General features: G+C 40.7%; 9 protein-coding genes across 29 annotated transcripts in view; 5 read left to right on the forward strand and 4 right to left on the reverse strand.

Annotated features, from left to right (window-relative positions):
* Nucleotides 1-6,120: 6,120 nt before the first annotated feature.
* On the reverse strand, nucleotides 6,121-38,996 carry dennd2c (DENN/MADD domain containing 2C). Of its 6 annotated transcripts, none has more exons than XM_061800560.1 (20): nucleotides 38,932-38,996; nucleotides 37,963-38,078; nucleotides 29,750-30,681; nucleotides 27,316-27,440; nucleotides 26,660-26,742; nucleotides 26,083-26,229; nucleotides 21,806-21,884; nucleotides 21,508-21,552; nucleotides 18,927-19,111; nucleotides 18,648-18,757; nucleotides 17,702-17,771; nucleotides 17,178-17,255; nucleotides 16,813-16,953; nucleotides 12,213-12,361; nucleotides 11,918-12,095; nucleotides 11,688-11,729; nucleotides 10,894-11,002; nucleotides 10,317-10,559; nucleotides 6,692-6,778; nucleotides 6,121-6,626 (listed from the first exon to the last, which is right to left on the reverse strand). In XM_061800560.1, exons 3-20 carry the CDS (start codon nucleotides 30,565-30,567, stop codon nucleotides 6,595-6,597), a joined length of 2,721 nt encoding a protein of 906 aa, XP_061656544.1. In that variant the 5' UTR covers nucleotides 30,568-30,681; nucleotides 37,963-38,078; nucleotides 38,932-38,996; the 3' UTR covers nucleotides 6,121-6,594. The 6 variants fall into 6 exon arrangements, with proteins under 6 accessions (XP_061656544.1, XP_061656536.1, XP_061656552.1 ...); XM_061800552.1 differs by having other exon boundaries at nucleotides 38,850-38,990; XM_061800568.1 differs by having other exon boundaries at nucleotides 38,927-38,965.
* A 2,285-nt stretch (nucleotides 38,997-41,281) lies between these two features.
* On the reverse strand, nucleotides 41,282-52,023 carry ampd1 (adenosine monophosphate deaminase 1 (isoform M)). Its single transcript, XM_061800600.1, has 15 exons — nucleotides 51,585-52,023; nucleotides 49,102-49,267; nucleotides 48,643-48,772; nucleotides 46,999-47,164; nucleotides 46,573-46,792; nucleotides 45,790-45,919; nucleotides 45,507-45,701; nucleotides 45,299-45,430; nucleotides 44,446-44,609; nucleotides 44,219-44,345; nucleotides 43,562-43,725; nucleotides 43,311-43,431; nucleotides 42,771-42,944; nucleotides 42,578-42,688; nucleotides 41,282-41,569 (listed from the first exon to the last, which is right to left on the reverse strand). Exons 1-15 carry the CDS (start codon nucleotides 51,604-51,606, stop codon nucleotides 41,414-41,416), a joined length of 2,178 nt encoding a protein of 725 aa, XP_061656584.1. The 5' UTR covers nucleotides 51,607-52,023; the 3' UTR covers nucleotides 41,282-41,413.
* A 3,927-nt stretch (nucleotides 52,024-55,950) lies between these two features.
* On the forward strand, nucleotides 55,951-60,421 carry rassf11 (Ras association domain family member 11). Its single transcript, XM_061800654.1, has 2 exons — nucleotides 55,951-57,174; nucleotides 57,261-60,421. Exons 1-2 carry the CDS (start codon nucleotides 57,072-57,074, stop codon nucleotides 58,526-58,528), a joined length of 1,371 nt encoding a protein of 456 aa, XP_061656638.1. The 5' UTR covers nucleotides 55,951-57,071; the 3' UTR covers nucleotides 58,529-60,421.
* csde1 (cold shock domain containing E1, RNA-binding) lies at nucleotides 59,787-85,828 on the reverse strand. Of its 4 annotated transcripts, none has more exons than XM_061800622.1 (21): nucleotides 85,693-85,827; nucleotides 79,215-79,906; nucleotides 77,326-77,580; nucleotides 72,810-73,008; nucleotides 72,618-72,727; nucleotides 71,479-71,565; nucleotides 70,985-71,082; nucleotides 70,818-70,899; nucleotides 69,662-69,790; nucleotides 69,450-69,575; nucleotides 69,151-69,366; nucleotides 68,768-68,908; nucleotides 68,507-68,671; nucleotides 67,093-67,200; nucleotides 64,738-64,916; nucleotides 64,520-64,632; nucleotides 64,320-64,439; nucleotides 64,063-64,241; nucleotides 63,812-63,975; nucleotides 63,559-63,691; nucleotides 59,787-61,137 (listed from the first exon to the last, which is right to left on the reverse strand). In XM_061800622.1, the coding sequence occupies exons 3-21, from the start codon at nucleotides 77,449-77,451 to the stop codon at nucleotides 61,090-61,092; spliced, it is 2,523 nt and encodes an 840-aa protein (XP_061656606.1). In that variant the 5' UTR covers nucleotides 77,452-77,580; nucleotides 79,215-79,906; nucleotides 85,693-85,827; the 3' UTR covers nucleotides 59,787-61,089. The 4 variants fall into 4 exon arrangements, with proteins under 4 accessions (XP_061656606.1, XP_061656597.1, XP_061656616.1 ...); XM_061800613.1 differs by having other exon boundaries at nucleotides 72,561-72,727; XM_061800632.1 differs by lacking the exon at nucleotides 77,326-77,580 and having other exon boundaries at nucleotides 72,561-72,727.
* A 19-nt stretch (nucleotides 85,829-85,847) lies between these two features.
* Nucleotides 85,848-91,015, forward strand: sike1 (suppressor of IKBKE 1). 3 transcript variants are annotated; one of them, XM_061800676.1, is made up of 6 exons: nucleotides 85,848-85,988; nucleotides 86,495-86,637; nucleotides 87,618-87,723; nucleotides 87,809-87,951; nucleotides 88,062-88,175; nucleotides 90,537-91,015. In XM_061800676.1, exons 2-6 carry the CDS (start codon nucleotides 86,605-86,607, stop codon nucleotides 90,663-90,665), a joined length of 525 nt encoding a protein of 174 aa, XP_061656660.1. In that variant the 5' UTR covers nucleotides 85,848-85,988; nucleotides 86,495-86,604; the 3' UTR covers nucleotides 90,666-91,015. The 3 variants fall into 3 exon arrangements, with proteins under 3 accessions (XP_061656660.1, XP_061656671.1, XP_061656651.1); XM_061800687.1 differs by having other exon boundaries at nucleotides 85,868-86,004; XM_061800667.1 differs by lacking the exon at nucleotides 85,848-85,988 and having other exon boundaries at nucleotides 86,098-86,637.
* Nucleotides 91,016-92,884: 1,869 nt separating this feature from the next.
* Nucleotides 92,885-96,347, forward strand: micos10 (mitochondrial contact site and cristae organizing system subunit 10). Of its 2 annotated transcripts, XM_061810289.1 has the most exons (5): nucleotides 92,885-93,140; nucleotides 93,386-93,524; nucleotides 94,841-94,888; nucleotides 94,969-95,069; nucleotides 96,243-96,347. In XM_061810289.1, exons 2-5 carry the CDS (start codon nucleotides 93,461-93,463, stop codon nucleotides 96,249-96,251), a joined length of 222 nt encoding a protein of 73 aa, XP_061666273.1. In that variant the 5' UTR covers nucleotides 92,885-93,140; nucleotides 93,386-93,460; the 3' UTR covers nucleotides 96,252-96,347. The 2 variants fall into 2 exon arrangements, with proteins under 2 accessions (XP_061666273.1, XP_061666263.1); XM_061810279.1 differs by lacking the exon at nucleotides 92,885-93,140 and having other exon boundaries at nucleotides 93,176-93,524.
* Nucleotides 96,348-99,605: 3,258 nt separating this feature from the next.
* On the forward strand, nucleotides 99,606-104,490 carry htr6 (5-hydroxytryptamine (serotonin) receptor 6). The gene is made up of 3 exons (XM_061810661.1): nucleotides 99,606-100,493; nucleotides 101,672-101,806; nucleotides 104,118-104,490. The coding sequence occupies exons 1-3, from the start codon at nucleotides 99,606-99,608 to the stop codon at nucleotides 104,472-104,474; spliced, it is 1,380 nt and encodes a 459-aa protein (XP_061666645.1). The 3' UTR covers nucleotides 104,475-104,490.
* A 604-nt stretch (nucleotides 104,491-105,094) lies between these two features.
* On the reverse strand, nucleotides 105,095-116,252 carry tmco4 (transmembrane and coiled-coil domains 4). 5 transcript variants are annotated; one of them, XM_061800708.1, is made up of 14 exons: nucleotides 115,747-115,887; nucleotides 113,588-113,738; nucleotides 113,318-113,492; nucleotides 113,106-113,133; nucleotides 112,383-112,512; nucleotides 112,167-112,264; nucleotides 111,907-112,050; nucleotides 111,646-111,756; nucleotides 110,810-110,974; nucleotides 109,547-109,683; nucleotides 109,254-109,338; nucleotides 107,459-107,576; nucleotides 107,198-107,315; nucleotides 105,095-106,647 (listed from the first exon to the last, which is right to left on the reverse strand). In XM_061800708.1, the coding sequence occupies exons 1-14, from the start codon at nucleotides 115,805-115,807 to the stop codon at nucleotides 106,171-106,173; spliced, it is 1,998 nt and encodes a 665-aa protein (XP_061656692.1). In that variant the 5' UTR covers nucleotides 115,808-115,887; the 3' UTR covers nucleotides 105,095-106,170. The 5 variants fall into 5 exon arrangements, with proteins under 5 accessions (XP_061656692.1, XP_061656719.1, XP_061656709.1 ...); XM_061800735.1 differs by lacking the exon at nucleotides 115,747-115,887 and adding an exon at nucleotides 116,138-116,252 and having other exon boundaries at nucleotides 105,097-106,647; nucleotides 111,637-111,756; XM_061800725.1 differs by lacking the exon at nucleotides 115,747-115,887 and adding an exon at nucleotides 114,892-115,297 and having other exon boundaries at nucleotides 105,097-106,647; nucleotides 111,637-111,756.
* Nucleotides 116,253-128,674: 12,422 nt separating this feature from the next.
* vwa1 (von Willebrand factor A domain containing 1) overlaps nucleotides 128,675-135,710 on the forward strand; it is an 18,521-nt gene continuing 11,485 nt past the window's right edge. The window contains exons 1-4 of one of the 6 annotated variants that reach the window (XM_061800786.1): nucleotides 128,675-128,778; nucleotides 130,047-130,081; nucleotides 134,147-134,277; nucleotides 134,355-134,704. In XM_061800786.1, the coding sequence (XP_061656770.1) occupies nucleotides 130,055-130,081; nucleotides 134,147-134,277; nucleotides 134,355-134,704 (508 nt within the window). In that variant the 5' untranslated portion in view covers nucleotides 128,675-128,778; nucleotides 130,047-130,054. Of the gene's footprint in view, nucleotides 128,779-129,099; nucleotides 129,262-129,638; nucleotides 130,082-134,146; nucleotides 134,705-135,710 lie in introns of those variants that run through there. The other 5 variants (XM_061800777.1, XM_061800767.1, XM_061800757.1 and 2 more) reach the window with 5 other exon arrangements.

Genomic DNA, 135,710 nt, shown 5'->3' on the forward strand with positions numbered 1-135,710 from the left:
AAGATATCGATCCGTATACTCTCCATAACGACGTACTTTCAAAGGATCTGAAAGACTTCCCTGAAGTAGAATATCCGGACACTAGAAATACACATGCTTACCGCTGACAAAATGATCACAACAGACTTTCAAATAACCATTTGCCTTGTGTACTCGAGTTTCGTTCAGATCTGCACGTTGTATATTTGCAAGCCACTTTTGTTGCCGTTTTTTTTCGATAATTCCATTGTATTTTCTCCATCATGCAATCTAATCTTTGGAATGCAGAAAAATCGCTTCCCAATGTCTCTGTTTCCGCGATTTCCACATCCGTAGAAAAAAAAATCTTGCATGATGACGATGGACAGCTGACTGCTTGTCTGCAACAACGGCGGTCAAGTACCCGGATGAACAAACGTGACGTCACGTGCAACCCAGCCATGAAAGGGGAAATCCAGTGGTTTGCATTAACAATGTATCCAATAGGTCATGTAATATGTACTCTATTTTGACAATGTGATGTTAAATCTTCTCTCATTTAATTGTGTTTTGAGAAGATTTTTTATCAACAATTACAAATGTTCAGGGACACTGCCATTTTCGCGAATGTATGATATGGTATATATTGTATGGAAGCATTCCTCCGCCATCCTGATCAACCTAGTGGCAGAGCGACCGAGCCACTTATGGCTGTGTATGGAAGTATTCCTCCGTTTTCCCGATCAACCGATACTGCTATTTATTCATCAGATGAGGATAAATCCAAGAGATTAGCGCTGGGCATAATGCTGTCCCAAGTGATCGAGTGTTTGGAACGGCACGTCACGAGTCACTTACGCCCACGTGGGTCAAGTGACTCGCGAAAATGGCAGCACCTCTGAAAATTCGTAATTGTCGATAAAAATCTTCTCAAAACACTATTAAATGAGACAGGATTTAACATCACATATTCAAGATAGAGTAGATATTACATGACCTATTCGATACATTGTAATTGCAAAGCACTGGATTTCCCCTTTAAGGGTTTCTGGTAATGGGCTAGATACAGACAGTGTGTACTGTCTGCCTCCTGGTGGCTACGGAAGGGGAGTAATGTCAATGGGCATTGTGGCATGAAATCACATAATGTTGTCTTAATGTTCTGTTATGTTATGTTATTAGTGTTTTTACAATGCACAATACTCTAGAGTGCTTTTTTTTTAATATTAAAAAATATTTATTGGTCTATTCTTCCATTTTCTGTGGGACTGGAACAGATTAATGAGATTACTATAGAAAATTACGTAGAGATTAGAGGGTTTTAAATTAAAAACATGCCCCCCTCCCCCATGTGAAGACAACACACAAGCGGTATTGTTGAGCATAATAATGGGCACAAGGAACTTTTGTACGCGTGGTGCCCATCTTTATTTTGTGTCAGGAAATATTCAAAGAGATAAAAATACTTCCTATTCAATTGCTTGAACGGCTGATCATGGGATCTGCCTGTCATGAATTTGCAAAATCATCTACATACTTCCAACACTGGCTGAGTAATCCAATATCCCAAACTGAAATATTGCAGTGTCATATCAGCAGGGCAGGGATTTACTGCGCTGTGCCGCAGCCGCTTTGAGGAAGAAGTCAAATAAAAAATAAAAAAACGTTTGAATTCTTCTTCCTGGAATATCACCACTTTAAATTAATGGCATGTTCCTGTTGTGATGAGTTTTCCATCAAATGATTTAACAGGATGAATTGCTTTAAAATGGATACACGTGAGAGGAGGAGAACCATTAGCAAGGGGACTGTGAAGTTCCCAAATGTCATCAAGTAGCATCTGTCTGAGTAAAAGCAATTGATTTTTTTTTTTTTTTCAAACTAATGAACTGCACTGATGAGTCCTGAGCGGGAATTAGAATATTGCTACTGATGGAAGAGGCCATTTGAAGTTTTGACAGCAACTTTTGTGGGTGGCTCTTCTCTAGCTTCTGGACTCCAAATTGTCTATCCATGGGACCGTGAACGTGAATTGTCCCGATGACTGACCACCAGTCAGTCAGCTGATCAGAATGACGACAAAGAATTTTGAAATCATAAGGTGTGAAAGAGCTTTTTCAATCCTGTTGTACTTGTCAAACATCTCATTAGTCAACCAATTTACAGACAAACCCAAACGTGACATTTTGCTTTGTTTTGCTATATTTGCTTGGTACAAATAATGCATCTTTGTTCATCTGCCACAATTAACCTGTTGATCCACCTGGTGGCTTTCAAATAACAGAATATTATTAGCTTTGTGTTCACCTAAACAGACTCACTTTTATTCAGTGGTGAATAAATTGAGACCAGATCATGATTATACTTAAGTGTACCGGTATATATGTTTTTGTTTGGTGGTGTGGGGTTTTTTCAAATGTAAATGATGGCATCCACTCAATAAAAGTTTGGAAAGGCTGGGTTATGCCACATTACTGTACTACAAGGGATTCAAGAGAATTATTTCCATTAGTAATATTGTAATGTGTTCTGTATGTAATAAGAAGAACAACAAGCCTACCACACCTCTACTGTTACCGTCCGGTACGAGCAAACAAATAAGCCTGTGTGTGTGAACGTCAATTAAGTAAAAAGTGATAAATGGTCTTTCGAGCCTCTTTTCCAAAGCGTGAGACATCAGAAAATCAACGTGGTTGTAAATGTTTTTGAAGCGCATACAATCGCAAATAGACTAAGGAAGGCTTTGACCTAGAAATCAAATCGCTCGCCAAAAAAACATCTGGCACCGCCCAATGTTTTGTTGCAAACAAAGTCGGTAAACAAACACCCAAAGAGAGAATAAGTCGGGCAGCTATCAAGGCTCGTGTGTGTGTGATTTCCTGTTGATCAGTTGAGGCCGTTCACTTATCTTTATGGCTGTGTCACGTTTCTCACCAAATAACCTTTGCCCCTTCGTTTGCTGACACATTCACACAGACAAGGAAGGGAATATATGCTTGTGAGTCAATATCTCCCCAATTACGATGTCGGGAAGACCAGAGTGAGGTCACAGCTTCCCGAGATGAGTCCGAGTGCTTTGTGGAGCTCACGTTTCTGGCTCCATATCACGATTATTGCCTGTCAACATATCCTGCATATAAGACTTACAGTATACTGTTGTATTTCTGCAATTAACCAGTCACGTTACATATGACACTGTTTTACTAAGGGAACTATATTCTTCTTTTTGTTTTTCCCTACACTAAGTACGATACATGTAGGCTCTAGATCAGGGGTGTCAAAGTCATTTTTGTCGAGGGCCACGTTGTAGTTGCGATTTTCCTCACGGAGACGTAAGACATTATTACTGTGAAACCATAAAAATATTTAATTGCCTCATCATATTCACACATGAAATTTACAGACTAGTTTTGGAATCAGAAATCAAGAGTTTTCCAACTATTGTTGATGTTTGGTAACACAAAAACGCTCGCAATATCTCAATGTTATCATTTATGATATGACAATTTGACATTTTAGATTTTGGGAATCATGGAAGTTGACATCATTTCCCTTGGTGGACCACATAAAATCATGTGCCGGTTCGGATCTGGCCCCCAGGCCATGGGTTTGATACTTGTCCTCTGATAGTACTGTGAGTTACGCAGGGTGGAGACACATTTGAAACTTTAAAATTCCATACTTTTTGCAAACATAATTTCGAGACCTCTCGGTCATTAGTGACATCTGAGTAAACACAAAAGCTGTGTATCATTTGGACTCTGTCCAATTCGTTATGTCGTGTAATAATCTCCGGAGGATTATGGTTAGCTCATGCGCACAAAGAGCAAACTGTGATAAAACCGCTTTTGTTTCTCTGTGCTCACAACTGCCGCCTCCCCCATGTTGGACATGTCAAGCCAGTTCACACATATCCGCATTCACTGTTCTTTAGCCATGTGGGGATCCTTATCTTAAGCTCTACATTTGGAATTGAAAAGACAGTCGTCAGAAAATTTGCATTTATTTATCTATTATGTCCATGAACATACAAGGCGAGACGCATAGGTGTACGATGATCAGGGATTAATGGCCCACGTGGGGGACGGATGCCTCCGCCACATCCATGAGTCCTTGATAATTGTACCCCAGAAGGGCAGCTCATTTCAATTAGGGTTTTAAATTCAGCTTTCAAAAGACAATTAAGGTTTCAAATTGGGGTTGCAAGAAAGAGTTGGGGTTTCTATTTAGGATTTCAAAACTGGTTTGGCGTTTAGAAGCAGGGTTTGGGTTTCAAATTAGTGTTTCAAAACAGGGTTAGGGTATCAAATTTAGGTTTCCAGACGGTTAGGGTTTCAAAACAGGATTAGGGTTTCTAATTAGGATTTCAAAACAAAAGTAGGGTTTCAAAATACAGTTACGACAGGGTTAGGGTTTGAAATTGTTTTGGTGTTGGAAAAAGGGGTCGGGGTTTTGAACTTGAGTTGCAAAACAGGATCAGAGTTTTGATTTCGGCTTTCAAAACAGGCTGAGGGTTTCAAATTGGGTTTTCAAAACAGGGTTAAAGTTTCAATACAGGTTTAGAGTTTCAAAATAGGATTTCAAAATGGTTTGTTTCAAATTATGGTCTCAAAACAATTAGGGTGAGGCCTTCTACCTGTTTTTGAATCCTAATTTGAAAACGTGACCGTGTTTTGAAACCCAAATTTGAAAACCTAATTTTAAACTTTAAACTCATTTTGAAACCCAAATTTAAAACCATCTCACTGTCTTAAAAACCTACAAGTTTTCAGACACTTATTAGAAATCTTAACACTGTTTTGAAAGCTTAAATTGAAACCACAAACCTTATTGAATCCCTAATTTGAAACCCTAACGCTGTTTTAAAATCCCACTTTGGGACCCAGATCTTGTTTTGAAACAGTACATTGAAACGCTAACCACGTTTTGAAACCTTGATCCAGTTTTGAAATCAAATTCCACACAAGTGTAGACACCACTCTTTAGTTCCTCCTCGTTTCCAACCCATGGCCTACAGTCCTGGTATTTCCAGGAAAAAAGAAATTTTAACATTTTCTCCTCATTCCCCTGAAAATTCCAAGGCGTTGATTAAGGATCGTTAAGAAGTGAAGGGTCAAATGAACAAATCATTAAGTACCTTTTCAATTTCGAATTCCCCCCCAGAGAAGGCAGTCGGCTCAAAAAATGAAGATTGCGACTTTTAGTTGCTCTTCGAAATCCAAGGTTAAAATGCCATGCCGAGGCAAAAAGCCAGCCAGTCATCGAGAACTTGTCCCCTTTCGAGCCACAGGTGAGAGGCGGGTTACATCCTGGACCAATCGCCAGCCAATCACAGTGCAAATTCACACTATTGGATAAGGTAATACTTCTATGATCAGACGTGCATGTTTTTGGAATGATGGCAGAAGCCTGCGTAACCAAAATGAGGTTGTCCGAGGGGAGCGTGCGCGGCGGTGGGGTTTCATCTAGAACAAAACTTTACATTTTTGCTTTGGTTTCATTTCATTTGCAATAAATTCACTTAAAATTGTTTAAAAATAATCATAAAGAAAGCGCAGAGGACCTTACCGTGTTTAAATTTATTCAAAAAATGCCTACAGTATATATAGTCAAGTGATACTCAAAGGGTGGGACAAGTACCACTATTACGTGATATATATATATATATATATATATAAAAATATATATATAACATTCAAAACGTGCATAGTATTGCAGTGACTTACAATAATAGTAGCTCTATGAAAAGTAGTCTGGGGGGTCTGAACATCTAGGCTTACTACAATACTGTATTTCAATGTTTGCCATGATTGTTATACTTAGGGAGCTAAGTACTTTTTTTCGGTGACACTTGGTGTAAAAATTTGATCAACGCTATCATGAACCATCTACCATTATATGGTGGCAAAACACTAGGGGTTCACAGCTCTTTTTAAAACATTCAAGACACATATAATTTGTAACTTGTAATTACTAATGATTAATGATTGAGTATATGAAGGTGTAGCGAATGACTGGAATGTAAAGCCTCCTGTTGTAGTCGTGAATCAACAGGTTTTGAAATCGATTTTTTTTTTTTCTCGAAACCCTAAATTCACGCAGCCTGAGCAAGCCTGTGTTCATAAAAGAGTGGACCACGCACAAATAAAAGAGAACCATGAATACAATAATGTTCTTGTAGCCAACTCAATTGGGAGCCTTGATGATTTAATTACAAAAAAAGTTCACAGGTTCTTAATGTGCAAAATGTATATAAAAAAATAAATATGTACAAATCCAGTTCACGGTTGGGGGAGAGGAGACTCATTCTGACACTGAAATATTCTGGTCAGAGAATAAAATCTTAATTTGAAGATCAGATGCAAACAAGCACCCTTTTCTACAAACCACTATGTACAAAAACATTCGCCAGACGGCGACTAAACACACTACATTATTAACACTCCGCATGCAGATTAAGACTAAACTAGAAGAACGCTGTAACATTCATCGCAAGATTCCAATTATTAAACATGAACAAGAAATTTAATGCTGACTCTCTTTTACACGTACATAAGCGAGAAGACGTTTCAAGCTGAATTGATCACCTCCTAAACAGTCACACGTGTTTCCTTCACAAAAGCTCTGCCATCATTTTCATTTCATTTGTAGAAGCTTCATCTTGTTCCCTGAAATAAGCAAACAGTTTTTAATTGATCAACAGCTATAATAAAAATGATAGATTAAGACTCACCAAGTCCTTTAAAAAACTTGTTCACGCCGCTCGGTTCTGGGTCGGGAAAAGAGTCCAAATATTCCGCCACTCGGACTTCAAACAGCCCTAAAAGGGGAGTAACACGTCACTGATATTCCTGCATGTGGATCTGTTGAAACGTGACATAAACTGCAGTAGGAATTTATTTCAGTGTACATCAGGATAAAGGTCCAGGAATTGTGTTTTGCCTGAAGATAATATTGCAAGCATTTTTCCACTTTCTTCTACATTTCTCCGTGGATAATGCGTACGCTTTAACAACAAAATACACAGAAGATAGATCGCTTGCAAAGTGAGAATTGACTCACGAACAACTTAGGATGCTGTGTAAAATTGATTTTTTTCATTTTTTTAAAGAAATCCCAGTTCTTATAAGGTAGAGAATTGTAAAATATAAAGAAAAAAAACAGAACACAAGGATTTGCAAATCCTTTCCAAACTATACACTACAAAGACAAGATGGTTAAACTTCAAACTGATGAATGGTATTATTTTTGTGAATATTCTCTCATTTTGAATTTGGCGTCTGCAACGCGTTTCGAAAAACAAGAAAAAAAATTGGACAAGCCAGGTCTCTCCACCGAAATGAGCTGGAGTTTGGGTCCAGCTCACCCGTGACCCTAATAGACCTCTAGAAGAGGATGGATGGATAAAAACATCAAAGTGCAAAGTTGTAAGTGCTGCTCAATACTGTGAAAGCAAACACTCAAAAAAAAAAAAACCATTTCCTCACGTTTATTATTAATTACACGCAGGTTGCACATTCAAAGAATCTGAGCGTTTATGAATATTGGCATTTCCATCGTGAATAGATAAAAGTTGTGGGTAAGTTACACCCAATATATTATGAGCGCTCTTTTAGTTTTTTAAACCCCACATTTCTTGAATGAACAGGGATAAACCACCAAAAAGTATTTTCAGGGTTGGTTCACCCCAAATAATAATAATTTCAAAAAATAAATATGAAAATAAAATAAATAAATTGGAAAAAAATGAAATGAAAAAATTATATTAAAAAAATTTGTGGATAGATCAATCTACAGATGTTGAACTGAGTACATGCAGTGATTGTGTATTGTACAGTATACTCCCACTCCTGGCTATTAGACAACAAACACTATGGGCAGACTAAATGAAGCTCATTTCCACAGTTGAGCATGGGTGCTTGTCAGCAAAAATGCCACCAGATGGCTCTAAAGGAATATTTTTGAGCCGTGGCTTGGGCCTAATCACAAAGAACAGTGACAAAAACGAGTTTTCAGTCAACATCAGAGGGGAAATAGGTAAAATATACGCACTTTTCCAGAGTGAAATAAGTTGCATATGAGTGCTGTCGATAATTTAGCAGAAGCTATCCACTACGTGAAAGTCAGATTTGATTTGATCTAACGCAGTGATCCCCAACCTCAGGGCCGCGGACTGGTACCAGTCCAAAGAATAGAGAAAAGGTTGATGGCTGTTGTGAGGGAGGACATGAGGACAGTGGGTGTTGGAGAGGACACGTTGTGGCAATCCCTAATCGGGACAAGCCAAAAAAAAAAGAAGTATTCATTATCTAAGTCTGAATAACCTTTAATTTTGAAAAATGACCAGATTCTCTTGGTTACATCTCGTTCACTTCAGCGCCAAAATTTACGTCTTTGGAAAGTTTCTTTTCGAAGGGGAAAAGGCTCAGTGAAGAGACAGTAGAAGAGCGTACAACAGGGCTCGGCAAACTTTTTGAGGCTGAGAGCTACTTCGTGAGCACCAATTGTACGAAGGGCTACGTGACCGGTTTGCAGCAAATTTCAGACTCAGTTCATTAAACGTACATAAAAAATTTTTGTTTTAATTTATTGTAGTAAATGACATTACAGATATTTCGAAAATTTTAATTCACATAAGAAACTCAGATTCAGAGTTTAAAGGACATATAATAGTAACAATTTGTGGCCTGTGGTATTTTTAGAGCAAACCTCGCGGGCCCCTTACATGGTCCTTGCGGACTACCATTCGCCTGTGGGCACCGCGTTGGTGACCCCTGGCCTACAACTTCCAAGAAAAGAAAATTAATAACATCAAAGCACACAGCCTTAACTCGCACCTTTTTGAGGAGATGGATATGGAATACACACGGCTTCTCTTTTACACAGAAATAAGAAGTTATCCAGATGGAAATCGCTCGCAGGAGTGTTTGAATTACGAGAGCCGCTGCAAAGATTTCTCTCAAAAACGGAGTCACGTCTAGCACCAAATTTCCGTGACAAGGAATGGGTCGCAAAACTGGCTTACTTGTGCGATATATTCAGCCTGCTCGTTGAATTCAATCTGTCACTTCAGGGAAATATGACAACAGTCTTCAAGTTGGCAAGTACCTGGATTTAAAGCCAAACTGAATTTGTGGGGATCGCGCGTGAACAGAGGCATATTTGGTTTAGGTTTCAAACATTAGCGGGGATTTTGTGAGACTGACTCATTCTCCCAGCTGATGCACGATCACCTGTCTTTGCTAGTAAAAGAGTTCAAGCGCTACTTCCCAACTAAAAAGGACCCACAAACTGCCAGGGGATGGACCCGTGACCCATCTATCAACAACAAACCAGGTGAATCCAGCATGTTTGTGCAACAACAAGATCAATTGCAGATCACAACCGATGGCGGCTTTAAAGGTATTCTCGAGACAACAACTCTGCCTACGTTCTGGATTAAAGTCATGGCAGAATACCCGGAGATCGCCACCAAAGCACTGAAAACCCCGTTGCCATTTCCGACAACCTAGCTGTGTGCAGCGGCTTTTTCTGCAGTGACAGCAACTAAAACAAGTTTAGACGTTATTGTCGTGACCAGTCAGAGCTTGGGCGCCAACAGAGTGAAATGAGGCAGAGGGGAGAGGAAATGGTTCAAACTGACCAATTTATTTAATCTGTTGAAAAATGGAAAGTTTAATAATTAAAAAAACTAACTGGTGTGTAGAAAAGTATGGATAAAAGAGAAAGAAATGTGGAATTGCTGGTTCTTGTTCTTTAGTTTTCCACGTGTATTTTTATGTTTATTATTTAATTTATATCATTATTGACAGAAATCTTGAAATGAATGCCGAGTTGCCACAGCTGAGACGGCATAACTCCTTCTTCTAGATGATAAGCCTTGATCATTTTTCGTTCTGACCATTTCAAAAATGTTTACAAAGCACAGGTGTTAAAAAAAGAAACAAGTTTGACACCTCTGGTATAAAAGATCCCATCTGCCTGTCATCTCACATTTTGCCTAGCCTCCTCACCACGAGAGCCCCGCACTGCTGTGCCTGGTCCTTTGTGCCTTTCAAATTCAATTCATATTAATAATAATTTTAACTTTATGTTACCAGGATGGTCTCGTTGAGATTAATAACCTTTTTTTTCCAAGAGAGACCTGGCAAGGACAGGAAGCAGCAAAAACAAAGTTACACACACAAAGAAAGACAATGTGCAATTTATAAAGCAGGACATTTGGGATCCAGGGTCCGCCCTGTAATGAGATCCGCGTCCATATCTGCTTGAGTGTGCAGTCAACATCAGTGCCTCAATTCTTTTGTAATGATTCCTTGTTGTTGTTTTTTTAACGACTAAGAGACGATCAGTGTTACCTCGTCCTCCCCCCTTGCGCAGCTCTTTGTCCTGAATGAAGCCGGCAAACATCTGAGATTCCATGAAGAGCTGCAGGAACTGACGGACGCCGCGCGACGGGTGAGACTTGCGGAAGTTCTCGCGATGGAGCTCGCGGCCCCCGCTGGACGACTCGACCATGTGCAGAGGGTAGTGGCCCACCAGCTCCACGAAGAAGCGCACAAAGGCCTCCGACACCAGAGAGCACAGGTCCACCGGCTGGCCTGGACGTGAGCCCATAAGGTGAGGATTTGGTTTCTCTTCTGGGACAGATGTACTTGCATGTTTACGTGTGTGTGTGAATGGATAGATAGGGCAACAAGCTATTTTCATGAAATTCATTTATGGGCAGATGGATTTAAAGTATGGACAGTTTATAACAGAGGTTTACGTTCAAGGTTCTATTTGAATGGACTTGGATGTTTACGAGTATGTATGCGAATCGTGAGTTTGATGAGGCTATAGACTCGCACTCATGATACGAGCAGGAACGCGGAAGGATCTCGCTGTGCTCTCATGTGACTAACAAATGAAGTAAGTGACGCCGTGGCGACCAACCTTCAGACGTGTCTCCGTCCTCCTGCTCGAGAATATCTTGGCGCTCCTCCAGAATCTGCTGCAGTGCTGCTTGCAGTTTACTGGGCAGGATGCAGTCCTCGTCCCCGAGCTACACCGCAACCAGGCGCAATCTTACATTATTTGCCAGGAACACTGCATTTGATTACATTCAATGTATTGCTTTGAGTTTATTTATTTTATTTTTTTTCCAAATACAGAAACTATATTCATAGGATATTAGTATCTCACTGATTGGTTAACATGTAATACTCTTTTTGTGTGTGTGTGTGTGTGTGTCTGCGTGTGTGTGTGTGGTCCGTACAACGTGCAATGTCTAATCACCTGACGCATCTCTTATCAATATAACAATCAATTTCAATGTATATTACTTGATGGACCAATAAAGACGATTCTATGTATTTGATATAAGTGGTTTCTTTTGTTTGGTTTGTGGTAGTTGAACTTGTTCTTTTCATGAATATCCAAGATAATACTGATACTAATTTGTATGATTTTATTAACATATTTACAGCATGAATAAAGATTTGTACATATGACCAGTTCTTGCTTATTATTACATTACTACAGTACTATATTAACCATGAAAAGTAATAATTATATAGGAATCTAAAGAAGTAGATTGGTGCATGCGTTAACTTTATTTTACTGCACTTGTTTATTTTGTTCTTTTTTTTTTTTAATCACTTTCACCTACGGTATGTTTGAAAATAAAGAAAAATAATAAATCAAAGCTCACCCCATCAATCCCAAAATACATTGCAGTATTTACAGACCTGAGTGACAATCTCATCTGCACACAAATCCACAATGAGCACCTGAAAAGAAAATTGATTTAAGCATCCTTCACATTCAAGGAATGCAAAAACAAACGAGTTTAAAAAAAAAACATTCAAAAATAAAGAAATCAACAAAATAAACTATATGTCTTTGGCATTCATCAAACACAACAAGTAAATACAATATAAAACAGGCTGAGTAAAGTAGATAATGAGTTGTGACCGACCTCCTCTATAGGGAGTTCTAGAACCTGGGGCAAGCTTGGGGCTAGCACCCCGATTAGGAAAGGTGTGGGGGAGCAGCTGATGTCCAACATGCTGGTCGGAAGCACGGGCACAAAAGTGTGCTGCCAGGTGAACGGGTACAGCAGCGCCAGCACCGCGTGGCCACAACGTGACAGCACGCTAGCAAATTGGATAAAACAACAGAAGCAAACTTTGAGGCAAAATGATGAAGAGATGTCTTTCACTGAGGAGGAGTGTTATTAAGAACGTGTGTGTGTGTGTGGGGGGGGGGGGCACCTAAGTTTTTCAGCAGCAAAGATGACCCTCCTCTCAAGCAAAAGGGAGGCGAACACCTTCAGAAGTTTCCCCACACTGAGACACTGGAGGAGAGTGTCAAAGTCCACATGCTCTAGTCTGGAGTCGACGGGACGACACAAAGTCAGAACCTGCAAAGAGAGGGACCTCTTATTTAATAACTAAATAAGAGGTCTTGTTCTTTTCAATATTGTTCCAGATTTTCATAAATGGGCAGCACAGTGGAGCAGCTGTAGAGGGTTGGCCTCACAGTTCTGAGGACCAGGATTCAAATCCTAGCCCCGCCTGTGTGGAGTTTGCATGTTTTCCCCGTGCCTGTGTGGGTGTTCTCCGAACACTCGGGTTTCCTCACACATCCCAAAGACATGCATTCATGGAGACTTTAAATTGCCCTAGGTGTGATTGTGAGTGTGACTGTTGTCTGTCTCCGTGTGTCCTGCAATTAGCTGGCAACCAGTTCAGAGTGTACCCTGCCTCCTGCCCGGTGACAGCTGGGATGAGCTCCAGCACTCCCGTGACCATTGTGAGAATAAGCAGCTCAGAAAATGGATGGGTGGATTTTGACAAATGTTTCAGGGAAGGAATAATTCAAGGTTCCGAAAAACCTTACATCACGGCTTAGTGATATCTAGAGGGTTTTCAGTGTTGTGCTGATCCAGGTCAGAATTGTTCCGAATAAGAAACGGGATCTTTGGAGCAAATTTCAGTAACTGACTCACTATGTGCTGGGTGAAAAATGTAAATGTATACGTATGGTAATAGATTGAAGAGTGTTTAGGCAGTAAAAAGTAATCAAGCACAAATCATTTTACACCAGAGACTACACGGGTCTCGGGGCGCACATGTCACGGAAACAATAAGTCCCAACCCAGGAACAATGAGACCCTGCAACCTATTATCATGCAAGACAGTAATACTTTGCCATAACAATCCTTCCTTACTTCTCGATCCCACTGTGTCATAGAGTTTTATTATAGTAGTAAGTCTTTCTTTATTTTACAGTATATTGTTACTTTTAGTACATTATTTCTGTTAACCATTGGTCTACCTCTGTATTATATATATATATATATATATATATATATATATATATATACACACACACACAAACACACACACACACACACACACACACCACACACACACACACACAGACACACACACACTTTCTTTCGGCTTGTCCCTTTCGGGGTCGCCACAGCGTGTCATCTCAGATGAAAGCACATATGTTTGGCACAATTTTTACGCCGGATGCCCTTCCTGACGCAACCCTTCTCAGCGAGTGGAAAACCCCTGGTTTTCCAAACCAGTGCTCTAACCACTGAGCTACGGGCCTCCTTTCTGTACTATACACATACATACACATCACAATGTATGATTTTTTTTTTACGATTTATTTGTGTGATACAATTGTAAATAAGTATTTGAACACCTGAGAAAACCAATGTTGAAATTTGGTACAGTAGCCTTTGTTTGCAATTACAGAGGTCAAATGTTTCCTGTAGTTGTTCACCAGGTGTGCACACACTGCAAGAGGGATTTTGTCCCACTCCTCTACACAGATCTTCTCTGGATCAGACTGGTTTCTGGGCTGTCGCCGAGAAACACGGAGTTTCGACTCCATCCAAAGATTTTATATTGGGTTTAGGTCTGAAGACTGGCTAGGCCATGCCAGAACCTTGATGTGCTTCTTACAGAGCCACTCGTTGGTTTTCCTGGCTGTGTGCTTCAGGTCATTGTCATGTTGAAAGACCCAGCCACGACCCATCTTTAATGCTCTGAATGAGGGAAAGAGGTTGTTCCCCAAAATCTCACAATACATGCCCGCGGTCATCCTTTCCTTAATACAGTGCAGTTATCTTGTCCCATGTTCAGAAAAACACCCCCAAAGCATGATGCTACCACCCCATGTTTCACAGTAGGGATGGTGTTCTTGCGATGGAACTCATCATTCATTCCTCCAAACACGATTAGTGTAATTATGACCACAAAGTTCCATTTTGGTCTCATCTGACCACAAAACCTTCTCCCATGACTCCTCTGTATCATCCAAATGGTCATTGGCAAACTTAAGACGGGCCTTGACATGTGCTGGTTTAAGCATGGGAACTTGCCATGTCATGTATGATTTCAAACCATGACGTCTTAATGTATTAGCAACAGTCACCTTGGAAACGGTGGTCCCAGCTCTTTTCAGGTCATTGACCAAGTCCTGTCGTGTAGTCCTGGGCTGATTCCTCACCTTTCTAAGGATCGTTGAGACCCCACGAGGTGATATCTTACATGTGGCTCCACTCTGATTGAGATTGACCATCATGTTTAGCTTGTTCCATTTTTTAATGATTGCTCCAACAGTGAACCTTTTTACACCAAGCTGCTTGGCAATTTCTTCTGAGCCCTTTCCTGCCGTGTGGAGTTGTACAATTCTGTGTCTAGTGTCTTTGGACAGCTCTTTGGTCTTGGCCATGTTACAAGTTTGAGTCTTACTGATTGTATGGGGTGGACAAGTGTCTTTATGCAGGTAACGACCTCACACATGTGCATCTGATTCAGGATAATACATGGAGTGGAGGTGGACTTTTAAAGGTGGACTAACAGGTCTTTGAAGGTCAAAATTCTAGTTGATAGACACGTGTTCAATACTTATTCGCAGCTGTATCACATAAATCGTTGAAAAAAATCTTACATTGTGATTTCTGGATTTATTTTTTAGATTATCGCTCTCACAGTGGACATTTACCTACGATAAAAATTTCAGACCCCTCCATGATTTCTAAGTGGGAGAAATTGCAATATAGCAGGGTGTTCAAGTACTTATTTTCTCAGTGGTTAGAGCACTGGTTTGGTAAACCAAGGGTTGTGGGTTCATATCCCACTGGGGCCTCCACTCGCTGAGAAGGGTTGCGTCAGGAAGGGCATCCGGCGTAAAAATTGTTCCAAACATATACATATATACGTATACATATACGTATATACGTATACATATACACATATACATATATAGGTATACATATACACATATACATATATACGTATACGTATACATACATATACATATACACGTATACGTATACATACATATACATATACATACATATATATACATACATATATATATATATATATAAACATATAACCATCTGAGATGACACGCTGTGGAGACCCCGAAAGGGACAAGCCGAAAGAAACTTACTATAATGCATATACTGTACATGATTTAAATAACAATTCACTTTTAGTTTTAATTCTAATAATAATGAACACTGACATTGTAATGTAGAACAATAAATACAATGTGTATTTGGCATAGAAGTATAAAAAGCCATAAATGGCTTAGCAGGCAATATACTATCAATCAAGTTCTAAGTTGGTTAAGAAAAAGTGCCAAGTAGCAACATTAATAACACCACAAGTAGATCAAAGATTTCGACTGCTTTTCCAAAGTCAGCAGCCTTTCTTTCAACGCTACTTTGTCAAAATGTTCAATGGCACAGAATGCAAGCATACATGCAGCATGTAGGCTGTCATGTTTGGATTTGCTTTATTGGGCAAAGAGTTCCAGAATTGCATGCTGACAGGAAATGGGAACGGTCTCATCGTGTTTTTTGTTCCCAGCTGAAGAAATTGTGTGGGATGGTTGTGTTTAAAATCTAACTTTGAGGTTTTGAGTTCTGTTGTCTTTGTTGCGACTTCATGCAAAGTCACCATCCGAGCTCGTTGGCGCCCGCGCAAAGGGCGCGTTCATCTGGTTTGAATCCAAAATGTTCTCACATCGCCGCGGTGGCATTATGCTTCAGAACTAATTCCATTCATGCAGCTCAACATTATGTAATTGTACAGCTTCCGGCTGAGCGTCAGAAAACTTTGCTTCGTGTATGCCAGCGGATGCATTTCAGAAGTACACGTATGTGGTCCCCACCTTTTCACTATCTTTGATTGGTTTAGAGACCATGATAAGTTTCACATGTGTGTTTCTGTTTGTGTTTTTTTTTCCTTCCTCAAATGACTAGGCACCTGTACATCCCCTCTGTTATTTTTCTTTGTTTCTCCCCCCCACATCATTCAGAAACTAAAGCGCATATCTGAGCCAATTTGTCGCAGACTGCGATCCTGTCTAGTCCCCTCACTCCCAAAAATAAAAAGAATTGCCAGATTTCAAGAATAGATAGCTAGATAGATAGATTACTAATATATGCATCGTAAAATGCAGATTGAGACTATTTTATGCCTCCATGCTAAATTTTGTGAGTCTCAAATGTGGGACGCACATCAAATGACATCTTGGATCAAGAAAAATAAGTTCATATTCAAATGTGGGCATTTTTGTGCTCAAGAACTTATTTTTAAGCAATGAATGATGATGGATGTAGGTATGACAAAAAAGTCCTTGAATCCTCGAACTTCATTTTTTTAACATCTCAGAGCACAACAAGTTTTGACCAAAAGGGGGGGCTGCCGTGCCCACCGGAGACAGTGTAAATGCAGCCTTACACAGACAGCTTCACATACTGTAACTCAAGACACAATAGAGTGGTTGAAGTGGAACAAAAGTGCTAATTAACACTTCCCTTCAGTGGTTTACCTCATTCCCAGTGCCAGGAAGGAAACTCATGACCATGACCGTGCGGCCTGGAGCTGGGAAAGGCGCTTCCATCACACTGCGCATAAAAGGGTAAACTAGCGCCGGGGAAATCTCTCGCCGCCGCTCCACCTCCTCCAAAATCTTTGCAAAAGGAGGCAGAGAAATTATCATGACTTCTGGGAGACTCTCCCACTTCAAAAAGTGTTGGGACAACTTCGTCTGCACAAAGTGAACATGCAAGGGTTAGGCTAGTATGTAGTCTCACAAAATGGTTGTTTGGTGCCCCTATATAAAAACACAATTGCATCTACCACTCTGTTATCCGAACAAAAGATGTTCAAAGCTACAATTTGTGCTTGCTTTACCTTGGCAAACAAGTTGAAACAGCCCAACTTGCTGACGACACAGTGAACCTCGGGGAGCCTTTTGCCCTTTCCGCTGGGCTTTAAGAAGAAAAAGGATTCTGGTATTAGACACGCCTATGACATTAATGCCCAATTGTTAACAGCTCAGCAAACACTATGTTTAACAACAGGAGACTTTACGGAAAAGAAAGCCTTTTATACTCAAAGGCAACAAATAACTAAGTTAGTGTAACAAGAGTCTTGTTTATGACAGAAGCAGGAATTTTATACAACGGTAAAACTAAAAAATCTCTGCCAGCACAAAACAGGCCAAATCCACACAATACAACAGCAAAGCCACAGAATTGCAACTCAAAAAGGGAAGAAAGTGTTGTGACGGCTCCCTGTAAAGCAAAAAAAAAGGGGATATTCTTCCCACTTTCAGTCATGTGGTTTACAGTCTACGACTCACTCGGCCTCCAGATTGAGGAAGTGTGTGGCTGACTGCCATGTCATCACAAAAACATCACACCAAAGTGACTCACCAGGATCTTACGGCAGTAACAAAACCAGCGGCTCCCGTCTTCTCCAGTCAGGACGAAGGAGAATGTCTCACTGTAAAAATACACAGAAAAACAATATTGTCTGCCCTTCCAAGATCGTAAGTCACTCATAACCGTCAAAACTACCTTTTAAAAAAAAAAAAAAGTAAGAGACAGTGAAGATGAATATTGGGAATTTTCAGTTTGAAGAAGTAGGTCATTGCGGTGCCGGCAATAATAGTCATCGCGGAATCAACTAAGAACAATGATGATAATTACGGCATTCACTTACTGGGTACGACGGGGGCTATACCTGCCAATCACAAATTCTGCCTTTACGGAGATAATAATAATGCTCAGTGTTGGTATACAGAAAAGCTTCCCAACAACGTGTTTGTTATTGCCGTTGTACGTGGCAGTTGTGCAGGACTGAAAACGGTTTTCCGAACTATGCAAAAATTTGAGGATATTACTATGAAGTCTTTTTAACCGTAGCGTGACAAGAAAGTGCTCTGTCACTCAGTACACCGGATACCCTGTATTGAATGAATGTTATGTTTTAATATTGACGGAAGTTAGCATCCTACATTGGGCCTCCACTATTTTTGTGGGATAGAGACTAGGCCTGACTCTGAACATAAAAAAATCTGGGGATGATTGGTAATTGCCCATTTATAACTATTGAACTTTTTATTTTAACCTGAAAAAATTACCAATAAGCATTTTTCCCCAAAAAGGGAAAAGGAAATTAAAGATTCCTAAAATGAGCAAAAACTGTGGATGAATCAAAAGGTGCCGAGCGAGGAGTATGCGGGGTCCGCTGTATTATGAATTATTATAATTGTATTGATTTTTTTCTCTATCTTATGGGAAACCAAACAGAGTAACATATTGTGGAGCAATAGTACCAGTCCAGAAATCCCAAGTGTCAAGTCCCACTGTGGCTGACCTTGGTGTGTGCGCTGAAGGCTTCCAGTCACGTATGTCAGGGAAGCAAAATTTGGGGATGACCTTCAGTTGGTCTTCGGCTTCCTTCGAGAGTCTGGATGACTTTTCAAACTGAAACGGATCATTTTACATGTCAATCCAGAAACAATCCATGGTGGGGGGTGTCAAGTGTAATTCAGGCAAGTGACTCCCAACCAAACAAAAAACATTTAAACTCAGTACAGTGAAAAAGGTTTGTCAGTTAATTAGTCGTCAAACAAAGAAGTCAGATGCAACAGACCATTTTGGGGAACTGCTGCGTTATTTCGGGGGAGTAGGTGTTGGCTGGCGAGGCTTTCCTCAGGGACACCACCACAAAGACCTGGAAAAGCTGCTGCTCTTGCGCCTGGATGAGGTCTTTCTCCAGCGTGCGGTAGCCTGACTTGCGCTTCAGTGCTGGCTGTTTGTAAACAGATCTCCTTAAACCTGCAAAACACCACGTCACATTCCCCAAGAAATTAGAGAATTTGTCTGTAAAATGGAATTTACTGGGATTAGTGGAAAACGCGCAACACGGTGGCTCAGCTGGAAACCATTGGCCTCACAGTTCTGAGGTCCCAGGTTCAATTCCAGACCCGCCTGTGTGGACTTTTCATGTTCTCCCCGTGCCTGCGTGGGTTTCCTCCGGGCACTCCGGTTTCCTCCCACATCCCAAAAATGTCCAATATTAATTGGACACTGTAAATTGCCACTAGGTGTGATTGTGAGTGTGGCTGTTGGTCTCAATGTGCCTTGTGATTGGCTGGCAACCAGTTCAGGGTGTACACTGCCTCCTCTCCGTTGACAGCTGGGATAGACTCCAGCCCTCCCGTAACCATCGTGAGGATAAGCAGCTAAGAAAATGGATGGATGGATGGATGGATGGATGGACGGACAGTGGGAAATTTATTTCTTCACAACAGGGAAGTATTTATTTATTTTGCTGTTTTTCTATTTTTAAAGAAAATGTTGACCCAAAAAGGAAAGAAAAAAAACAGCAAAACTGGGAACAAATGTCTACTTTGTTCTAACAAACTGTACTACTGGATGCAAATATTCACATTACAGGACTGTTTCAATTGAAACCCAATTTTTCCTACAGTTAAATATTATTCTTCCACATATGTTCAAGGATCTTCAGGCATTTAAGACTTCAAAAGATCTTTTTAAAAGCTCTGACAGGCTCAATATAAGCTAATATTTTAAATCTTTGACATTTGTGTATCAAGCGATTCCCTGCCATGTCTCGGTTCAAGTTGCATGATTCTGCTACATCCCAGAATTTTGGGGGGAATGTTCTAATTGATACTCTTTATACTCTTTGCACAATATTTCTGTTTTATCCATTATTCTTGCTTTCTCAATATATATATTTATTTATTTATTTATTTATTTATTTTAGTATAGTTTCTAAATCCTGTCTAAAGACTTTTTTTTTTCCGTTCCGTGGCTTTTGAAGACATTTTGAAAACCGCTTTAAAGTTTATGAGGCATTTCAAAGTGTCATTTCGGAAATTTTTCTTTTCTTTTTAAGGCTTCAGGTACACCCGCGCTGTTACAGAATGTTTAGTAATTCTCAGTCCATTGCAGGAATTATATCCCACCTGTGATAGGTAAAAATCTGCGACATATCTATAGATTCTTATTACCAGAATATAAACGCTTAAACACGTTTAAACATATTTCAACACATAAACAAATTTGCAAGCATCTTGGGCTTGCTCTATCCGGCAAGTGTGAGAATTTAATTGAGCAGACCCCTGCAACCTTTACCGCTCGTCTGTGTTGCGGCTGGCCGGAATGTGCGTAGCGAAGCGCGGGTTGGATCTTGTCCAGCGCGCTCAGGTCACACCGGGCTATTTTCTTTTATCCAGCCAGGGAATGTGTTGCACCCCTGAAACAAGATGCTATAAACTGCAGATTTCCACCAAATAGACAGAATTGAACTGACAGAAAATTTGATTTGTTTAACAGAAAATAACTCAGACATAGCGGGATGCTGATAAATGAACCGTGCTATAACAGGACATTATTGTATTTTTATTGTTGTTGTTGTTTGGGCTACAGAGGCGATAGACAAAATACATCTGTGACATAAAAGTTGTTCTTGCTGGCTATTTAAAACAAATAAAGCAGGGCGGTCGTCGGACATATTGATCCAAAACAAGTGTCATGTTACAACTGGTATCGTGTGAATTTTTGCTGTCCCAGTACTCCATGTGACATAAAGCGAGGCAGAGGAGCTAAGAAGTGCGGATATTATCCAAGTTAACTGTCAAATGAGGTCAAAAACAACAACAGCAACAAAAAAAAAAGGTTAGGGTTAGATTACGGTTTAATGAAATGAATGACTTTACATAATATTAATTCCAAGACTAAGTATTTCATTATTACTTTGAGAGATTAAAAAAAAGAGCTCAGCAAAGCACAGGTTAAATTGCATAATGAGCGAACAGCATGAGAGCACTACAGGACAGGCTCTACTGTATAGTAAAAGCTTGGGTTCACTGGTTGGGGTCAATAGAGGAGTTCTGGAAATTTATGTGAAAATCTAGACTTCAGCGTAATATGCTGTGGCATCTGGGGACAAGCTGAACTTGTTTTAATTCTGCTGTTTTAATTCTCTTTAGGGTTTTTGTTGCTTTTTTCTTGTTTTCCCCCGACTTTAAATGTTTAATTTCTTTGCATTTAAAATCTTTCACTCATGTAAAGCACATCAAGTTAGGATGAAATGCGCTGCACAAATAAATTTGCTATATTGCTGATATTTTGGGTGTCATGAAGATGTCATCTTTCACACAAATGGCAAATACAGACATAAAACGCCTCTTTCTGTGCAATACCTTTTCCATTGTCTTCGGGGTCGCTCTCAGTTCCACTGGTCTCCCCTTGCAAATTAAGAAAGGAAGAGATAAGCAAGATGCAGGGGCACGGAAAAGTTTAGTTTCCAAGCATCGTCACCTGCAGACAGTCGGCCTTTGTTTCTCAAGTAGTGTCGTCGGCCACATTGGGCCTTGTGTGTATTTTGTACTTGCCACTTAAAATACAGACATGTGGGACATGCAAAGATGGGTGAAGCTGCAAGTCTGCATGTGTGTGTTTGTGCGCGTGTGTGTGTGTTTGTCCGCGTTAGTGTCTTACCTCGTACAGGAACTCCTTGATTCTTCACTCTCTTCTTCCCTCGCTTGACGTCAAATATTGTCTCAATCTTATTGACGTACTGTGTGGTTGATTAAAAAAAAAAAAAAAACACGCACAGACATGGACACAAAAATTTGTTAGACCCTATAACAATGCAACCATTACGGAATGATGAGCACAGATAGGCATGGCATAAATGCGTAAAGGCTATTTCAGAAAAGAAAAAAATTGATCTTGTTAAATTCCACATTGAAAAATCGAGGTTTGTGATCATACACAAACTCCAGAGTGGAGATCCTCACAGGAACTTGGACATTTTAACAGGCCAAACGGGCACTGAGAGTTGACTGGTTGAATGGGTGGGGGTATCTTCAGTCAAACCTCCAATGCAGAATGCAATCCCAATATAATTTTTTTAACTTGACCAATAGCTATGATTGTTTTTTTACATCATCAAAATCTGACAAAATTGAGGATTAAGCAGTGTCCCGGAAAGTATCTGGCTGGACTTGAATGGACCACAGTAAACTTGGCTTTGTTAAGTGGTTAAAAGTTCCAAAAGTCAAGCGAAAGAACAGTATGGATTAAACTAACAACACAACTGCATTTAACAATCATGTCTCAAGATAAACATTTCTTCTTCTTTTCTTCTTCTTTTCCTTTAGGCTTGTCCCGTTAGGGGTCGCCACAGCGTGTCATCTTTTGCCATCTTAGCCTATCTCCTGCATCTTCCTCTCTAACCCCAACTGCCCTCATGTCTTCCCTCACCACATCCATAAACCTTCTCTTTGGTCTTCCTCTCGTTCTTTTGCCTGGGAGCTCCATCCTCAGCATACTTCTACCAATATACTCACTCTCTCGCCTCTGAACATGTCCAAACCATCGAAGTCTGCTCTCTCGAATCTTGTCTCCAAAACATCCAGCTTTGGCTGTCCCTCTAATGAGCTCATTTCTAATCCTATCCAACCTGGTCACTCCGAGCGAGAACCTCAACATCTTCATTTCTGCCACCTCCAGTTCAGATTCCTGTTGTTTCTTCAGTGCCACTGTCTCTCTAATCCGTACATCATGGCCGGCCTCACCACTGTTTTGTAAACTTTGCCCTTCATCCTAGCAGACACTCTTCTGTCACATAACACACCAGACACCTTTCGCCAGCTGTTCCAACCTGCTTGGACCCGTTTCTTCACTTCCTGACCACACTCTCCATTGCTCTGTATTGTTGACCCCAAGTATTTGAAGTCGTCGACCCTCGCTATCTCTTCTCCCTGTAGCCTCACTCTTCCCCCTCCACTTTCTCATTCACGCACATATATTCTGTTTTACTTCGGCTAATCTTCATTCCTCTCCTTTCCAGTGCATGTCTCCATCTTTCCAATTGTTCCTCTGCATGCTCCCTGCTTTCACTGCATATGACAATATCATCTGCGAACATCATGGTCCAAGGGGATTCCAGTCTAACCTCATCTGTCAGCCTATCCATTACCACTGCAAACAGGAAGGGGCTCAGAGCTGATCGCTGATGCAGTCCCACCTCCACCTTAAATTCCTCTGTCACACCTAAGGCACACCTCACCATTGTTCTGCTGCCATCATACATGTCCTGTACTATTTTAACATACTTCTCTGCCACACCAGACTTACGCATGCAGTACCACAGTTCCTCTCTTGGTACTCTGTCATAGGCTTTCTCTAATCCACAAAGACGCAATGTAGCTCCTTCTGACCTTCTCTGTACTTTTCCACGAGCATCCTCAAGGCAAATAATGCATCTGTGGTACTCTTTCTAGGCATGAAACCATACTGTTGCTCGCAGATACTTACTTCTGTCCTGAGTCTAGCCTCCACTACTCTTTCCCATAACTTCATTGTGTGGCTCATCAACTTTATTCCTCTATAGTTCCCACAGCTCTGAACATCCCCTTTGTTCTTAAAAATGGGAACTAGAACACTTTTCCTCCATTCTTCAGGCATCTTTTCGCCCGCTAGTATTCTGTTGAATAAGTTGGTCAAAAACTCCACAGCCATCTCTCCAAATTGCTTCCATACCTCTACCGGTATGTCATCAGGACCAACTGCCTTTCCAGTTTTCATCCTTTGTAGTGCCTTTCTGACTTCCCCCTTAGTAATCATTTCCACTTCCTGGTCCTTCACTCTTGCCTCTTCAACTCTTCCTTCTCTCTCATTTTCTTCATTCATCAACTTCTCAAAGTATTCTTTCCATCTATTTAGTACACTACCGGCACCAGTCAACACATTTCCATCTCTATCCTTAATCACCCTGACCTGCTGCACATCCTTCCCATCTCTATCCCTCTGTCTGGCCAACCTGTAGAGATCCTTTTCTCCTTCTTTCGTGTCCAACCTGGTGTACATGTCTTCATATGCCTCTTGTTTAGCCTTTGCCACCTCTACCTTTGCCCTACGTCGCATCTCGATGTACTCCTTTCGCCTCTCCTCAGTCCTCTCAGTATCCCACTTCTTCTTCGCTAATCTCTTTCCTTGTATGACTCCCTGTATTTTGGGGTTCCACCACGAAGTCTCCTTCTCCCCTTTCCTACCAGATGACACACCAAGTACTCTCCTGCCTGTCTCTCTGATCACCTTGGCTGTCGTCGTCCAGTCTTCCGGGAGCTTCGGTTGTCCATCGAGAGCCTGTCTCACCTCTTTCCGGAAGGCCGCACAACATTCTTCCTTTCTCAGCTTCCACCACATGGTTCTCTGCTCTACCTTTGTCTTCTTAATCTTCCTACCCACCACCAGAATCATCCTACATACTACCATCCTATGCTGTCGAGCTACACTCTCCCCTACCACTACTTTACAGTCAGTAACCTCCTTCAGATTACATCGTCTGCACAAAATATAATCTACCTGCGTGGTTCTACCTCCGCTCTTGTAGGTCACTATATGTTCCTCCCTCTTCTGGAAATAAGTGTTCACTACAGCCATCTCCATCCTTTTTGCAAAGTCCACCACCATCTGCCCTTCAAAGTTCCTTTCCTGGATGCCGTACTTACCCATCACTTCTTCATCGCCCCTGTTTCCTTTACCAATATGTCCATTACAATCTGCACCAATCACAACTCTCTCGCTGTCTGGGATGCTCAGAACTACTTCATCTAGTTCCTTCCAGAATTTCTCTTTCAACTCTAGGTCACATCCTACCTGTGGTGCATAGCCGCTAACTACATTATACATAACACCCTCAATTTCAAATTTTAGTCTCATCACTCGATCTGATACTCTTTTCACCTCCAAGACATTCTTAGCCAGCTCTTCCTTTAAAATAACCCCTACTCCATTTCTCTTCCCATCTACTCCGTGGTAGAATAATTTAAACCCTGCACCCAAACTTCTAGCCTTACTACCTTTCCACCTGCTCTCTTGGATGCACAGAATATCAACCTTTCTCCTAATCATCATGTCAACCAACTCCTGTGCTTTTCCTGTCATAGTCCCAACATTCAAAGTCCCTACACTCAGTTGTAGGCTCTGTGCATTCCTCTTTTTCTTCTGACGCTGGATCCGGTTTCCTCCTCTTCTTTGTCTTCGACCCACAGTAGCTGAATTTCCACCGATGCCCTGCAGGTTAGCAGTGCCGGGGGCGGGCGTTGTTAACCCGGGCCACGACCGATCCGGTATGGGATTCTTTAGATGAACGCTCATATTTGTTTGGCACAGTTTTTACGCCGGATGCCCTTCCTGACGCAACCCTCTGCATTTATCCGGGCTTGGGACCGGCCTACAGATTGCACTGGTTTGTGCCCCCATAGGGCTGCATTTCTCAAGATAAACATTTACTGATTCTAATTCTGTCCAAAACTCTCAAGAGTAACATTTGCACAAAAACTCGTCCCAATTACCAGGCGATATACAATAGCAAATGTCAGGGGTTGTTCTCTGAAAAACAAGTCAAGTTGCATCAAAACTCTTAGAAGTTATTGTACCTTACATTGATGTATGATTAGGAGTATTCAAAGATGCAAGCAGACATAAGTGTCTTTTGAATAGTAAATTGCTCCAGTACCTTCCTGTTAAAGATGGTCTCTGTGAAGTCACTTTCTACTGCCATGTCTAATATCCCTGCGTCTTTATTCGCTCTACTCTTAATTTGCTCTACCACTCGCTCTCTTTTTCAGTGTTCTACTTCCTTCTACACACGACACCGCCTTCGTTTGTATCCTCCACCTAAAGGAATGACGTCACTTGTTCGACCGCATTTCAACACGGGGTTAAACGTCACGTGGAAGGCGATGATAAATTCAAACAATTACCTGAGGTGTCTTCTGAATTTTATAATTGCTTATGCGCCGGGGGGTTGCAGGCTTGGGAGTATCTGGAATGGTTGGCCGTACAGGTGGGACTGTCTTCCTCTGGACTTTTCCAGAGCCCCCCTTTATGGGCTGGGCTTTTGTGTGGAGCTGTAAAACAAGTTTGTAAGAATTTCAATGTAATTACTCTTTGTAGGGAACTTTTGCTATAAGGAGAATTCCTGCAAAATGTGGGGGATAGAAACTGGTGAAAATAGCACAAATCCAGGAGTAACTGAGACACACCCAAAAAAGCATGTAATTGCCCAAGGATGCCAATAGGAGGTGGCAAAACAGCTTCTTTTTACTTGACACGGCCATGGCCTGACTCAATGAAGCCCCTCTGAACTGGAGGTTCAACATAACTGCTTGGCACCAAGAGGCCACGAGATGCCAACGAAGCAGAATTTTGATAGACATGGCTTTCGCCTGAGCAAATAGCGGCAGATAACACGTGACGAGTTCCCTAAATAAAAATCCTGAATAACGGAAATTTGCAAATGCTGAACTTGATGGATGGTTCACCGTATCGATTCCTGACCTTTGAGCCGTGAAGTCTGGTGGTAGGAAGGCACTTTGGGACTAACTTGACATCCTCATAAGGATTCTCTCGGGTCGCTTCACCTGAGGAGACACCAAGTAAAAGCAGACATTTCAATACCAAATCAAATTCTATAAACTCCAAAATGACACTTATCAAGAGTGGAACAGAAAGCTGCAATTGGGAAGAATAACGAGCATCAGGTCGCCTGCATGTCCAAAAGTATAGTCAAGTAAGATGAAGCACGCTCCGATTATTTATGGCAGGGCTCAGCAACCTTTTGAGGCTGAGGGCTACTTCGTAAGCACAGACCGTATGAAGGGCTACGTGACCTGTTTGTGGGAAATTTCAGACTCAGCTCATTACATGTACATAAAATATTTTTGTTTTAATTCATTGTAGTAAATGACATTACAGGTATTTTAATATTTTAATTCACGTAAGCAACTCAGATTCAGAATTTAAAGCACAAATAATAGTAACAATTTGTGGCCTATGGTATATTTAGACCATACCTTGCGGGTGCCTTATAAGCTCCTCGCGGGCTACCATTCGCCCGCGGGCACCGTGTTGGTGACCCCTGATCTATGGTAATGTATGCGAATGCAAACAAGACAATCACTAACCTCAAGGAAAAACACACAAAGTTAACTTACAGACGATGTCTTCATAAATATTATCAGAATATGCATGGTGAAGGCCCAAGTGTCTAGCCTGGCTTCCCAGCGTGCCTTGCTTCACACGTAGATGAAGTGCATCCTCGTACTCAAAGGACCTTCTGCTAAATGATGGGATGGGAGAAAAGTGAAAGACAATTTGTATAATGCTTTTACCCTAAGAGTCTTACTTTCATTACGGAGAAAACTAGATAATTATAGAAATAGTCACGGTAACATAGATGCTGTTAGCTCCAGGTAATGTCAAACATTTTTAGCAATAAACTGTAAAGAAATGATTTATGCGGTGTTTATGATAAAGCAAGAGTTGCAACAGTGGGAAAACTGAACATACATACTGCCAATTAACTAAGTAGTGAATAGATTTAGCTTGACTTTTTTCATTATCTCTTCCATATGGATTTGTGTGTGTGTGTGTGTGTGTGAGTGTGTGCGCGCGCATGCGTGCATGTGTGTGTGCACGCTCTTTACTTAAAGTGCTACTGTCATGAAATGAATGATTTTTAGTATGTTATTAATGAAAAAAAGCTGCAATGGACCCATCCATTTTTTCACCACACAACATGATTTTGACATATATGGCTTTTTGTCACTCCCGCCATGAAAATCCTCTCAAGGGATTTCTTTTCAAGAAGAAGCGGGAAGTGACGTACAGAGCAGTAGCACACTCAAGCGGCCTCGTCTGTTTATACTAGTTTTATCCGCGTACGTATGACAGGGGTGCTGAATGTGTCAATGTGCGCGTCGGACGGCTTCCGCCTCGGGGTCCCTGCAAAGGCTTCCGCGTCTGCCCTGATGCAGAGGTGGTTTGCCCGCATGCAGGAGGAGAAAGGAGCTTTCCCCCCGGCAAATAATAGTTTGGGGGTGACGTAATCCTCTCAGAATGTAACAAAAGCTTCACGCACTTAATTCAGGGGTGCTAAATGTGTCGATCTACCCGTCGGTCCCGAGCACTGCTTCGAACGAGCCGTCGCCGAAGCCGTGCCTCATCCGCCGCGATAACAGCTTCTGCCAGGGTGGCTCATTCCGGCACCGAGCCGGGGTGGCAACCTGGCTCGGCGCGGCGTTGTCATCGCTCGCGGGCGGCATTGTTTTTATCACCGCCACACAGAGGTGGATCGGATGGGGAGGCGGTTTGGCCGTGGCATTGTTGTCGCTTGACGATAGGCTAATATTGCCCCAGTCACTACACTCGGTTGTGAGATGTTCTCTTCTTCAAAAAGAGCTTCCGTGTCAGAAGGGGAATGTGGCACAGCGTGTTTTCAATGGCGAATGCCCCTGTGTGATGTCACAGACAGAAGATGCAGCCAATATGGCAACCACTTGGATGTCGAATGAGACTTCCGCAACTTTGCGCATGGATGACGCTCTCGCCGCTCATGTTTCGTTTAGACACAGACATGTCATATGTATTTTTCATTACAATATCTATTTTAGAATGGGATGACAATTGAGCTTTAAATACCTGCAGTTCATTTTCAATCTGAGAATTTGTTGTTTCGTTCCGTTTTCATTTTACCTCAGCTGTTTCTTTGTTTCCTTTTTTCTTTCATCTGAACTACTTGCAGACATTGCATTCTATAAATTAAGGTGCCTGTTTAATGTCTGCTGAGTTTACAAGTAAAAATACACTTACCTGTATGGAGTACTCGGGCAGTACTTATAGACGCAGCAAAACTGATGCAAGGTGTAAAAAAAAAAAAAATGCTTCACTGCTACATTAGGTACATAATGCTAACTTATTTCAAAGTAACTATCCAAAGTGAAACAATTGTCTAAGTTTTTTTTACATTGAATATGTGCAAATGCAATTGCAGATTTACAAAGTTGAGAATGTACAGATAGTGCCTAAAGCATTATATTCAGGGATATCTGCATCACACAACCACATAAATGGGTGTGACCAACCGTCACAGATGTGCCTTGTCAGAGGTCATGTTTACCAACAAGTCACGACTTGGACGAGTGATGGTTACGTAAGTGAATGCCAGCGAACGGGAGAACAAGCCAGGAGAGGATGACCCCGCTGAGGTTTGGGGGGGTCTTCAACATGCTGCAATAGTAAGGAATAATTCTTCTAGACAGAACAGCGTGACAACTTAAAATTAATTGCTTTTCTAGTATTGAATCGATACTTAATAGCAATACAATACTTTTAATTCAAGTCCAATATCAAATTGGAAGATGAAAATTGTCAAGTTGCAAATTTCATACCCAAATTTGGAGCATTTGCCTCAAAAGGTAGGAAAAGTATCCGGTGGAACCTTTTTAGCAAAAATTTCTATTTTCGTTCTTTAGTATTTGGGTTACTTTGGGTGGAAATCTGAACAACTTGCTGGCGGTCATATTGCAACTAACTAAAAGATTCCTCTGGTCCATAATCTCGATTGTCAATATTTGTGCATCAACCTACCTGTTTTTTTTATGCCTTGAAAGTCCGTTGGTCCTGGTGACAGGACATGGAGGGGGTGGGAAGCTTGGCGGGTGGTCTCCCCTGCGACCCCTTTCACTGGGCTGTTTGTTGTGAGTTGAGCTGCTGTTCTGTGGGGCTGCGTCCTCATTCGCTCCCTGATACTTGAACGTCCGCTGTGGTTTCGGAGGAGCTTGGCCTAAGGGCCTTCTGCCTTTCTCCCAAAGATATCGGTCCTCCTCAAGATTCCTCCAGAAACCCCGAGAAGTATAAAAGTTCCCAGCGGGGATGTTGTCTTCTTTGTTACTGGCGACAAGCGGTAGATGCTTGGGCACAACATCACCATCCAGGATGGAGTCGGATTTTACCTCACCATCGACTGCTCTCTTTTCTGTGTTAGAATCAACAAAAGGTAACATCGGTTTGTTTTGTGTCCTAGAGGTTAAATATTTTGTGTAGCATTTCTGCGAGGGCTCCGGTGGTGTACCAATCGTGCCGTTTCTTGTCTGTACTTGAGATTCCAGAAAATCTAAAGCCAAACACTGAGCTTTAGCAAGCTCTTTAGGATGAAGGCCTCCGGTTGTGCCTTTGTTCGAACAGCCATCGTGCAGGACATCCTCAGACGGAATTTGAGTGATGTTCAGAGGGTTGGCCTTTGCTGCAAAATTCTTGCTGCGACCTTCCCACTGGGTGATCCTCGCTCTGATGTTACACCCCCTCTCGGGAGACTGGCAGCCTGGCCGGCCAACAGCAGCCCCATTCTGCAGACGGTCAACTTTAGCAGCCCCTCGCCTGCCCTGCTCCGCACTCAGAGCCAGCATGTTCAGAGGGGGCAAAAGTCAGCTGGCCGCCAGTTCTCCATTCAGGAGTGCGCCAAGGAAGTCTTAATGTGCCTTCTTGTTCTTGTGTTTGCCTCCTTATCTCCTTTCGTAAACCTAAAAAGGCACACACACAAAAAAAAAAAAAAAAAAAAATCAATTAAACACACTGTGATTAAAAACAAGAAACACAGACACGTGAAGCAATCTACAATATGTGCGCAGAGCCGGAAGGAGCATCAGAAGGACCAGGCCACAGTCCAAAAATAAATTCAATAAGAATGAGGAAATAAACGTGAAAATAGTGACAGGATCAGGGTTACTGGATGTTATGTCTTGAGCTGGCCCAACCCTAAAGGAGGCCTCAGTGGAAATTTTGCTGGTTTTGTCCTAACACACAGAACGTGGAGTCGACGGCCAAATCTGACACAGCACAACACTGAATGTTATTTAGCGCTTTCAGCGCTCACTTTCACGCTTCAAAATAGAGAGCTGTATATGCAAGTGTTGTGAAATGTTTTACACAAGAATGCTAGCCCGTATAAAAGGAGCCAGCGATAAATACAGTGCCCGGAGAAAACCCACATGGGCACAGGAGAACATGCAAACTCCACAAAGGCGAGGCCGGGATTTGAAACCTGGTCCTCAGAAATAGTAGGCAGAGGATCCCACCAGTTGCTCCACCGTGTCGCCTTTCAATATCAATCACATACAGTGAAGAAAATAAGTATATGAACACCCTGCTATATTGCAAGTTCTCCCACTTAGAAATCATGGAGGAGTCTGAAATTTTCATCGTAGGTGCATGTCCACTGTGAGAGAGATAATCCAAAAAGAGAATTCCAGAAATCACAATGTATGATTTTTTTAACGATTTATTTGTGTGATACAGCTGCAAATAAGGATTTAAACACCTGAAAAAAACAATGTTAATATTTTGTACAGTAGCATTGGTTGTCAATTACAGAGGTCAAACGTTCCCTGTAGTTGTTTACCAGGTTTCCACACACTGCAGGAGGGATTTTGGCCCACTCCTCCACACAGATCTTCTCTAGATCAGACAGGTTTCTGGGCCGTCACTGAGAAACACAGAGTTTCAGCTCCCTCCAAAGATTTTCTATTGGGTTTAGGTCTGGAGACTGGCTAGGCCACGCCAGAAGCTTCATATGCTTCTTACGGAGCCACATTTTTGGTTTTCCTGGCTGTGTGCTTCGGGTCATTGTCATATTGAAAGACCCAGCCACGACCCATCTTCAATGCTCTGAATGAGGGAAAGAGGTTGTTCCCCAAAATCTCACAATACATGCCCGCGGTCATCCTTTCCTTAATACAGTGCAGTCGTCCTGTCCCATGTGCAGAAAAACACCCCCAAAGCATGATGCTACCGCCCCATGCTTCACAGTAGGGATGGTGTTCTTGGATGGAACTCATCATTTATCTTCCTCCAAACACATGGAATTATGACCAAAAAGTTCCATTTTGGTCTCATCTGACCACAAAGCTTTCTCCCATGACTCGTATGTATCATCCAAATGGTCATTGTTAAACTTAAGACGGGCTTTGACATGTGCTGGTTTAAGTGGGGGAACCTTCTGTGCCATGCATGATTTCAAACCATGACATCTTAGTGTATTACCAACAGTCACTTTGGAAACGGTGGTCCCAGCTCTTTTCAGGTCATTGACCAAGTCCTTTCGTGTAGTCCTGGGCAGATTCCTCACCTTTCAAAGGATCGTTGAGACCCGGCGAGGTGATATCTTGCATGGGGCTCCACTCTGATTGAGATTGACCGTCATGTTAAGCTTCTTCCATTTTCTAATGATTGCTCCAACAGTGGATCTTTTTTCACCGACCTGTTTGGCAATTTCTCGGTAGCCCTTTCCAGCCTTGTGGAGTTGTACAATTTTGTCTCTCTTTGGACAGCTCTTTGGTCTTGGCCATGTTACAAGTTTGAGTCTTACTGATTGTATGGGGTGGACAAGTGTCTTTATGCAGCTAACGACCACACACAGGTGCATCTGATTCAGGATAACAGATGGAGTAGAGGTGGAATTTTAAAGGCAGACTAACAGGTCTCTGAGGGTCAGAATTCTAGCTGATAGACAGATGTTCAAATACTTATTTGCAGCTGTATCACACAAATTGTTAGAAAAAATTATAGATTGTGATTTCTGTTTTTTTCTTTTTAGATTATCTCTCTCACAGTGGACATCCACCTACGATGAAAATTTGAGACCCCTCCATGATTTTTGTATACAGTATGTCATTATGAGGACTCTGAGGACTACGAGGACACATGCAACCACCAAAGGAGCCAGGTGTGGTTCACGAGCCATAGGTATCCGGCACCTGTGTTAAAGGATAGTGTGGTACAATTACAATTCCGTGAAAAAGTATTCATCCCCTTCCTGATTTCAGGGTTTTGTTTTTATTGTATAAGAACAATATCCATCACAATGCCATGCTGCAAAAAAGAACTCTTCTCGCATTAAAAGGCATATTATATTGCATGACCAAGAAGTACAGGTTCAAAAAACAATAATAGGAACAGATGGAAACCACGAGTTACCGGTATATTTAACCGCTGAAAGCAGGTGCAATTCCAGAGCAGTTGTGGACTTTGATCACTAATGCTGCGGACAAACCATCAAGAGAAGGGAATGTAGAGAAGTTCCATTAAAAATGAAGGACAAGGACATATATGTGTTGCTAATTTAATTTATTTGTTATAATACTCATAATTGGCGATATTTTAAAATAATCCCTGAAGGGAAGGGCCACTCCACAGACAGTTTGTATGCTGTACTGTATACACCTACATACTGAAATAAAATAAAGTCAATTAAAATACAAAGTCCAACACCCAAGGTAAAAAATTAACTCCTCACTGGTAATAACTGGAGTGCATGGTCCTGGTTACAGCCCTGTACAGCATTTGTCCATCCGTCTCTTATCTGAGCCACTTATCCTCACAAGGGTTGCGGGAACCCTGGAGCCTACCTCAGATATCATTGGGCAGGAGACACGGTAGTCTCTAGACTGGTTGCCAGCCAAGAAATCCATGCAGGCACGGGGAGAACATGCAAACTCCACAAAGACGGGGCCAGGATTCAAACCCCGGTCCTGAGAACTGTGAGGCCAACGCTCTAACATGTTGCTCCACTGGAGCCCAGGACCCATATGTAGCATAACAATGACAACACTTATTGTGGAACCACACCAGTCGATATTCTCTGACCTGATGAAAACAAACCCTGGTGGATCAGTGACAGTACGGACTGTATGTAGGCTATCACAACAACTGCTACCACCTTTAGTTACAATGCATCTTTGACAATGCTTAGCCCAATTGCCTTAAGGGCTGGGCTCTTGTCATACGTAAAACAAAGTGAAATCCGTCTGTTTTCGAGCAGCAGTTTTTCCTCCAGTGCTACTAGCTGTGGTCTGCTTCTTTCTTAAAACTCTTTAGAAATCTTTAAACCATGTTTTTGTTTCTTTTCAGGGCCTCACAGTTTGATGCTGCAAACTCGACCATATTCCAACTGAGCAATAAGATGGTGCTTCTTCAGTAAACTACCTCATCGCTGTTTGCTGCAATGGCTTCAGCGTAAACAAGCTGGTTAGAAGAATTTTTTTTTTTAATGTTAACGTGAGTATTTAATATTTAAATCATGGCCCAGTCCAAAAAAAAAACAATCCGGAAAGCTGTGTATCAACATCATCTTCAACGTGTTTGCTTCTTTCTCTTTCCAATCATCAATTCTAGCATGCCTTTTCCTTTCCTCCATTCTAATTAGAATACATTGTTTAGAGCTCTATACAGGGTGTTGTGAAAAAAAAAGTTCACGCTTTCTTTTCAGATTTCACCCTCTATCAATAAATATTCATTAGCTGTACTAACCCTGACTGTACATCAATGCAGTCAGTGTATGCTTGAAGGACAGGCGGGAGAAGTTGGCAGGAGGGGGGTGAGGGTTGTAAAATTCCACAACACAACTCATGATCTTTATAATGATATGAGCCAAATTGCCACAGAGTCATAATGAAGGAATTTGGGGAATACATTTAACCAGAACCAAGTGCTGTCTTTGTTTTCGCCTGACCTCAATCAAATATGTGCTTGGACTGGAATGCGCTTCCAGTGGCGTGCGATGACAATGTGTCTCCCGAATTGACCCACTTGCATTATTTGCACATTTTCACAGGAAGGTCTGAGTTGGGTTTCCTGCATTGCAGGAAGACGGATAAGCGGACTGTCCATAATTATGGTGCACAAGTTGAAACCACTTATTTGCTCTATGTTAGGATAAGATACATTGAAAACATGTGACCGTCATAAAAGAGCATCTTTGCAATAAATGAAATCCAGGAGGGTCGACATCTATGGTGGAGGTGCTAACACAGAAGGTTGCAGCAGTCATCTGCTCAAGGTACATTTGTAATGTTGCACCAACTCATCATCCCCGCGCCCGAAACCTACAGAAGACCAGAGAACATGAGGTAACCTGTCATCACTCAAACTAAATTAATCCTGCTTGCACCTTCAGTGGAACGCAAACACCCCCCCCCCCCCCTCAAAAGATGAATGGCATGACACAGCTCAGCAGGTGAGGTATTGTACAGCTATGGTTTATCAGGCACCATAAAGAAGCAAAAACAAAGTTTATGTGCTAACAAAGTTGATTCCTGCATATGTTGCTTATATTTTAAGACAGCATGATGGGACGGACAGAGAGAGAGAGAGAGACAGAGAGAGAGAGAGACAGACAGAGAGAGAGAGAGAGAGAGAGAGAGAGAAATACCATTTGCAAAGGTACACATGGGACGTGGTTTTTCAAATCCTATCAAGGTAAAAAATTTGCAGAGATGCAGACTGAAATTCCTGGAAAAAAATGTGTTCCCCCAAAAATAAATAGATAAATACACAAATAAATAAATCGCACAGAAACCTGGAGGTTGAACAGCCATCATGTGTGACATCATGTCAACTTATCTGGTGAAACTTTAGACTAAGAATGTTTGTTTGAAAATTGGCTGTACAGTTACTTATGGTGTTGTGATGTCGACATCTTAACTCAATATCCATTATTTTCTATAGCGGAAACAAATATGTAGATTAGACATTGACATGTGTCCCTGAATTTGATGCAATTGACATTCGAGCCCAGGTGTCAAGTTGGTGGCCCGGGAGTCAGATCCAGCCCTCCACATCACTTTATGCAGCCTGCGAAAGCAAATCAAGTGCGTTGACTTTCTTGAGTAAATATCGAGAATGCAAATTTCCCCACATGTAATAAAACCTATTGCAAGCATCTCCCTTTCAAGAGAAATCACAATAATAGTTGAAAAACAGGTTTTTATAGGCTTCTATATCTAATTATATGGTGGTAATTGATTTATATGTTTTTCTAGTTTGAGTGACCCTCAAAGGGAGGTTATAACTATGAGTATGAGTTTGCCACCCTTCCCTTACAGGTGTCCCTGGATTTGAAATGTAATTCAACATCTAAACAGCAAATACACTGCGATGGAAAACTTTGTGCAACATTACAAGTCATGTTAAAATGACTCATGTCAGTAACGTTCATGGAAAATAAGAACATATTATGGAATACATTATTATATTTTTTGTTTGAATACAAACAGTTGAGTCACTGTGTTGCAAAAAAATGGTGCTTATTAACATAATGATTCAATAGACACTTTCAAGCGGAGGCTGAACGGCTATTTTCTCAATCCCAGAAGGTTTGACAAATGAAAGATGCACTGTTAGCAAATATTAGCGTGAGTCAAAGGTGCTGCCAACATGATCTTTTAGTATTATTATGATAATGTTCAGCTCAGTTATTGAGGTGGCGATAGGGTGCAGTTGTGTTTGGCGATGTCATATGCCACATGGCTACAGTAAGAGACAAGTGTCATTTGGCGGCTTGGTGATGAAATTCAAGGCTTGACGTGACTTTAGGAGGTGACTTACTTGGCCAGATGTGTGGGTAATCAATATCATCAGGATTAATCAGAGATTTAGAGATGATTATGCAACATTGTAGACAATGTTCTCAAATGCCAACTTCATAACTGGCAGATTACAAACAACCTCTGGCATTAAGGATTTCCACAGAAAGTGCTTTTCGTGGCATGGTTTTCCTTGGCCGAGCAGTTGTGAGCCAGTCCCGCAAGTGTCTGCTTGTAAGGCACAATGCCAGGTGTTGAATGCAGTACTGCAGACCTAACAGCACACCACCGCTTGACTCTGCAGCTGTAGAAACCGATTAATCACACTTCTCCATTTGGCTGCCTATGGGCTGGTTTTTCCAGGATAAGCCTGTGAACATTCTGGACAATGGTGTGCTTCGCATGTAAGGGTAAGTCGTTTTCTGTTTCGGCATGACTTGAGCCTCAGTCCACATAGTCCAGATAAGGTAAGATTGGTTGAGGATGGTGGGGAAGAAGAAGCCCATCAAAGACAGTTCTTCAGTCCTCCCGGAAGAGTGGAAGGTTTTGCACAAAGAGACAGCTTTGAACATACAATGAAGGTGTTATATGAAATGTAAAATATATAATCTAGTCTTGAGTAGAGATTCAGAACCAGTCTGCTATAAGGTCTCCAGGTATTCTGAGGGAAATTAATGTAAATTTCTTGTTCATTTACTACAAGTAATCTCTTTGTTCAACTATCAATGGCAGTGGTGTTTTCTGAAATACGGCACAATGAATTACTCTCATTAGAATCCACAAGGTACAAACATGCATCCACTTTTTGTGACATTTGTGTTAGGTGGCGTGCTAGATTTATGTTCTAGTGTCAAATATGTACTTTGGTTAAATAAGTTACAAAACACTGCTCGAAAGTGACTCGATTATTAAAAAAAAAAAAAACGGGGGGGGGGGTGAATGTCCCCAACCCATTATACACTGCCTAGTTCTGATCAACTATAATAAGTTGAACATGTGGAAGCTTAAAAAGTTGCCTTTACTGATGCACTGAGGCTCAAGTTTCGAGTCGCAAGGTGGCACAGTACCAATTGTCAACCTTTGTGAGTTTATATGAATTTTAATAAGTAGTTTTGTACGTTGTATATATGTATATAATCTTCTATGTTCTCTTCTGTGTTTTTTTGTATGGACCTCTGTCTGGAAAAAAAGCATTCCTATAGAGATCAGTATAATGAAATTTTGAGTAACTTGGGGATGTTCGCCACAAAAAAGTACTGCCCTGGATTTTATGTTTCCTTAAATGTCACATGGAATCAAACAAAACGTATATGAAAAAATAAAAAATTGCTTGGAACTGGAGCAAGGCAACACTTTATTAGTAGCTAACGAACACACTGGGTTGTTTCAAGAATAAAGTGAACATAGATGGATTTTTTAAAAAAAGCAAAGATATGAACTTACCCGTGGACTGAAGTGCAATTGTCATCCTCGTCCCCCTTGGCGATCAAATGTTTGATTTAAAATTAAGACTTTAGTGGCGCTCATCGTTCAATGAGAACCGTTTGCGACGTGGAAATCTGCACTCAAACATAGGATTGGCGAGAAGATGGGAGCGGAAAAATGTAAAAATTGAGTTCGACTCACGCAGCGTTTGGAATGCGTGTCACTTATAACTATGCAGTCCAAAAACAACAAAGAAAGTGGCAACAAAAAAAGACTTTTACTGCCCCTCGCCCTTCCTCAAGTATCAGTTTAAACGACTAAACTCAAACAACTTCCGTTGACAACTTTCAAAATAAAGCCATAAAAATGAGTTATGGGTTTTAAAATAAAGTCCATCCATTCATCCATTTTCTTAGACGCTTAACCTCACAAGGGTCGCGGGGAGTGCTCAAGCCTATCCCCGCTGTCAACGGGCAGGAGGCAGGGTACACCCTGAACTGGTTGCCAGCCAGTCACATTCACGCAATATAGAGTTTCCAATGAATGCATGCTTTTGGGATGTGGGAGGAAACCGGGATGCACGGAGAAAACCCACGCAGGCACGGGGAGAACATGCAAATCCCACACAGGCGGGCCGGGATTTGAACCCCCATCCTCAGAACTGTGAGGGCAACGCTCTCCAGCTGCTCCACCGTGCCACCCAAAATAACTTCACTTTTTAGTTTGCCATGGAATTAATGGGTGAATGTGGCTTATAAGTGACTCAAGTTATATATTATTTATATTTTATAAAACAATGTCGAATATTTCGTTTTTAACGCGGCTCATTTAGTTTCAGTACAAAAGAAATAAATGCAAACAACTTCTATAAACTATTAACTTTTATAAAGAAAATCTGGTCATACCAAAACACAGCCGAACAGCATTAGCCCAAAATCAAAATGTGCCTGCTTTTAGCTGCATTAAATCGAGCTTGACAAACCTAACCAAGAAAGTGGCTGCGTCTTGCGGTGACGTCATAACTCCCACTTCATGCAGCTGTCAACCTCGTTTCCTGTTGCATTCATTCATCCTGGGAAATATGAGGGTTTCCAAGCAAGGCGATTAGAGGAAATATTTTTTTTTTTCCGTAAATTAGCAGACATGGTAACACAAAATCCTCTCCTTACGCCTTATCTTGTCTGGGACACTCGGGTGAAAAGGGGCTGGTGGTGAGTTGTTTCCGATGGTGGGGCAAAATGCCGGTCCGACATAACAGGCCCAAACAAATTGTGAGGGTCTCCTGGGAACGTCTGGCAGAACCTTCTGTTAAAAGGAGTTTCAACTTCTTACCCATGTCTGGGTGGAGGCGGGGCACATTGAGGCCGAGTGGACAATGTTCTATGCCTCCTTTGCCATAGCGACTGACCGGAAGTGTGGCCGTAAGGTAGTCGCTCCCTTTCATGGTGGCAATCCCCAAACCTGTTGATGAACACCAGCGGTGAGGGATGCCGTCAAGCTGAAGAAGGAGTCCTATCAGGCATTTTTGGCCTGTGGGACTCCTGAGGCGGCTGATGGGTACCAGATGGCTAAGCAGAATGCAGCTTTGGTGGTTGCTGAGGTAAAAACACTCTGGCATGAAGAGTTCGGTGATGCCTTGGAGAAAGACTTCCAAATGCCTTCAAGGAATTTCTGATCCCTTATCCGGCGTCTCAGAAGGGGGAAGCAGGGCATCATCAACAGTTTGTATTGTGGGGATGGGGCACTACTGACTTCGATTCGGGATGTTGTGGGTCGGTGAGAATACTTCAAAGACCTCTTCAATTTTACTGATATGCTTTCCCTTGAAGAAGCAGAATCTGGGTTCTCTGAGGCGGGCTCTCCCTACCTCTGGCGTTGAGGTCACCAAGGTGGTTTAAACGCCAAGGCTTTGGTGGTGGTCCCCATTTTTTAAAAGTGGAACTGCAGGGTGTGCTCCAACTACACAGGGATCACATTCCTCAGCCGCCCTGGTAAGGTCTATTCAGGGGTGCTGGACAGGAGGGTCCATTTGGGAAGTCAAATCTCAGATTCAATAGGAGCAAAGTCATTTTCGTCCTGGCCGTGGAACAGTGGACCAGCTCTACACCCTTGGTAGGGTCCTCGAGGTTGCATGGGAGTTCACCCAACCAGTCTGCGTGTTTTGTGGAGTTGGACCGTGTCCCCCGGGGAGTACTGTGGTACTGCGGACCAAACCCCCTGATACGGACTGTTCGGTCCCCGTATGACCGGTGTCAGAGTTTGGTTGGTGGTAAGTCGCACTCCTTTCTGGTGAGAGTTGGACTCTGCCAAGGCTGTCCTGTCACCGATTTTGTTCATAATTGTGATGAGTGATCTGGGTATTGTATCTTTGCTTTGTGCAGGGTATGTGGTTCTGTTGGCTTCATCAAGCCTTAATCTCCATCTCTCACTGGAGCGTTTCACAGTCAAGTGTGAAGTGGCTGGGATGAGAATCAGGACCTCCAAATCGGAGACCAGGGTCTTCAGTCGAAAAAGGGTGGCGTGCCTTCTCCGGGTCAGGGATGAGATCCTGCCCCAAGTGGAGAAGTTCAAGTACTTTGGGGTCTTGTTCACGAGTGAGGGAAGAATGGAACGTGAGCTCGGCAGGAGGATCGGTGCAGCGTCTGCAGTGATGCAGACTTTGTATCGGTCCGTTGTGGTGAAAGAGCTCAGCCTAAAGGTGAAGCTTTCTATTTACCGGTCAATCTACATTCCTACCCTCAACTATGGTCACGAGCTGTGGGTTGTGGCCAAAAGAACAAGACCCTAAATACAAGTCATCTGGTAGGGGCTCAGTATCAAGCATCTGTTCCTCTGCACTTGGAAGAGCGAGATGAGGTGGCTCGGGCATCTTTTAAGGATGGCTGCTGGACACCTCCCTGGTGAGGTGTTCCGGGCATGTCCCAAAATGCAAAAATGTAAACATAAAACTATAGTTTATAAATATGAATCCAATGTTGCAGCAAGCACTTTGCAGCTATACTTATTATTATAATTAATACTTAGTATTATCAGTGTACTTTTTGTAATGTCCATTCAGACTGAATTGTGGCTCTTTTTGGTGGAAAAATATTTTAGTCCATTTTGCACTCATCTTGAGAGGCGGGGCACACTCTGGACTGGTTGCCAGTGAATCGCATTTACACAACGATACACTTACGCATCGATGAGTCACAAAGTCAACACTGGACAAAATCCTTTTGTTAAGCAAATAACGTCACCATATTATCCTGGAGTAATGATCCAATGCAAACATCACTGAAATTTTTTTTTTTAAATCTTAATCTCATTTTAATGTACTTTTATGTCTGATGTCACTGAAGAAAACCAAGACTTCACATAGAGTACATTACAATGTTGGCAAAACGGTGTCTCCAGATGCAACATCATCAATGCTTCGAGTGAAAACTAAAAGGCATTGGTTTTCACTGGAAGAAACTGTGAGATTGTTTTATTCAGCCTTCAGACCCTCCTTGATGAGGTTGAACTCATAGCAGATGGTCTCATAGCGGTACGCCATACGGATCTGGGCCACATTGGTCTTACGGATGTCGTTGCCCTCCGGGCCTTCCTTCAGGTAGTTCTGACCCAAGAAGTGACTCTTCTCCTAAACACAGACATGGCAAAGGGGATGTTGCAGTAATTAATCCGGTGTTGACTCGTCCCATCAGTTGCCCCTTAGTACACCTCGGACTGAAATGGAAATTGAATTGCCCTACATTTTGGAATTTGTTAAATTTTTCAAGAAAACACAGCTGTACACTTACATAAAACTTTAAATTGTGCAAACTAGAGCTCAGTAAGCACCATTTCAGCATGTGTGAATGGTAGGCAACTGCTGTGAATAAGAAACATCTGTAAATAACTGAGGCCCCTCACCCTAAAAATGTTAATAAGTGCCTAATAACGCCACAAGATGCCTGAACAGAATTACGTTGGCTTCAATGAAACACCTCAACTCATTTCAAAATTGACGCAATGCTGTCATTGCTGTTGTTGTTTACAGTTCACTTCAACATAGTTTTGGCAACCAAAATGCCACAAGATGGCGCCATATTTACAGTTTTATTGCCTGAGCACAATTACACCAAATAGGCGAGTTTCAGCACAAACAAAAAATGGAGGACAGGTTACAAATAGTCAAACTGAGGGTTGACTGTAAAGCCAAAGTCACGCACTTTCAAAATAATAAAACTTGAGTGGCTAACTTATTTTGGCATTTGAGAATGCATTATGCCTTTCTTAGTCCTCAAAAATCTTGTTTTATTGTTTTGTATCTTGTTAACACGCTTAACTTCTTTTGACTCATAAGAAATTTAAGAATGTTAAAATGGTATTTGAAACATTTCCTGGACAGTTCATAAGTTTTATGATACAGACAGTGAGACCATGGAAATAATTTGTATTTACATTCATTTGGACGGTGTGGTCAACCTTAAGAGTTTCCACTTTTGTAATTTTTGTCATTACTAAGACAATTTACAATCTGCCAATCAACTGGACTCACAGTAGTGAGCACGCCACCAGCCCCGATGGTTGTCACCAACGCAACAGCGCCACCTCTACTCTAAGTGAAAATATGTTTTTTAATGAATTGTAATGCCCGTTGCACTACCTCGTCCGACATTGCGCTCTGCAGAACGCTATTCCTGGAGATCTCGCACATATCGCACGTGCTCAACTTGAAAACCTGCGCTGCAATGGCATATTCCTCCATCAGAGGCTCCTGCAGGTAAGACAAATTGGACACAGGAGGAGCTATTTAACGATTCGTGTTTGGGTTCATTTGTTTGGGTAATGTCAAAGACCTTAGTGTAGTGAAACTGCATGGGGTCGTCGGTGGAGAGAGAGACCACCAGGCCTTTCTTCTGGAACTCCAACAGAGGGTTCTTGGCGTACTCAAGGAACAGACTGTTGTTGCTCAAAGGGGACATGGCAATGGGGATCTGGGTCAGGTAGTACAGGTACTGCAGCACTGGACTCTAGGGGTTGAGGAATACATTCAGAATATTTGAAGTAATGTGTTTGTAAACAAAGGACTTCAAGGCAGTTGCTTTGTTGATTGACTTTGAGTCACATCCATCCACCCATCCATTTTCTTAGCCACTTAGCCTCATGAGGGTCAAGAGAGTGCTGGAGCCTATCCCAGCTGTCAACCGGCAGGAAAAGGAGGACCACCTTTGCGCTCCATTGACAACATTTTCAAAATTATTTGAAATAAGAAAATCATCTGTATTCAATGCACTTGATTGAATTCATGTCTGTTCAATTGGCTGCATAATATTTATTTATTATTGCATAGCATTCGCACGCCTGCATCCGGGCTGCCATTGAGCACAGCCACTGACCTTTTTGAGGTTGAGGCCGTGTGAGATGTTGTCGGCCGTCATGAAGGCCGCCAACAGATGCGTGATGGCGCCCGCTTCACCGCAGTGAGGCCTGAACATGAATGTGTTCATCCCCCGCTGTCTGAAATGCAAATACACAAAATGGCAAACCGCACTTTGAGTCATGAATCTGAATTGAAATTGATGGGACAGATCTGAGAGAGAGAAAAAAAGGGAGAAAGAAAAAACATTTAGGAATTGAGGCTACTGACCGCCGCAGTTGGTTGAGCACAGCGATGTTTGCATACATGTAGTAGATGTAATAAGTGTAGGACGGATTCTTCGGCATGTCCCACTCCTCCGGTTTGGGGCTCTTAGTGGAGAACATGTGACCACTGTGCTTGGACTCATCATCCACGCTGTCGAAACCAGTCACCTACACACCGGAACACAACTGCTCATTCGATACTTCAAGGTGATGAGAGAGGATTGAAACCGACTCGCAGACTAATACAGTATAAAATGATAAAGGGGCTGCTCTTCCTAATTTTGTGAACGTTCCTGAGTTGGGTCGGTGTGCCCAATCAGATTAAGTGTTGAATGTTTAATAAAAGAGTTGAGTTTCACATTTGAATCACTAGTCGATATTAAAAATAAAACATTTAGAAAGGAAAATTCAGCAAATAAAAATACAATGCAAAAAAATAAATAGTATAAATAAAGAACAGTCATACTATTATTTTTAAAAAGTATTAAATGTGCACTACAAGATTAAAGGAATTGTTTACACAAAACGTACAACTTTATTCTCGTAAACCTCACGCGCAAATTCTGGAGAAATTCTAATGGTTTGTTCACGTAGTGGAAATGTTGCCAACAAGGACGCCATGACGGCCGTAGCCATCAACTTGGACTTCTTTCCAGCTTACATGCTTGAGGAATACGCTGAGTTCAGGGTTGGACTTTGGGTCAATGGTGGCGTGGAACACGGGGAGGAAAATGTTCTCCAACATCTTTCCAAAGTGGGGCACAAAGTCTCGGCCTCGGAAGATGTCACTAGGGGAGAAGCGGCACAAAAGTTTCAGATTCAAAGGAGCAATTGAGCATCAAGCACTGCGGTTGAACTGGGATTGCTGATGACAAAGAGATGACTCACTAGATCCTGGGGATTTGAATCATCCACTTCAGGTGAGGAGAGTAGACCCTGTGCTGGACGAACCAGTTGGACAGTTTGTTCCACTCATTGGCCGTGCAGCCGTAGATAGACAAACGAGGCTCAGCGTATTGGTACTTGGCGTCCTCCAGGTCACTGGCGACTTCCTGTTGAAACAAAATACTGTATTGACTCAATCAAGGTGGGCATAAGGTACAAGTCAGTTCTCTTTCGAAATCGTTTTTGGTCACTTCAGGTAAGACAGAAAACACAAACACTCTTAATATTTTATTGTTTAACCAGCAGCATAACATTTTGTGGAACTATTGGGCTCAAGTGTTTCATTGTGAAGACTTTTAATCTCAAAATAAAATTCATATTATTGATATCCATTAATTTTTAAATGTAGCATGTATTTTTACACCACCAAAATTAAGCCCATTGTTATTTCTTGATTAAGATCCATATTTTAGTGGTTGAACACTCTGGTTGATCAGAAGCCCGGTGAGCATGCTTCAATTTTGCTATACAGAGTGAAATCTGTTTAAAACTGCTTGCTCAAATTCAAAAATAAATTAATCACATAGATCTATGGTAAAACATCTTACTCCCTCAGATTTTTCGAGTCTAAATTTGTTAAGCATCAGAGCAATTACAGAAAAATCTGAAGCGCAATCTCATTCATTCTAATAAAAAAATATACCCGTTTTAAAAAAAATGTAATATTAGATTAAAAAAAAAAGATTTAAAACTTTTTCTGTATTTTTTTTCATTGGAGATGCAGTACGTGCTGACGACTTCATTTACCTCGGTGCATATAAATTAACGCGGAACACAATTTCCGACAGAGGCTGACCTTGATGATGGTGGCAAAGTACTCGCCGTTGATGTGATTTTCCGTCTTCAGGTAGAGGTCCCGCAGCTCGCTGGCTCCCACCGGGTTGTACTTGGCATTGAACTTGTCGAAACGCTGGAAGGTTTGTCTGCCCTTTGAAGAAAAAAAAAAGTATTACATTTATAGTAATATTTCCTTCCTGTCATGGTCTATGAAGAAAATAACTTACAGCATGCACATCCAGTGAGTCCACAGTGAGGTCGTACGGATGCAGGTTGAGCGACTCAAAGAGCTCCTTCATGGTGACCTCTTTGTCTTTAAGGTTGTGGACGACGCGGTCGGCGTCCACGCGGTACGACTTCTTGATGAAGCGCAGGAGGTGTTTCTGGTTCATACAGGCAGCGGCGTGGATGTGGGTGTCCACCTGACCGGGCAAAAGTTGCACGTTTTAACAACTCTGGCCTCAAAAGGGTGCGCCGAGGCAGGCAAGCCGCGTTCAGGTGATGGCAAACCTTCCTGCAGTTGTAGAAATCCCTGTGCGGGTTCTTCTTCAGCTCCTTCATCTCCTCCATCTCATTGAGCATCTCGTGCACATTGAACTTGGACATGAGGAACTTCAGACGACGGTGAGTGTAGGTCTTGCTGAAAACACCATGGTTCGAGTTAATCACAGGTGTCAAACTCAAGACCCGGGGGCCAGATCCTGCCCACCACGTGATTTGACATGGCAAATCATGTGTCAACTTCCATGATTCTTGTTCAAATCTGTACCAAAAATTCAAATTTTCATATCATAAATTATAACATTGAAATATTGCAAGCATTTTTATGTTGCTAAACATCAACAATAGTTGAAAAACCCACTAACCTTGATTTCTGACTCCAAATCTATTGCATAAATTTCATGTGTAAATAGGATGAGCTGATTGAAGATTGTGGTTGTGGATGGTTTTAGTCGTAACGGTGCTCTGAGGGAAACAATGTGGCCCACGCAAAAAAAATGAGCTTGAAAGCATCGACATAAATGAAGAAAAAAATGGCAGAAAAAGCCAACTACAAGAACTGAACTTTATCTGAACTTCGGAGACTCTACTTTTTATGTAGGCATGAAACCTTTATCATCGTTCTGACTTCATTCTCCTAATTAATGTGCTTTAAGGTTTGCAACAAACACTGCTGTTTCAAAAGATTTTTCACGATTTAATAACGATTGGTCACCAGAGCGAACTGGAAAAGCTTTTCACTCCCATCATTAAAATTCACGTGGAGACAACCCCCGCTGGGAAAAGACTCACATCGGGCCTTGTGCAATGAGAGCGATGAGGAAGTTCATGTCGTCGATGAAGGTGACGTAGTTGGGACACGGCACGTCTCTGGGCTGATGTTTGTCCGCGGCTTCGGCATCGTTATACACGTAGATGAGACCTTCCTTCATTCGAGCAATGTAGCCCAGATTCTCCGGCAGGTCAGCGGCATCAAATGGGTCTTTGTCATTCTTAGGAGGCGGTGTGAAGACTGAAAAACAATGTTTTAAAATGTTCAACAATGAACCACATCCAGAATGTATTAGCATCATCACCGGCAAGATGCTTAAGAAGCAGCCAGAAAGGTTTGGAATATGCCTCGGAAGGTTACACCCACATCAAACTGACTCTTCCCAAACAATCCGGGGAAGAACTAATTTTGTTGTATGTTGAGCGGGGACAACACATTGTCCTCACCGGGCTGCACCTGGTCCTCCACCTTGAAGCTCTCGCCCTCCATCTCGCGCAGGTACTGCGAAGCCGTCCGTGGGTAACGCTGGTAGGCCAGCCTCATGTACTTCTCTCTGATGGACAACGCACGGTACAGACCTTTGCAAGACAGCTCAAAGTCATCCATGGTAACCTGAACAGAAGGCAGATGTGAAATCAAAGTTGTAGATCAGTTGTTGCATCATTTGAACTTATAGTTATCGTTATGTAATTGTGTTTGGGATGTCTCCTAACATTGCTTGCATTCAAGTGTTGTTGAGAAACTTATTTCAGTTTCCATTAGTTCCAGTGGATTTGTTTAATAGTGTTCAGATGTAGTCTAAAGATGTTGATTGAAGATTCAAAAAACTAAGAGATTTCTTCAGTAAGCTATTTTGAATGACTTCACTAGCGTCTTTATTTTACTTAATAAACAAGCCTACAAAAATTAGCTTGTTGGGAACACATCTTTTTGACATGTTTGCATCATATTAACGATTAAATCTTTTGCGATTTCAAGTATAAGTTTGTTCTTAATGACTAATCCAGATACTCCCCTGCCAGAAAGAAATATCAAACTTGCACCCATGAAACTGGACCTCAGCACACTTTCAAGTGAGCTCCATTCATTGACCTCCGCTAGAGGGTTCTGAGAAGGGAGCTCACCCTGAACGTGCAGTCACTGCAGTTCAAAATCATAAACTTCACCCTGGTCTAAACCTAAAACCTTTTATGGAATTCAGTGCACTCCGTTTAGGTTGATTGATATGAGGGGTTGTTTGGGTAGTGATTGTATTTTTCAAGACAGCCTTAAATCCATCCATCCATTTTCTGAGCCGCTTATCCTCACAAGGGTCGCGGGGAGTGCTGCAGCCTATCCCAGCTGTCAACGGGCAGGAGGCTGGGTACACCCTGAACTGGTTGCCAGCCAATCGCAGGGCACAGAGAGACAATAAGTTGCACTCACAATCACACCTATGGGCAACTTAGAGTGTCCAATTAATGTTGCATGTTTTTGGAATGTGGGAGGAAACGGGAATGCCCGGAGAAAACCCACGCAGGCACGGGGAGAACATACAAACTGCGCACAGGCGGGTCCGGGATTGAACCCGGGACCTCAGAACTGTGAGGCCAACGCTTTACCAGCTGATCCACCGTGCCACCAGCCTTATATTTTGGTAACGAATCCAAAATGTAATTGGCAGCCTAAAAAAAAGGAACAATTAATTTTGTAAATGTAAAGAAAATTATAGCTTTCTGAAGTTTCTTTTTATTTCAACACAATTCGGCGTCTATGGAGGATCGGAAGCTACAAGGCCAAATCCTGTTTAGTTTATTTCTAGATTATGCGTTTGGCATCTATAACATGCTCGTTACTGCATATGTCAGGAAAATGACTACGGGAGTATAAATTTACTTTCGATTTTTACCTGTACGGCTCAGAGGAAAAAAAAAAAAAAAAATGTAAAAAGTACTGCATACCAACTTTTTAAGAAGCTATTAAAAGATGTTGCAATTGTCATCATTGACTCAAATGATTTTCTCAAAACAGACAGAAGTATTGTTTTTATCTGGCTAGTTTTGGGGACAATTCTCGTGACTTTTAGCAGCAAATTGATTGGATGACATTACCCCAGAAGCGTAGTCCCCAATGATGGCCACTCTTTGGAAGTCCGGTACTTCCAGGTAGGTGGGTGCGTCCACTTCCACCGACCCTGCAGGTGCAACTGTTTTCTGGGCTGCAGAACGAAACCGTCTCTTGCTGTGGATGGAGTGTCGGGTTAATAATCAGTAAATCTAAGGTCACTTTAACAGCTAAGCAAAAACTGATGTCCTTCTGAAGGTGATTTTGAAAAGGTCACCAATTTTTTCCCTTTGACTGCAAATGAATATCAGCTCCATATATAGGTTTTGGGCCTCCTCGTCTAAAAATAATTGGTATCGGTAATGTCTCTGCTAAACACTTTGGTGTACCTCTAGTAAAAAACATCATTCATTAAAATTTAAAGAGACATTGTTGCTGGCTCAACTACTGTTCAAAAAGTATGAGTATGTTCCCAAGCCACAAACGATTCTCCCTAACAAACTCACCGCTTCTCAGTATCATCGTCAGCATGCAAGTGGTGCGCCATTTCGTGGTGGAGGATGGGACAGTCCTCGGGTACGTCGAAGACGGAGATCTCATCTCGGATGTCCTCGCCTTTCGTCTCAGATGCAAAGATCTGCTCGGCAAAGGCCCGCATTTTGTCATCGGTCTCTGGGAGGGGGGTCAGCAATTACAGTGTTGCCGGTGAGCACGCAGAAATGCCAGACGGTTCCTCATAATGGCATGCAAGCAAGAGAACAAAATGGGCTATGCCAATCCCGCCAAGCAATATTCTGACCAGATGCTCGCCACTCTTATCAATACGCCAGCTGAATTGGAAAGATGGACGATGCACAGCATGATGGCCTCAGTCCAAGCTCACAAAGCTTGCTACAGATGAAGCACTGGCCTACATGCACTCGTCTATAGTTGGGCTCCAAAGACAACCATTCCACTGTGGCCCATGCGGCCAAAAGGACGGCATCTCACTCGCCATACTTACTATGATGACCTGATCGTGACCAGCAAGAGTGGCACCAACCAAAGTATTAAAAAAAAAAAAAAAAAGTGTTAGAAAAGGAAAGAATTAAAAAGGATATGTTGTAGCTTGGATTTCATGCAAAATGACACCGGTATAGAGAGATATTTTGTGAGGACACAATGTCCGTCATTATCACCCAAAAAAATACTCTAATAGATTTTCACATGTATAAATTGAAACATCTAGTATAGTTTCTTGTTTTTCCATATAGTTATTAAGATCCAATACATTTAATGTTTGGCATAAAAAGGTCTTTAAGAAATAAATTTGTAAATGTTAACTCATGGAAGTAAACAAATGTGTACGGGAAAAAGACAAGACATGAATTGTAAAATAAGTCCTGAATACATGAAATTCTTCACTCCGGGAAGTTTCTTGGAATGTCTCCTGGAAATTGTTTCCTTGAGGTCATCCCACTGGATCAAAATCCAGTTGAAGTCAGGACTCCGACTGGGCTACTTCTTCTATTGAAGCCATTCTATTGTTGATCAACCTCTGACCTTTGGGTGGCTGTCATGTTGGATTGTTCATCTTCTGCTTAGTTTTAATTGGTAGAAAAGTGTTCTTACGTTCTCCTAAGAAATGTCTTGAGGAATTCATTTTGGTGGTGGTGACAATGATGCCTCCCGGTCCTGAGGTAACAAAGCAGTCCCAAACCATGATGACCCTTTCATCCTATTGGTATACTGTTTTTTTTTTTCTCTAAAAATAACTTTTTTTTTTTTTTGCATCAGTGTAAACAGTAGTTTATCAGCATTGTGGAAGACCTCTTTTTCTCTCTCTCTTTTTGCAAATTGTAACCCTGCAGCAAGCTTTATGGGGACAGCAGGGGCTTCCACTGACAAACTTTTTTTCGTGTTTTACTTATAGTTGTGGATTGGTCAAGAGAGATGTGAGCATGTGCCAGATTCTTAAATGTGGGATTTGAGAGCATACTTCATATGCCTTCCATACTTGCTGAGAATAGAAAATTCTAAACTTAAAAAAAAAAAAAATCTTCAAACTCAAGTACATTTTATGAAGTCATTAGCATAAGGGTGAACATACTTTCACTTTATATTTTGAATAAAAATATACTTTGTGGCATTAGTTTAAGCAGACTGTTAAGATTTTTTCTTGTCTTTTTGACCAATTTATCCAGAAATTCAAGTCATGTCAAAGGGTTCATTCTTTTTCACCCCAGCATGTTATAATTCTAAGTAAATGAATTCCTCCCAGCCTTCATAAAACATGTATTAACCAATTGCAAGGACAGTTTTAAGTAACATTTTAAAAACTTGGACTGTTGTAAAGTGTCCCAACATCCGACACAAGAGGGATGGTGCAGATTGTCTGATTACTTCCAGCTTATCATGAATTATTCTTTCAGTTAGTTACCTCCTTGAGCAGTTTCTTGATCAAATAAAATCGTGCATCGCCGTTATTACTCATACTGTACTGCTTCCTGTCTTTCACCTTTTTGTCATCACTTCTGATTGTGCAAATAAAAAAAATTACAAATTGTGTACCTCGTGGCACATTTGCCCTATATAGTGGATAATAAAAATGTATAACTTTCCACAACAGGAGCGTTTTCTTGATGTGTCGTGTGTTTGATGGCACACCAGCAATATTATAACCCATTGCCTCACATTTTTAAAGCACAAGGGGTAAGTTTGTCAACAGCATAGTATTAATGGTTGACATGTTGCACACAATGAAGTAGCCTTCTAAAGTTAGAACCCTGCAGTTTCTTATCTGACCTGTTGTTGGTAATATACAACACAGCACAGGCGTGACCTCTGACATATGCATTCAAAAGATTACAGGGGCTCAATTTCATTTTTCTGACCTCGCTCGTCCCTCCAGAACAACTTAATAGCATTGATACATGCGCTGTAATTGAGCACTTTCCCCAATTAAAATTACAATTTACGCTACAACTTAGAGGACATTGCCCACACTCACCCGGGACCAGAACTTTCGGCATGGTGACTCGCTACGTGTATGACTCTCCGGGAGTGACTTGAGGGGGGTGGTCGGCCACTTAGACCACTGCAGTGCTGCTGGGAGTGCGCAGTCCAAGTGCTGGTTTACGGCAATGTGAGACTCCGCGCATGTAACCGGAATCCGCCGAACCCAAAAAGCGTGCAGGGTGAGCCGAGACGCGCGTGTCCCGCTTCCCGGACCCTTACCCTTACGGACTCAAGAGGGGGGCGACTCTTATTTTCATTTGGCGTGGCCCACGAACCCTCAGAGCTTGTGCACGTTACAAAGGAGCGCGTCAGAGGTCAAACCCTGAGCGAGGAAATCATCATACACTTCTAAATTGTCAAATGACCCCCCGCCCCTAAAAAAAAACAGTCAAGAAAACAGCAATCGCATTAAACACATCAAAAGCAGGTACAGCATTCCCTTGTCATTTTTTTTTTTTTTTACATTAAGGAGACGTTTTGTTCATGATAAAATCTGTTGCACACCATTATAATGAGGTAAACTGATGTAATTCCCCCCTTGTCCAACATTAATAACCAAATACTCTGTTTAACAAATTTTAATCATATGCAAACAATGTACATAAATTCACAAGTTTTTTCTCTTCTTAAGTGAATCTTTGATGTGGCAACGAAAAATGAAGCAAATACATGCTATTTGTATTCCATACAAGGAGGAATAATCCGGTTTGTTATCATAAGAGGCACATTGTAGTTTACGGCTTCCTTCAGAGGGCCGTTATGACTGTGAACAACAATATTATTTTTGTACATCACATAATCATCACATTACATATACACAACAAACATAACTAATTCTTAAATCAGGAGAAGTCAATGATCATTGTTTGAGGTTGGTTACTTTAAAAAAAGGATTTGGTAAGAAAAAAAATACTTTCACTATCTTAAAATTATTACCACCACAGGTGTAATTGACAGGGCGTGGGGGTGAGTAGGCATGACCACCCCTCCCACTCCTCTGCCACCTTCAGTAAGCACTTTTTGAATAATTGTAAATGTGTCCTTACTTGTAATTCTAGTTCCATGTATTCTATTTTATCATTGATGACCATATAGTCCTGTTTTCTACTTCTGGACTGAACTTGAGTTTAACTTTGACACTGCAGCTTCAAGTAAGTATGTTCCTACCTCAAAAATAAGTAACGACTGTAATGAACGATTTTAAGGGTTCATCAAAATAGAGGCACAGGTTTTATTGCTAAGAAACGCATTTAATACTATGCAGTTGGATCTTTAACACTGCTAAAATATAGAAAATAAAAAAACTGAAATTACTGATTCAAATGTATTACCCAAAGTCAAATAAAATTATACCTCAAAAAATGTTTGAAAAAGAAATCTGAAATAATTGAATAGTGTATTATGTTTAAAAGTTAAGTACAAGTACATTGTACTTCAAGCTGAAACATGCAGTTTTAACCTTTAGTCTAGATTCTTACATGTACCACTAGAGGGAGCCCGCACCATAGCGCACATTTCGAACCACTGCCCAAAGCTGTTTTTTAATATATAATTGTTGTCCACTTGACGCTCAAAAGTTCACTAATTATTGCATTTGAAATGGCATTCACTGAGTAAGCTCTTTTACATAGACCACCATTTCCTGGATTCCCCCCAGAACACAAGCGGGCAAAAAACATATTAAAGCAAACTTACTTGATTTTAATACATATGGCAATATGAACTTTTGGGACAGCTTTTAGCAACAATCATGGAACTTGACAAACATGATTTACTTTCTCAGGCCACTTGAAATAATGTGTTGGGCCAGTTCTGGTCCAGGGGCCTTGAATTTGACACTTGTGGGTTAGGGAGCTTGAATCCAATTCAGGGTGGAGTTGGCCTAAATCAACTGGGATGCCACAATCTCAATTGCCATACAAATGGTACAGAAGGGGGATGGATGGATTTACAACATCCTTTAATTTTATTATTTTTTTAAACATTCAAAACAACTTTTTCCACATATTTGAGAATTCACACTGGACCACACTCTCAGCAGATGTCTTGAATATGTAGACGAACATCTGCATGGTGTTATCAAGCCACCTTTAAGTTTGATATTAAAAGCACAAAGATTACTGTTCCAAGTCACACCCCGGGAGCTCCAAACACCTGATAGAGGATTTACGTAACAGTCCTCTGTTGCTCCATCCATCAAATGACATTGCAGCGTGAAGTTAGTCACCAAGACTTCTATTTTTAGGGAACGAATGCTTAAATGTCAAAAGTTCGGTTTAAGGTTGAACGAGTTAGTGATCAAGTTACCCAAAAAAAAAAAAGTTGGTTCAAATGTCAGCAATCAACTTTTGTATGTTTTAAAAGAATGACAAAAAAAAAAAAAAAAGCTTAAGTATTTCCTGTGTGACGTACCGTGTAACCCAAGTGAATTAAGTACAGTAAAACTATCTTGTAACCTGAGTAACTATTTTAACAGTTGAGATGGCTTCCAGTCTTGGCTGTTGGGTCACTCCATAAAAATTCGCATCCAACAACAACATATTGTGGTTATTCCAGCCATCCATTTTCTTAGCCGCATATCCTCACAAGGGTTGCGGGGAGTGCTGAAGCCTATCCCAGCTGTCAACAGGGTACATTCCGAACTGGTCGCCAGCCAACCACAGGGCACATGGAGGCAGACAACAGTCACAGTCACACAAACAGACCTAGGGGCAATCCAGAGTGACCAACTAATGCATGTTTTGGGGATGTGGGAGAAAACCCATACAGGCACAGGAAGAACATGCAAACTCGCCAAACAGGTGGGGCTGGGATTGAACCCTTGCTTTCAGAACTGTGAAGCCTTCGCATTACAGCTGCGCCACCATGCTGCCAAATTGTAGTTATTGAATATCTGATTTTAGTGGGTTCTCATGATAGAGACCTGAAGGCGTGAAGCAGTTGGCACCAGAGCTAACTGGTTGCCAAGGTGGACACAACAGCTGCTTGACATGTGGTTTACCTGACAACATGGAAATGGAGGGGTCCAAACTGCCCCCTATCACGTTACCTTGCCCCCCCTGCCTCTGAAAAGCCAACAGCTGCTGGGTATAAGATGTTTCTTTTTCCTCCAACTAGTGGTGCATAGACTGAGCCCCCGTAGCTCAGTGGTTAGAGCACTGGTTTGGTAAACCAGGGGTTGGGGTTTCGTATCCCACTGGGGCCTCCACTCCCTGAGAAGGGTTGCATCAGGAAGGGCATCCGGTGTAAAAAAAAAATTGTGCCATATATATATGCATTCATCTGAGATGATACGCTGTGGTGACCCCGAAAGGGACAAGCCGAAAGAAACACACACAGTGGTTCTTAGACTTGCAACAATAAAGTACCATTTCATTACCACAATCAAGACTAAAATTAAAATACAGTAGTGCAGTCAGTATAAATGTTTTAATTCCCAGTAAGTACATAACTAAAAACTTTGGACACACTTTTCATTCAACAGAATGAGAAAATGTTTCAAAACCTTTGAACATTTAAAAATGTAATTAAAAGAAAGGAAAAATCATATTCATGTAGTTGGATATAATCTAATTCTAAAAATTGAATGCTAGAGTATTGTTCTACAAAGTTCGTAAAAGATAATACCTGTAGAACCAACTCTCACCTCGCGTTATTTGTGAATTGTGTACACACCAACTGCTAATAACCAAGAAGACCATTTCTTTGTATTTTACACTGCAGTCAATGTTAGTATCACCAGTGGGCGTATGTGGTCCTTCGTTTGGCTAATGCTATTGCTAGCTTGCGTCAACGTTAAGTACAACAGACAGATGTAAACAAAATGAACATACTTACAACAGACTGTAGCTTCCTTGCTCACCATTCCCCAGGCATGGTCTCTTTTCAGACGGCGGCGGTGCCAGAAATTATCAGAAAATTCTGGGTGGCCATGAAGAGTATCAATAATTTTATCTTCCAATGTTCTGCACAACAATGGCGGGACACCAATCGGCTGTTGTGATGCAGCCTCATGAATTTGTTGCTCAAGTTGAAATTCTCATGCGAATTGGTGAAGAAAAGAATGTGCTTGTCTCACTTGGTATGTGTCATCCAGCACAAATTTGCACAATTTGGACATATCATATACAAACAAGTCACATCAATAGTTCATATTGTGTCCAGTGTTAAGGAACCACTAGGCAGCAATTCTTTAGTGCACCTGGAGCAACCCACGTACCTATAGTGAGTTGAGAGGTCCATACACTTAAACATGGGGACAATACGGAAGCATTAATGAAAACACACATGCTGCACTGCGACTGCGGGGAAGAGAGAAAAGATACCACTTGTGCGGCCTTTTTAGAATATCAGTCTACTGTTTATTTAAAAAAAAATAAATTACAAGGGTAAAGTCATTTTTTTCTTGTGGATGAGACCAATTTGAGCCTTTTTTTGAGCTGACATATTAAACAACGATAAATGAGCTTTCAACAGGACAGTGCGCCTCAACCTTTTATAAATTGCTTTAATATGTTCTCTTCATTCAGATAATGATGAAAGACCTTTAGGAGCAAAAAGTTCAGTTTCCAGCTCCCGGACACTTCAATATGGTCACGTTAGCAGCAATGATCAAAACAGCCAAACTACTGCCTGACCCAATAAATGGAGGAGAGAAGGTCTGGAACCCAATGGTCATTGATGGAGCTCCTGTGTAGTGGAGTTGAAAGATTCAGAAGGGCAAAGAGGATTGATTTTTACAGTTTAAAAAAACAAAAAAAAAAAAAAAAAAAAAAAAGGAAACAAGGGAGAAGTAAAACTTGACAATTGTCAAAGTAAGAAATTAAAGTGGTAAAGAAAAGTCAGTGAGTACAATATGGGTGGGATCATAGACTGCTTCTTGGCTGTTTAAATGCCTTTGGGAGTTCTAATTACTCTTAATTGGGTTGTTTTTTTCCCCTTCCAAGCAGAGTGCTCTGCCAAGCAGTCAAGTCTGATCGTCTCTACCACATGCAGGACGAACTGGTATGAAACTTTACAAAATGTATTTACAAATTCTGAACTTGAACATTCAAGTGCACAGTTGTGGGCATGTGTTGAATATTTTAAGGGACTCAGTTATTTGATTGTTGTATTCCCAGTGAGACTTTTTTTTTTTTTTGAGACACAGGTCTCTATTCACATTGTGTTGAACAGTACTTTAGCTTTCAGCGGGAGATAGAATTTTATTTGATCTGATCTTGTTACTGAAATCTGATTGCAGAAAAATGTATCATAATGTGCAGGATCATGAACAATTGGAAGTTCCATGTAGTTATATGAGAAGAATGGTCCTAAATCTGCTTCGGTGTTAGTAAATTGGTACGACATGGAAAAAAAAAAAAACCATTGAATTGCATTTAAATTTACATCAGGTCTAATTATTACCAGAATACATTGAATGTAAATATTCACAAAGTATGCCCTATATTTTGGCTCCTTTCTTATTAGATTGGGTGTGATGGAAATCAAAGTGTCTGTGGATAGTCTGCCACGTTTGGTTTGTGGAGTTACAGATGAAACAACGTGCCAAGAGGTGGTCACAGTGTTGGCTCAAGCCCTGGGTACGTGCCTCAATGGTGGGGGATATTCATTTATTTTTATTAGCTCACATACCTGACAACAAAACCCTGTCATCATTTTCATTTAGGCCAGCCTGGGCGCTACATGTTACGTGAGACCTTCAAAGACTTTGAGAGGTGCATGGCACCAGATGAGCACCCCCTGGAAATGCTCAGAAAGTATGGGGAACATGCCAAGGAGGTCCAGCTCACATTGCTCCACAGCGGCCCTTTAGTTTGCGATGAAATGAGCAGGGCCAAATTGGGTCGACACCAGCCTTGTCCCCCACTGCGAAGGAAAGAAGCCACCACGAGAGTTTGGCGTCGTAGCGGGTCACTGAACTTGCATCGCCAGAGCTTTCCGCTGTCCTGCTTGAGGCGGGATACAGATCAGAACCACGAGCATGTGAAAAGACCCAAAAGAAAGTCCATGGCCTTTGTGGAAGAGGCTTGGGAATGGCTGGAGAACCTGGGAAAAACACATGTTTATAGTACTGCATGTGATAAGGAGAGCAGCAAAAAGACTGGAAAAAATAAACGAACTTTTCTCAGTGTCACACTTTCAGCTGTGAGAAAGAGTCCACGCGATCAGAGTCAAGTCCGAGGTCACGGAAACTCAAAGCCTGACTTTGATCAAACGTCTTGCTGCATGGGAACTCAGCAGAAGCTTAAAGAAAATAAAAACTCCAAGAAAACGCATGGGGGAATACTCAATACTATCTCAGATTCAAACAGTCAAGGAGAGAAGAATCACTTGAGAGAAACTATCATATGCCAGCTAAGTTACCTTCAAAAACTCCAAGTCCAGATTGAGTGTGTAGACAAAGAAATCCTAGAGCTGGAGGAAAGCGAGTGGAGCAGAGAAGAGCAGAAAATGATACAAGACGAGATGGAGCAGATGTGCTACTGGGAGAATGAACTAAAGGCAGAAGAAGTGTTTGAGACAGATTTGCAGGATCAGTTCCATGACATGAAAGCAAAGATTGTGGACTGCAAGGCCAAACTGGAGGAATACAAGACCAACATGCAAAAACTGGACTTCTGTGGTGCTCAAAATGTTGACTCCAAAGAGGGCCGGCATGCTGCCGATGGCAATCCGCCAAGGGATTCAAATTGGCAGCTATTTAAGACAGAAATGGATGTAAATAGTGACAGGAAGTGGCCGCCCAGAAGAAATTTCAACACTTCTCCTTTACTTCCTCCAAGTCAGATAAAGGAGCGCCGGCCCACGGGACCAACTGAGCTCAGGGAGTGGTGGGCACGCTGGTCTGCAGTCCAAAACTCCAAATCAAACATGAAGAAGACTGAGATCCACCGCTCTGAGCTCACAATTTATTTGGGTGGTACCAAAGATTAATGAAAGGGGAAAAATTGAAATTGATGGGTGCTTCCTAATGTAAGATCTTATTTTTATATTTTTTATAATTATCTATTGACAAAATGTGGCAATACATGAACCTCAGACAGCGAAGATGCATCCTAATGTAAAACAGACATTGCTTGCATATATTCAGGTGTAAAATCTTACATGAGTTTTTGTAATTACCACATCCAGGTTCTAATTACTGTAACAGTGAATCCACATCTTGCATCCATATTCATTTTATTGAGTATTCTGCTCCCAATCAGGATAGAAATTGATATTTTTTTCTAATAAATAATTGGACAAATGGACTATTTATTTAAAATTTTTGTTATAACCGAGTCTCGTGAGTGCCTGTCCAACCATCCCAAAAAAAATTAAACATCTGCCTATTTCTGAAAATATCCCCGACCAAGTCCAGCCAACGTCAATAAATAAGCAGAGGTGCAGCAGCAAAGATTAGTTTTAGCCAGAGGCATAAGGTTCTGAAAATAAGTAGCTAAAATGTCAACGTGGGGACGGATGTATTTCTGTTTGGCAGTGTCAAGTGGTAATGCAATGGAATGTATCAGCGGGTGCTTGTGGCGGTATCAGTATTACAAAGTGCATTAGCTTCTGAAATGCTGGCATTTTCATTGCTCTGTGAAAGTGTGGGGGCGCAATACCTGGTAACAGAGGAGATGACCATGCACCGGTGGGCTCTAATCTAACGCAAGTCAAACTCACTTTTGGCCCAGCAGTATTGTGAGGGGGGGAAACAACCACTCTAAAACAGTAAAATACTTGAAATAAATAAATATATATATATATATTATATGATAATGTAATTAACATTAGTCAATGTTAATATATTTTTTTAAAATACATTTTTTTTGCCATCACAGAACGGCAATTTGGACAAAGGAAGAATATTGAACAGTTTTTGACTGTTGCATTACATTCTGACATTCAGTGAAGGTGTAATCAAGATCACCGGTAAAGTTAGTGGATTTTAGGTTTATCCTGAAATTTGACTATCCATAACATTTTATTGTTGATGTGCAATATCAAAATAACAGACATTTTTAATCACACTAAGATATTTTAAAGATTAGATGTTGAGCTATTGGCGCTAAAGCTGAAATCTGAATGAAATTCCCCACCAACCCTGTTATGAACTTGCAAAAGACAACTCATAAATATGGACATTTTGAGAATTGGAACAGACATGTTTAAATTTTGAGGGGTGGGAAGAAATACGCCCCACTAAATTTTCGTAAAACTTAAACTTGTTTATTCATTCAAGACCATTAACAAACGTACACAGGAACCTCTGAACGTGGTTCAACTGAAACCCAGTGATCTCTGCAAACTGACTGATCCTGATTGTTTTTTTTCCTTTTTTTATTTAAACTTAGTTTCTAATACCTTACTTTTCCCCCCATAAATTTGTTCTTATATATGAAGTCTGACTTTAACTAAGGGAAAAAAAAAGCACACATTACATACAGTATTGTTCCACCCACAGGTTAGGGATGCATATTATCTCTACTAAACAAGAAAGCCATCCATATAGTTCTTTATATTGGTGGCTGGCTAGGAACCAAACCAATCTTTAAGCCCCACCAACCCCCTTCATTTTGCTTTTATTTATTTTTTTAGGCACCTCGTTTTTCACAATAGACTTGAGTTTCAATGGAAAAAGCAACTACGTGTGCAAAAAACAAAATAAAAATGAAATAATTGCAGATATAAGATGCCACAAGGAATTCTGCACCTGGGAGACATTGCTTTAGAGGAGCTTGTGAATACCAAAAAAGTATCTAAAGGCTCCAGATTGGTAAAAGTAAATCCTCTCAGACACACACACACACACACACACACACACACACACACACACACACACACCACACACACACACAATGCTTTCAAAAACCTCTCAAGTCAAGCATTTAAAAACTGCTCAAAAAAACGAGCAGAGGAAAATCCTCGGTTGAAGCTCGCACATGAGAAATATGATCCTCCTTATGGAGGGAACTTTGCTTGATGCATTTTGTAGGAAAGCATACAGTAGCAGAAATCTTACAATGAAACCAATACAAGTGTCTGTTGGTAAAGAAGCAAAAAAATAGGGAAACAATATATAGAAAAAACACTCGGACATGCAGTCAAGCATGCTCACACACTCAAAATGAACAAGTGGACACATTTTACAGGTGCAGAATTCCAGAGAAAGCTGATTCCAAAACAATTGGGAGCACAGACGGCCACACGGTCTGATTTAGAGGGACAAGGCCCTGTCCGGACTCACAGCTACGATACATCACACATGCACACACACTAAGAGATCTGATGTGCATTCATCAAGAACATCATACAGTGGGAGGCAAGGTGGGGGGGGGGGAAACTTACCCCACATTTTTCCATGGCTCCATGAATTACGTGGGCCAATTGCTGCAATGTGCGCATTTGATTTGGGTTTTAAATGGATAGTGACATATCTGGTTCCTTTGTCTCCCCCCCCCACCCCCCTAACAGACCCCCTGCCCGCTCCTACCAGCACCAAACAGTATTGCTCAGTCAATGACACCAGGCTGGCGAGTCTTCCGCTCCACACTGAAGCCCTGTATGGAAGAGAAGGGAATGTCTTTTTTTTTTTTTAAAAATATCACACACACACAGAGACACATGGTGTATGATCTATTACAGAGATATACTGCCATATCAAGAAATTATGTTTACAATTATTTGGATTTGATCACAAGTGTGCAGATTTAAATTAATCTCTTTTTCTAAATAGTTTTCAGTGAAATTCTGAGAAAATCCATCCATGCAACTGAATAAAATGTGTTTGAAATATATTTAGACACTCAACCTCTAGATAATTAAAAAAGTAGTAATTGACTGGGCGGCACGGTGGATTAGCTGTAGAGCATTTGGCTCACACTTGTGAGGACCAGGGTTCAAATCTCGGCCCCACCTGTGTGGAGTTTGCATGTTCTCCCGTGCCTGCTTGGGTCTTCTCCGGCCACTCCGGTTTCCTCCCACATCCCAAAAACATGCATTCATTGGTGACTAAATTGCCCCAAAGTGTGATTGTGAATGTTATTGTTGTCTGTCTGTGTGCGCTGCGATTGGCTGGCAACCAGTTCAGGGTGTACATCGCCTATTGTGACCCTCATGAGGTTAAGAGACTCAAAAAAAATGGATGGAAGGACATGTATAACATTGTACTGTTATTAAAAATGTTGCTCGTACAGTTATGCAAGTGTTTTAGAGTGAGGGACAAAAAATAATAATAATCTGATCCAAAAAATGTATTCTGGGTCAAATATGCCAATATGCCAAAAAATGTATTAAAAATCAGCAGCAGGTTTGAAGGTGTTTTTTCAAAGCAATTCTAGAATCGGTTTAGTTTTCCTTTCATTTTTTGGAGGAACTAAATCACCAATGAAAGAAGTTCTTCCTATTAAAGCTCAAAATAATGACACTGGGTTTATGTAATAGCGTAAAAGCCTGATCACGAGGTTTTACAAGAGGCATTCGGTTCAAGTGCATTTTTATACAGCTATGTTTATGATTTTAAAATTATTTCCAAATTCAAAAATATATCGTGATTGGCTGGAGAACAAGTCAAGGCATACCCTGTCTCTCTCTCAAAGTTAGCTGGGATGGGTGCCAGCATACCTGTGACCCCAATGGGAATACGTGGTACATAAAATGGATGGCTGGATAATGTATTTCAGGAGACAGGCTGTTATTTTTTCTCCTCTTCTCCATTTTTTCTGGTTTAAATGTTTAGGAACTTTTTCTCAGGACTGCATACATCCCTTATTTCTCTTTATACTGACGCCCATAAAATTGAGATTCCAGATTAGATCTGCCATGATAAAACGGGTCTATAGAGACACATATTGGCAGTCGAAGTAGTTAGTTTCCCCACTCGTTTCCCTCATTTATAGAGGAGGGATTCATTTCAAGTAAACATTGAATCTGGCAATCAAGGCATATTTAATTCCAGTGTTGATGACTTTAGAGCTCGTGCACGAGACGTCACCATTTTCACGACGCCATATTGACAGTCAAACCTAGCTCCCTCCACTGCGGGAGCCGTTGAACCAGAGCAGATTTTTCAAAGAGACCTGTTGTGGTGTTGGTTGTCACGACAGACGAGACACATATTCAAAGAGATCATTTTATGGAATACCAGCTGAAAAGACCAGAAAATATCGATGGATTTCGGCAATTAAACATGATGGATGGTGCCCAACCAAAATACACACACGCCTGTGTAGCGATCGCTTCATTTTAGGTAGGAATTGTTCTTCTCAATCTCAAATTTCTTAAAAGTGTGTATAATGCCAAGTTTGCAGAGGTTTACGGAGGTTAAGAGTCACTGCAATCGCTTCCATGTACATTCCATGATGTCTCCGTCTTTTTTTTCCCAAATCATAGTTAATGATGACAATGAATGCGAGTTTGTGTAAAACCAGGGGTCATTTATTTAAATGTTCGTATCTGTACTGAATACTAGCTGAAAAGATCGATGGATTCCGGCAAAGGTTAACGTGTCGCCGAACACACTTCCACGTTCACAAGCCATCAAAACCGTCACTATGTGGGATTTTTTTCTGATGAGAAGAGATCCAGCAACAAAGTATTCGTATGGGTCCAATATTTTATACACTTTCAAACTTTTCCGTGTAAATCTTGACGACCCACTCACCAGATCCATGTGTATATCCAGTTGTCCAAGACAAGCGGAAGCGAATTAACAGTCCAATTTCTTATCGGCGAAAACATCGATTTCAGCATTAAAGACGGGTCCTCTATGCCGAGTTTATCAAATTTTTCCACGGACAGTCGTTGATTTTCACCTTCTAAATGTCTAACGGTATCGAACAAGACTCTGGGCGTCGTGCTACAAGACATATTTCCGTGTCGTCTCCAACCGACCAATCCGCTTGACCGGCAATATGGCGAGGTAAACAAAAGTCACGTGATTCTATGACATAGGTGCATGAGTTCTATTCAGATCAAAATACCTTTGAATTGTCCGGACCACGAGGCTGTCTAACAATGACAAGACGTGGGGCACTGGCATCGTCCAGAGTGATGCTCTTCAGCCTGTTGACCAGACGGTCAGGACGTGGTGTCACCACTGGTTTTGGCCCCTCACTGCAAAATCAAGATCAAAACATGGAATTGAAGCTTGGTTTTATTCCTCTAGGTATTCTGTGAGGCTTTATTAATTATGACCGAGACGAAATAATTCATGAAGCCACATCGCAGCCCTACCTGACTCTACGCACGTTGCAGGCACTACATTTTCCTGTACGTTGATTGAAAACTACTGAAAATTCCACTTCGTCGCCAGTCTGGAGTTCCAAGCCATCCTGCACTTCTTTGACGTGAAAGAAAAGCTTCTTGCTCTCACCAACTTCGTAAGTGATAAAACCAAACTAGGGAAAACACAACAACTTCAGATTAGTTTTCATCCAGGAAGAATCCTGTCATGCTGGCGCAAGAAGTTTGTGCGTGACAATAACCTGGTCTTTGACGCACTCCACCATGGCACGACGCTGGGGCACCACATTACAGGCCATCTTCTGTCCAGTCTGTGATATTGTGCAAACCTGGAACTTCACCTGTTCTCCTTTTTGAAGACAGTGAACCTTGTTAGCCATACCCATAATTCCAAAGGGATAGGCCTGGTTTTTACCACCACCTGAAACAACCAAAAACATATGTAGACGAAAAATAAAATAAGACAACAGTCTAAATGGAATTAAAAGATCAGACCCACCTTCCTCAATGACCTCAATAAGCCCTTGATATTCTGTCTGAGAGGGGTCGACACTGCGTATTGGACGGATGACTTTCCCCACCATCACTGTGGTGCCAACATCATTTCCAATGCCATTCACTGAAAAAAGTGGATTTCACTTTGTTCATTACAATCAAGGATAATGACTGCTCAAGAAAAAAACCAAAACAAACTCATACCAGCAGCCACTTTGTTGACCTTTTCAGCACTGACTTTATTTCCTTTTCCCTTGGAGAGAGTATACTCCACAGTGTCACCCAACTCCAAATTATCCAAGTCCCCGCACAATTCACTGAAGTTAAAAATGAACAGTACTTACTCCAACAAAGGTTTTTGTCACTGGCACATATGCAACAATTTCAACAACCATGTTAAGAATTCTAATTAAAAATTTCACCTATAGTGAAAGAAGATCTCCTGGTCGTGATTTGCAGTCTCAATAAAGCCGAAGTTATCTTTCAAAGTGGCGATAAAGCCTTGCAGTCTTTTGCCACCATTGGCGTTACGGTTCAGGACTCGAATGGAAACTGCACTCTGCTGGCCGCTTCTTTTCACTTCGTTGATGGAGAACTCCACCTAGAGGTTGAATGTGGCCATGTTATCACTAAGTTGTCATAAGCTACTACACAAGGGTTTCTAGTCACCAGGCATGTGTATGGCTAGCAAAAACATATGAATGCTTAAAGTGCCTGGTGGAAAATGTTTAATATTGGGATAATTTCCTGAGCAGCTTTCTTTATCTTTTCTTCTCTTAATCAGTGTGCACAACAAAAATGCAATCACATACATGGGATTTAAATTGATTAGTTACACTTATATGCCTTGAAGTTTTTGAATCCCATTACAGTTTAATGTAAATTCCATTCAACGTGAAATTTTTGTCTGATTAGTCACATTTTATTTCAGGTGGTACACAAATTCTTCAAGGGGAAAAAAAAACAACTTATGAGGCCATCTGTATTTAAGAGTGGCAACATCAGTGCTTTTCTTGCCCTGTTTAAATGCCCTTCATCTATTTTTAATCACATTTTCAAACAATCAAACAGGAATGTTTAAATTTATTTTTTTTTTTTTCAGCATAGGATAAAATGCCTTTTTTTTGGTGAACTGTCAACATGTTGATACAGTTACAACTGAAAATATGTGCAACTGAAAGAATGACAAGTAGATTTAAAACAAGGTACGAATGGGACCACAAAAGAAAAGCACAGCCTGCCAACCAAAAAAACATTTATTTTATGCTTGTTTTTATTCAAGTTTCATTAGCCTGTTCAAAAATTTTAATTGTTCAATATTCTGTAGTTTCTCTAAATGATCATGATTCTAGAAAAATGACTAAACTAGGAATGTAGCAATTTTTTTTCTATGCACCAAGTAACAGGGATGAGAATGACCAATTTAGAAAAAGCACTGAAAATGTCTGCTGGGGGCACCACCCTTTGGGCACATTTTTAATAAAACATACTAGGTAAAGAAGAAGATACTGTTAAACGGTGACCTATGGTTACTTCCAACAGTGTAAATACAGAGCAATCATAACAATTTGAAAACTTAAAATATGAGTCCAAACAACCAAAATAATTTTACTAAACTTCAGAGACAAAAATGTAGACAGTGAAATTTATATCAAATGGCCTACTGCACTTATAAGTTATACTTCAGAAATAAATACATGAGTAATTTGTTCATATATATATATATATATATATATATATATATATATATATACACGAAATGGATGACCATGTGTGAAAATGGCAATCTACATATCTTTTTTTTTTTTTTTTTTTTTTAATTAGCAATGGGACACATCAAAACACACACGTTCGGGGGAAAGAGCTTGTGAAAAATAGTGCGTGCATGTGACCTATACTCATAATGCACTTAGTCAATATATCTTCCTATCTGCACGGTTACACTTTTTTCAAGGCATGCCCATCTGAAACAGTTTTTTATCCCGTTATTTTTATTAATTTCCCTGTCACGATCTTCATCTTTTCGCTCCAAAACTTTCGCCATACTAGAAAACGTGCAGACCGCGCTGTACGTATGTTTATAAGTTATAACCATGCCGTAGTAAACAGAATGGTTCTCTAAGAAATGTTAACGTCCGAGTGAAAATCTTCTTTTCCTTTCGGCTTGTCCCATTAGGGTTCGCCATAGTGTGTCATCCTTGATGAGCACAGTTTTACGCCGGATACCCTTCCTGACGCAATCCCTCTGCATTTAGCCGGGGAGAGAAGCTTACAGCACCTATTCCTAGGCGGTCTCCCATCCAAGTACTAACCAGGGCCAGACCCACTTAGCTTCGGAGTTCTGAGGTGATCGGGAGTTCTGAGGGTAGCATGGACATAAGCACATCTGGGTGAAAAGACAGATGAAATACCGCCAAAATGCTACCAGAAATCGTAATGTTGTTGTTATTATAAACACCAAATTTAATGCAAACAGGTAGCAATGCCGTAAACAGGTAGCAATGCCATTTTCCGCTAACACACCTGTGACTAATTTCAGGACGAGCATTGCTGATGGATGCTGGCGGCCGGTCTTGATCACAGCCTCGCCCCGCATGAAGCTGTGACCCCCCCCCAAAAAAAAAAAAAGTTCAACGAATCTACATGTTTCACAACAATGACAATTTCAACTGAAAACCTCAAGGATTATGCAAATCCGCAGAAAATTCTCATCCCTGAAGTAACCTCTGGGTTACACTCTTAAAGCAAATACCTCAACTCATTAGATCAGATCATACCTTGTCTCCAACCTGTGGGCGATATCCTCCCTCCAGGTCTTTTGTATGGTATGCCACAGTAAGTTTCACTCCGCAGTCTTCATATGCGATCACTCCATCCTCAGGTTCCTACAGCGCAAGAACAAATTAATGAAAATGTCCTGTAAATCAGCTTCATATTTATGACCGTGTGGATAAATGGATGACCATGTGTCAAAATGGCTATATATATATATATATATATATATATATATATATATATAAAATTTATTTATTTTTTTTAATTAGCAATGGGTCACATCAAAACACACACGTTACAGGGATCATATGATTCAAGAGCTTGTGAAAAATAGTGTGTGCATGTGACTTATACTCATAATAAACTTAAGTCAAATACGGTCATGTAGGCATGGACGATGACAAATCTGTTATAGCAAAGCTTTCTTGTAACCTTAACCACATTTCCTGTCAAGAGTTTGGCACATTAAAAGGTTTGCACCATGAGTTCCGGCTTGGCGATTATTGTTGAAAGAAGATTTGTTAGGATAATTTTTTAGCAGCTTCCGTAACTTGAAGCATATCTCACCAGATATGCACAGCTAACGCCAACAACATGGGTATGATAAGAAAAGATAGTTAAAAGCAGACTGTGTTGCCAAGTATTATAGTATTAGTAGTATTAGTAGTAGTATTTATTATATAATTATATTTAATTACTTTTCCAACTGCGACAGTGAAGGAGACCCTTAGTAATGGCTTATTTCCATTAGACATGAACACCCCTCCAAAACAGACCAAGTTTGGTGAGGCTCAAAAAGAGAAAACGTTCTGCGATTTTTAATTCTCATTTTCTTGTGACAAGCATGTCACAAAAATGTTAATACACCGAGAAACTTTTTTTAAATTGTGTAACTAAAATGCAGTCTTTTTTTTAACATCAGGGGATGACCTCTGAGCATTTTACTGAATTGCCAAATAATGTTAAAATAAAAACCTGGATCATGCCCAAGTGGTTGTAAATTAATTTTACCATCAGTAATCCTGCAGACATCCTATTTACTTAAATAAACTCCTCCAGAGATGTATGAGTTAATTGGTGACCTAATGCATGCTGTCAGCTGCAAAAGTCATAAAGGAAGTGACCTTTGGCCTGTGAAGGTGAACCTTGTCAACTATTTTACCCTTATGAAGAAAAAAGTAACAGGCACCTATTAGAAATTTGGAAAGCTAATAAAAAGGGTCATCTTGAGATTTTGTGATAAACTAGATTTTTTTTTGCACCATGCAAGAGGCCCAAGTCCTACCTTGTCTTTTTTCTAACACGAAGAGGTGAGAGGAAGTGGTCATTGAAAAGGAAAGCAAAAAGGTAAAAGAACATGATGAACTACCTATTTTCAGTCCAACATGGATAAATTGTCTGCCAATGATATGGTACCTTCTCCTTGCCCTTGCTGGGACTGGCATTTTTAGCCATGGCTGACACAACTTCCTTCTGCACCACCCCTGTAAAGCGCTGCTCAGACTGGGTATGAAAGGACACTGTGCCCTTAGCCAACTTCTTGATGCGTACTGCATGGTTCCTCTGAGCAGACAGCATATCCTTGCAAAGACAAGATCATGGGGTCGTGTTTCTTTTGTGAATTACAAATTACATGCAAATGCCAAAGAGAGCTTAACAGGGAAACATGTAACATACAGGCACAACAGTAAACTCCACTTCATCAGAGATGTGTAGCTGAGTCTCCTCCAGGACTTCACTGAAGTGGAAGAACATCCGAGCATCACGATCCACACACTTGATGAAGCCAAAGCCATCACGTATAGCAGCAATCACCCCCTAAAATAAGACTCAACATTAGTCTGGAGGACTGCTTCTTCCACATGAATCCACTTATTTGCCATCACTCAAATTAGCTCATTGATAATTTTCAAAGAAATACATAACCTGCAGGACAGCACAGTACTAGAAAATTGCATTTGCACGAAATATGTCCGACAACCCCATTACTCGGGCATTTAGGCTATTACATCAACCCCAATTCACAACAACACCCATTTTCCCCCTACTGTCTTGCTCACCATTTCACGAGTCTCTTTCGTGATATCGAAAGAGTCTGGGAGGATGTCGATGTTGGTAGCCCTCTCCAGCTTGTCTCTGCGGTCAGTGGAAATGTTGAACTGTACATGGTCTCCCTCCAAAAGAGTCACTTTTGACTTTGTGTCCTTTTCACCAAATGGCATTTCTTTGTCGGTGAATCCAATCCGAGCACTTATACGGCCTGGGAGAGGGTCATTCTGTGCCATCAGAAGGAAGAGGTTTTGATCAAGTACTTTTTCCAAAACTACTCTGCCATAACTTTAACCAGTGATCAGCTTGCCTGGTTCTTGCTGGGAACCTTTGGGATGACCTTGACGACTGTTCCTTCAAACTGTTCAATGCTTATATCCTCAAAGATGACGGTTCCTTGGGGAAGAAGTCTCACTTCTGTGGCAACCTCTTTACCCTGTGACCACAAGAACACGTGGTTCAAGACATCAGGAAAATAATAGTCATGTTTTAGAGTTAAGTAAAAACTTGGAAGATACCTACATTTCTGTCTTTGATTGTGAACTCAACATCATCTCCCGCCTGAAGGGCCTCAAGGTCGCCCTTAAACTCACTGTAGTGAAAAAAGATCTCCTTCACCACATCAGCCCTTTCAATGAATCCAAAAGCCTCCTAAAAAGACAATGGATGGTTAGGACACTGATAGATTTGCCTAAAAAGTGACGTAACTGCTAAGAAAAATTATGTATTTCACTAAACCTCCTTTGGCTTATTACTTTTACAAGTTTCCATACATGTGAAAAATGAAAATTTTTGAAAAACATTTTTATATAAGCTCAGCATCACTGCCACTGGTTTAAAAACATTTATATACATGTCCTCCACTGCTTGCGCTCTCCGAGATATATTTTTCAAGCCCTGTCAAATGTCTCCCAAAGTTAAAATCAAGTGGTCTGAGATGTGGGGATTTGGGAGGCCACTTCAGAGGACCACATTGACCAAATCCAAGCATCTAGAAAATACTGCTCAAGTCACTGATATGGATATCAGAATAGGATAGTGCTCCATCTTGAAGAAAGTAAAATTAGAAGTTCCCATCCTTATTTAGCAAGGATGTAAAAATCTCTTCCTCCAACATGTTAGGATCCAGTCCACACCATCACTTTACTGACAATTGGCATCTTCAGACTCATCCAGTATGGATCGGCATTATTCCAATAATGAACTTAACGTTATGTTTGTTAACTTGGGTCCATGTTTTCTGTTAACTTAAATAGTAACCACAAAACCATTACCCTTTTTCCCTATTCAAATGCCTGTTTTAGGTTATCGGAAATATAAAAAATAAAATTTTACAAACTATGTACAGAAACTGGTGGAATACCAAATAACTTAACCAGCAACTGGATAACAGCACAAGTAGAGTAGCTTCATAAATTTTGAAAGAGTAAGGAACTAAGTTCATAATTGGGGAAACCTTTGTGTAGTGTATCAAGTTGGGATAGTAAGTGTAAAGAGCTGGAAGGTACACACGAGAAGAAAAACAGCCCATCATAAAACCAGTGGTGTTCAGGCAGAGACTACCCAGTTTTATTATGCAACTATTTAAGTCGAGTAATAAGTTTGTGTCAGGGCTCCCAGAGATTGTTTGTGGTGACTTTCATGAGACAGATCAAGCAATGTTATCAATGACTGTCACCTTTGTGGCGCACACCACACCTTGGCATCTCATTTGCTTTTTTGTCACAAGTTGAATATTACGAGCACTCACTGCGCCAGTACTGAAAAAAAGGGGAGGTGGATACAGTTAATAAATTCTTATAGTACCAAGGAAACGAGAATGACAAAGAAGGAGCTAGAGCTCACTGCTTGTTGGTCTCCATATAAAAGCTGACTTTGTCACCAGTGTCCAGGCGCGTATTGCCCTCTACGTCATCAGTAGTGTACGTCAGGTAGAACACTTCCTGTTGAAATGAGACCATTGTCAAGCTTAGATTAAAGAGACTGCTAAATCACATGTACAATGGAAGCCAGATGTTTACATACACTGTGCAAAAACACACACTTTTTGTCTCATTGTCTGCAACGTCAAGATTTACAATGGTGGTGGAAATACGGATACCATTACATATGGGCATAATTGTCACACTGTCACTCGTGTTTCAAAATTATCATGCTTGTAAAGGCAGAGTTTCCCATATAACTTGTAATTGGATTCATTATATTTTGCGGATGTAGCTATTTTTCTGGCTGAGTGAGCATCTGATATATGGAAAAACAAGCAAAGCATGAAAACAATTATGCCTTCTGTACGTTACAAGTAAGTTGGTAATGAAGAAAAAATATTCTTGACACTTTACCCCATTTCTTTCATAACATACACTTCCAGTGGGCACCTGGCTGGGAGCAGACTTGCCATCTAAATTTACAGGAATTGAGGAGACAACCTATAGAAAACAAAGATGTTAGTTAACAAAGATCTTTGGCAATCTTGGTAATTTTACTGTAAAATTTAGGTGAAAATGAACACTTGCACACAATAAGACTCTCTTATCACAAATAATGAACACAACAAGCGCACATCATTGGTGACACACTAGAAAAGTGGTCAACTAATCAAGCAGCAGGAGAGGAGTTGGGGGGTTGAAATGCCTTGCTCAAGGGTACATCAGCTGATTGTGGAATCTTACAAGAGGGGGTATGGGCTGCCCTTCAACTCTTCCATCCCTTTTTTATATGCTAGTATGAGTTATCAACTCTGACACCCTTCAGTCACAGGGCATGATCTAAACTACTAATACAAACATTTCTAAATTGATTTGAAATTGTAATCAATCCTGTCCAAAAAGAAATATCCCATAACTGAACTGGGAAGACTCCCAAATTGAGATACACTAGTTGCTGAACTCAAAATTCAGCCACAACTACAGCTCAGACCACTTGAGCATGAAAATTAAAATTTTACATAAACACCCCTTATCTCAAGGAAAAAATAAAGAACATACAATTGAGACATTATGCAGAGTTGAGTTGAAGGAAAATAAAAGTATACACAGCTGCATAAAAATTCCTTTGTTAATAAAGATCAATTTTGATTGTCAAAAGTACTAACTGTACTTTTAATTTTCGGTATGGACTTTTGAGGAGTTTCAAATATTTTGAATCGTGTAGATAAATGAGGTCACTAAAACACTGACAGTTATTTATTAGCATCCAATTATTCAACTATCTTTATAAAAGCTAAATTTTTATACAGCTTTAAAATTGTGGCTCTCATTCAATCCGCAAGAATGTGGTCTCTTGTGTGTTTTGTCTTTCCATACAGAACTGGCTGGGGATCATCTCATTCATACTTTCAAAACATTTGGAAATTAAATAGAGCGTATACATTGTAAGTTGAGAAAGACAGACAGAACCAAATTATAAAACGGTGTTCCTTAACTGGATGAATATAACCATGCAGCACAGTAAAGGGATAGGCGTGCAGGTCTGGCCCCACCTGGCCTGAAATGCGCTCCTCTGGCAGCACCTCTGGCTTAATCTTTAGCAGCTTCACTGCTATGGGCTTGCCAGTGCGCCTGTCAGAGGACACCTCAAATTCAACATCATCTGTAGGGAGAAGAGCAGAGAAAAACAATGTCGAGTAGGCGGAAAGATGCACAGAAGGGTCTCTGGGTCCAATATCCCTCACCTCCTATTTTGAGGTCCTGTAGGTTACCGTTGTATTGAGAACAGTGGAAAAATAGACGTGCCTGACGTTCAGAGCACTGGATGAAACCATACGAAGTCAGAAGTTTCTCTATCACACCCATCTCTCTAATGCCAGGACCAGTTCCATTAGCATATGCAGTGTGCCCATTGTTATGGAGCATGCCTGGGTCAAAACTCATCTGGAGAAGAGGAAAGAATTTGAGTCAACACATTGCAGACAACAATATACCAAAAATGTGAACAATTATACATTGTCTCTTGCCAACCTTGAAAATGCGGAGAAAGAAAAAATTAGAAAAACATGCATACAGCACTAAAGAAGTGGGAAGTGAAGGGGGTAGTCACCCTTCTGATGGGGCTGTCTGGAAAATAGAAATTCTAATGAAAAATGAATTATACAAGGGTAAGGAGAAATTGTTGCACCATAGTTTAAGTGGCATGCACTAAAAACTAGCTTCTAATTTGTCATGTTAAGTCATTAGTACAATCACGTGCAATAGCAATCCTGGTTTTCAAATCAAACATGAGAAAACTGTTCAACTTCCTCTACTTACTTAGTCAGAGGAACTGCTTAGGTAAACAAAAAAATTTTCATCGGGTTAAGTCTATTATGAGATAGGTTTAACAAGTAATTGTAACTAAAGCACCTCTTATGGGTTATTCAGCATTATCTTGACCTTGGAAATGCACAAACTCATCACGTACATTGACTAGTGCCATATGGTCAATATGACAGTTTATTCAGAGGGCTTTACGAGTGTGTGCACATGGCAGTAAGTGCTGAGAGGAACAAAGTTCATGGTCTAGAGACAAGGTGATACTAGTAAACAGTCAAGAACAGTATAAAAGCTTTATATTTCACATTCCTTATGACTGTTTACATCAAGGTGGGTGAGTTACTTTTGCAAATGTAGTTGAAAAAAAATAAAAGCTTGTGTATGCAATGCGCCATAGAATAGTAAATACACTAGCCCAGACTAAATAGAGGAATGCAACTACTGTACAGTACTTGAAAATTTAAACTATCTGTTGTGATTTTTTTAAATGACTTGTTTTTAGTCGGCACTTTAAAATGTATAACCACCCCTTCAATGCAAACATCGGTCCAAATCAATTATAGAAATTGAAATTTTGTGTTAAACTCCCAGTAACAATTATTGGAAGAGTAAAGAATTTCTTTAAAATTATCATTTGGTGGTATCAAAATATTTGAGAGTGAATAACTGCATGCTATGCACCATGACGTTTAGGACCTTCCCTTCAGATAATTTGCTGAACTGAATCTATCTTTGAATTTAAGGACTAGGGATCGCACCCGGTTACTAATAACCGGTTTTCGTTTTTTTTTTTTTTTTTTTTTTTTTTTTAAATCGAAACCGTAATGGGACTTTCGAAATCGGTTAAAATTTCCAATCATTTCTTCCAGTTCTGGTACTCCACATTGCGCTATTTTTTTCAACATCATTTCCACTTTTTTCAAGTTTCGCTGTTAGTGTAAAGTTGGACTCAAAAGAACATTCAGTTAAATCAAAGAAACAAACATGGCATCGAGGAAATGCTCAGTATACTTTCATGCCCTTTCTGAAAGTCCGAAAGAAGAATGTTAACATTAAAACATTTTTACAAAAAAAATATAAAAATTTAACTTACACGAGTGCGTTGTTGAAAGCCACATTCAACAAGCTTGTTTGTCAATATTGTATACAAACTATCCCATGACCGCGGAGTAAATTAACGATCGATGGTGTAGCGGCTGAGAAAAGGAGCCGGAGGCAGAGTGTCGGACACAGGGACAAAACTTGTTTTATTGGCAGACATCAAAACACTACTCGCATAACGGGGGGAACTCTGTGGACTCGTCACTCCGGAAGAGCAACAACAAAAACAGTCCCTGCGGAACCCTGCACCCCAACTCGAGGTCCCGGGGGTGAATCATGTAAACACCACAATGGCACTGGTTCTAAAACCGGTTAATCAGTTTTTCGCTACAGCTGTTCGGTTAAAACCGGTTATGAAAGTAAGCGTTTTTTTGCGATCCCTATTAAGGACCCATGATAGAAGTTCTGATTCAATGGGGGGTCTGAAATCTTTGACAGTACCTGTCAACACACCTTGGTTAAAGATAGTTTTAGAACACCACACAGTCAGTCCATGCTGTTAAGTCACATGATACACTAAGTTGTTGTCCAGTCAAGTCTGGAAATGCTGGGACATTGACACAATTCTCCTCTTTTTAACTTACAACTTCACAATGTGTATGAAATTAAATGGGCAAAACATGCTTTAACCAGGTGGCATAGTGGAACAGATGTAGAGTTGCCCTCAAAATTCAAATTCCACCCCTGCCTGTGTGGAGTTTGCATGTTCTCCTGTGCATGCATGGGTTTTCTACGGGCACTCTGGTTTCCATCCCAAAAACATCCATTAATTGGAGACTCTAAATTCCCCCCAGGTGTGATTGTAAGCACGACTGTTGTCTTGTCACAGTGTGCCCTGCGATTGGCTCCAGCACTCCAGCAACCCTCGTGGGGATAAGCGGCTCAGAAAATGGATGGATATATGCTTAAACTATAGACTTTCAGCTTTCAGGGAAAGAATTCAGGGAACCACTAGTTCTTTTCCATGATCTTGTGGTTTTGCTGACCTCACGGGCAGATTCCCTCTTTTTAAGAACGTTCCAAACAGTTATGGTACCTTAAAAAAGGAGGCACAATTCCGATACTGTTAACTTGTATTAGAGGTAAGGAGCCTCCAATTAAAGCTAAAAGTCTGCAACTAAAGCATATTTCATTCATTCCATTTCACATCCATTGTGGTGCTGTTAGAGGCAAAATGATGAGAACCTTGTCAATGTCCCAATATTTACAGAGCTGACTACAGAGGTGTAAAAATTAAGGACACCCAGCATGCCCTCTTACTGATCTCTGGTACAAGGGAGTCCGCTTGTGTTTTTTACTTCCTGACTGGGGGTGGCAAGACACTGAAGAGGAGCGGGGAATAGACACGGGAGCGGTAGAGTTTGATGGCCGAGTGTTGCGAGCCAATGGGGGCTCGGAAGTACCTCTTTCCATTTCTGACATTGTGGCCAGGGCTTGGCTATGCTGTTGGAGAGGAGCATTTGGCATTTAACTACTTAAGATTATTGTGCAGTAGTTACCAAAAAGTATTCGTTAAAACTCTTAACAACAGCCAAGAATCGCTAAAATACTGCAAAGTTCTCCTGTGTACAGCAATTACCTCATTGCCACATTACAACGCACCATAGTGGCAATCAACACCAAAAGGTTTTACCAAAACCTCCAAAAAGACAAGGAAATCAAACCGGATAATACCTTATCACAATATTTTTTTCTAAATGACAAAAAAAAAAAAAGTTCACAACAGATAAATCACTGTTCTTACAATTGGTTTAAGTGTAAGATTCAATATAGCGCACGAAACTGCTGCAGCTAAAAATGTGACCAAAACAAAGTAGTCAGAGCATGACTCCAATTCCAAAGTCTTTAAACTGGCTTCAAGTCAGTTCTGGAATAGATTTTAAATTTCTGCTATTGGTATATAAATCACTGAATGGTTTATGTCCTGAATACATGAAAGAAATTCTAATGGAATACAAACACAGTAGGGGTCTGAGATCGACTGACAGAGGTCTAATAATGGAGTGCAGAGTCCAACTGAAACATGATGAAGCAGCAATTAGCTATTATGCTGCGAAAAAAATTGAATAAGTCACAAACAGTGGTGACATCAGCCGCAAGTGTTTTCAAATCCAGATTAAAAACTTTTTTTCATGAGTTTGAGTACTTCCACTTTTCAGTGATATTTCTTGTACTAAAAGCTGGTTTAATTGTACTTTTACAAATGTTATGTATTTGAATTCTTTTAATCTTGTAAAGCACATTGAGTTACATTGTGTATGAAATGCGCTATACAAAATACTTTGCTTTGCTATAGACTAGGGACTATCAAATAATAAGGCAAAAAGCAGTGCATCTACAGTAGAAAGTGGTGATGAGTAATGGGTTATGGGGAGAGGAAGGGGTCCAAGATCAGCCTCTTTTGGTGGCCCAGTAATTAATAATGTCATTCGATGAATGGAAATGATCTCATTTTGGCTGTCCATTAAAAGTGTGAAGCTTGTGAACATCTATCAATCTCCAGCGGTCATCAGCCAGATCTCATTGTGATTTGCGGGCAGTAATTTATCAGTTAATAAATTAAACTTTTACTAAATTGAAGGGGGGGAATAAGATGGAAAGCGAGAATGGGGACTTCTAAATGTGAAAACTTTGAGACTCTTCTTGAGACAGCAGCCTGGAACAATGTGCCTGACAGAGGCTAGTCTCTGGAGCCCAGAGAGGATGGAAGGTCGTAGGCAATTCACAGCAAAGAAATTCAGGGCAAGGAAGACTGATGGGCGTTCAATGGGAAGGGTGGATGGGCGTTCGATGGGAGGGAGAGTGGTGGGGCTTTTTAGAAAAGAGGTGGGAACTTACAGATCGGCCATATGGCGACAGGCTGAGTCCGACAGGGGAGGTGCTGCTCAGGTCAGCGCTAACAAACGTAGTAGGTGGTGATGCAGGCATGGTAAATTCAACAAAGCCTTTCCAGGGGCTGCTCATGTTTCCCAAAAACTCAAACCACACTTGCTTGAGCACTTTTGCTGATTTTGAATAGTGTTTTTTCCACTTTTTCAGTTGCTGTTAATAAATAGTTTTAATAAAACCACCCAATGATACACCGCTGGATGTCTGCAGGGGTGAAGAGAGGAACAAACAAGATGGGTGAGGTAAATAGGTCAGGCAGCCACCATTTCACAAAAAGAAGGGGGTGCGGGCTCTTCTTCCCTGATAGGGAAGTGTACATATTTGAGAACTAATACTCAAGAGAACAGGTGTTGAAACAGTAGCTGCAAGGTAGTGTCTTCAAAAGCCAATTAGACAATTTTCTCCCATTAGCAAAAATACTAAAAACTAGGATTTTTTTTTCTAGTTTTGGGTACCGTTCCTATCAACTAATTTACCTTATAATTCACAGAAAATGCTTTGAACATTCCAAAGATATCGCAAAAGATACCAAATTGACAGGTTTGGTGAAGGGATTTGGCATGGTTCAAGGAAGAACACTGTATTTACATTTCTTAGGAATAAGACAAAATCTTTTTCTTCACCCGCTTTTAACACTAACTTTTTACTTTTTTAACACTAGGATAGTTTCTCCGTACGACTTTCAAGTGCACACCTAACAGCCCAAAACCAAGATGAATGGCGCCAAATGGTGTGTAGTGTCCTAAAAGCAATATTCCATGAAATTGTTATTCAGCCATTGTGAAAGTGTCATTCCACCCATTGGTATTCTGGTTTACCAGACTGTCACCCAATGAGTATTCTTCTCATCTTTTGAGGACAGGGAGTTACAGCAGCTGCAGACGGTTCTATGCTTTGCTCAAGGGAACCTCTGCGGATAATTCCAATATTTGAATGGTTAAAATAGCCCAATTTAAATATTTACTTGTTTGTAGGTATTTTCTTTTTGAGGAATTATCTAGTTTATAATGAAGTTCTTTCCCTAGAAGTTCATACTATACTGTTAAGTATTTTCATACTATACTGTTAAGTGTTTTCTTGGCAGCTTTTACCAGACCATTCCTACAATAGCAAATCAGTAGCCACATGCTATGAATAATAAACGCTTCCAGTGAAGCAACTGAAATACAATGCTTTGCCAGTCACTGTGATTTGACAGGCGCATATGTGTCCGCGCGCCAACACACTCGCAAATCTGGAGTCGAGGACGAAAAATCACTCGTGTAAAATTTGTTACGAGTAGAAACACATGGATGTTGAAAGACGTCGCATATTTTGTGTAGACTTGACCAATGTTCCCTCTAAGTTGCGCTACTGCGCAATTGCGCACACTCTCAGCGCACATGAAAACCAATCCAGCGCAGTGAACCACAGCCTGACGTCTTTTTTTTTTATAAAAACAGAGGCACACGGTCTTAAACAACGAGCTGCTGCCCAGCCTACTTCTACTTCCTAATTTACCTGACATCGCCCCCCCCCTCCACTCTTAAAGGGGTACACTCAATTACAAACAGAACAGACACCCGCAACTTTATATCCGTGGGCATGACTGACCACACCCACACATTTTTCAAATGTGAGTGACTGTGTTGTTGTCTATCATACCTACAAAATTCATATACCTACTGAAACCAAAATACTAGTTTACCTTTGAGAAATGCTCCCTTGTGTGTATTAAACAGAAGACAACCACAACCAATTGTTAATTCATTTAACTAAACTTCCAGGGACAAAGTAAAAGGCTTATCTCATGCATAACTAAACGTTTAACATGAGCTGGAAATATACTTCAGACCCACCTTTAATTATTGTCTTGAATGGCAATTTGCAGGTTCCTGGTGACTATCGGCTTTTGAAGATCTCTTCAAATAAGATCCAACACACTAACACTCACTCACACACTCACACACACACACACAGACTTGTGGTACAACTTGTAGATGCTTGCATCAAGCAAATTGAGGAAGAAATGCAGCGCCAAAAAAAGACAAATGCAGGTACAAAAATCACTACTTTGGGAGGGTGGGGTGGATGAAAACAGTGGGCGAAGAGAGGGGGTTAAAGAGTGGGGAGTTATGGAAAAACAAAAGCTAGCAGACAGCAGCTCGCTCCACACTCCGGTGTTGAGTCAGCGGTGTGGTGAGGATGAGGAGAGCTAGGAGCAGCGTTGGGACGTGTGCTTTGTCGAAGCTGTTGAGTAGGCACAAACTTCTGGTTTCAGATCAGTTGTTGTCTTCTCACAAAAGGTTTGGGTTTAGGATTGCTTCTCTTCTGCTTGTGTAGAATGGCCTGATGTTGGTCTTTGGTCAATTCAGGATTTGGTTACCTGTGTTGTTTAAAACCCTTGAAATGATCCTGGATCCAACGAGTCTTGGGAGTTGCAACGTTGCTTATTTTGTTTTGGAAGTTTCTCTTCGGTTTCTTTCTTGTGATCTGAACTTTGAAGCAGTTGCGGATGGTACAAAAAAATTCAGTCCCGTTTCACTTCATACTGTTGGGAAGAAGCACAATGACAGGCATGATGCATTGTTATGAATTTGCATTGATTTTTTTTTGTTCAAAACAGTGGAAAATATAGTGGCACTCTAAATTTCAAACATTGCAACATTCAAGGCCAGTATGCATTGTTTATTGTTTCTAGTATTATCAATGTTTTATTTATTTCTGTTTTGTCACTGGCCAGTTTGACATTTGTGGAGTTCTATGCAATATTGACATTTGTGCTGGTGGATTGTATCATGTGGCACTTGAAATGTACATGTAAACACGTGATCGAAAAAGTCTGATAGGGATTAGACCAGAATTGGGCACTTGAACCTTCAGTATAAATAAATCCAGACCTGGAGATCACACTATTGACATAAGGAAATACTTTCTAAAATGACTTAAATAAATTGTGTATTCTGTCACAGGTAAAGGGGATCTGGCAAATGTATTGGGGAGCCCGATTCACAGGTATAAAAATGAGTTCTTAGATGCCTGTGAATGCAAATGACTAGATAAAGCATAGTAAGAAGCCCAGAGAAACAAACCCTTATGCATACCTTTAGATCATATAATATTTTTCCCTTGCACTCTCTAATGTGCTCTAGCTCAACAGTTTTTAACACTACCATGTTTTGTATACTCAAGAGCACATGTTCGGTCATAGACTACATAAGGGCTCACCGACCAGGAAAAGGACTCTGTCAGTGGTTTAGACATGAGATTTTGTGACCTAAATACTGTACACAGCTTTGAAAACAATCCGAGAAGAAGGGCCAAGGACACAGGTAATTTTACTTTACCAATCAAACAAAGGATTCAAAGTCTTCCAATAGGAGTATTCACATATACATTGCAATCTTGGCATAAATTGGGTGGTTCTCTTATATATCTGGAAGTATTGTTGCTTTGCATTTTAAGATACAGAAACTGAGTACAACTCTGAAGTTGAATGCCCCTGAAGTCAGACAATGTCAGTCAACCCAATTCTGAAAAAAAACAAGATCATTAAGTCACACTGTATTTCAAATTGCCAATGCTTATCAAAGGAAGAGAGCAGTGAGAGATCAGGTGTGATTTCACTTAATTCACCGAGAAATTATGATCTATGAATAACTTTTTTTCATCAATGTGTGGAAGAGACATTATGACGAACAAAACCAAGAGTGCTCTTCCCCGAGACTGAGGAACGTACAACTTGTGTATGAAGTGTGTATGTGCACACACATTTAAACTTATTAAAATCCATTCTTAAAATATTTGTCTGTTCCCACTCAACCACAGTCCTCCAAATAAGTGGCAGAGTCTGTTTGCTTCAAGCTCTTCGCCACTCCCTGTTGAAGTTTACTAAAAAAAATATATACACACACACACACACACACACACACACACACACACACCTCCATAATTATTGGTGCCCCTGGTTAAAATTTGTTTTTTAGTTTTTAATATTTTTTTCTAAATAATATGGGACCTTATTGGAAAAAAAAAGAGAAAAATCCAACCTTCAATAGAAGTGCATTTATTCAGTGGGGAAAAAAATGCCACATAAAGAAATAATTATTTGACATCAAATAATGTGTCACAATTATTAGCACCCTTGGTGTTAATACTTTGTACAAGCCCCTTTTCCCAACAAAACAGCACCTAAATTTCTCCCATGTTTCACAAGATGGGAAAAGACAAAGAGGGATCTTCAGCCATTCCTCTTTGAAGATCCTCTCTATATCATCCAGAAACCTGGGTCCTCTCCTCTTCAGCTCACCCCACAGGTTTTCAATGGGGTTGAGGTCTGGGGACTGAGATGGCCATAAGAGGAGGTTGATTTTGTTTCTGGTGAACCATTTCTGTGTAAATTTGGCCATACATTTAGGGTCATTGTCTTGCTGAAAGACCCAGTGACGACCCATCTTCAGCTTTCGGGCAGAGGGCAACAGATTTTGATTTAAAATGCCCCGGTATTTCAAAGCATTCATGATGCCATGCACCCTAACAAGGTTCCCAGGGCCTTTGTAAGCGAAACAGCTCCACAGCATCACTGACCCACCCTCATACTTCAGAGTGGGTATGAGGTGCTTTTCAGCATGTGCATCTTTCGTGCCATGCCAGACCCACTTAGAGTGTTTGTTGCCAAAAAGCTCAAACTTGGTCTCATCTGACCAAAGCACACGGTCCCAGTTGAAGCCCCAATACCGCTTGGCGAACTCCAGACGTTTGCGTTTATGATTGTGAGTGAGGAAAGTTTTTCTCAGAGCATGCCTCCCAAACAGCTTGTTGGTGTGTAGACAGCGCCTGAAAGTTGATTTAGAGACTTTGTGACCCCAGGATGATACCATTTGTTGTAATTCTGTAACAGAGAGCTTTGGAGATCTTTTGATTTCTCTTACCATCCTCCTCACTGTGCGTGGTGGCGGCAAAATAAACTTGGGTTCTCGTCCAGGCTTGTTTACCACTGTTCCAGTTGTTTTGAACTTCTTAATTATTCCTCTCACAGTGGATATGGGCAGCTGCAGTTGAGTGGCAATCTTATTGTAGCCTCTGCCTGACCTGTGAAGGTCGACGAGCATATGCCTCACTTGAATGGTGTGTTCCTTTGTCTTTCCCATGTTTAAAAGTGGATAAGAGAAATGGCCTCTGTGTCACGTCATATTTATACCCCAGGGAAACAGGAAGTGATGAATTCCTAATTAAATGTTACTACATACTCTGGTAAACTTTGTAAACTACTGTAGAAATGACAGAAATGCTTCAATTATATTTATTTCCTGGGAATTGTTAAGGGTGCCAATTATTGTGGAACAGGTGATTTAATGAAAAATAATTATTTTCTAGTCAGGCATTTTTTTTTTTCTTACAATTCATTTGAGTTGAAGGTTAAATTTTCCTAAAATTTTCAGTGTGACAGTATTCTTCTGCAATAAACACTGAATTTATTTTAAGGCTTTTAACACATCTTAACCGGGGGTGCCAATAATCATGGAGGGCACTGTGTGTATGTGTGTGTATACACATATATACATATACACACACACACATACACACACATACATATACACACACATACATTCATTCATTCATACACCCATTTTCTCCAGATCTGTGGGGAAAACAAAACGTAAAAGTGTTATGTACTATACTGAAGGGGTGGGGTGGGGGGGGTTTCATCTTTTTCTTGCTGAAAATAAGACGGCACCTTTTCCAGTACACCCCAGTACTGCCTGGCATATTAAAGCACGACATGGTACTACATTGACGTAGCATAACCCTACATCTGGATTTGTAAACTTGAAAAACCCAAACAAAAAAGTAGTGCTTGATAACCACCGCAGTCGGTGGCAGCGCGAAAGGTGTAACCACAATAAAGTCAGAATTCAATGTTTCTCCTGAATCAGAATCAAATTTATTTTTCCAAGTGTGTCAAAAACAATTTTCCCCAAGTAGTTGGAGCCACTCTTTTATAAGAACAGTCAATACTTTTGAGACAGATAGTCACCAAGCAATAAAAACAAAAGGTTGCTACTAATTTGGCAATCACTTTTTGGGGTCTTTTGGTTTTTTTTTTGGGGTGTCGCATATCTCTGGACACAGCCACAGCTACCATTTCAGAGATCGAAACATTGATTTGTTGATGCCTAAAAGAGAAATTTGACTGACAGCAAAAAAAAAAAAAAAAAAAAAACCTTGAAAAGAAAAATATGAGCCAATTACTGTGTGGTATTGGCTGCAACAATACAGGTAGGAGGGAAGAACTCCTCAAAATCAAATGACTTGAATGAATGAAAATATTCATAGGCACTATAATCAATTAAGTTGTTGAGTAGTTATATCGGTAGTTTATACTGTAGTTGAGGTAACTCATATTTACAAAATACATACCTAATGTTAGATACGAGTCAATTGTTGTTGCAACATTGTATTCAACATACATACAAGTGAAAAATGTAGGCTTCTTTAATTGATGGGAATATCAGCCAACTCACTATTCTAACAACTATTAAGACTCCAGGTAAATGTCAGACAAAGAGTGTTATTATAGCTAAAGTACACCAAGATGTCAAGTTTGTTAACTATTCCACGTAATTAACTGAAACAATCTTGGGTTTATATCAATGTCTTTGCACAGTTAGGTGGTTAAAAACTGAGTTGTGTACAGATTGGATAATGACATCTCTATGCCACTACCTTTTCCTGTATTCTGTCGAATTAATAAAATGGCTGATAGGAGTAATCGAAACAAAAACACCATGCATTACACTCGTCCGGGCTAGTTATACTGTAGATCTCAACCTCCAATGTAACAGACATGCTATTGAAAACTATCACTATCAACAGTTTGTTAGTATTTGTAGTACTAGTTTCATCATGTGATCATTTCCCTGATGTACATTTGACTTGCCTCAAGAAACACTGATTTTAGATATTACATTTTACAGTGCTTAAGTTTTTTTTTTTTTAAACTAGCATATATGTCAACGTTAAACTTACTTGGTCACACGTTTACTATTGATCAAAGTTTGGAATTAGTATTTTAAAAAAAAGCAATACTTGGTATACAGCATTTGTTGCTCATTACTGATTGTCACATGAATATAAAAAGTTTACCTGAAACATTGGCTCTACAATTTAACTTTTTTCTTGTTGTACAATCTTGAGCACAAAATTTATTATTTCAACTACTATTAACGATGATTTTTTTTTTCTATTTAGTAATGACCCCCAGTGCAGTCGGCCCACGCTTGCTCCAAAAACAACAAGCCCTCTGACAGGACTCGCCATGTGATTTCCCAGCAGTCCGCCATGCTCAGCTGGACCAAACACGTTGCAACACATATGAACCTTCCACAGCGACACCCGAAGTCTGACATCAACAAAAATACACGCATCCTAAATTAGGTGACAGTGGTTCGCTGTTATTCGTTCCAGGAAAAGGGCTGTAGTTTAAATAAAGAACTGCGTTATCGCGATGACCTTGCCTGGACAAACCGAACCACACAGATTAGCATTAAACTAACTACTTGGTGGTTTTGCACAGGGCGTTTCCGATCGATTCAAGCCGCATAGTCCCACTATAAAGATAATTATCGGTTAGGCTTGATTAATACGTCCAAAATTACATTGCAGGACAGTAAAGCACCATATTTGGACACTGAATGATGCGAATTGTTCAATTACGTTCGATTCCTGTATTAAGATGAACTTCGTGGTAAAACACTAATGTATTCACTGAACATAGCCTACCCAAAAATATTTTAATACATTTTTAAGATCGTAAAATTAAAACTTAAACGTTGCTGAAAGTCGACATTTCAATAGTTTTCTTTCAACGCGAGCCGTATAAAAAATGCTAGCCACACGAGGACTGGACAACAAAGAAGCCACGATAGTAAATCGAGATTGCGTTTATCTTTGCATATTGTTATTCCAATCCACCGACACGGCATTAAGTCAAACTATTCCACACTCATTGTCTCGTCACCATACGATAATGTCCAGAGACAGTCGACAGGAAGTTTTACCAACAAATATAGATTGTAGTTAGGCCGTAAACCGGTGCTAGCCGGCTAAAGCTAGCGAGTTCTACCTAGCTATGCTAATGTGGTGGATCCTTGTGCGGTGTGATTTATGCTGACTAAAAAACGTCTGGTGCCAGCAAGGCCCCACAAACTCAGCGCAGAGAAGTAAAAAATTGTCCTTTTTTAAGCCTCCAACGCTGCAACTCATACTTATTCACTGTATAAAGCCATATATGTATTTAAATACAGTATCTGGTGGTAAATATTGATAAAAACTCACCCCAACAGCTTTCAGCACTGTCACCAGCGCCGCTAGAAGCAGCACGGCACATTACGTAGTCAGTCTGACGGCTGCTATCGCGATATTTGCCAAAGGTTCGCCAACAAAGAGTTTCAAGGGGGACGAGAAGGACCCCTACCCTATATGTTGTCCTTCACGTTCCAACCATTCTTTCGCAATGATATATCTGTTCTTTAAACCCATTTCGCTCTGAAAACAGACTTCAATGTCTTTTAACCATGACTGAGGACTGATTTCCGTGACATTTGTGAAGATAAGCGGCTCCGAAAATGGATGTATGTATGTACGGATGTATGTATGAACGTTTACAATTATTCTTGATGAAAATCGAACTGAAATGTGTTGACTTGGTTTAATAATATGATAACGTTAGCTTGTTTTTCAATTATTTTATTTTCCGTAATTAACGACTGTAATAACTTGTAAATCAAGATTAAAAACGAAAACAGGTGAACGCGGACGTGACGTCATCACGGCGCGTCGTGCGCATACAGTAAGTGTTTGACTGTAAAGCAGTCTGTTTACTCGTTCGTATGTTTATCGTACTAGTGTACTTTGGAGGTTTCTTTTCAGTTGACCCTTTTTAATTATGATTTAATATTATGTTATAGTAGAACCCCTAGTTACAAAAGAATAGTACATTTCGAGGGGCGAAAGAAGAGGGCTACGCTAGCGTCGGGTTAACGCAGTGAGATCGTTACGTCAACGGACAGTGGGTGTGAGAGTAGTTCGTCTGCGTAACATACACGGTCCACCTTCAACCCGATGGCCTGCACTTTAGAAAGAGTCTTGGGTGATGCGCGGTTACTGCTGGAGAGGCTAAAGGATCACGACACAGCCGCCGAGGGCCTCATCGAACAGTCCGGGGCCCTCAGTCAGAAGGTGCAGAGCATGAAAGAGGTGGGAAATGCTCTTCCAGACAAGGTAAAGACATAAATTAAGCATAAATTCATACCATTCCACAGCTGTCAAAGTTAACCCCCAAAAAATCCCTTTCTATAGGAAGATCTTCAGTGTCTGAATTATTGCCAGTTGCAATGATTATTGCAGATATCACATTACCTTATTTATTGGACATTGGTTTCGATTTGTGGAATAAAAGGAAAAGAACGAATATCTTTCATCTAGTTCATTTTGAGTATAAGACTACAGTATGTTGTATTGAAAAAGAACGAATGGGTGGACTGATAAGTGGAAATAATGAGACTTTGTGCCACCAAAATGGATTCACAGAAATTCGTGTTCATGCAGTCAATGCTCGCCTCTCAGAAAGCCCCAGACTTTTCTTTCTTCCTGTCCTTCTATCAATTTACAATTCTATACACAGAAAAATACAGCTAAAGTGGTGAGGTGCATTTCCTTGACAATTGTGCCATGTTGTTTGTGGTTCAATTAGATCCTAAGAATAAGAAGTTTTATTTTTTGTTGCAGAGACATTAGTTAGTTAGTTAGTTGCCAACTTTTTTTTTTTTTTTAAATGATTGTCCACTTGTGGTGGCACGGTGGATCAGCTGGTAAGAGTTTGCAGTTTCAATCTCGGACCCGCCTGTGTGGAGTTTGCATGTTCTACCCGTGCCCGTGTGGGTTTTCTCCAGGCACTTCGGTTTCCTCCCACATCCCAAAAACATGCAATGTTAATTGGACTCTCTAAATTGCCCCTAGCTGTGATTATGAGTGCGGCTGTTTGTCTCGATGTGCCCCGCAATCGACTGGAAACCAGTTCAGGGTGTACCTCGCCTCCTGCCCGTTGACAGCTGGGATAGGCTCCAGCACTCCCGCGATTTTTGTGAGGATAAGCGGCTAAGAAAATGGATGGATGCATTGTACACTTGTCTAGTTGAGTCGTGTCGCTTGGTATGCTGTTTGCTTTTATATTGCCCTTCTTTCCCTTTCTTTCTCCTCAGAATGCTGAAGACACTTCACAAGTCCAGGAGATGATTAAGTACAAGCCCCATGTTCTTTTGACTCAGGAGAACACTCAAATCAAGGAACTCCAGCAGGAGAATAAAGGTTTGGAAACAATAAATTCATCGTTTTTACTTCTGTACTGTATATTCCCAGTGTGACACTTTGACGTGCATTTCAATGTCTCCAGAGCTCTGGTTGTCTCTTGAAGAGCATCAGTACACATTAGAGTTGATCATGGGCCGTTACCGTAAGCAAATGCTCCAGATGATGATGGCGAAGGAAGAGGTGGACACTAAGCCTGTCCTTAACCTCCACGAGGACCACGCAAAAGTACTATTAACTTAACATTGTTCACTTATTGTTATAGCTAATGCAGAGAGAAATGCAGTTGCAGGTTCAATCCACTAAATTTAGGAATAATGGCGTTGGATCTTATGCAGGAAGTGCAGACTCAGTTGGAGCGAATATGCGAGATGGGCCAGGTGATGAGACGAGCCATGCAGGTGGATGATCAGCGCTATTGCTCCATTCGAGAGAAGCTTGCCCAGCTAGAGGTGAATATATATATAATTTTTTTTTGCTAAAAGGATGCCAGCAAATATTAGTTTTTGATCAAAATCTAAACCAGTGATGAACTCATCCTGCTGGATCTTAAATTATCATTAGTTGGGTCCGACACATTACATGATTACACATTACATTATTCGCATCGACAGGTCAGGATTTGGTAGTTTTTTAACGTAAGAGTGCCCAAAACCCTGTGAACCTGTTCACAGTATGGGTTGCAGGTGCGTATTTGTACCTCCAAGTAAACGTTTCTCTGATAAGACTGTTCAACTACAATGGTGCCTTGGTTCTCGAACACAATCCATTCCAGAAGGCTGGTTGAAAACCAAAATGTTCGAAAACCAAAGCATGTTTTCCCATTACAATGAATGAAAAATGAAATAATGTGTTCCAAGCCTAAAAAATACTTTTTTTAAACCGATTTTTTTTTTAGCTTTTCCGGATAAATAAACTGCATAGTAGAGATACCTATGTAGTTTAAATACTTTATATACGTAAATATTTTGTGATTTTTTTTTTTTTTTTTTTTTTTTTTTTTTTTATTAAAATGTATGCTTTAGCCTAGTAGAGTATGCTAGGCTGGGAGTGCATTTCCATGTCCGTAGCGACTCGGCCCCCAGCCTTGTAAACCTTTTTTTATTAACAAAAGTGCAGAATAACTTTAAACAAGCAATAATGAAGGGGGGGGGGACAAATTGTTTTTTATTTGCACAGAAAGTACGTAACGTAAAAAAAAAAAAACTTGCAGCTAGAGGTAGGGTTAATGGGAACCAAGAAAAAAAGCAATGCAAAACAACAGTATCAGATGTCTTCGGTGGGGGTGACTCACCCCTTTTTCACAAAAAAACAAATGTAATGTTTGTTTCTGCCATCTTTTAAGCACTTTTCTGAAGTGGCTCATAACAACATCATTAAAATTTTGCAGTGCTCTGCAACATTCAGCTTTATTCAGGTGATGGAGTTCAAAATTATGGATGTCGTTCCCATTTCGAGCAGATAGCTTTAATATCAACACTGGACACATCCATCCTGCCTTTAGCCTCATCTCCGCCAACACTATCCCCAGCTAACTGCTGCTCGTTCAGAAAAATAAGCAACTTTTCGACTTCCTCCAAGATCTGTGGCCTCTGCTTGGTCAACAAAGTTGCTCCTTTACAACATCACTTGCTTTGAGGGCATCCTTGTGATTCAGGATGGTGCTTATCGTCATTTTCGCCATGCCATACATCTTCGATAGCTCAGAAACACGCACACCAGATCCATGCTTAGCTATCAAATCCTTCTTGAAGTCGACCGTTTTACACACCACTTTCCTTTTTCAGCACCAGCAGTTCCACTTGCATTCTTTTAAGCCATGATTGGGGGTTAATATTGCTCAATTTGAAGAAAATAAGTCACTACAGTACTGGGAAACGTCCACGAGCAGAGGAGTGTGTGAGTCAACTGGTTGCTCCGCACGCACTAGCGCATGGTCGCGTCCGTTACGTCTTTTCCGTTTTTTTCGGGGGTGCGTTCGAAAGCACAATAACAAATCGTCATGGGTCAGCTGGTCGGGGTGTACAAATACTGATTTTCGTTCGAAAACCAAAGCAAAAAAATCTCGAAATTTTCGTTCTAAAACCAATTTGTCCGAAAACCAAGACGTTTGAAAACTGAGGCACCACTGTACTTAAAAAGTTTGTGAAGGCTGTACAGTAAATCCCCGTTAATCACGCCGAATACATTCCTGACCCACCTAAGATAGGTGAAAATATGTGCTACAGAAAATATTTTAGATACACAAAAGAGAATTAAACATTGCATATAGTTCAACATCAAAATGTGCAACCACACCATATCAGTCTGTCACGTGAAATTCTGCTTGATTCATGCAAAATATATAATGCTAAATGCCATTAGGCTAAAATTTGTATAATTCTAAACCATCTCTCTGACTGTAACACATGGGGCAGCGTACAACAATACTGAACAGTTAACACGGAACTGTTTGTAAGTCTGAAATGTCCGTAAGGTGAATGTTCGCAAGTCATATTAAAAATTTACTGTACAATATAGCTGAGCACCGAAGGATGACCCGAGCGTACTCTACTTTGTCTGCATGCAGTACTCAAATGTTACATAGGGCAGTGAAAAACATGAATGAAGACCTTATTAATAACGTGTATTTCTTTTGTAATATTTTCTTTAAAATGCAGTATTTCCAAGCTTAGAAAACAAGAATGAAACTGATTGGCAAGATAATGGGTCTATACAAGTTACCATCTTACAAAGAACTATTTTAGGTACCTTTTCCAACTTCTGACACAATATACAAAAAACAAAACAAAAATTCTCACGCTCTTTGTCAGATTGAGAACAAGGAGCTGCGAGACCTCCTGGCCATCAGCAAGGACTCGATGGGGGCAGCGAGAGAGGAAAGCACCCAGCCACCAACAACAACACAAAACAAGCCTGCCAAGCCAGAGTCAAATCATTGATCGAAAGTGCTTCATTTGGAACCTTTAGGCTCATGGTCCCTGGTGTTGTGTTGCCTGTGGATGGATGATCTGTTAAACCACAATGATTTTTTTTTAAATAGTGATAGAACTTTGGATGGTAATTGCCTGTTTTTCTAATTAGGCATATGGCCATGTTGATGTAAATTCAGTGGTTACTGTTTAAAAGAACAATGGAATATAGAGTATGATTTTTGGCCAAAGATATATTTAGTTAATATATATGGACACGCTTTCTACCTCTTTTCTTTCACCATTATCCATGTTAGACTTTATTTGAAGCAGCCAGATGTATGTTATGCACCATTAAATATTAAAAAAGGACTGTGAGAAACTAACACAATGTCCATGTTGATTTTAATCACCACCGGATTTTTCTTTTGTGTTTTCGCTTCTGTGAGGATAAGTGTACATAAAACGCGTCCGTTCCAATCTGGATGTTTGGGTCAACGTATTTCGTATGGTTACAGCCAATGAAACTAGGAGACCTCTCTTCCGGGTGAAGACTATTTTACTTTTATTCCACTTTCATTATTTGCTTAAATATGACCTTATACATTTAATCAACAGATAAAGTGTTGCCCATTTGCTAATCAGACAAGGATGTGTTGTTGAGCCGGTGGCTGTCCTTGATCTTTGTACGCAGAAAACCGGCGAGTGCCATACTCCTCTCCCAGGTGTTGGTGTGGAGACGAACGACACCAGATGAGGAGCAAAAAATTACCATCCCGGGCCAGGATCTGACTGCGGGGGGGGGGCAGCCACTTCTACCATGGACCCATACATATAAAAACCTCGTGTTACTGGGCAGCTTTTGCCTTCTTCTTTGGCTATCCTGCCAGAAGACATACGTCCCGTGTGCGGCAGATACCTAGATAAGACCCGGACGTCTGTACTGCACATTCCTTTGTAATAAATCCATAATTGACCCCTACGTAGAAATTGCATCATCCGCATCGCTGACCAATCAGAGGCCAGAGATCTGCATAAACCATGCCCCTTTTTGGCATCCGCCGTTCCCTCAGACAATGTTGCATGGTCCAGTATAGGTTTAGTCAGCGTTTTATCGCGTATTTGGGTTCTTTAACAATAGATATGGTTAAGAGGTGTAGTCACGGACTTTGTAATAGTGACAACAGGTATCCTGAAAGGCTAGTTGGTGGAGTTCAATTCGTACCCTTTCCAAAACCGAAGACCCAGTACGAAAAATGTCTTCGCTGGATCAAACTTTGTGGAAGACGGCATGATCAACTGAATCCATCTAAAATCAACCGTAACAGAAGACCGAGTATGAAAAATGTCTTCGATGGATCAAACTTTGTGGAAGATCGTATGATCAACCGGAACAGATATGTTTGCACGAAGGTAAGCCCTATATTTGATTTTCAATACGTCTCATATAAATGAATTAGCAGTTCTTCGCTTACATAACACAGCTACGTGTGACTGATTGACACACTTGATCTGTGTTGAGTGATATTTTGCGATGATCTGAATGCACAAACGTGTCTCTGTTTGGCGGCTACCGAGCTAAGGTAAACCGGACTAGCGAGTCCTAAAAGCCTTCGACGTGCACTGAGACACCAAGACTGAAGGATGTTTGGGGACACTATAAAGTAGTGATTGTCGTGCTCGGTCGTGACTTACGTAGGTTCGGCACTAATTCAAGAATAATTATTGAGGGGCCCGCGTGACGTTACACAAAGGAAATGAGAGAAACAACTCGGAAATCAAGCCTCGCCTTCTTCTTTTCCTTCATACGGCGGTTCACAAACTGCTATACAGATACACATACAGATTCTGCAGACAAGTGTGATATGTAACACGAAAATAGGAAACTGTCAATGACGAATTCGTCTTTGGGTTATAATATATTATATTATGTGGCTTCTCTGTCTTCCTCTGACTCCGGAAAGATCTCGCGCTAATATCAATGGTTTCTCCGTCGATATGGATGTAAATACCATTGAAATACACCTCGCTGAAATACTTGAAGCCCTGCTGTCTGCTTTTCATCGATATTTCACTATTTGCTAAGAATGCAAGTGAGAAATCAGATGGTAAAGCGGACAATTTCGCTCTAGTCTTTTCTTCCTGCGCCGCCATTTTTGCTAATTGTTTGTCTGAGGTTAGCACACGTGGGGTGACGTAACTTCAGGAGGCGTGGTTAAGTGCCCTGTACGGAGGGTTCAATTGGTCATGTTTTTTTTCGATTTGTGAACACGCGTTGGGTCCAAACTCGCAAATCCCGACACGGTTTAAACTTTTTCCTTTAATTACATGTATAAAAACCACATGGTTTGGCAATAACAAAAAAAGTAAACTTCTTGAATAGCGGTTGAGAAAAACGGTTCGGGCTAGATTTCAATGTCCATGAATTCCCTTCAATCGGAACGTCGACCTCCCCAACATGGCCGCCACTTTGGCATATCGGTTATTTCTGCTGATGAAACACTGGTGAGATTCTAGTCTCTATGTCTATGGTTCCACCGCGTGATAGTTTTAACATCGCGAGAATCATGTGTTAGATTCAAGTACAAATGTACCAGGAACTTTTATTCAGCGGTTTTCATATTTTCGTCACAGTTTTCACGTGTTTTCGTGATATTATATTTGTTCATCCGGTTTTCGACTCATTTTGTCCTCTTGTTGTTTTTATCCTTTTTCAATAATCTGTGTTTTTGTTGTTTTCGTCTGGTCAGAATTTTTCCGCTATCACTTTGAAAGCAGCACGAGGCAGTTTTTGACACTTGGAGTTGCTTCAAGCTAAACTCAGCATGTCTGAGAAAGAGCTGGGGAAAAAGTGGGACCGATGCCTGGCGGATGGTGTCATTAAGCTTGGTAAAGACCCCTCACTTTCGCTACATTTACTTTAATTATGGCAGACATGTGGGACAGATTGAGCAAAACCTTTTAAATTGGCAGTTGTCATTGAATAGTGAAGTTGCTAACTAGCTAGCGAAGGGCAAGCCAATGACTGCCAAATAACATTATTTTGTTTTGTTACACGTAGTAAATATCTCTCGGCAGTTTTCTACATGAATAAAACGTCACAACCTTATTATAATAGTGGATAATTTGTCCTCAGTGTTGAAGTTAAATATTTTAATGCGGTTGATTTGTGTGTGAGTGTGTGTGTGTGTGTGTGTGTGCGCGCGTGTGTGTGTGTGTGTGCGCGCGCGTGTGTGTGTGTGTGTGTGTGTGGTGTGTGTGTGTGTGTGCGTGTGCGTGTGCGCGCGCGTGCGACCATAAATACATTGCCTGAACCTTAGTTATTCTGAAATCTTTTATGCTTTTGAATGAGAAATTTTCTGTCTGACTGCTGAGTGTCCAATTCCAACAATATCTTTCGTCTTCGTTGGATGTGTAGTTTCTTGGAGAAGAAAATTATAATTGTTTGATTGGGTCTCTGAATAGAAAAACTTTAAAATAATAATATAATTCAGTAATAAAAATAATAACAAAGATACGATCAAATTGTAATGAATATTATCAGAATACGTTGAAATGTTGCACAAGAACGCACAGTCAGTGAACACTGTTCTTTGTTTTATCTGACTTTATATCTATGGTCTATAAAGTTTTTTTTCCCCTACCCCCTCACAAATACAGTGTTTGTTGTAATTGAGACTTTACGCCAACATTAGCCCAAATCAGTGATTCCCAACCACAGTGAGACTAGAGATGGTCAGGTGTGCCATGGGAAATTAACCAATTTAGTTTAAATGTATCTATGAGCTTTATGAACAATCGGTATCAGTGAGATTTAATGATAAACAGAACAATGGACTGCTCTTTCATTACATGCAGATTTTAGAAAGGACAAAATTAACCCTGTGTATCCGCTTTCTGTGACATTTTTGTCTGTTTTTTTGCTTGATATTTTTTTCCAATGTAAACTAGTTGACCAGTGACTGACGAAGTAAATTCAGAAGCAAATTCGTGTTAGGTTGCGGCTGAAAACGACCCCCTGTAATCGTTATTGTAACAAGGATTACTAATTCTACTATTTACTATTAATTTAAAAAAATCCACACTATGTTCCACTTTTATGTAGAACATTGTATGGAGCACCAAATCAAATGATATGAATAACATATTTGAGAGTCACCGGAATGTATTAATTGGTGTTGACAAGCTTTTTTTTTTTTTGCTAGGCACGGGTCTCGGCTTGGGAATTGTGTTTTCGGTCATCTTCTTCAAACGTAAGTTCCGATGGTTGCTGCTCAACTTGATCAAAAGATAACCATCTTATGTGGCACACAATACTTCGTCTCTCATTTAGGGCACACGTGGCCCATTACACTTGGTTCGGGGATGGGTCTTGGCATGGCATATGCCAACTGTCAGAATGATCTGAGGTTACACTACTTGCTGCATAAAAAAGTGAGTATGATTGATAAACAAACACATACAGTAGGTCACAACACTAGCTACACTAGCACAATCAAAAGAGAGGGGCAAAAAAAGTTGCCTTGACAAACACAATACACCTCTTAAAATTGTGTTGTCAGAGAAGTACCAGTATAAATGTTTATTATTATGGTTATAATTGACAGTCGTATTAAGTTTCTGTGTTTTAATTGCCATATATCCTCAAATAGTTGCATCTGCCCAATTAATCGCTGGATTGTGACATCCACTCAATAAATAAATGCCCCCCCCGTCCTTACCCACTGGATGTTTTTTATATTTTTTCCCTCACATTCTGAAGCATCCCCGAGTAGCAAACAAAAACGGGACTCTTCTTTTGAAAAAAGACCATGAGAAGTGGTTTTGAAAAGAAACAGATCACTTCATTGGTGTAATGTGGCAGGCAAAATACACAAGCATGTTCTTGTAGCTTCTTAAACATAAATAGAAGTGTAGTGATTAGAAATTAACAGTTCATTTTGCTACCTACTGCACAATATTATTTTGTGTACTTCAACTATCTTTTGTATTTGTCTAACTTTTAATAAGTCATCTGTGGTCAAGTGCTGAGAAATAGTATTCATACCAAAAACATCAAACATTACTTGTGGTTTGTCCATTGTTTTGACATCTACATCATATAAATGAGTGAATAAATCAAATTAATTCAGCAGTCAAGTCAATACATGCCAGCAAACATGAGGGAATATGGTTTTGGTTACCTTATTCTCAACGTTTTTAGAGGTTCAAATTATTAGGGATGAAATTCAAGTAAGTAGAAACACATTGTTTACAGAAATCATATCACAGGTTTTTTTTTGTGTCTCACATTTTGTGTTCTAAAACTATTTGAAACTGTAATGTGTAAAAAAAAAAATCTTCAATTCTGATGATTTAAAGACATGATTTTGAATAAATTGCCATTTACCAAAATCACCACTTGGTAGTGCAATTATACACTGTTGTGCTGTTATCAACTTGTGGATTGGAAGTGACAGGGACATTAAGAAGCTGGCCAATGGGATAAACTGTGATCATCGACAAACCCAGATTTTTTTGTCATTTTTGGTCAGGGAATGCAAAAATTGTTTTATCATGAGCTGTGTCACATATATTTATGTAATCAATGTCTATTTTCTTCAACAGGACCAGTAGTCTCAAGTCATCAAAGGACAGTTGTATTATTATTATTTTTTTTTTTTTTTTAAACATCTCTCTTTTTTTTTTTTTTTTTTTTTTTTTTTTTTTTTTGGGCTTCTGTGGGAGTCACCATTTGCACTGTCCTCCTAATAGACACCTGTGTCTGCTTATTGGAAGACCTCCCAGTGTGGCTCTGTATTACATATGATTGATCAGGACAGTCTATGTTTATGTATTAAAATCAGTACGAAAACAAGACAATGAGAAACTTGTGTTATTTCCACAAATATGCGAGGGGTATCCCCGTAAGGATAAGCAGTATGGAAAATGGATGACTGGATAGATATTTCTTGAGGTCTAAATGCATCGTAACAATTTTAAATTCTGTTGTGTATTTCTTGAACATGTCGCTCCATGGTAAATATTTCCAGCAACTAGCCATGAATATCATTTCACTTATAGTCTCGCAACTTTCATTGATTGTCGCTCCATCGAGTCATATCACAAGGTGTGGTGGTATTTCCAGAAGACTTTTATCTGTTGTGTAAAGGACAGGTATAGCTTTTCATGTTAAAATGGCAAATTTTGGCGATAGAAAGTTTTATGCATGTCAAATTTGTAAAGGATTTTTAGGGTTAGCTGTCATGGATCCGATAGTACTGGTACGTAAAACGTACTGGCTCTCACTGCCGATGGTGTGGATGAAAATGGTCATTAGCCTCATGTTGCTAGCATCCGCTTGTCCAATAGCAGTGAGGAATTTATAAAAAAATTATACTAGCTAGCAGGGGGACCATGAGATTTGTCACTAGGCAGGGTGAGGGTGAGCGTAGTGAAGAGAAGCTCAATTTTTGTCATCATATCAAGCAACGTGTGGACAAGGTCCCCAACATGACAAAACGCGTCATTTTTCGAAACAAATATTACACTACTGTAACATTTGTAAAACTATGACTATTGGTTGTCCCAATGACTGTCCAACAGTTTGCCTTTACTCGATCAGTAGCATCGTCCATTCTTATTGAATGTGCAGCTGAAGTAACCGGTCGTTCATATGTGCAGTAACAGTCCAGTACAAAAGATGATTCTGGGAAGCGCCGACAGAAGCGTTCACTCGGGCCCTCTTGAGGTTGGAAAATGCCTCCTGACAATCTGGCTTACGCGTGAAGTGAAGGAGGTTATTCTGGAGAAGCCGGAACAAGGGTGCACCTAAAAAAAAATTCTGCACACTGTCCCTTCATTTAAAGACTACAGTTTCCAGTAAATGAGAGAGTGGGGTCCGCTTCGTCCAAGCTCCACAAACCCTCTCGTGTTTTCCCTGCTGGTCTTTCATCTTTCGGTGACCTAACCCTAACTCTAACCCTGGGATGACGTGTTGTCCACACCCCCATCAGAAAGCAGGGCACGCATGTTGCCCACTCTTCCTCGTGGTGGGGTGAGCAGATTTGTATCGCACGCACAAGTTCCTCCACCCATGCCAGTCTGCGCTCTGCCTCATCTGCCAACGATGCAACTGACACCAGGCAAGACCATCTGTACCCTCCCCCTTGGTTGCAGTGCTATAATCTCCTCCATGGAAAAGTGTGAGCACCTCACCCAGTGCCATGGGTGAGTGAGCTCGACATGCAGGCCTTGCTCATCCAGTGTAAGAACTTGGATAAATTTGTTGTGTAACAGATCATTTTGGATCAATTTTGGCATCATGATATACGCAACCCAAACCAGTACTCTTGATCTCACAAGCAGGGAACAAAGCTGCTCAACCGTTTGTCAATCACGGTTGCGTCTCTGAACTGAAACTCCCCAAAAGAACTCTGCAGCACATCAACCAATGTGCTGTAATTGAATCTCTCTTCCGGGCTCAGCAGGAGACAATAAGATGGGGCATCTTCTCAGACAGACAACCATTCACACTCACGTTCACACCAGCACTTATTGGGAACTGAATCCTCACTGCCTGCACTAAAGTCCGGTATCTGTATCACTACACCATCATTGACTTGCATAATTTAAAGGGTAATTTTCAATTTGAAAAAAAAAAAAAAAAAACACTGACATTTTTGTGTATTCAATGTTGATCATTTCATAAGATATAATCCATCCATCCATTTTCTGAGCCGCTTAACCGCACAAGGACATGGGAGTTCTGGACCCTATCCCTGCAATTTCCAGGCAGGAGGCGGGGTACACCCTGGATTGTTTGCCAGTCAGTCGCAGGGCACATATAAACAAACAACTAACATTTCAACCTACAAGCAGTTTATAGTCTTCGATTAACCTACCCTGACTATTTTTGGGATGTGGGAGGAAAGTGGAGTGCCCGTAGAAAACCCACGCAGGCAAGGAGGAGAACATGCAAACTCCACACAGGTAAGGCTGGGATTGAACCCGAATCCTCAGAACTGTGAGGCCAACACATTCCATCTGATCCACTGTTCCACCATAATATATCAATAATCTATTTGAATATAGTTACTTTTGTAAATAGATAAATATAAAAAGGTGAAAAAATAGATGGCATTTTTTTCAGCCATAAGACCATTTCATTTCATAAAACAAAGTGTAACTTTTGCTTCGATCTTCCTAAATTGCAAAATCTTGCACGAATCCCTTTGAACAGAGCCACAATATTATTAGAGTTGAACTGGAAAGACCTTTTATTGTAGATTAACCTGTTTTTTTTTTTTTTAAATAAAATATCCCATCATTTTCTATGAGTACAAAACCACATAACCATATATGGAGCACCACCACCCACAGCAGTGGCAATGATGTCGAATTAGCATGTCTTGGCAGTGATTGTGCATGCTTATGCATTAACAGCCAAAGGCTTTGACACACTCCTTCTCAGAATCTGTGCGCCTTAGCGGGGAGGCGCGCTGGAGTGGCCGACGCGGGGATTAACGACAGCGAGAGACTCGTAACACAGCGTTACAAGGACCGTGATACCTATGTGCCTCGTTAAAGATGATTTTTGTGTCACTTTTTGCTTCCCTACTCTGTCTCCCAGAATAGAAAGAAGTGCAGGCAGAGCACAAGCTCAGCGCAGACTTGTGAAGACACACTCGTGTGGAATTTTGAGTTTTTTGTTTTGCTCCTTAATATTTCCTGGAAGTCACTCATGTTTTGGACCCTCGTAGCCATTGAATGGCTCATTCATGTACTGTGCTGTGGACAAAACAAGGATGAAGTAGTCAGTGTGGATGGATAAGACAATTTGGAATTTTGTTGGAACATCAGGACACATTCCAGATGTCAACCTCTGGATCATTGTCTAGGTAACCCAGTTTGTGTGTGGCTTGTCCCCAAAGAGACAGAGGAAGCTCTGGAGTGAGTTCATTTACTTAAAAAAAAAAAAAAAACAGAACCATGCCTGATTCTGACTCTTTCAGAAGCTCCAACAACAGCTTTCCAAGCACTAGAACTTGGAACATCAGCGGTGTTGGTCCCTGGTTGCTAGCCTTCCTGTTGACCATCATCATCCTCATCACCGTCTGTGGCAACGTGCTGCTCATCGTGTTGGTTTTTGTCCACCGGTCTTTACGGTGCACCTCCAACTGCTTCTTGGTGTCTCTCTTCCTGTCGGACCTAATGGTGGCGCTGGTGGTCATGCCCCCTGCAATGCTCAACGTGCTGTGCGGGGCCTGGGTGCTGTGGCCGGCCTTCTGCCCAGTCTGGCTCTCCTTTGATGTCATGTGCTGTAGCGCCTCCATTCTCAACTTGTGCGTGATCAGCCTGGACCGCTACCTTTTCATCATCTCGCCTTTGCGGTACAAACAAAGGATGACCCTGCCTCGAGCGCTCCTACTGGTTGGAGCGGCTTGGGGCTTGGCAGCGCTCGCTTCCTTTCTCCCCATCGAGATGAAGTGGCACAGTTTAGGCCACTTGAACGGGCACCCTTTGGCTTCCGCAGGTAGAAGCACCAACATCACCTCATACTCTGACTTGCAGTACCCAGGGTCCTACTTCCAGCTCCACGACGTTTACTTTCAGTGCCGCCTGCAGGTCACCTTGCCCTTCGCTCTGGTGGCGTCCTTGCTCACCTTCTTTTTGCCCTCTAGTGCCATCTGCTTCACCTACTGTCGAATTCTTCTGGCAGCTCGTAGACAGGCCAAGAGGGTCGCGGCCCTGAGCCACCCACCCCACCCTCATCCCTCTCTCGGGGAACCATCTCGGCCTCCTTCTCTTGGGGATGGACCTCACCAAGATGGAGATGACTGCAGTCATCAGGAAGCCCCAGTACCACAAAATGTACTGGTAAGTAAGGTCACTAGTCCCAGGCGTTCATTCTATGATCTAAAGTGGCAGTGGTGTCACCATTTCCTCTTCCAACCTGCTGACCTGTATAGTGGGTTTCATCAACTAGTTCGTAGAACTTTTTGATCTTTAGGACAACTGTATTGGGTTTGGCAATGTATAAATAAGTGAGTCAGTCAGTCCGAGACTGAGACAAATGTCCTGCGCTCCCCACCATGGTAGGGTAGCAGAGACACTTTGTATTTTAATTTAAAAAAAATGTAATTGATATTTTTGTGGCTTTTTGTGTCTTTCTTTTTGGACCCTCAATTTGCTGTCTTGGGCAACCACCCCATTAGCCAACCCATTGTATGCCACTGCAAAAGGGTACCACAGGGGTAGGGTTCTGAAAGGGTGGAGCCCGATATAGCCAAGTAGTTAATTCATCCCTCTTATTGTCCACTTCATTTTGGTTTGCTACATCTAAGTTTTAAACTGTTATCACCAACATTAGTTTTGACTGTGGGAAGTGAAGGCAGAGTGGCTATATTTGCGTTAGCTATGTTAAAAAGGAGGACATCATAGCAGGGAAGAGCGTAGCAGCAGTAGCTGACCAGTAAAAGATTAACAATAACATGGCACAGTGCATAATGAAACTACCTTATTTTGCTGCTTTTGAAAAAAAAAAAAAAAAAATGACAAGTGAGATACCAAACTCAATATAAACAGTACTGATTGGTGGTATCAAGGAGTGCAGCACCAAATAATTATAATTATTGCCAGTCAGTGTCATAAAATTATGTAATGAAAATCTGATTCTAATTCAAAGTAATGCCCCCCCCCAAAAAAGACTTTCACACAATGAAGCAGGGTGTGAGCAAAAAAGAAAAAAACAACAACAAATACTATATAATAAACAAATTATCATTTCTTTATTTGGTTTCACATCTTACCCTTTGTACTGTACGTAGCACTCATGATATTAGTTTAGATTTTGCCAACTGTATGGATGAAAGCTGCCCTTCATGGTAACAATTCTTTGGTCAAGGTCACAGCATGTTCAATGAGTTTTGACCATACATTATGTTTTGTTATTATCATTAGATATTATGTTATTTAAATGATGATCCCATTTTACATCATAACCCCTTTTGTATAAATCAGGAAAATACCCATTTCCAATTCACTTCTCTTTGTAGCCATCGGTGAACAGTGAGCGCCATCTGGCTCACAGACAGGGTCGCAGGGCACTGAAGGCCAGCCTGACGCTAGGAGTTCTTTTGGGACTCTTCTTCTGCACTTGGCTACCCTTTTTCATCACCAACATGGCTCAGGTCAGTCAAGTATGCCAACCTCCCAGAATACACCACAGCAATACCCAGATACCACGCGAGAGCAGTATGCTCTCTCATGGATGAGATTAATGCTACTGGAGAATAGAGCTCGTGCACCTTCGACACCGAAGTCACATGACTGACTGGCCTTACTGCCGGTCAAGCAAAGCATTGCTCAATGCTCAGTCTTTTGGAGACGACACAAAAATACGTCTTATAGCACAACGGCCAGAGTTTTGTCTGATACCGATAAACATTTAAAAGGTGATAATAAACGAAGGTACGTGGAAAAATGAGAGACACTTGGCATAGAGAACCAACGTTTTGTTTTCGCCAATAAGAAATTGGACTGTTAACCCGCTTTCGCTTGTCTTGGACAACAGGATCTTCACATGTATCTGGTGAGTAAGTCGTTGAGAAAGTTTGAAAGCGTATAAAAGTCTGGATGTATACAAATACTTAGTTGCTGGATATGTTCTCAATCAAGAATAAATCCCACATACTGATGGAGCCACTCAGATTTTTTCAATACAAATACCAATATTTCAATAAATGACCACTGGTTTTACAAAAACCCGTATTCATTAATTATGATTCGTGAAAAAAAAATCTGGCTGTCACGTCAGCTTTAATTAGTGTGGTCACCGCTTCCTGGTGTTACATCTCAAGAGAACTTCACACAAGCCCCCCTTAAAAAATGTATTTGTCAACATCAAATAATTCTAATAAGGCAAAATCAATGAAAATCTCATGTAATCTTTCACTGTATGATATAGTATGATGAATCTATTTCAGTATACTAATGTTGAAGCATGATTTATCTATTTAAGTTATTTTTAAATAGGCCTACCAAAGAAAGAAACATAACAGGAGGGTTAAATGTGTATGGGAATAGAGTTACTACTTATACTACTGGACTACATCTACATACCACGATCATTCCACACCCCCACCCTGCAGGGTGCAGCCCCCATTTGCAGCTCCTTTCTGAAAACCACCAAAAACAAAACGAAACAAAAAAACAGCTGTTTATATGAAAGGTTGTCTCCCTGCTTTAACCCTGCAATCTTAATAATATTACTTATCTGTCTGATATTGTATGTTCAAGAAACAACAGCAAAATAGCAGAGATTTGTATTCCCTTCCAGTCTGTGGTGTCCCACTGAGTCAGAGGTTGTTTTGTCACTTCTCTCAAATGAATATGTATGTGTGACCGTTTATAGTGTTAAATACATGCACAAGCCTGAAAGCAAGAACCTTGGATACCAATCTATTTTTGTATTTGCCAGCCCTGGCGTCAGGTCCAAGCAATCCAACAGACAGACAGTGCATACATTGTAGATTGGCATTTCAGCTGTGGCTGACTCATTCCGGAATAAAGAAAATAACACTTATGCTTGTTATTCATCTTCTTCACTTGTTGATTTTCATTGCAATGATGGTCCAAAACAGCCCCGTCTAAATTGGTAATGACACTCGTGCTGTTTTTTGAGCCTTTGACGATCCAACCATTTTTGATTTCCCATCTGTGCCCTCAAAACCGCCTCCACCCCTCACGCCAGCCCCATTCGACCCCCCCAGCCCAAAACAGCCTCACACAAAGCACCCGGGCACAGACTGTGCTCGTCTTTCTTCCCATATTCAATATGGTGTGTAAAACACACATAAACCTCTTTTCTTTACTACCCCCACCCCACCATTTCATCGTGAAAGTATTGGAAGCTGTCCTCTAGCAGCTGACTCCTTGTTCACTAGTCCCTTTTAAAGCTGATGTTTATGCATGTTCATTACTCTGCTTCACAGACTCACTCACGAGTCAAGTTTATTTATATATCCCTTAATTACAAGTCACCTGCATACACTCTTACTCCAAGGGAAACGTTTTGTTTCAATGCAAATTTAACAGTAATCCTCCCACCCCCCTCAATTTTTTTTCAGCTCAAGAATATAATATGTCTGAATAAAATTCTGTTATCTCACCAAATCTTTCCAGGACATTAAAATGGGATGGGTCTCGGTTTAAAAAAGTGTAAGACTGTGGTTGACATAACAGCACACATCACAAAATGTCAGTTCTTCCGAAAATCCTGTTAAATCCCCTTTGAAGTCTCCCTCTTTTCTCACAACTGTGACTCGTGATCACTTCTTCAGGTGCAAAGTTGCCTGACACAATAAGATAAGGCTTCAAATACACTAAAGTTGATCGTCAGAACTTGAAAGTAATATGAGAGTATGTCAGTCCAAAGAGAAAAACAGTCATGAGTATAGATCATGATGGTGAGGTGCACTGAATTCCACTGTGTTCCTTCAGGTAGTGTGTGAGTGCATCCCCTTGGCCCTCTTCGACGCCATCACGTGGTTGGGGTACTGCAACAGTACCATGAATCCCATCATCTACCCGCTCTTCATGAGGGACTTCAAGCAAGCGCTTGGTAAGCTTTTGCCGTGTTCCTCCTCCCGGCTGCCAAGACAACCATCGCCAGTGCTCTCGCTGTCCCTGCGCAATTCGGGAGAACCAAACATCTGCAGCGAGCCCCCATCCCCTCTGGCTTCTGACACCACCCCCCCACCTGCCACCGCGACGGACGCTGTGAATTTGGTGGATGCTGAACATGCTGGGATTGAGCTGCCTCTTCTTCTTCCCAATCAGGTAGCCATGTTGGACTGAATGAATAGACTGGGTAGGGTGAGGGTATCCCAGGCATCTCAAGGATTGACATGATTGGAAGGGTGACTACTGACAGTGATTTTTATTCTTGAGCTAAAAGACATTTTGTTCATCAAAAGAGTTAAGGTCAAATTGTAACAATTCACAAGTTGGGACTTTTTTGTGACCTGTAACAGTAAAGTGTTCTTCTGCTATGTTTTTTTTTTTTTTTACTAGGCCATTGATTGCTTTATTCTTAATTGTATACGTACTTAATGTATGCATTGAGTAAAGAGGAGCCACAGTCGCCGATGCACTTGTCAATTGTTTATCGACTGCCGGGAGACCAGTGACACACTCAAAGTAGACTCACAATGCAGAAGCTGCTGTCGGCCACTGCTCTGGCCCTAACACTTGCACAGACTCGCTGACATCACACGCCGGCCCGTCAGACTGCATCATAAATGTACATGCGTGTACACATACACTACATTAAATACATTATTATCTATATATTTTAGGCTAGCAATTTGTCTTGCTGTACCGTATCCCCGACAAATAAACAGGGTTTCACTGTAAAATGGAAATTTAGTGGCTGTACGAAATTACAATATATATATATATATATATATATCCCATGAATTATAACACAAAAGTGGATAGAAGCACTGTTAAATTGTAGTTCTATTTAGTAATAGCCTCTAAATATAGTTTAAAAAATGTTTTTAAAATATGGAAATCTAAGAAAATGTCAGATATTAAAGTTGGGTAAAGAAATCAGACTTCACAAAACCTTTACATTGTATTGACATCACTTATGCACATTATCAGCGGTTAAAAAAAATACTTCATATTCACTTAAGGCTACTTTGCATATGTGCTTGCTCTTGGAATTTTTGATATGTTTTCATGAGAATATGGTAGGAAAATGCACGAAAAATTAAGCAGTTTACCGAAATACCAACTCGACTATATTGGGGTTAGGGCTCCCCACTGGGGAGACCAAAATGCTGAAAGCTGAGCTAAAACGTGGGCCAACTCAGCAGCCAGTACGCTCCTTTAAGAACTGGAGATTGAGGTTTCTTACTGTCCTTCCACAAAGCCAAGCTTGCTCCCACTGTATACTCTACATACTGTATTGTATGACTTGGCAGGACCGCTGATTCATTGTTACAACTGTGCCGCTGTTCAACTCCAATTCAAATTCGAATCGCAGACAAACTATTGGTCTGTTGCCCCGCAGGCAGCCCGATGTTCAGTGTGCCTAAGAGGTATCATGGTGGAGGATGAGGTTGGTTTACAGCAGGAAGCTTCGCAGTACGAGTCTCAACTGAGGAGTTCTCTCTGTGCGTGCGCAGTGCTTTTTCAAGACCGCCAAGAAAGTGTGTTGCCTCTCTCGTCCCCACGTTATGTGACGCCTCGAACGCCTTCAATCATTTATTTGGGCCTGTGGCCAAAACTAGATGACTCCCCTGACTACGTGCAGTACTGCAAAACTGGCACCCAGGGATTTGAGCAAAAATCAAACCATCTTGTAGACGCCGTGAGTCATGCAGAGCCAGTGCCTTAATTTTGTGACGGAATTCATCTCACTTGTCAGGAGTTGAAGCTGAAGTTTGTTAAAATTCCAACCTTGTTCAATAGCATTTCGATGGTCAAACAAATACTGAAACTGAGAAAAATCTTGAATTAAGCAGGTGATCCTGGAGCAGCCTCCTTACATTTTTTGTCCACATAGTTTATGGCTGTGGTCTGGAGTCCAGTGTGTATCATCCCAGCTCCACAAGACGTGTTCATCATCTGCTTCAGCCTGCTCTCCACTCTCATTACAAACCGGTCTATGCTTCTCGATATTCTCTTGGTTGTTCCCTGCTGTGGGTGGATTTTTGGACTCACTATCATCACTACTGAGAGCATCCAACAGGTCCGAGATGTCGGGGACGTCCCAGCCATCGGTCTTCTCTGTTGAGTCCTCAGCACTGTCTGCTGCACAAGACTCAGCCTCCTGGACTGGACTTTTGGTTTCCTCCAACTGCTGCTTAATTTGGGTTTGGTCCTGGGTGTGTACTGTTCCCTTTGTAGTATTTACAGGTTGAGGAAGGATGAAGGAGGATCCTGGGACCTCTTTGGTGGGAATTCCCACTGCCACCAAGATTGTATCCATTTGACGCATGTAGTCCAAGTGACCTTTGACCTGGGGAACACAAAAATACAAAATATATATTTAAATGTCATTTTTTTATTAGCCAAATTTTTTCAACTACTCTGCAAATATGTACAAACCTTCTTTTCATATAAACTTTTTTTAATTTCCTTGAAAAAACATTTGTTCTGTGCTCAGGCTGCATATTTTCAAACTCTTTTTAAAAATATTGAGCATAGTTTGAAATTATATAAACTAAAAAAAATCTAAATGTTACACAATCCTGAGAGCAGACTTTTCTGCTTTTTGACATTTTTCAAAAAGCTCATTTTTATGTTACACTTCTATCCATTTAAATGCATGTATTATTGTGTGACTTTGATCAACTACATGTACAATATTAATTAAAAATGTTATTATGTTTAAATTTCATCCAATGAGAGTGCATTGACCGAGAGACTTAAAAAAAATGTGACGTTTTACAGTTGAATGGTCAAGCTGTGGAAATTACTACCGTGTATGAAATGATCATACACACTTCAAAACCTACTAACACTTCTGTGACTCTATTTAAAAAAATAAAAATGAAAAAATAACTCACCACGGAGGAGAGGTCTACATTGATAAGGCGGCGATCCCGGATGCTTATTGGTTGTAGCCCAGCAACACAGAGTTGAGCAGCTGAGCTTCGGTACAAGAACCCCAGAAGCCAATCCCCTCTGCAAGGTGGACAGGTCAGAAGGAAAGTTTAAGTGGGCTGTAATTAAATCACAAATCCTACTGAGAAGACAGCAGCTGTTGACAGTTGAAAAAAATGTGTCTTGACAACCATCAATTCCTCTAAAATGTCAACACAGATTACCTGCAGTACCCGTTGACTATTTTTCCAGCTACCACCCGGATCATTCTCTCCCAGGCCTTCTCCGAGCCATCCACAGGGGCCCCCAGCAGGACCACATCCTCCACAACACCTTCACTCCCTGAGCAACCGTGACAATAAAAAACAAAAAACAAATCATGACTGTAATCTGGTCCTTACTTGCCAGTAATTCATGTTACCTTGTCTAATCTATAAATACTTACTATTATTACAATCACAAGCACAGTTGCTGTAGTAATGTATTTTGATAATTCTTTGCAAATTACTAACGGTAATTGGACCCTTGCACAGTATAAATCAATATGATTCCAAAAACACAGTCAAGCGCAAACATGTTGCAAGTGCATCCCCCTGGCGCTTGAATTGAATACTTCCCACAATTTTTTTTTGGTTATCTGAATCAAACAGTTTACACACTACAGTATGTAAAAATGATCCTTTATAAATGAACATGGTAAATGGTCAGTGGTTTAACATAAATGAGCCATCAAACTGCATGGCTTGGCTAACACTTGTGCTTGTTGTTGAAAAGTAACACTGCAACCTCAGCCAGCTCTCTCACTCTCTTTACTAATGCAGAGTTGTATGGTAAAGGCAAAGCGACTTCTGAAAAATATCTGCTGCTTGGTAATGCATATTTCTAGTCGATAATTTGCAAAATGTGGATAAATCACTGCTTCTGCAAATTATTAATGGACACCACGTCACCAATGTTGATTGAGTGAGACTGACTCAATGATTGTGCTCCATTAGTCTCTTTTCTTATCATCGGGAAAACTGTGAAAATGACAGCTCATCTTGTCTGTTTCTTAAAAGGAATTAAAATTCGTAGTCGCTTTTTTGAAAACTAGCGAAAGGGGTCGGACAAGTTGTAAATTTGGTAACACTGACTCTCTGTTCACAGAGGTGTTGTTAGTCCAAGTAGTGCACAACAAGTAAGGCAGCGCTTTGAAGTACAGAAGCCGCTAAAATGTCTTCTTTTCCTTTCGGCTTGTCCCGTTAGGGGTCGCCACAGCGTATCATTTTTTTCCATCTAAGCCTATCTCGTGCATCTTCTTCTCTAACACTCACTGTCCTCATGTCCTCCCTCACAACATCCATCAACCTTTTTCTTAGGTCTTCCTAAGCAATAAACTCGAATTCACTGATAAAATCTATGAATTGCTTGGCCAGAGCTTGTCCTATATTTATTGTGATCGCTCCTCGGTCAGTTATAGATGATAACCACCATCATATACAACCCAAATGAACACAATGACAAAAAATAATATCTCTCTTTGCTTGCCATTTTTAACAAAAATAGGCACTTTTCTTCATTAAAATAAACTGAATGTAGCATTGTATCAGGAAGTGTTGGAATGCCTAGACAGGCTTGAGCTTGAATGCTTCAAGGAAAACTGTGTGATGGTTTATACTGTATACATATAAGATACAGTATTTTAATCTTTGGAGTTCCTGCTCACGCTTTAAGCATAAAATAACATAACCAAATACATTTGTAAACTGCCTTTTTCTAAAAATATGTATGCAAGCAAGCTGTTCAGATTTTGGTCTAACTATGATGTCACATTGTTGGGTAATGTGTCTATTGTACAGTATGTACCACATCCATGGACTAAGATGTCATTCACACAACACTTTATCACCAAGGAGCCAAGTGCTGCTTCCACTAGTGAAAATACAGCTGATGCTAGAAATGGCACTTCGTAGTACCTTGTTTTCCAGAAAAGTGCCGAGAGCGAGTGGTCAGGTTTAAGAAGAAATTTGATGTTCATACCTTGATCCTTAGCGAGTTCCTGAAGACAGAAGTAGATGACTCTGGCCCCGAGACTGAAACCTATCAGACTGACTGGCCGCTTTCCCTTTAAATAGAGAGGAAAGAACATAAATGTAAATTGGAAGCATGTTGTTTCAACATATACAGTACATAATTATAGATAGAATGCAAATCTTTCTGCTATTTAATCAATCCAATTTGAATCTTTTGAGTCTCGTTTTGACAAAATGCACTCCTTATCAGTCAGCTGACACTCACAAGGTTCAATTAGTTACACGAAGACACCCTTTTACCTGCTGCCTGCTTCTCAAAACCTGAGCAAGGTGCTTCCCCACCTCAGCCGAGCGGTTCAAACAAACACACCAGGGATTGTCGATGACGCTGGCGGCTGCCAGCAAAGAGGCGGGCCATGTCAGAGCTGTTACGATACCTTGACAATGATATTGGGCAAATATCACTAAACACGAAGTAAGAGTTGAGCAGCATTGATTTTACATTCTATGTCAAAATACGCAGTTAGTTGAGTCACATGCCCCATAAATTGCATAATTTGATCAGAATCATCATGAAAAACACCACTCTGAGGTTTAAAGGGTTAGGTGAGACTTGAGTATATTACATGAAATTTCAGCTCAGTGAAAATCTAAATCAATTTCTCATCTTTTATTAATGCAACTTTCTAAATCTCACAGTAGATGTCACAAAAACTATATAAAGTATCCTGAAATAATGACACTGCTGTCTCAATTTGCTCACAAATTGTGGAATCTGGGCCAGTTGAGTTGAACACAAAGCAACACTATTCCAGTATTTTAACTGTACTTAAAAAAAAAAATAAATAAATAAAAAATAAATAAATATATATATATATATATATATATATAATTGTCATTTTTATATTTTTTAAATTTTTCTTATATTTTTTATTCCGTTTTAAATGTTTTGTCTCTTTGTTTTCAATCTTTTAATCATGTAAAGTACATTGAGTTACCTCGTGTATGAAATGTGCTACACAAATAAACTTGCTTGCTTGCTCATATATTTTGACAATATCTTTGCAATAAATCACCTTCATACAAATTCAGCGAATCAATGATTTGAGGCTTAATTTTACAAAGATGTTCCACTTTTTCATTGGGTTTTGGCAGATGAGGGAGCATAAGACAATGAGCTGTTAATTTGATTTTCGCTTAATTCAGTAGGATGTAGTGATAACACAGCAGCAACGTTCGTACAGGTAGCCCTGTCCTGGCTACTCTGTACTAATCTATATGGCGAAAACAACATTAAGGAATGCCATAAAGTCAAACATTTTAGTCTTTTTCTCATATGCCAGGCTGCTTTAATGCACTGTTGTTAAAGGTGAGTTTGTATGAATCCTGTCGTTTTCAAAATGTTAATATGGAATGGCTACTTTGTCATACACTTGTAAATCATCAATAATGTTGAAAGCTTTACGGTGGGAAGAGTTTGACTCTTGAATGTTTGACTGTACAGGTTCCACTGGATGGAAAAAGACATTCACAAGTTTCAGGTAGCCCATGAGCCTCTCCTACCTGAAAGAACGGTGTACTTCAGAGCCTCCTGAGCCATCATGCTGACCAGCCCATCCAAAAGGGAGGTCATGGCCGAGCTCAAGTCCCTGAGGAAACGCGACTCCCACACTAAGCAGTACTGCTCCCCGCACTCTCCTAGGCTGCACCAAGGGGCCTGGAACGAGCCTGGACAAGAGTGGTTAGCCTCTCATGTAAAGTCGACTGGGTGGCAATTTCAAATTAAGTGCTACTTAGCTATGGCATGTGAAGTATGTACTACGACTACCTGGAGTGCGTGGGTAGGTGAAGAGAACTGTGATTATGCATGGATATTGGAACATTTTTTTTTTTTAACCCTATTTGTTCAAATTAACAAGACAAAGCCATATTCAGTGACTGCTCTGCTAGATTTGGTTTGGATTTAGAAAATAACTTCAGAGAGAATACTATCGAATCGGAAGAGTGAGCCAAATGGTTGTCGGTCAAGCAATAAACAGATATGCTTGCACAAAAACTGGAGGCAAACTACATCGGCAATGGCTCTTCTAGAACAGGTGTGAAAAAAAACAACCTCAAAACGAGCGATTCAATGTTCCACACTTAAAAAAAAATCTGATCGGAAACTTACTCTATCTACAAAAATAAAAGTGGCCATTGGCATTTGTAGGAATACTATTTGATACAGTTCTAAATGGATTTTATTGGAGACTGCATCTGTGTCAAATGTTGTTGTGGCCTTAATTATAAAAGAGAAAAGTAAGAAATAATTATTTCTAAATGAGTGCTGATTAAGCAGTGTAATTGTGTTACTATCACCAATTATAAATAACACTATGATCAAAACTTACTGTATTTACCAGTGCAGAGCCATCCTGTCACCGTTATGGTAAGGTGAAGATGCTTTCCAGAGCTGAGTGGCAGGAATTCAAACTCCTCTATCGCCCCAATACACTTATTCATTTTATAGCCTGATGAGAGACATAATTTAAGAACTGCAAATGCATACCACAGACAACCAAACCTCTTTGGTTGATGAGAGTAATAAACAGATAGAAATTAAAACATTGTGATGAGAATTTGGAGCACTTAACAGAGACATCACTTCTCTGTGCACCCACCGGTAAGTCCAGCACCAGCTGCTCCAAACAGGGAGGCCATGATTGCGATGCCAGTGGCTGAGCCCAGAGCTGCAGCCCCACCAGCTCCGAGTACAGCGCCAGCTCCAGCTGCCATTAGGGGGGCCGCCAGCCCACCGGTGACACCTGGCAAAAAAGGTTTGGTGCAAGTAAGAAAATACAGAATAATCTGTGTACTAAAAACAGTAGGCTTCTTTCATCAACAGTGCTTAGCAACTGTTCATCTTCATATTCATCATCACCGATCAATGTTCCACCACCGACTGTTGCTAGTCCAATGAGAAGGTAGCGTCTTAATTTTCGACCCTTTTCTCTCCTCCGTCGCTGAGATGTTTCCTCCCTAGTAAACAAATATCAGCTGCAGTTGTTATATATTGTATCCATTCTAAATTCATCAATCTTTATGTGGAGCTAAGGCAAATTTATGAAAAGATTAAACCACTTGTTAAGCAACTCACTCGCTCTCTTCTTTTCCTTCCCTTAGGCTCTCTCCAAGCGTCTCTTCAAACTTTTCCAGCTCTTGCGGAGAAATTCGGAGCAGACAGCTGACGTGGCGGATGAGCACCCTCGCTCTGGCATCATAATGGCCTGAGAGCCAAAACACAAAAAGCTTCAATTTATTATGTGAGTAAAAATAAGTGTGAAGTCATACAAAATATTAGAGGTTGAGATGTATCACTCTACTCCAGATCTGTAAGCCTTGGCCATTTGTCATTAATGTTAATATTGATTGTGTTATAGATTTCAATATTTTTTGAAATATTAACAGGAGTTAACTTGTGTGTATTTGATTAGCAATGTTTAAATGTAACAGTTTCTGTCTTATTAATACATGTGTTTACAATAGATACTAGAACCCTGGAAAGCCATTATTTCTTTTTTAATTATTTCCAATGGGATATCTTTTTTCTAAATGGAAACAAAATGATGAGCATCCCCGAATGTAGTATATTCAACGTTACAGGTTCCATGTCGTGCAGACGCACAAACAAATATAGTCACACAAACGAGGGTGGACATGCAGCACTGAAAACACTATACGTTATGATCATTAAGAGTGTTGAGAATATCATTAGATATTCTATTTATATTTCTGTAATTTAGGGTGAACCTGAAGTGAAAGAGAAACTAAAAAAATACTTTTTGTACAAAATCCAACACTTTCATGGAAGGCTTCTTACCATCTTTGACAGAGAAAGACACCAGGTCCTGCAAATCAGAAATATGCTTGTTTAAAGACTAGCAAAATATAGCAAAAGACCAACCACCAGAAGTAAAGGCAGAGCAAAACATTACACTTAAGGTAGAGTATAATATGACCGAAATTAGCTTCACATTTCACATGCAAAAACTTTATAGGTACCTGAATCTCATTTGCTATTAAGAGTGATACCTGTATGATGGGTAGGGCGCCTGTAGCCATGATTTGCTCAGCTTGTAGAATGGACAGGAAGGTGTCAGAGCCCTCAAAGCCCAGGCCTGACAGGAAGGCCCCCATGACGGGCATCACAGATTCATCAAGATCCAGCCAACGGACCAAGCCCTGCAGGTACTGTTCCCTGAAGGCACTGTCACAGAAATAAAAAGCATATTTACACACTCTTTTAACATATCCTTTTGTGGTGTACCTAACTTGACACTGTCCAATTTTGCTTTTGTTAACCTGTTTTCATCCCCGGTAAATAACTGCCCCAGTGAGACACCACACACTGCAGCGTAGGCAAATCGGCCCTCTTCACTCATCTGTCTACTGATAATTCCCAAGAGGCTTTGGTCACAGGAGACATCTTGTGTTGCTTTTGCGCCCCCTGGATCTGAGGAGATAAACGGGTACTATCAGGTAAATTATTAAGCAGATCCGCAGTAACATTCAGGTGATACAGGTAAAAATGAATACTTTTCATAATATAGTATGTGTGTGTGTGTGTGTGTGTGTGGCCCCGTGTGAAAATGTGAGTGCTAACCCTAACTGATTGGGCCACCCTTAGTAGCAACAACTGCAATCAAGTGTTCATGATAGTCACGAACTCTTAGTCCCTTACAGCTCTGTTGAGGAATTTTGGCTCACTCATCTTTGCAGAATTGTCGTAATTCAGCCACATCGGAGTGTTTTTGACCATGAGCCGCCTTTTTTAAGGTCATGCCAAAGCATCTCGGTGGGATTCAGGTCAGGATCAGAGGTGGACTTACTAGTGTTTTGGATCAGCTTGAGGTCATGAAAAGATAGCTGGAAAGTCTCCTTCAGGATTTTTTGGGGAGACAGCTTAATTCATGGTTCCAGGTCCTTCCAGGTCTTGAAGCAGCAAAAGAAACCCCACACCACTAACAATACCATATTTTGCTGTCGGTATTATGTTCTTATTCTTAAATGCGGTGTTACTTTTTACGCTACATTTCCAAAAAGTTCAACTTTTCTCACATCAAACCACTGAGTATTTTCCCAAAAGTCTTGAGGATCATTCAGTTGTCTTTGGGGAAATTTTAGACAAGTCTTAATGTTGTTTTGGCTCAGAAGTGGTGGTAGTTTTGGAACTGTGCCATGCAGGCTATTTTTCCTGAATTCTGAACTTTAACTGATGCAAGTGACGCCTGAAGTTCTTTGGAGGTTGTTGTGGGGTCTTTTGTGACCTCTTGGAAGAGTTGTCACTGCGCTCTTGAGGTAATTGTGGTCATTTTTTGCTTTCACCATTTGTGTGTTACGGCTCTCACTGTGGTTCGCTGAAATAGCTTTAGAAACGCCTTTACAAGCTTTTCACACAAAATATATCTCAATTAGTTTCTTTCTCTATTGAAAACAGGTGTGGCCGTATCAGGCCTAGGTGTGGCAAGAGAAATTAAACCCAGATATGATAAAATACCTGTACAGTAAAGTTTTAACAGGAGGGGGGATCACTTTTTCATAAAGGGCTACATAGATTTGGATTTCTTTTCTCACTTAATAAAAATCCTCATAAAAAAAGATAACACCTTTTCACACCATCCATTTTCTTTGCCCTATTCCTCACAAGGGGCAATGGAGTGCTGGAGCCTATCCCAGTTGTCAACAGGCAGGAGGTGGGACACCCTGAACTGGTTGCAAGCCAATCGCAGGGCACATTGAGACAAACAGCCACACTCACAATCTCCCCGAGGGGCAATATGGAGTCTCCAATTAATGTTACATGTTTTTGGGATATGGGAGGAAACCGGAGTACCCGGAAGAAACCCGCGCAGGTACGGGGAGGGCTGGAATTGAACCTCAGAACTGCGAGGCCAACGCTTTCCAGCTAATCCACTGTGCTGACAGCCATATTCATTGATTTCATTGTATTGTTTTATGTTACTGGATTAGAGTTATTTTTTAAATACAAATATGAAATCCAGATGCAATTTTACAGGCCCTTTAGTTCTTATGAATAACTGTTCTCGTTCCGACTTACGTACAAATTTATTGACGTTGCTGCCTTAAGAATGAAACTTGTAAACTGAGGACCTACTGAATATCAACTTGTTTATTTGTGATCCTCCACCGTGCCGCCCGCTGCCGCGTGTGAGTGAGTGTATTTCTCACTGTCATTTCTATACAACGTCCAGTAAACTACTATACCATTTTTCTCATGATCTGGGTGGAATTTTGAACGTGGGAGCTCTTTGCGTGAACCTTTTTACACTGTAGCTACAAATAAAATAGGCTGTTGTCCAGTAGTAACACACGAGTTCGCAACATCAAACATTCGCACGGGCAGTTTCGGTTAATTGACTTCATTCACGGGTATTTTTTCAAACGTCAACGTTCGTTATGTTACTGTCGTAATATGAAAATGAACAGGTTATTTCACATACCGGGGGTAAAACTAGTGTCGGTTCTGTTCTGTTTTTCCTCCATTATTTGAGATATCACCATTCAAGGTGTTGACGTTTTGTTGCCTTCAAGTTTTCCGACCGAGCTCGGATATACAGTAGACAACCAAGTCAACCACATACATTTAGGTTTCTAAAAAAAACCACCACAGATTGTGTTTTGTAGAAATTTTATTATATAATAAAACGTAATGTGTAAAAATTGTTATCTTTACTACTACAAAATAAATTTCAAATATACTTATTTAATTTCCGATTATCGTGAAGGCATCCCACCGTTAGCAAGTTTGCATTGAAGTATATTCCACGTGGCCCAAAACTGGGCGGAGACTTTCAAAATCGAAAAGATTTCATCAAATCCATCAACACTCACACTTAGGGTATGTTCAAAATATTTCTTTGACGGTCTCACTGGTCCATGAGTTCAGAGAGACAGGACGCGCACCATTTTCTGTGACTCTACGATTGAGCGTTTTGGCTTTTGTCAGGGATACGTCAAGGCGTCCGTCATGTTAAATGTGTCAGTTTCGCCTTTAAACATCTCGTATTGCCTGACGCTCTAGGTTTCCGAACGCTCCGGAGTTTAGAGGCGCACTTGGATAATATTTGCGAACGTACCCTTAATTTGCCAGTTTAGCTAAATGACGTGTCTAAGTGGCGGCCATGTTGGAAAGGTCAACTTTCCATTCAGCGGCAATGCGGTATTGAAATAAAGTCCATCCATCCATTTTCTTCTTCGTTTCTTTCTCAACGAGCAGGAGTCAGGGTACAGCCTGAAGTGGTTGCCAGGCAATCGCAGGGAACATGGAGACAGATAGCAGTGGCACTCACAATCATACCAAGGGGCAATTGAGAGTATCCAATGAATGCATGTTTTTCGGAAGTGAAAGGGAACTGGAGTTCCAGGAGAAAACCCACCCAGGCACGGGGAGAACATGCAAACTCCACACAGGGAGGGCTGGGATGGAACCCGGGTCCTCAGAACTGAGACCAACGCTTGACAGTTGTTCCATCATGCCCCCTGAAGTAAATTCGTAACTCGCTTATTTCCCCAACCGATTTTCATAAAATTTACATTTTTGTCTCCAAAAATATTTTTACGTCTCAATTTTCTTTTTATAATCGTACGGCGTTTTGCGCAACAATATGCAGCACAATGTACCCAAGCTTGGCCTTGTTTTTTGTTTCCTAGTTGTCCATACAGATGGAATGCGGTAACTTTGACTTCCTTGGCTTAACTTCTCCGTCGCAACTCTCCTTGAAAATATCTGTGATCAAGTCTGACTCAGGGCTAAATACATAAACAAACCTGACTTTAAATACAATTTTAAACTTTTGTTATTCAATGATTTAAATGTTTTTCTTGTGTTTATACATTTTGTATGAAATTTAACAGAGTTGTGTGCAGATATATTCTTTACATGATCTAGTCAGGGGGTTTAACTGGCAGTCTGTGGGAAATTTGCGGTCCGCCATGCGATCTTTTGTGCCCCCTACCTTAATCTGAAATTTCAATGTGGGGCCCTCAAGTTTTATATGAATGGCACTTTTACATTGTTATGTGCGGAGCTGACGAACTTACCAATCACGGTGGGGTATATAGCTCTCGGGGACGTGACATCGACCGGGCTTGATGCAAGCAAGAGAAATATTTTTCAATGAGTGAAAGTTACAGTAGGGTTGCCATTGAGAGTTTTTTTTTTTTTTTTTTGGTTGCAATTTTGCACACAACTTGTTTATATCAGCATCCTTGATTCTCTTATTTTGTGTTAAAAATTTTTTAAGACGTTTGAGAAGATTGCATTTTTAAAAATTTCTAATTTCAACTGTGCGAGTGTGCACGCGCGCCGAGGTTGCAGCTCAGCCTTAGCCAGAGGCCTGCAGGGGGCCCAACCTAAATTGAGTTTGAGACCCCTGATCACAATGTATCAAATGGACAAAATATTTGCATCGTACTGTGTATGATAAGTCAAGCTTAGGACAACGGGATAACTTGTACAAAAAGTATCAGTTTTCTCCAATAGGGGGCAGTTTCAACCTGCAGGTCGACATGAGGTACAGTACATTACAGTGCAGTAGAGTGGTTATAGTTGGTCTTTCTTCCATCCATTAAACAGTTTAATGCGAATATTATCAGAACCATGTGTACAAACTTTAAAAAAGTGCTGTAGAAGTGCTCAAACTGTAATAGTCCAAAGACAGGCAGTAAACATCACATGGAACGACTGTGAGATGAAAGTACTTAACTACAAAATACTGTCCTTACTTCTCCAAAGAAGAATTTCCAGAACGACATGTGCAGTTTGTCCATCTCAGAAAGGCATCCTGTTTATATTTCAACGGGGCAGTCTGTAATGCATCAGAAGTTTAGCAGTTGTCGACGTCATCTGAGACTGTAAATACTCCACAGTAGCTTTCATGTTTTTGGATCATAAAATCTTTTAACTCCCCAGTGACAATAAAGAGACACGAATGCTAAGCTGGATCTACCAGTCCTCAGACTTGACCTTTTTATCCTGCCAAGACTTGTGTGTAGGGGGAAAAATAAATGGCATAATATGTTTATTTCTGAGAATGCAGTGATATTTTTATACTGATGATGAATTTTAACCAGAAACTAAACTAAACACTGCTCCTTGTGTAGATCACACGACCATATTTGAAATAAAATGCATACTAGTTTTGGAATGCTGCTTTGGATTCATGACAAATCTGAAAGCTTTGGTAGTTTTTTTCTTTGTATTTTCTTTGGTGTTTTTTCTTTTGTTTCTGTCTTTTCACCAATCCAACCATTCACCTATTTTCTGCACGACTTGTCCTCACGGTAAATCGGAGTCTTATTGCTACTGACTTTGGGTCAAAGGGGAAGTACACCCTAGACTGGTCACCAATTGAAGGGCGCTTACAGACAATCAACATTTTACACCCAGATTCCCAATTATGGACAATTTGGAGTCTGTAGTTAACCTCACATGCTTTTTTTTCCCCCTTTGGGAATGTGGGAGGAAGCCAGTCTCTCTGGGTGAAAACAAAAATAAGCACGGAGAAAATATGCAACCTCCATACATGATTTAAACCCAGAACCATTGAGCATCAGGCAGATGTGCTAACTACTAGGTAGCTGTGCTTCCTTGGTGATATACACCAAAATCATTGTTGGATGAGTCGGTGGAAAAAGTGAATAGTAGACAGTACTTGAATCTGACGCATTCAAGGATGCTATTTAAAAATCATTCCTAATAAGAAGTAATGGAAATACAGTTCACAATTTCACAATTCTTTAAAGGTTTGCAGTAGACTTAATAATTTAGGAAGCCTTTTAGCATAGTTAATTGTCATATCCGTGCAAAAAGAGTTTATACAAGTAAGGCTGTGAATATTATCATTCATCCAGGTGATTTAATTCTCAGGGTATTGAATTGATAGCTTCTGCTCTGTTCTTGTCACCCATCATCCAATTGGGCTTTATTTACATATTGTACAAGTAACTGCTGTTAGTATCCACCCATTTCCAAAGTCACTTATCCACACAAGTCATGGGAGTGCTGGAGCCTATCACAGCTAACTTCAGGCTAAAGGCAAACTACACCCAGAACTGGTCACCAGTCAGTCACAAGGCACATATCAACACCATCACTGACCAGGAATCGATCCCACACCGCCCACACCAAAGCTAGGAGTGTGTACCACTACACCAGTGACTCTTTTAATAGTAACTCAATTAAACATATTGCAGTGGTTAAAAATTTGAGTATTATCCATTGGTCAACAGAGAATTCTGTTTCAGTGGAACATAAAAGTAGAATCGGAAAAATAGAACCACAACATAGACTGGAATTCAAACTCTTAGTCACACTTGATAACAGATAGTGTTAACACAATGTCTCACTGTCATGATGTCGCATACTGTACTTACATAGCTGAGGTACCAAGCCCACCTACACACTATGTGGTGGAAACACAAGCCAAACCAGGGTTACCGATCCAAACTGTAGCAACATTTAATGGATTGGTGTTGTGTACCACAGATACAGAAAGTTTTACAAGAAACCACTGATCCTGCAGAAGTCACCAGACTAACACTATATTCACAAAGCAGTATAATGTATTTAAGGTTGTGACACAGTTTTGGGTATTTTTATTGTGAAAGTTCACACAGTACCTGACATGAATCATTTCACTTTTCAGCATGCTTTCGTTGGGGTACCATTTCCAGAAATATGGTATCCAATCGAGTAGAGGGAAAAGAAAAGCTGCTGTTCATCGTCTGTTTGACACACAATTCCCACTTCTGTTTTGCAATCGAATATAATTGAGTCTAATGGGGAGGGGAAAAAAAGAACTATTGCTTAACTACTGACTACTGTATCTGCTTTTCTTATTTAGGGAAAATGTTAGCACACAAATGTACTGTCACAGAAATATTGAAAAACTGTGAGTGAGTTAGATGCTCCTCCACCGCTAAAATCACTAATTAGATAAATAACAAACACTATTGATATAGATGATGCAGCTATCATCCTGCTATGACACGGCAAATCTGATCAGGTTTTACAATGAACCAAACCAAACTTACATGGCAGAGGTAAAAGGATCACAGATAAAGAACTTGATATTCAGTTGGTCCTCAGTTTACAAGTTCCATTCTTAAGGCACCAACGTCAATAAATTCGTACGTAAGCCGGAACGGGAACAGTTATTCACCAATACTAAAGCGCCAATAAAATTGCAACTGCAGTTCATAATTGTGTAAAAAAAAAAAAAAAAAAAACACTTCCAGGCCAGTAACATAAAACAATAAAATGAAATTAATGAATTCGGCTGGCGGCATGGTGAATCAGCTGGAAAGTGGCCTCACAGTTCTGAGGTCCCGGGTTTAAACCCAGATTCGCCTGTGTGGAGTTTGCATGTTCTCCCCGTGCCTGTGTGGTTTTCTCCAGGCACACGGGTTTCCTCTTACATCCCAAAAACATGGAACAATAATTGGACACTCTGAAGTGCCCGTAGGTGTGATTGTGAGTGCGGCTGTTTGTCTCTATGTGCCCTGCGATTGGCTGGCAACCAGTTCAGGGTGTACCCTGGCTCCTGCCCGTTGACAGCTTGGACAGGCTCCAGCACTCCCGAGACCCTCGTGAGGATAAGCAGCTAAGAAAATAGATGGATGGATGAATACAGTGTTATCTGCGCATTCCCTCTTGTGTCACATGATGACATTTTTATACGACTGGATGTAACATGAGCTAGTTCATTACGTTGTTTGTAACCTTGAAATGTCACAATTACAGTAAATATATTTATTTAAAAAAAGTTAGAGGCCCCATAGCTCACTGGTTAGACCACTGGTTTGGTAAACCAGGGGTTGTGGGTTTGTATCCCACTGGGGCCTTCACTCCCTGAGAAGGGTTGCGTCAGGAAGGGCATCCAGTGTAAAAATTGTGCCAAAAATATATGTGCGTTCATCTGTGCCAAACATATATGTGCGTTCATCTGAGATGACATACTGTGGCGACCCCAAAAGGGACAAGCCAAAAGAAACTTACTTACTATATTTATTTTAAAAACTGGCCCTAATTATAAAACAAAATTAAAAAAGGTCTGGCAGTAAAGGGTGCATTCTTGTACCACCCCATGTAATCCTAAAAATTACAGTTGACAGCATGGATTTGGTCTTCAAGAACAGAAGCATGACAAGCATTTTTTGTGAGGAGACAGATGCTTTGACATCAGTTCCCCTCTGTCAGCCATCGATCCGCACTCCAACCAAAACCTTCGTCTTCCACCCCTGCATAATCTCTGCATGTGTGTGCTCAGTCTCACAATGGATTACTCATTGGTGAGCAGACGGGTAGAGAAGCTTAGCTCAAATCAGACAGGTTCAAACAAATACCCCCTTTTTCCTACAACGAGCAGAAAATGACAAGCCTTTTCACCCATCTGTCACCTTGACAATCGGCAAAAGTTGAAACCAACACTGAGTGGACCCTTTGACCTTGAGGGCACTCCTACAAGTGTGTGTGTGTGTGTATATAAAGTAAAAGCAGGAAGTTGGAAAGCAGATGACAGAGGCGAGCTAAAAAGGATAACATGTCTGGTAGCAAAATGCAAGGAAGACATGATTGGCAGCTGTTGAGCGGATGACTAGGGGACGGTGTTAACAGGCCCGTAGGAAGGCTTGTCACCTTTCTATCAAGTTAAAGGACGTCAGGATGTTTGTCACACCTGGTGAGGCGTTCGGATAGGAGTTTGCGTTTTGGCCTTGTCTGTAGTTCCTGCTCTGGTATGTTGGTCAACAGTCAAGATTTGACCAGGTGGGAAGATTGTGGCTTTTGTTACCTTTTGTGTTCATTCCCCTTTTTCTTTTAGTTTGGTGTCGAGAGAGGCGTGGTTTGTCTGATACCTTTAATTGGTTACGAGGTCCACCTTTATCTCAACCTGCCCTGACAAATTTCTCTTCAAACGTGGACGGAATTACAACATCCCCCTTCCTTTTGTTTTTTTTTTTTTTAATCAGACTCACATACCACAAAAGTGACTTCAGCTATACTTTGTGTGCTTGTATCCATGCGTGTGTGCATGGATGGGTCGACGAGGGCATTTATTCCACAAGTGCACTTGTCATGGTACATGTGAGGGCTTGTGTGGGTGTGCGTGCATGTGAGTGTTCTGTGCGGAGTGTCACCGAGAGTGGAAAACAGCTGGGGTTGCATTGGAGGGAGTGTGTAGGATGTGAAGCAGCAGTTAGAACGGGATGAATCACAACAGGAGGAATGAATGCACAATCCAGCTGCTGTCCTCTGTGGCCTGAATCGCTTGGAGCATCAGGAATGATCAGTTTTGAAAAGGTTCAACTCATGTTTTGGTTTTTTTGTAAAAACAGATTAAAATGGGTGGTATTAAAACGATGTAAATAAAAAAAAAATACAAATCTGTTGTTAAAGTGAGTTTAGGCAGAGAGTTCCAAAGCCTAAAGTGGCATCCATCGCCAAATTTTACCAATATGACTTCTGTTCACAGGGATCCTTAAACAGCCTGGTATGCATTCCCATGACAGAGTTTTGAGAAATTGTTATTTAAAAATATTGTTGCATTGTGCAAACAATTCTTTCAGTGAATATTCAGTTGACCGCCAAGCTCTACCTGATGCCAACCTCTTACTTTCAGCATTTGTTTGCAGTTGATGTAAAATACCAACTAACAGTATCCTACTGCAACTATAGGCCTTTTTGTCATGTACAGTATGGAGCGCTGCAACTCCAAAACCTAACCCATGCCTCATACTTGCATGGGCAAAAAAGAGCCTGCCAAGAAAAGAGGGTTTCTTTGAGCCCATGTGTGACATTCAGCACAGTACCAGCCTGTGATGTGTGTAAAATGTGCTTGTCAAATCCCACCAGGCACAATCAGTTTGTGGCGCTTCCCACAGGCAGCAGGCTGAAGCCGATGACTCACCGCTGCTGACCTTTCTGATCTGATTTCTGAATTAGTGGGACTTCATTATTTTGTGGGTTGTTCGTTCTTTTGGGTGAGAGTCCTTTGTGCCATTCAGGACACGAGAGCGATGGGGCACATTAAATTGGTTTCATTGGAATTTGATTTCCTTTTATATTGTTGAACTGTAGTCAACGGGGGAGGATTCGGCCTACGGATTTATCAATTACTCTGCTGAGGGCTATTGGAAACACCCAGTGAATTGTTTCCATGAGAATTACAGTGTCATTAGTGGTCAGGTTTCTTAGGATCTGCTGCGTACATCTAAGTTTCATTTCATGAAAATCATGACCTTGACGCAGTTAAGCTTAGTATGTGCCTCTCCTCTGAAACTTTGCTCATCTGTGCCTCATTTCATGGTTCATCCTTCCACTTTGTGTTTTTGCTAAGCCAGTAACAGCAGTACCTTTATACGTGCATGTTCTCCTAGACAATAGACTCCTTTGTTTGAAGTGACTTCTTAGGAGGAGCACAGGCTGCTGGAGAGAGAACCTACTCTGACTCAACTTGGGCAGAATCAAACGTTGTGCCATTTCACTGTGGAAACTCATTGTGGGTGTTGGCCTCTTTGCTGTTGTTTATTACAAAACCGATGTGCCAACTATAGCCAGAGAGAACCAGTAGGAGTGTGGTTTAATCCAAGAGAGTTTGCATGCGTGTGGAAACTTGAACGTGCACTAGTCTGGGAAAATGCAACCCAGCTTCACAGTGGCTTGTGTTTAAAGTAAAGTGTCATATTTGTTTGGAAGAGTCGAGGATTAAGCATTTCAAAGGCTTGGGTTCTTCTCGTGCAACAGTTGAGAATTGGATGTCGAGATCCAGCTTCCAAGTGAAACAGACTGCTGTTATATATATATATATATATTTTTTTTTTTTTTACCAGCACATTACATAGCTGTTAACAGTGTGTATTGTGGTCATAACACTGTAATCAAAGTCTTAGTCCACTGATCCCCAGTTTTTATAGACTCAGCCACTGCTGTCCATATTATTACCTAGTCCCATCAACATTTAAGTAATAGATCATTGTGTCAAAATAAATGCCCGGGGGCCAGATGTGGCCTGCCACATCCTGTTATGTTCCTCGCAAAATCAAATCATGTTCAACTTCCACGATTCTTGCTAAAATCTGAACAAAAATTCAAAATTGTCATATGTAATGAACAATAATGTTGAGCTATGGTATTTTTCTGCTACCTATCCCCTTTTTATGGTCATTTGATCAATAGTTGAGGAAACTAGTATCCATCTGATTTTTAAAACTAGTTATCCCTCAATTTGTTGTGTGTATGAAAGAATATGATGAGGTATAGTTTCACTGGCCTCTGAGGGAAATTGATTCGACAATGTGGCCCTTGACACACACACACACACACACACACACACACACACACACACGCACCCAAAGAGTTTGACTCCCCTGTAATAGATGGATGAGTTTTGATGCAGGTGACAAATACCTCAGTACTGTAATATCTTCCTGACATCTAAATTGGGATTTCCTCTGTAATGCACCGACTGGCATGTTGGGAAGAACAAACTTTGTCCCCAAGGTTAAAGGTTAAGTGCCTTAACAGATGGAGCGCAAGAGAAAAATACCCACTGTGGACATACACCGGATGCTGAATAACGAGGGCAGGAAAGTACCATTGACGCAGATCGGGAGGTACCATCCTATCAGTGGTTCTCAGGAAGGCAGAAGGCACTTGGTTGGATATCCCAGCCAGGGGAAGTACCGCTGACATCTTTGTCTCTATTTTTGGTTTGGTTTTTGGGGGGGCTGTTATTGATGATCTGGTAAATTATTTCCTGAAGAAGTGAGGACCCTTTCTGATTCTACAGCAGTTTTTCACCCCCTTTCCTGACCTAGGCACATATTTCCCATTAGTACAAATATCTCACCGCACACCCCAAACACAAAAGTCATACAAATTCAAGGTACTGAAAAAAACAATGAGCTTGTCTCAATGCATACTGCATACAAATTTACATACTTGGTGTCACAGAGATCATAGTGGGGCAGGCAATGGCTCATATTGGACCAGATAAAAGACACATGCATTTACTTTTTGGGGGGAATTACAGGGCACATATGCAGAGTAAGAACCTACTTTAGTAAGAATCTGAATAAAGGTCAACATTATTATATTATATTTATTATTATAAATAATTATAATTATTATTGTCACGAACGGGGCTCGAGGGTTGACCCAAATGCACGACTCCAGAGACAGGCAGACAGTATAGAGGAAACCTTTATTCGGTCCAAGGTCAGGGATCAGGCAGGCAGTCCAAACAAGGCAGAAGTAATCGTGCGGCAGGCTCAAGAGTGGGGTCAAGGGACAGGCGATACACGGAGAGCAGAAGTCAGGCGAACGGGAGTGCGGGAACGAAGCATCAAGGATGACGATCTGGCGAAGGACAAGTCGTCCCCCAAGTCCTATATATACTGGGAGGCATCAGCTGGAACAAGGTGCAGGTGTGCTCTGACTAATTGGCTGGCCACGCCCAGCCTGGGCAGGAAGCCAGGAGCATGACAATTATTATTATGTTATTATAACTTTTGACTGTCACTAAAGTTGACCAAAGCACACCCAGCACATGGAGTGCCACCTTTCAGGATGTTTCTCTTTCCTGCATTCCTCCATGGGATGTATCATCATCACCTTTCTTTGTCCCTCACGCTTTTGAGTTGAGCTTTGGCCTTTATTGCTAAGGGCAAGACTGCATTTTTTTCTCCACACACTATGACTCGTGTCATACCAAAGCTCAAATACCACAAGCTGACAAAAAGGAGAAAAATATTGGCAACTGTTACCTGTGGAATTCACTGAATATTATACACATCCAAAACAGTGTAAAGAAAGACTTTTAATAGTTAATTATGGATAGGCTGCTTACAAGGTTCCAAGTTATGAGTTAAGCAGTGGCTCATTGACTGTTTCAGCTCCCTCCCACCCCCAAAGGATATGCTGCTAAAATTCCATGATATCAGGCCCTCAGTCGGATGAACAAATGTCATAAAGTTTTCCACTGCTGACATTTGACAGTTTTTGGCTGTTCTTCCTGCATCTCCCAGTCGGGGTACTACCCGGATTGCCTCCGAGCTTAATTTCACAGTGATGAAGTATTAGTGTAATTTTCTTTTCCGAAATACTTCCACTTATGAAAAGGCTGGTATGCAAAAATGGAGACAAATTTCAGAATCCCACATGCAGATTGAAATGCAGGGACATGCTGACACAAGACCGTGCAGTTGGAAATAGCTGGAAAAGTCTGTGGATTGATGTGTAATGCAGTACAAACGCAAAATGCCATTTGTATGTGCATGCGAACCATACGGGCCAGTCAGCTGTGTGTAACGTATGTTACATGATTTTTTTTTCTTGTCCCCACAAGCACAAAAAAGCACATAAAATAATCCTGACCTTGTATACCTTTCCAAGTGAGTATATTCTATTCAAGGATTTACTCACAAAATACTAGACGAGGACTCCGATGTGTGGTGATAACATGGTACGTGTACTGCAAATACTTGTGATAACATGTTCAGTTCTGGAGAAGAATCTAAAAAAAGAATTCATGTTGCATGTTAGTGTGTTGTAGCTAAGCAACATGAGGATATTCGTTTGAAGATATAAATTCATGCAAATCAATAAATCAGTGGATTTAGGTGATCAGACATGCCAGGGTTAAAAGTAGGTCAGGTGGTGCTAGACCAAAAGAGAAACTTCACAATCCCTGCCTTTACAGTAATGGCCATGTACTGTTTAGTTACTGGGTGTGTGTATATAAAAAAGGGTGTGTTCAAAGTCAGTGTCTTGACTACAACAAAAGAAGTATTTGAATCCAAAGTGTCACAGTGGAATCCAGACCTTTGTTCAATCCCACTTGAATTCCGACATCCTCCACTGTTAATTTATCCCACGGGGCCTCCTACTGCCTTTGTTTCCGCTTGGCTTCTGCCGCATAACAACCATACACAAACTGTGTTTAAATGCCTTCTCTGTGGGCCTGAAACTTCCTACTCTCTTGGATAGCTGCAACTCTTTTATCCCAATCAGTCTAAGAGTATAAGATGGCAAAATACTATGAACGGGGGTTTCTTAAAGCGCATTTTTGGTTTGTTTTGCTTTGCGGGTCATTTGTTGACAAAAAAGCAAACAATTCAAACCAGATCTCGGAACAGAGCTGGATACCATCATTGTTTCTGTCTAATACGGCTAAAAACGGTTGCCTTTGAAAACAGCACCTGTGTTCCGTGTAGCCATGCTTGAGTACTGAAACAATAATTGAGAATGACTCATGTTGTCAGTGATTGGCTATGGATAGCTGGGATAGGCTACAGCACTTCCACGACCCTTTTGAGGATAAGCGGTGAGGATGACTGGATGGATGGATACCCATGTTGTGTCAGTGTACTTTTTGCTAATAACACTTGAATTCATGTTGCATTTCCACCACTAGCGGCCAAGACAAAATACAACATATATACGCAGAAGCTCAAGTGTAGAGAAGGTAAACTCTCTGTTATCCTTCTCACCGGATTATTTTCCTTTCATTTAATCAATTACACGCTTGCAATGTGGTAGCATTGTTTGATCATATTTAAATTGTCTATGCTTATGCTGTTTGAATTTACTGTTGGTGTCGATTTATGTTGTTCGGGGCGATGCAGATGTATCACTGCCAACAACATCAAACTTCATTCGAGTGGTGCCTTCTACACATGCATTTACACAGCACTCTGCATTTGCAAATATCTGATACGTATCAGATTTTTATCCACGCTTGGCCTGATGAGCCAATTTCATGCAATTTTTCTCTTTCCTCTGCCATGGCACATAATCCACCTGTGCCAAAATTTGGAACTGTGTCACTTGACACATACAGCGTAGATCCAGTCCGAGTGGGGCCAAATAAGGGAGGGAAAAAAGATAGACATGAATTTGGGGACGACAAACTCTGTGATTAACTGGGGCACAGCGTTTAGTAGACCGGAACGGTGACCTGTGTGACAAATCTCAAAACCAACAAATTTGCTCCGAAGGATTATCAAAAGACAATTTCAGATAAGTCTTGTGACATCATTAACTGCTGGCTTGACATGCAAATGACAGCGTTTTTAGGCATTCTAACACTGGTGTGTTAATGAGGATAGTGTTGATAAGTTCACATTTTATGTAAGTTCAACCTAAACAAAAAATAAATAAAATGTTGCTGTCGTATGAACGTCATTTGTCCGACCAACGCTTTGTAAAGGCTTTTAAAAGAAAAAGCTCCAAGTCTATTGAGGATCATCCCAAATCTACTGATACTTCTTTATTATTTTCTCAAATGTTTTATTGTCAACGTGGAAAAAAGATTTACTGCAATTGAACATGTACTGTATTTCAATCCATGCAAAGTGGGCAACATCTCACATCCAAGGTGGTGATGCCTGCATGGTGAAGAATAGATATCTACTACAGTATTCCTGGTTGGAGAAACTGCACAGGGAAGGGAAGCCCAGAGAAGACAAGTGAGGTAAGTCAAGTCAGATAGAAGACGCCTGTGGCACTCACTTCAAAATAAAGACTTCACGGGGACAAACAGGTGGATTTTATTTTGTTTTTTAAATTTTAATGTACAAAGATTTTGGTCTCTAGCGTTTCCGACCACTCATCAAGTGTGGTATGAAACAACTAGAAGTTGTAAATCTGAATTTATCTGTCGATTTCTGAAAGTGTGTCTGTGAGTAAGCCGTTCTGCGTTTTCCATCACGGTTACGTAACAGTCGCGATAATTACCATAATAACAACCTCCACTGCGAGATTCCCTGTAAATGACGTGTTCTACCAAGCTGACTGAAGATCCAGATCTCTGAAAGAACCAATGTGACAAGGCTACTGAAGCACAATCACGGCAAAGACAAATGGCGAGCGGAGCTGCACAGATTAGTTTTAGCTAATGGTTTCACCAGCATTGGCTTCCTAGTGATCATCACATTCAGGCGCCTTCATAAGTATAGTATGTATAAGTATATATATATATATATTTTTTTTTTTTTTTTTTTGAGGGTAATTTTTAGAAACAGTCAATTGCATTTCATAGCACTTTGTTAAACCGGATAACAATGTGGCTGCCCAGCATGCCACTGACCAGACTTTCTTCTGTCCGGCCCTGTGAGAGACTGAAATGTGATTGGACCAAAAATAAAAATAAAAAAATCTCCCCCAAAATCAATATGTACTGGAAGTAGTGCGGCCAACAGAAATGATATGAAAGGACGAAAAGAAACTATCGGGATTCAATTCAATTCATTTTGCGAAAACTTGTTGACCGAGATGGCTCAGCGCTGATAAAAAAAAAAAAAAAAAAAGACGCCAAAGCAAATAGTGGTTTTATTTTTAAATCTTCCAAAAACCGGAAACTTCGTACTGTACTACAGTTACCTTGACAATGGTGTCTCAGGCTCGTTTGCATAGCGGAGAAGCGTCGGGGCTGCTCACTAAAACAGAACTTGGCGTCACACTTGAGCTTGTGCTTGACTGAGCGTCCACCTTGGCCAGTTGAAAATTACTAGAAATAAAAAGAAGATTCCACACGGGGGGGTGAACTCAATTATGTGCTGACTGGAAGTTTCTTTTTTAAACTTGGAGTTCGTAGCTTCGGGCTGATTTGGTGGATTTACAGTCCTCTTCAAACATATTAGTGTTTTAATTTCATGTAATTTTAGGTGGGTGGACCTGTACTCTTGTTGCAATAATGGAAAGCCACTTGCTGACATTGTTGCTCGTGTGTTTGCTTCCGAGAACTGTGTATGCACAGGCTGGCGCACCTGAGGGAGGTGAGTCAAATTTTAATTCTCTTGGAAAAAAAAAAAAAAAAAAAAAAAAAAAAAAAACAACCTCAGACGTTTTGCTAGAAGGCAGTTCAAGGCAAAAAGATAAGTTACTCATAAAAAAACTCTCGAGCACAATCACGTACTGCATGTGAAAGAAGGACACTGCAATGGTGGCAATTAAGGAAACAAAATCAGAAGAAGAAACAAAAGATAAACATCACTTGGCCGCTTTGATTACACATGAAAGACTTGAGTCATAGTATGATATTATTTTTTGAATAGTTCATAATTTCTATAATTTTAATACTAACATGTTGATAAAGATTGAGAAATATACAAATTTGTTATTTTCCATTTACTATAATGTATATTATTTTACATTTATAGGATAATTATAGTTATTAATATGAATAGTTGTATTTTATTATATACAAAATGTAATTCTATTGTATTGTGTGTTGTATAAAATTTTTGGGCACGTGAATATTGTTAATAAAACAAACTTTTCTTTTCTTCACACGCATATACTATTTCTAATTTAGATGATACATTCTCCCATTATCCAGATGTCATATTTATATCAAGAGGTCTGTGCTATTAATTGTCACATCTATTAAAAACCACCAAAACAACATTGTAATATTCTGACACAAATACTGCAGACGGTTCCCTGCCAAAAAGGAACTTGAAGCATCCAGGAGGCTAAAACCGGTTGTATAACTGCTGAGCTTGTCATTGAGCATTAATATAGAAGTTGTGAGTGAGATGCTTCCACTGTGCTATGTCCATGAATAGGCGATGATGGCGTTGAACCACATAGAGTTCAGCAAAACAAAATTGTGCACTTATCTAAACATGAAAAAATAAAGCCAAATTTGCGCGATTGCATGGGTATTTTGATTGGCTTTAGTGTGGCACAGATGAAAAGCGTTGGCCTCACAGTTCTGAGGTCCAGGGTTCAATCCCGGCCCCGCCTGTGTGGAGTTAGCATGCTCTCCCCGTGCCTGCGTGGGTTTTCTCCAGGCACTCCGGTTTCCTCCCACATCCCCCCCAAAAAACATGCAACATTGATTGGACACTCTAAGTTGCCCCTCGGTGTTATTGTGAATGCGGCTGTTCTTTGTCTCCATCTGCCCTGTAATTGGCTGGCAACCAGTTCAAGTTGTACCCTGCCTACGTTGACAGCTGTGATAGGCTCCACCACTCCTGCGACCCTTGTGAGGATAATTGCCCAAGAAAATGGACGGATGGATGTAGAGCATAATTTTCTGTAGTACCATTACAATACATTTACTTAAAAAAATATCCGCCATTTGTTTTGCAGGTTGCAAAAGTGTGAGTTGGGGTGGGAGGCTTCATTTTTCAACCATTGTGCCACCAATGAATTCACAATTAATTTCTTTAGGGCCCACTTTCTGCATTGTGTGTGAACTGGGAAACATACAAATACCAACTGTATTGACACATCTTAATCTGTCAATTAATCAATCAGGGGTTTGAGCGAACTCCTCTTTTAAGTTCTTCATTCTTAATGCTACTGCTTAAGACATTTCGTTATGTGCCCTGCGATTGGCTTGCAACCAGTTCAGGGTGCACACTGCCTCTTGTTTGATGACAGCTGGGATAGGCCCCAGCACTCCTGTGACCCTTGTGAGGATAAACGACCAAGAAAATGGATGGATGGAAGACATTTCGTACAATTGTACAAATCTATGAAGTCATGCTTTGCTGAGTTTAGTGTGGAACAACCTGACAGCCTATGACCTTTAAACCCATCAAACACTTCAAGAATAAACTAGAACGGAGACTGTAGCAGAGGCAGCAGGCCCCCTCCCAGAACCAACTCCATATTATCTTCACTTCCTTTAGGTTCACTTCCAGGCATTTCCATTCCTCCCACCGTTATAGTGTATCTCCAGATGCGGAAGATAACGGCATAGCTGCACAAAGGTGCAAATAGTGGGGAAAGGGGCTGTAGCTGTGATATGCAGACCCTCTGAACGCTCCAAAGTCCAAATAATGAGACTGATGTCAAGAATTCTCTATGCTGATGAGAAGACAAGCAGCAAGCATGCGGGAGTGTTGTGTGTTTGCACGTGTCTTTTTCAATGACGTCTGCACGCTTTGCTGCACACATAGCTGCGATCTTTCAATTGGACAATTTGTCACAGCCATTCAAACAAGAAAGAAGTTAATAATTATGATAAAGATCATACTGAAGGAATATCCTAGAAGTTTGGTGACCTCATATGTGCTAATTGCATGTTTAGTTTGCTTTTCACGTTTGCTGAAAATCTGACACTTTTAATATTCTTTCTATATTGCTGTCACTTTCTGTGCGCCGTGCATGACCATCCAAACATTCCTCCCCGTCTTTCACTTGGAACTACCCGCAGACCGCCCTCTTCTTTTGTTTTATTGCCTTCTTCATTCCCTCATCCAACCTCCTTACTTCACTTACCCAACATCCTCCAGACAAATAATCCTAATTTGGTACCTGCCTCCTGCATATGGCCCAATTTAGTCTCTGATCCTTTTTGACATCAGCATTTGACTACATTCCCTAACTTGTTATTCTAACTCTTTTTAAACACTTTATTTTGTGCTCAATGAAATGATAGCAACCCTAGACAAGTATAGACGTACAGTGAAGAAAATAAGTATTTGAACACCCTGCTATATAGAAAGTTCTCCCACTAAATAAATTGTTAAAAAAAAACATACATTGTCATTTCTGGATTTTTCTTTTTAGATTATCTCTCTCACGGTGGACATGCACCTACGATGAAAACTTCAGACCCCGCCATGATTTCTAAGTGGGAGAACTTGCAGTATAGTAGAGTGTTCAAATACTTATCTTCTTCACTGTATTTTTGAAAAAAGTTTGACTTTGCTATTTTCTCTAATCCTCGCCAATCATCTTCATATTTATAAAATGAAATTCCTCTGTAACATATATTTTCTGTTTGGGGAAAAAAATCACCTGGTTTATCATTATTAAAATCAAGCATTCTTCCTACATTCTGCTATTTTGGTGAGAAGTAGGTGAGCGTTGTGGATCCCAGCTATTTCACAAGCAATCGATTGTGTGAATTTAATTGCTGATTAAAGGTGTCTTCAAGCAAATTTCAAATATCCACAATAATTTGACCAAATAGCCATCCTTGATCCAAACAACACATTCCAGGTCATCTTCAAGTGTTCTAGATTGTTCTTGAGGTGATGATGCAAAATTCAATGATAACTGCTTCATTTGAATGCATGTAGTTTTGCTAGCACAGTGGCACTACATACCTAACCAAAACATAACACTCTTGGTTGCGGTAACTCATTATCCTCAAAAACTGAGATGCGACTCTTGACTGCTTGAGCTCAGCTGCTTTTTATACCCACTCCACTTCTTGTGCTAACACATCGAAGGGTTCATTGGGGTTTTGTTTTTGTTTTATTGTCACTTTAATTACAGGCATGCTGCGATCTTAGTTTATAAAAATTTTTTGGGGTCCAGGGGGTGGAGTGTGGTGGCACAAAAACGGATTAGGTAATGAAGAGTCTGGTGAATTGCAATCTCGAGAAAACTTCGGAACACTGTCGATTATCATAAGAAGCAACCTGGCTGAAGAGCAATTTTAAGCAGTGAGATATAAAATTGTTGGAGGATTTTAGAGTAAGATTTAGAGAGCCAGATCTGCACAAAGATGTACATTTTAATGTGTTAAAACTATAGGAAAAGTTTGGAATGTGAATGTGCGAAAGTGGAATGTGCATAATTTATTAATTTTCTTTAAAAATTGAGGAGCCTGATGGAAACTTTTGAATTCTTCAGAGGAATAGATTCAGATTAAGAACTTTAATTATCCTCACGGGGCAATTAGGGACAAAGAGTGGTACAGTTAAGGACACAAGAACACAACGCAAGTTGATACGTAAGTAAGTATAACATTGCCATTCGCATGCTATTTTCCTGCAGTTTTTTCCCCTTAAATTATGGATTAAAATGACAAAAATAAAATAAAATAAGATAAAAGATTTTCCAGTATTTTCCTTTTCTATTTTTTTCCACCCCAGTTCTCAACTGCTGCGAGGGGGATGTCCTCTTTCTGTTGGATTCCTCTGGGAGTGTGTCATCCTATGAGCATTCCCGCATGCTCGACTTCCTGTCAGAGCTCCTCCTGCCATTTTCCTTGGGGGAGGATCAGGTGAGGATTGGACTTCTACAGGTGGGCACCAAACCACGCCTTGAGTTCGGCTTTGACACCTACCGCACTCAAAGTAGCCTGCAGGCGGCTTTGAAGGCCACCAAACCCCTCAGAGGGGACACCAACACCGTACAGGCGCTCAAGATCGCAAAGGATGGAGTGCTGAGACCAGGATCTGCGGACGGGGCCCGTCCGGGGCTCCCCAGGGTGCTGGTGTGGCTGACGGACGGAGTGAAACCGGGTGACGTGATTGGCCCAATGGCTGAGCTGAGGGGGGAAGGTGTGGCGGTGCTGGTGGTCTCCACTGGCCACAGTAACTATCAGGTGTTGAGGCAAGTTGTGTCGCCACCAGCTGAGAACCACCTGTACTTTGTGGACATCGATGACATGAGCATTATCGTAGAAGATCTGCGGGATGCCATCATCGGTGAGTTTCACACATCAAATGTTGAGACTGAGAAGCTTTCTCAAATCGTCATAAACACTTCAGGATCAAATTAGAGGACACAAAAATAGTTTGCACATCATGGAATACTCTAGCAGTCAGATACCATGCTAATATTTTCTGTACTAGGCTGTGAACAGAATAACATTAACACCAAAGCAAACTAATTTAACATTTAATAATTGCTGCTACAGCTGCTGTGGCCCACTCTTAGAAGGATTGCATTTCTAGAATGACATCAGCACAAAAATTTGATTATCAGGATTAAAATAATTATGAATTCTCATTTAATAAAGGGATATCGAGCTGAATACAGTATTTCAATATGTGCTCCAGTCCACGCAATAATTTTACATAGATATATAAACGTAAATCATCAAAACATAATGTACTTTTGTTCATGTGTAATGTAAGTTTCTTTTGGTTTGTCCTGTTAGGGGTCGCCACAGGGGGACATCTCAGATGAACGCTCATATTTGTTTGGCACAGTTTTTACGCTGGATGCCCTTGTGTTTATCTTATGAGATTTGCAAATGTACTTTCTTTTTTTCCATTACCCATTTCATGTATATAGACTGCACCATTTATCTTCCATGGCAACATGGTGGCTCAGTAGAAATATATAATAAGTGCATATTTGTAAGATCTGAAAGTGCAGCACATTGTATGAGCTACCAGGTTTGGCTCACAGTCCTGAAGTCAAGCGTTGGAATCTCAGCTCTGGCCTCTTGCAATTGTTTCCTCACACATTCCTACAACCTAAAATCGATAGATGGATTTTTACTGTACCTTCTGTAGTCCAACATCACAACAGCTAAACAATATAGTGTTCGCGATATACAATATATGCATACATCATAGGGAGTATTCTCAACATTTATGCTATATTTGCCATTATTTCTATATTAGCAATAATGACGCAAAATGGCATAAATTTTCAGTATTTCCACACAAAAAGTATTTCTCTTAAAGCGCTATAATGAGTCAT

This window comes from Syngnathoides biaculeatus, chromosome 2, assembly GCF_019802595.1.
Source record: "Syngnathoides biaculeatus isolate LvHL_M chromosome 2, ASM1980259v1, whole genome shotgun sequence".
NCBI classification, from domain to species: Eukaryota; Metazoa; Chordata; class Actinopteri; order Syngnathiformes; family Syngnathidae; genus Syngnathoides; species Syngnathoides biaculeatus.

Bases quoted from the DNA above. Each gene is read 5' to 3' on its own strand.
- dennd2c (XM_061800560.1), bottom strand. From the start codon at position 30,567: ATGCTGGCTCTGAGTGCGGAGCAGGGCAGGCGAGGGGCTGCTAAAGTT. The intron at 21,553-21,805 runs GTAAGACACTAA...TTAATTTGCAAG, and splicing joins TCAAGGAGTTCCTGTACGAG to GGGAGACCAGTGGAACTGAG. The intron at 12,096-12,212 runs GTGCCCCCCCCC...CCAATTTGCTAG, and splicing joins TTTGCTGCTGAAAAACTTAG to CGTGCTGTCACGTTGTGGCC.
- ampd1 (XM_061800600.1), bottom strand. From the start codon at position 51,606: ATGCCGAAAGTTCTGGTCCCGG. The intron at 47,165-48,642 runs GTAATGTCATCC...CCTTCTGTTCAG, and splicing joins TTGGGGACTACGCTTCTGGG to GTTACCATGGATGACTTTGA. The intron at 42,689-42,770 runs GTCTTTGACATT...TCTTACCTGCAG, and splicing joins TGCAGTTTCACTACACTAAG to GAGCCTCTGATGGAGGAATA.
- rassf11 (XM_061800654.1), top strand. From the start codon at position 57,072: ATGGAAATCAAAGTGTCTGTGGATAGTCTGCCACGTTTGGTTTGTGGA. The intron at 57,175-57,260 runs GTACGTGCCTCA...ATTTTCATTTAG, and splicing joins AGTGTTGGCTCAAGCCCTGG to GCCAGCCTGGGCGCTACATG.
- csde1 (XM_061800613.1), bottom strand. From the start codon at position 77,451: ATGAGCAGCCCCTGGAAAGGCTTTGTTGAATTTACCATGCCTGCATCA. The intron at 72,728-72,809 runs GTGAGGGATATT...TTCTCCCTACAG, and splicing joins ACAGGACCTCAAAATAGGAG to ATGATGTTGAATTTGAGGTG. The intron at 71,566-72,560 runs GTTAAGGAACAC...TGTTTTCTATAG, and splicing joins TGCATGGTTATATTCATCCA to GTTGTCTCCTCAATTCCTGT.
- sike1 (XM_061800667.1), top strand. From the start codon at position 86,479: ATGGCCTGCACTTTAGAAAGAGTCTTGGGTGATGCGCGGTTACTGCTG. The intron at 87,724-87,808 runs GTTTGGAAACAA...CAATGTCTCCAG, and splicing joins ACTCCAGCAGGAGAATAAAG to AGCTCTGGTTGTCTCTTGAA. The intron at 88,176-90,536 runs GTGAATATATAT...GCTCTTTGTCAG, and splicing joins AGAAGCTTGCCCAGCTAGAG to ATTGAGAACAAGGAGCTGCG.
- micos10 (XM_061810289.1), top strand. From the start codon at position 93,461: ATGTCTGAGAAAGAGCTGGGGAAAAAGTGGGACCGATGCCTGGCGGAT. The intron at 93,525-94,840 runs GTAAAGACCCCT...TTTTTTTGCTAG, and splicing joins GGATGGTGTCATTAAGCTTG to GCACGGGTCTCGGCTTGGGA. The intron at 94,889-94,968 runs GTAAGTTCCGAT...TCTCTCATTTAG, and splicing joins TTCGGTCATCTTCTTCAAAC to GGCACACGTGGCCCATTACA.
- htr6 (XM_061810661.1), top strand. From the start codon at position 99,606: ATGCCTGATTCTGACTCTTTCAGAAGCTCCAACAACAGCTTTCCAAGC. The intron at 100,494-101,671 runs GTAAGTAAGGTC...TTCTCTTTGTAG, and splicing joins CAGTACCACAAAATGTACTG to CCATCGGTGAACAGTGAGCG. The intron at 101,807-104,117 runs GTCAGTCAAGTA...GTGTTCCTTCAG, and splicing joins TCATCACCAACATGGCTCAG to GTAGTGTGTGAGTGCATCCC.
- tmco4 (XM_061800699.1), bottom strand. From the start codon at position 115,807: ATGGTGATATCTCAAATAATGGAGGAAAAACAGAACAGAACCGACACT. The intron at 112,513-113,105 runs GTAAGAAGCCTT...TTTGGCTCTCAG, and splicing joins GTCTTTCTCTGTCAAAGATG to GCCATTATGATGCCAGAGCG. The intron at 112,265-112,382 runs GTGAGTTGCTTA...TTTGTTTACTAG, and splicing joins GAAGGAAAAGAAGAGAGCGA to GGAGGAAACATCTCAGCGAC.